Genomic DNA, 141673 nt, shown 5'->3' on the forward strand with positions numbered 1-141673 from the left:
CCCCTGCTGAGTGTCACCAAGGGGGGCTTTGACTGCCCCACGATGTCAAAAAGGGGGGATGTGCCCCCCTGCCACACTACAAAAGAGGGACGCGGTCCCCACTGGAGCCGTCAGCGGATGCTGGGCACCGCAGTCTGGCATTGTCTGGGCAGACTGCAGCCTCGGCCTCTGACACCCCAGCAGTCTTGCGGGTCCCGTCACTGGGGACCCAGGAGGACACTGGGGAGCCGCATTGCGGTTCTGTGCTGGTGACTGGGAGCACCGCAGCGACACCGGAGTCGGTGCCATGGGGCGCTCTGACGCCGTGTCTCCCCTAGGCCATCTCCTCCTGATTGTGATGGGGCTCAGCATATTCTCATCTGTGCTGCAGAGCAAGCGGCTTCAGGTAGGTGACTGTTGCACCACACTGTGCTGCACCACACTGTGCTGCGGCGTGGGGTGGTGAGGGATGGCGTGGGGTGGTGTGGGGTGCCGTGGGGGGCTGTGGTGTGGGACTGGGAGGTGCTCCCGTCTCACCCAGCTCCTCGGAACCTTGCAGAAGTGGTTTAAGAAGAAGAAGAAGAAGAAGAAGAAAAAGCGTCAGACAAGGAAGACAAGAGCCCGGCCAGAGAAGCAGAGCGGTGAGTGGCCCCAGCACCGAGAACCCTGCAAACGGCCTACACCCCACGGCAGCCCTGAGCCGGGGCTGTGCCGGCAGCTGCTGGCCGCTCACTCTGTCTCCTCCCTCCGCAGCTTCTCAGCCAGTGGATGGAGGAGTTAGGAAATCCCGGCCCAAGCAGGAGAAGCGGTGAGTGTGGGGGAGACCCCAGATGCTGCCCCAGACCCTCACCCCGTGCCCTGCCCCTGCCTGCGCTGGGCAGCCCTGCCCACCGGCCAAGGAGGGGTGCTGCCCGCGGGTCCCGCTGGGCTCCGGGGTGCAGCGGGGTCTCTTTCTCCTCCTCTGCAGGGCGAGTGCGGAGGCCTTGAACAGGAAGCCCCTCTCCCCACGGGCCCCGCTGGCCACCATGGACTCTCTGACAGACAGAGGCTCCTCTTCCTTCAGCTCCCTCTACTCCTTCCCAGAGCCCTGTCCTGGTGTGATGGTGGAGCTGGCAGCGCTCAACCACTCAGGACCCCGCCATCCCCCCAGGGCTGTCAAGGGGAGGGTGGAGGAGCCAGGGCCAGCCCTCTGCCAGGAGTCCCCACTGGAACTGCCAACAAGGACTAAGCAAGAGTGGTCCCCAGGAAAGCAGGGACAGGGCGCAGAGCCCTGTGCACACACAGCCTTCACCCTGCAGCCCCCCAGCCATGGCCACGGACCAAGGGCAGCTGATCATGGGGCTCCTCCACTCTTTTGAGTCCACCCAGGAGATGGCCAGGCAGTGCTGTGAGATGCTGAAGGTGCTGCAGGCCCGTTGGCAAGGGCGGGAGCCTGTGACCAGAACCTCCCCGGGGAGCCCTTCCATCCATGGTGGTGCAGGAGCAGCTGGGGGCCACAGTGAAGCCCCAGCACCTGGGAGCGGAGCAGCCGTGGGTGGCTGCAAACACGGATAAGACTGAGGATGGGGACATGGACAAGGAGAAGGACACGGGACCAGACACAAGTGTGAAGGAGAAGGAAATGAGCAGCCCTGTGGAGCTCGGCAGGGGGAGCCTGGCAGAAGTGAAGAGAAACAGCAAGATGGGGCCGGGCGAGAACAACTCCATGGGGCCAAGCACCAGCAGCCCCCCAGGCTCAGGCAGGAGCACCCCCATGGATGTGGAAGGGAGGACGGACAGGGCGCAGAGCCCCGTGAACGTGCAGCTGCCCCCCAGCAGCCCCCTAGCCAAGGCCACAGACGAGAGGGAGCTCTACTTGGAGCTCTTGGACGCTTTCAAGACCTTGGAGGAGGAGGGGCAGCACCACAGCGAGCCCGTGGACAGGGAGTGTGACCAGGCATCCCCAGGGCTGTGCCCGCTAGGACGGTGCCTGTGTCACTGCTGCACCCGGCTCTGCCACCGCCTGAAGGACTGGTGGAGACGCTGCTGCCGGCCGCGCCGCATCTGCTTCAGCAATTTCCCCTAATGGCTGGGAAATGTGGGTCCAGGAACACACATCCTCCGTGACACCAAAGGGCTCTGACATGGGCACCACTTAATTTACATCTGCTCTAGACGTTTGTGTTTTGCCAAAAGGGAGCAGAACCATGAGTGCAGGCTGACGCAGGCTACAGCTCTGCAAGCAAACAGGGTGCACGGACTCCTCTCCTCATGAGCAGATTGCCCTGCAAAAGGGTGGGGTTCAGAAAAATCGGAAAGGATAAGAAAGTTGTCAGTTACTAGAACAAGCCTAAAGCTTTTTCACAAAATTGAGGTTTTCCTGCCTGAAAAGCTCTTTTTGCTCACAGCTGACATCCCAGCACCAGTATTTTGGGTGTTTCAGCTTTTTATGAGGGCAACCTGACATCAGCCTGACAGTGAAGACTGGCATAACAGGCATCGCAACTGGACAAGGACAACAACCTCAACCAGGCTAGAGTGGAACACCGCAGTGGCTCGCTTATGAAAATGACCCTCTGGCCATAACACTGAAGTGGTCAGGAATTCCTCCTGCTGAGCGCTGCTATGCAGAAGGCCTGGAGGATCACTTTGCTTAGCTTTGTGATACCGCGGTGAGATGTCACTCTGGGTTCCCGTACCTGCAGAACACACCAGGAGGCTGGGAGGAGGTTGGTGAGGGTGCGTCTCATTCTCCAGCCTGGGTCTCTGAAACTGTAGCTCCGCAGACTCTTATGCTGCTGACTGGCATCTCCGCTAGCAGGATCCTGGCTAGGTGATCGTGCTTCGTGACTCTTTCAAAGAAGAGGTTCACGCGCAGTTTTGGGGCTCTCTTGGCCAAGTTGGCCCACGACGTTCCCCTGACCACTTGCCCATGAGGGTCGTGGATATGACATTTGATATTCAAGGTGCACAGGGAACGAGTGCTGTGCTCCCGCAGGGTGTGCAAGTCAGCCCACCACGTTTCCGTGACGGTGACTACGTCATAGCTGTCCTGCTGCACAATGGCTTCCAGCTCCTCCTCTTTCTTGCCCATGCTGCAGGCATGAGTGTGGAAGCACTTCAGCTGGCCTGCTGATCCTGACACCTTTTTGCTGGAAGAAGGCTTCACTCCTACCTGACCATTCCCAGGAGCAGCCGTAGCTTCTAACCCATCAACGACCCTTGTGTCTCTGCTGCCGGATTCATCCCTTTCCCCCTTCAAATCTACTTGAAAGCCCCTTTGATGAGCCCTGCCAACTCCTGTGCAAGGATCCTTTTCCCCTTTTGAGGCAGGTGTATCCCGTCTGTCTCCAACAGGCCTGCTGTCCTGTCAAACCATGCTGTGATCAAAAACCCCAAAGTCCTGCCACTGACACCAGGCTCGCAGCCAGGTATTGATCTGCTGGCTCTTCCTGTTGCTTGCCTCATCCTTCCCTGGGCCTGCAACGACAGAGGAGAACACGACTTGCGCTCCTGAGCCCTTTCCTAGTCATCCCAAGGCCCAGAAGTCTCTCTTGATCTCCCTTGGGATTCTCGGTAACAGATCATCTCTGCCTGTCTGAAAAATGAGGAGCGGTTAATAATCTGAGGGGCTTACCAGGGAGAGAAGTTTTCTTCTGGTATCTTTAACCCGGGCCCCTTCCCTGAGCACACTTCCCTGACAAGTGGGTCTGGTCTGCATATCGGGCCTTGCGCTCCCTTCAGGATGGAGTCGCCTACAACAGTGACCCGTCTTTTCTTCTTAACTGAAGACGTTTTGATGCGAGGTGTGGTTTGGCTTAACCTTGGCAACACCTCTGTGGACACTGCATTATCTTCCTCGTCAGCATTAGGTTCCCCTTGCAGAGCCTCGTACCTGGTTTTTCAGGGTACCTGGAAGGCCAGGGAGTTACTGGGGAGACACGCCTGCTTCGCCGGGCAGGAACATGTTCCCACAGCCCCCTGTCCTCTTAGTTACCTTCTTCAGCTAGGCAGAGGGAGGGCGGGGAATCTGCTGTGTCCCCCATCTTGTCAGCAGCCCCCCTGGGAGCTGCTGGCTCTGCTGGGCGGCCTGCGCTCTCCCGGCCTTTCCCCAGCTCCGGAAAAGCCCCTGTTTTGCCTTTTTTCGCCACCAACCCCCGCTCCCTTGCGGACGTACCTGCCCCGAAGCTGTCCCTCGGGAAGCGACCGGTGGGGGCCGTTACACCCCGTTTAAATTGAGCGCCGTTCCTGCTCGCCCCGGCCCGGCCCGTCAGCGCCCCCCCGCCAGCTGCCGGCCCTCGCGGCCGGCCTGCGCCCTCCCGGCCTTTCCCCGGCCCCGGGCAGCTCCGGAATAGCCCCTGTTTTGCCTTTTTTCGCCACCAACCCCCGCTCCCTTGCGGACGTACCTGCCCCGAAGCTGTCCCTTGGCGAGTGAGAATTCGCGAGAAGACACAGACGGCCCTTCAGCACTAGTTCCTGATCACGTTGCAGGGATATGCGGGGGGAACACCGCCGCCTCCTCGGAGGGAACCCCCGAGCGCCGCCATCGGCCGCCGCTGTGGGCCGGGGCCGGGGCCGGGGCCGGGGCCTGGGGCGGGGCTGCGGCCGGCTGTGGGGCGGCTGAGGGCCCGGCGCCGTGGCCTGTGCTCCAGAGCCCTCAGCAGCTCCCTTGCCCTTCTCTGGACACACAGAATGGGAAGTGGGAAAGGGAGGAAAGTCGTGGCGTGAGAGAAAGGCAGTTTAATACGCAAAGCAAAAGCCGCGCGCACAAGCAAAGCCAAACAAGGAACCCGTTGGCTGCTTCCCATTGCAGGCGGGGGTTCAGCCGTCTCCAGGAAAGCCGGGCTCCGGCAGCGTGACGGTGACTTGGGAAGACAAACGCCATCACTCTGAACATCAGCCCTTCCTTCTTCTTTCCCCGGCTTTATATACTGAGCGTGACGTCAAATGGCACGGAATGTCCCTTTGCTCAGTCGGGGTCAGCTGTCCTGGCTCTGTCCCCTCCCAACTCCCTGTGCCCCCCAGGCCACTGTCGGTCGGGCAGCGTGAGGAGCAGAAAAGGCCTTGAGAGCTCAGCAACAGCTAAAACCACCAGTGCGCTACCAACACTGTTTTCATCCCAAATCCAAAACACAGCGCTACACCACCTGCTCGCAAGGAAGTCATCCCCACCCCAGCCGAAAGCGTGACACCCCAGTGCGTTGGGAGGGAGCAACTGGGGCTGGGGGCAGACAGGGACATGGACGCAGATGCAGACGTGAACAAGGACAGGGACACGGACACAGGAGCAGGCAGGAGCAGCCTGGGGAAGAGCAGACACAAGAGGGAAGGCTTGCGGACAGAAAGGGAAGGGGGTGGAGGGTCAGCAAGGGATAGAAGGGGAGGTGCGGGCATCCCTGAGAAGACACACCTTTGAGTCGATCCCTTCCAGGCAAAATGCTTTCAGAGGCTCCACACATTTGCCTTCTGGGCCCACAGAAAAGTGTGGGAGCACAAGTCTGAGGCCTGTGCGCCCCAAAGGGAGAGAAGGAGATGTTCAGCAAAGGGACAGGAGGACTTGGCATTACCCCTTCACGGGTCTCACACCATCCCAAAACCTCCCATGAACTCAGCAGCGCCCCGAGCTGCTGCCACTGCTCACGGTGGTGATGACCAGCTCCAGCCTCCGTCCTCTTGGCACCCTCCCTGCAGGTATTGATGTGCGTGGAGGAGATCCCCCTGAGCCGCCTCTTCTCCAGGCTGAGCACTCCCAGCCCTGCCCAGACTTGGCACTTGAACTTCAGCAGCGGAGACCATTTCACTGTTTAGCTAGACCGAAGGCCAAAAAGTTAAAGGATGTGGCCTGTGCTTGTACCGTGATTCTTTTTCACTCATTGGGCTGGTTTGTTTGTTTTGTTGGGGTTTTTTTAGGCGTTTAGTAACTGGGAACTTTCTTATCCTTTCCGATTTTTCTGAACCCCACCCTTTTGCAGGGAAATGTGCTCATGAGGAGAGGAGTCCGTGCGCCCTGTTTGCTTGCAGAGCTGTAGCCTGCGTCAGCCTGCACTCGTGGTTCTGCTCCCTTTTGGCAATACACAAACGTCTAGAGCGGATGTAAATTAAGTGGTGCCCATGTCACAGCCCTGTGGTGTCACGCAGGATGTGCCACCAAAGGTGTGCGACAGCCTTGACCCGCGTCAATGAGCATCAGGTCTTTGCACGCCTGAGGGAAGCACACGGCCTGATGGTTGCTGACAGCGCTCTTTAGGTTCTGTTGCGCTGCAGAGCTTCCAAGGAACAGCCGGGATCTGCAAAGCTTTCTAGAAATTGTCTTTGGATCTACTCTCGTACCGGGGATAATTTCCAATATGTCAAGTAAGATCATGGCATGAGCTGAGGGTACGACATCTTCTAACGGTAATAGAAGTTGTCTATCTCTCTGGGTGGGGTGTAATGCTCAAGGGCCCCCCCATCTCCACGGGAGAGTGGGCATTACTGTAGCATCTACTGTTGTCGTTACCCAAAACTGATTCTCTGCTCCTGTCAAGGGACAAAACTGATCTGCTGACAGTCACAGGGATAGAGAAAATATTGACTTTTTTATTGGTTCAGAAGAGGGGCACCCCAGGGGGTACCTGGCCCCACACTTCCCACCCATTGGGGGAAATTGCTGAAGCAGACACGGCGCGACCGGCAGCAGCGTCTCCAGCAGTCCTTCAGGCGGTGCCAGAGCCGGGTGCAGCAGTGACACAGGCACCGTCCTAGTGGGCACAGCCCTGGGGACGCCTGGTCACACTCCCTATTCAAAGGCTTGCCATGCTGCTGCCTCTCCTCCTCCAAGGTCTTGACAGTGTCCAAGAGCTCCAAGAAGAGCTCCCTCTCGTCCGTGGCCTTGGCTGGGGGGCTGCTGGGCGGCGGAAGCACAATCATGGGGCTCTGCGCCCTGTCCCTCCTCCCTTCCGCATCCGTGGGGGTGCTCCTGCCTGAGCCTGGGGGGCTGCTGGTGCTTGGCCCCATGGAGTTGTTCTCGCCCGGCCCCACGTTGCTTTTTCTCTACACTTCTGCCAGGCTCCCCCTGCCGAGCTCCACAGGGCTGCTCCTTTCCTTCTCCTTCACACTTATGTCTGCTCCCGTGTCCTTCTCCTTGTCCATGTCCCCATCCTCAGCCTTATCCGTGTTTGCATCCACTCACGGCCACTCCACTCCCAGGTGCCGGGGCTTCACTGTGGCCCCCAGCTGCTCCTGCGCCGCCATCGTGCCCAGGGGATGGAGGGCCTCCCCGGGGAGGTTCTGGTCACAGGCTCCCGCTGCCCCTTGCCAACGGGCCTGCAGCACCTTCAGCATCTCACAGCACTGCCTGGCCATCTCCTGGGTGCACTCGAAACAGCGGAGGAGCTCCATGACCAGCTCCCCTTGGTCCGTGGCCATGGCTGGGGTGCTGTAGGGTGAAGGCTGCGTGTGCACAGGGCTCTGCGTCCTGTCCCTGCTTTCCCTGGGGACCGGCTCTTGCTTGGTCCTTGTAGGCAGTTCCTGTGGGGGCTCCTGGCAGAGGGCTGGCCCTGGCTCCTCCACCCTCCCGTTGACAGCCCTGGGGGGATGGCACGGTCCTGAGCGGTCGAGTGCTGCCAGCTCCGCCATCGCACCAGGCCAGGGCTCCGGGAAGGAGTAGAGGGAGCTGAAGGAAGAGCAGCCTCTGTCTGTCATTGGGTTCATGGTGGCCATTGGGGCCCATGGGGAGAGGGGCTTCCTGTTCAAGGCCTCCGCACTCGCCCTGCAGAGGAGGAGAAAGAGACCCCGCTGCACCCCAGACCCCAGCGGGACCCGCGGGCAGCACCCCTCCTTGGCCGGTGGGCAGGGCTGCCCAGCGCAGGCAGGGGCAGGGCACGGGGTGAGGGTCTGGGGCAGCATCTGGGGTCTCCCCCACACTCGCCGCTTCTCCTGCTTGGGCCGGGATTTCTCCACTCCTCCATCCACTGGCTGAGAAGCTGCGGAGGGAGGAGACAGAGTGAGCGGCCAGCAGCTGCCGGCACAGCCCCGGCTCAGGGCTGCCGTGGGGTGTCGGCTGTTTGCAGGGTGCTCCATACTGGGGCCACTCACCGCTCTGCTTCTCTGGCCGGGCTCCTGTCTTGCTTGTCTGACGCTTCTTCTTGTTCTTCTTCCACCACTTCTGCAAGGTCCCCAGGAGCTGGGTGAGACGGGAGCACTTCCCAGTCCCACACCACAGGCCCCCACAGCACCCCACACCACCCCACGCCATCCCTCGCCACCCCACGCCGCAGCACAGTGTGGTGCAACAGTCACCTACCTGAAGCCGCTTGCTCTGCAGCACGGATGAGAATATGCTGAGCCCTGTCACGATCAGGATTAGAGGGCCCAGGGGAGACACGGCGTCAGAGCGCCCCATGGCACCGACTCCGGTGTGGCTGCGGTGCTCCCAGTCACCAGCACAGAACCGCGATGCGGCTCCCCAGTGTCCTCCTGGGTCCCCAGTGACGGGACCCGCAAGACTGCTGGGGTGTCAGAGGCCGAGGCTGCAGTCTGCCCAGACAATGCCAGACTGCGGTGCCCAGCATCCGCTGACGGCTCCAGTGGGGACCGCGTCCCCCATTTATAGTGTGGCCGGGGTTTACGTGCCCGCTTTGTGACATCGTGGGGCAGTCAGAGCCCCGCTTTGTGACATGACAGGGCAGTCAGGGCCCCCCTTGGTGACACGCAGCAAGGGATGAGGAAGAGCAAGAGAAGGAGGGCACTTGCCCCAAGCTGCCAACAGGACTATTTCATAGCACGAACATCACATTTAATATAAAGTCTGCTGTGTAGTTCGACTCTCCCTTGATGGCGGTGGTCCAGAGAACTCCTTGCCGCGGTCTCGGAGCCCTGAGCCCTTCCCTTCCTCCCGAAGCCACAGCGCTCGCAGTGTCCCCCATTGGCTGTCCCCTGCTGGGAGTGCACGGCTTCCTGCTGATGGAATGGGCTGGGTGTAGTCCTTGGGTATTTTATATTGATATCGGGATCGACACTGCTTCTTTAGCATTATTAAGGTTAATTCTTTAGTTTTATCCTAGTAAATCTATTTCTATTGCAACCCTCCTGTTTCCTTGTTTTTCCCCAATTCCCCTTCCCGGGTGGGGAGGGGTCATCGGGTGAGAGAGTAGTTGTCTAAAGGACAAGAAATTGTGGTGGGTTTCTCAAACCATAACAAGAAGGGAGGGAGAAGGAGAAGGGGAAAAGGAGAAGGAGAAGGGCCCCACCCTTTCAGGGCATGGTTTGGGTGGGAAGGGACCTCTAAAGCCCACCCAGTGCCACCCCCTGCCCTGGGCAGGGACACCTCCCACCAGCCCAGCTTGCTCCAAGCCCCGGCCAACCTGGCCTTGAACCCCTCCAGGGATGGGGCAGCCACAGCTTCTCTGGGCAACCTGGGCCAGGGGCTCACCGCCCTCACAGCCAAGAATTTCTGCCTCAGATCTCAGCTCAGTCTCCCCTCTTGCAGTGGATACCCCTTCCCCCTCGTCCCATGGCTCCCCTCCCTCATCCAGAGTCCCTCCCCAGCTTTCCTGGAGCCCCCTGAGGGGCTGGAACGGGCTCCAAGGTCTCCCCGCAATCTTCTCTTCTCCAGGCTGAACTTTTATAGATATTATTTAGTATTCCTGCTGAAAAATGAGAACCCCTGTCTGATCCTCTGGTTTCATTTTAGTCAGTATCTGGGAATGATTTCCCACAAAAGTGCTTTGACCATTCCTGGGGGATCAGCTTTCCTGGTCGGAAAAGCTTCTACTCCTCCTGAGGGTTGATCCATGATTACCAGCGGGTGCTTAACGCCTTCCACAGGAGGCACGTCAGCATAACCCATCTGCAGCCTTTGGAATGGGAAGTATGACCATGGTTGCCCTCCAGCCTCCTGCTTGGGTTTTGCACCGGAAAACTTCCAACCTGTGGGCCAAGAACTCACAATCCCCTTTACTGCCATATGTCTTCCGGGGACTGTCCACCTTTTCTCAATCTGGTTAAAAATTGTCACCCGTGTTGAGGAATGGCTATATGAGAACGGACACGGCGCCATGCAGGATTGTCAGAAGTAAGCTATGCCTGCCTGCATGGAGAATTCCGAGTCACGCTGATAAGAAAGATGCTGAAGGCCGTGCTGACCTTCCTTAAGTCAGATAAACAACTTTGAGAAAGTAGACTGTGAGAGAACAGGAACAAACCTGGACCCAAGAAACTGCATGTAGGAGGAGTATGAATAATGTAATCTTTAGCGCACAGCCAATAGTTGTAAGACAAATAGGCATATCTAAGTATAAGAGTATAAAAGTCTGATGAAGCTGCAATAAAGCTGAAGCTTGCTTTATCACTCATATTGAGTCGACTGCTTGTTTCCCTCACTCGTCGCACACGCGTCCATGTGTTTTATCACAAAACCGCCTAGCCAAAGCCATTGAGTATTTTCTTGTTAAGACGGGGCTTCCCCCAGTAGTCCAAATTCCAGTTTCATCTTTCGTGGAGGAGGGAGGGATCCCGAGTGCAGGGCCCAATTCCATTTTTACAGAGCAAGGCAGCGTTACATCTGTCCCTGTCGTCTGACCAATGGAAGACACGTCTCAGACAGCCATCAGGTAGGTGAGCCCAGGGGCTCTGCTCAGTTTCGCTGTCATCTTCCATTGAGAAGACAGTTTTTCACTTCTCCTCTGGGTGTTGAGCCAAACCTAGAGGAAGACTCTCTCCAGCAGGCTCCTGAAAAGACCAAAGTCCCCCCTCCAGAAGCCCATGGTGGCAGTTCTGCTGGCACCCTTCCTTGCTTCCCTAAGAATCAAAAACTCTGTCATTTCATGGTCACTGTGCCCAAGACGGCCTCCAACATCACATCCCCCACAAGTCCTTCTCTGTTCACAAACAGCAGGTCCAGCAGGGCTCCTTCCCTAGTGCGTTCCCTCACCAGCTGTGTCAGGAATTTATCCCCACACACCCCAGAAACCTCCAAGACTCTTCCCTCTCAGCTGTATGGTGTTCCCAGCTGATATCTGGTAGGTTGAAGTCTCCCACCAGGGCAAGGGCCAGCAATCGTGAGATTTCTCCCACCTGCTTACAGAATATTTCACCTGCCTCTCTGTCCTGGTTGGGCAGTCTATAACAGACCATCATATCAGCCTTGTTGGCCCTCCCCCTCATTCTTACCCAGAAACACTCAACCCCAGTGTTTACCATCATTAAGGTCTCGATGTTCACAACACTCCCCAACATACAGGGCCACCCCACCTCCTCTCCTTCCTTGCCTGTCCCTTCTGAAGGGTTTGTAGCCATCTAATGCAGCACTCCAGTCGTGCGAGTCAGCCCACCACGTTTCCGTGACAGCGACTACGTCATAGCTGTCCTGCTGCACAATGGCTTCCAGCTCCTCCTCTTTCTTGCCCATGCTGCAGGCATTGGTGTGGAAGCACTTCAGCTGGCCTACTGGTCCTGACACCTTTTTGCTGGAAGAAGGCTTCACTCCTACCTGACCATTCCCAGGAGCAGCTGTAGCTTCTAACCCATCAACGACCCTTGTGTCTCTGCTGCCGGATTCATCCCTTTCCCCCTTCAAATCTACTTGAAAGCCCCTTTGATGAGCCCTGCCAGCTCCTGTGCAAGGATCCTTTTCCCCTTTTGAGGCAGGTGTATCCCATCTGTCTCCAACAGGCCTGCTGTCCTGTCAAACCATGCTGTGATCAAAAACCCCAAAGTCCTGCCGCTGACACCAGGCTCGCAGCCAGGTATTGATCTGCTGGCTCTTCCTGTTGCTTTCCTCATCCTTCCCTGGGCCTGCAACGACAGAGGAGAACACGACTTGCGCTCCTGAGCCCTTTCCTAGTCATCCCAAGGCCCAGAAGTCTCTCTTGATCTCCCTTGGGATGCTCGGTAACAGATCATCTCTGCCTGTCTGAAAAATTAGGAGCAGTTAATAATCGGAGGCGGGGGAACACCGCCGCGTCCTGTGAGGGAACCCCCGAGCGCCGCCATCAGCCGCCGCTGTGGGCCGGGCCGGTGCCGGGGCCGGGGCCTGCGGCGGGGCTGCGCCCGGCTGTGGGGCGGCTGAGGGCCCGGCGCCGTGGCCTGTGCTCCAGAGCCCTCAGCAGCTCCCTTGCCCTTCTCTGGACACACAGAATGGTGGGAGAAATAAGTTCCGGTCCGAATGAAATAGGCTCAGGCAGAATCCTCTGGGAGGCACATTTTTATTCACGCTCTTGCAAGAGCGGGTGACCTAGCAAGTAGGCACACTTTCCGTTCTTGAAACACCACACCTTTTTATTTCCTAATCCCGGCCCAATTTTTCCCTCCCCTCTTTCCTGTTGGTTGGGTACTCCAGGGTTTACAGTCTGTGCGAGGCGCCTAAAATTCTTGCCGCATGTCCTGCCGCTGTTTGCTTCTCTTTATGCTACACCTAAAGGGATTATCTGACTGGTTGATTTCTTTCCTTTTTGGTAAAAAAATTGCTCAATGTCATTAGCCCTGGTTAAATGTATGACTACCCTTCCAGACGCTAATCCAGTAGGAATCACTTTGTCCTTTTGTCTGTGTGATAAGAGATGTTCTACAAGCCTTTGCTGGAGCCTCTTTGTCTCAGTCATTCCCTTATCGTGTCACCTCTGATGGAAACGGCTTTTCTCCTTCGGGTCAGGCATGACAGCTTTTGAGAATTTTGAATATCCTTGGGATGCTCAAACCAGCATGTTCCTAGTGTTATGTCTCTTGAATACGTTGCAGGTCTTGTTTAGGGCTAAACGACTATTTAAGACTACCGCCCAGAGATCTGCTCCGAGGCTGGCTAGGTGAGGAGAAATAACTGGCCTCCAGACGATCCAATGTGAACCAACAGAAGCCGTTTATTAAGCACAGATCATCACCTTTTATACCCTGTGTTGTCGCCGTACACGCGACTCGCTTATTTCTGATTAGCTAGTTACGCTGTCCACGCGCTGTCCATGCAGTTCGTTCACACAGCAGATTGGTTACAAGAATTCGCATAGTAAATTGCTTAGTCATTAGCACAACATGTTTTCTGCCTTCTCAGTTCCCGTTTTTGCCATGTACTGATTCCATCTTCTACCACCTGTTTTGCTCTTGCTCTAATCTCTCATAGTAGGGAGGCTGGCTCACGTGACCATTTTCTCTCAGACACATTCCTACAATCCCCCCTTTTTCTTCTTGAGCCAGCCAGACCTTATGCATGGCATTTTCTATCATGTCAGTCACTTTGTGGAGAACACACGAGGCTACCATAACCAATAGTAATATAACCAACAATAGCATGAGCCCTTGCTTTAGTAAATCTGATAACCATCCCGTTATACCCCATGAGCTTAACCAATCATCGAAAGCTTTTTGACCACTTTTAATTTGGACATGTTATCCTTCAGATCCCGCAACTGCTTATGAATGGATGATGAGTGGTTGGAAAGGTTCATGCAACACATACCTTCAAAATCTTCACATCCATGACCCTGAGCTAACAGCAAAAAATCAATAGCCGCTCGATTTTGCAACATAGCATGCCGAATGCTATCAACATCAGTGAGCAAGCTAGATATGATTTCAGTTGTAAGGTTTATCTGTTTACTTGCCCAACACCCTATCTTATTCAACATATTCAATGCCATGGCTGTTCCCAGCGAAGGAAGAATACTTAGCCCTATTCTTTGTCCGAGATTCGGGAACGTTATATGGTCGTCACAGGATGGAGTGAAAGTACGAACTGTTCTCTTGGCTCTGTGTTTACTGTGTGCTCTGCTCACTGTGTCTTTGGCCGTACGCAGGCCTCTGCTCGTAGATCTGCCCCATCTCCCCCTTTTTTGTTTAACACCAGACCATTTATTAACAAGGTGGCCATGACTCGTGCTTCTACTCGTTGTGACGCTCTTAGCAGGTTATATATCATACTAAACACAATTAAAAACAGAATCAAGAAGAACCCTGCTAAGGCAATAAATACCCAGATTCCTAAACTTAGCCCAGAAAGCCAATTTCTTTGGATTTACCCACGAGAAATCCTTTTGTAATATTTCAAATACATTGCGGTTCATTAAGTCTTGAATGTTTAGTATTTGAGCTTTTAGCTGGTCATGTAAAGGACGAATATTTTCTTGCAACGACATGTCAAAAGCACCTTGGAGATGGTGTTTAACCATTTCTCAGCCATGTAGCAACGTATTCCAGGGGAGAGATGTAACACAAAGTCTTCGAGAGTTGTACTCCCAATCACAATACAGAGAAAGACGTGTTTTTAATGCGTTTTGCCGATTCCCTATCCATATTACTGCTGTTTTATACCTTACTCGCGTTAACTTTACACAATAAGATTGATTACATTCTTGTATACTTGCATTTTGAGCCGAAGCAAAGAGACGGATGAGAAGTACAAATCATTACAGAATTGTCTTGCTCGCAACTTCTATTTGTTGCAGTATTATCTGTGGTTAGCATGCACCCCGATTTAGGGTGCTTATAATACACCTTTGGTTGTTCAGGCCATTCAACACTTCTTACAAAATGTCGCTCTACTGCTGTGGATGACAAAGAAGACATGTTTAGAAAACTTAAAACATGAGTTGCTTTATACACTCACTCTTGAGGTGTCATACCTACGGGATTCCCCCTTTTTTGTTTAGCAAGCATGGTTTTTAAAGTATGATGCATACGCTCCACAATTGCTTGCCCAGTCGGGGAATGAGGAATACTGGTGACATGTTTAATACCTCATATCTGTAAAAAAAAAAAGACCTGTACTTTAGCGGACACATAAGCTGGTTCATTATCAGTTTTTATAGTTTTCGGTACTCCCACGACTGCGATGCATTGCAACCAACGTCGAATAACATCACAAGCCTTCTCTCCTGTATGAGCAGTAGCTACAACAAAGTGAGAAAACAAATCAACTGAAACATGTCCAAATTCCATAATGCGCGTAACATCGGATTGCCAAAGTTCATCAGGTGTAAGCCCTCGCGGGTTAACCCCCGCAAAGGATGGCAGAGGAGCCAGCTGCTGACAACCGGCACACGTTCACACAGTATCACGTGCTTGTTGTTGTGTCAAAAGAAAATTGCTTCCTCAATGCCTTCGCATTTTGATGAAAAAAAATCATGCGACATTTTAGCTTGCTGCATAATGTTGGGAGTTGTTACCAACAGTGTGATAATCCGCAACTGTGTTTCCCTCAGTTAACGGGCCAAGTAAACAGCTATGAGAGCGTATCTGGACAATAAAATAAGGAAACAGTCTTTTTCATAAAAGCAACAGTAATTGCAGTAAGAGACTAAATAACCATTGGTTCTCTACTTGTTTTAGAAATGCTCCTTCAAGTCTTTGAACAATACCAGTAACACATTGAGATTCTGCCTACATTTAGCAGTTCCTGTTGAAATAAGTCCAAAGCCTTTACTGTGTCCCTGAACCATCTGCAAACACCGAACAGGTGCCATCAAGAGGCTTTGGTGCTAGCAGGATGCGCGGCTGTAAAGGAATTTGTGAAAGTGACTGTAATAGTCTGTGCCAGGGGAAAGAATAATTTATTTGCCCAATATAATGTACTAAGGAGGTTAAGACTTTGTGCTAACCAAGGGTCAAGGTCATCCTTTTTGGTGGGGACATGTATGTGGCTTGGATCCATTCCAGAAAGCTGCTGACAGCACAAACGACCCTGGAAAAACAATCGCGGTAACATTTCAATCATCGTAGTTACTGGTTTTGAAAAGGTATGTGGCAAAAATACCCACTCTAGTGCAGTCAGGCTCTTTGCGAGTGCATCATCCCACTGTCCTATCAGGGCATAAAGTTGAAATTCTTGTAGGAAGGTGTTCAATGCGTCTTGCAGCAGTAGTAGACTATATCTTATCTTGCAACATGCTGTAATGCCTTCGGAGCTGTTGGGGTTAATGAACATAGAACTTATGGGGGGGGGGGGGCGGGGGCAGACACAGTGCTTCAGGGCATCCCCTGTATCTTCAAAGTGCGCTCATGTCTCTCTCCCCCTCGCTCATGTCTCTCTCCCCGTCTCTGACCCGAGACAGCCCCCTTATATCCTGCACTGGATTGAGTGGAGAAGTACAGGCTAGAGTCACTGCACGCGTGGCCAGTGCACGCAGCAAGTCCCACCAGACTCTCCTGCACTGGACTGAGTAGAAAAGTACAGGCCAGAGTCGCTGCACGCGTGGCCAGCGTATGCAGCGAGTCTCACCAAACTCATGATCCAGCTTTGCTAACAGCGGCTGTCTGATACGTGACTACATTGTTGTAATCCCGTCTTAGCTTCTTCTGTGAAGGTCGGGTTCTCATGGATACACACATAGTTTTTAGAGCAACATATTCTACAACTCGTACGAGGGTACGATGCAAAGCGGCATTTACAACTGATCGTATAATGCTTATTACACACGGCAAACAGCATACTAAACATAACAGACAAATTCCTTCCACACAGGCAATGAGTATAATTTGCTTCAACCAACCCCACCCCCAAGTCCAGCCAGCAAAGAGATTTCACCCAGTGGTCTCCACAAGTTGCTGGTTCGGTCGGTGCAGTTCCTGCAACTGGGCATGGATGGATTTGGAGTGGTCACTTAGATTCATACAATGCAGTCCTTTAAAATCTTGACAACCATGTCTGTGAGCTGAAAGCAAAAAATCAGTAGCAGTTCTGTTTTGCAACATCGCATATCGAATACTATCTACATCCAGCAACAACTCAGAAATAGCGGTACTAGTAGCATTGTTAAACTTATCCTTGGCAGCAAGAGAGTCCTTGTTATCACGAATCCTTGGCAGCAAAAGAGTCCTCGTTAGCAGGAGCGCATGCGGACTCCCTGTTCTTGCTGGTACTGTGCTTTGATCTTCTTCCACAACAGGCCAAGATTCTCAAGCAGCTAGATGAGGTGTCTGTGAGTCCATCACAGGCTTATGTCATCCAAACGTTTTTCTTGCCAGCACCCGAGACTGAATAACGATTGGTGTGATATATGTGTTTTCCAGCACCCAGGTGCGAGTCCCTTGAGTGTATTTACAATCCTCCTCGCCGATCTGCCGTTGCTTTCCCATATTCCACCCCCTTGCTCAGGAGACCGCTTCTGCTGGGTTCATTTTAGTCTCGCAGGGCATAACACAGAGCAATCTACTAAGGCATGCAATAACATACATGTTGGGGGATGCGGCGGGCCCGTAGACCCTTTGACAGAAGAGATAGAGATTGCAGTGTAGCCGTAAGAAGGCCGCGAGTTGCGTCATATAAGGGCAAGGTAACAAAAAGGAGAAAGAAGAAGATCGCTTCAGAGAAGAAGGAGAGTTAGGCTGTGAGGAAGCCAGATTTTGAGCAATGCGAACAGGATTTCAATAACCAATCGTATTGTAGCTACGAGCGCGTGTGCTATGTAACCTAACCAATTGAAAGCGTAGAAAGAACACGTGAACGGAGTGTCAACAAAAGATTAGATATATAAGAAAGCCAAGTTTGTAATAAAGAGAGAGCTTAACTTAACTTTTCAAGGAGAGTCTTGTCGTTTGTCCGTCCCGACTGAAACGACAATTGGTGACCCCGACGTGATACTGAGGAAGAAGACGACTGGAAATAGTCGTGGGGACGGAGCCCAGTGAAGCTGAAGACAGCGGGCAGAGCTGTTGACGGATCCGGATCATATTTCAGAAGACACCTGTAGTAGGTGAGCCACTGGGGACATGGGAGAGAAGTTAACTAAGGAAGAGCAGACTGTACTCTCCACATGGACGCTGCTGTTAAAGCGGCAGGGCGTAATCCTCCCTGAAGTGACCTTGCGAAAAATGCTATTGTGGGGAAAGGAAGAGGGAGTAGAAGTAACGTCGGTTACGGCATTTAGTGTAACGCAATGGACAAACCTAGGGCAGACATTATTTGAGGAAGCTACGCTAATGCGTAGAAAGAACACATGAACAAAAGATTAGATATATAAGAAAGCCAAGTTTGTAATAAAGAGAGAGCTTAACTTAACTCTTCAAGGAGAGTCTTGTCGTTTGTCCGTCCCGACTGATTCACCCAAGAGTACTCAGGGAGCTGGCGAGAGAGCTCACCACGCCTCTCTCCATCATTTATCAACAATCCTGGTCAACAGGGCAGGTACCAGATGACTGGAGAGTGACTAATGTGACGCCCATCTACAAGAAGGGTCGGAAGGAGGATCCGGGGAACTACGGGCCTGTGAGCCTGACGTCGGTACCAGGGAAGATCATGGAGAGGATCATCTTGAGTGAGCTCTCACGGCAAGTGCAGGGCAGCCACGGAATCAGGGCCAGCCAGCATGGGTTTAGGAAAGGGAGGTCCTGCTTAACAACCTGATCTCTCTCTATGACCATGTGAGCCGCCTGCTGGATGCGGGGAAGGCTGTGGACGTTGTCTCTCTGGACTTTGGTAAGGCCTTTGACACCGTCCCCCACAGCATTCTCCTGGAGAAGCTGGCGAATCGTGGCATAGACAAGTGTACTTTTTGCTGGGTTAAAAACTGGCTGGATGGCCGTGCCCAGAGAGTTGTGATTGGTGGGGTGAAATCCTCTTGGCAGCCGGTCACCAGTGGTGTCCCTCAGGGCTCAGTTTTGGGGCCAGTTTTGTTTAATATCTTTATCAATGATCTGGATGAGCGGATTGTGTGCACCTTCAGTAAGTTCGCAGACGACACCAAACTAGGTGGGAGTGTTGATTGGCTTGAGGGAAGGAAGGCTCTACAGAGGGCCCTGGACAGGCTGGCTGGCTGGCTGGATGGATACACTACTACTGGACTGCACCTTCAGTCCAGTCGTGCTCATGAACTAGCACGGCCACTCTCGAGTCTTTGGTCGCGTTCAGTGAGAAACCAAAAGGACAAGCTACTTCAAAAAGTGCAGTTTATTTAAGCAACAGATAGATAGGTTCTTAGGGCAGCCGGTGATAAATACACTGTCTGCAAAGCACGTGCAAATGAAAGTATTGTTACATCTACAAAACGCGGGACAAAGTTCTAACGATACAGCCTGGCTATACATGTAGAAAAGAGAGTCTCTAGAGAAATTTCTAAGTTTCCCGAGGAAGCCCTCGGTATAATCTAAGTCTTACCCAAAGGCGTCCCTATGGGGGGGAAGAGAGGCTCAGCCCGTCGCCTGCTCCCAGAAGTCAGTGATGGAATTCTTTGCGATGGTGTCTTCCCTGGGTATCCCCCCTCTCTCGGGCTATTTTTCTACTATTTGTTATCTTCGAGGTGGAGTTTGAGTGACTTTAGTCATACATACTTTTATCATGAGTGGTGTAAATTTTTCTCGCTTCACAATTAAAGGTCTAGTTTAGGAGAAGCTCAGGGCGCAGGCTCAAGAAGGAGCGGTTGCACCTTGCAGGCGGGTAGCCTTCGGGGTGGAGATGTGTTTTGGTATTATAATGACATTCTAATGAGCAAAGTTCGCACAAAGGACAGCATTTCATCAAAATTTGACAAAATGTTGGCTCCGAGTATGGAGCAGGCAGCTAATTGGCAGCTTATCTGTTTCCTGGTATCATCCCATTCCCGTATCCGCTATACATCCTAAGGTAAAGCCGCAGAATAATTGCATCCCGTCCCGTACCTCATGTAGCTTATCAGGGAACCACAGGTGTTGTATTCTTCATGCCAGCTGCAGCTGTTTTCTCCCTCAGAAGCCTCTTGATTTTCTACTTTTCCTTCCTGTGTGAACAATGCTGTACTTTTGTGTTTTTAGCCAATGTAGTATTTATTCCACAGGGGGGCAGCGAGGTCTGTCCCTGTCCCCCTCCCCCACCCTCTGCCCTCGGCAGGACAAGGTGAACCAGGTCCTCACCTCCTACCTGTGGGTCCGTCAGGCCTGGCTGGACGCCCACCTCGCCTGGGACAAGGACGCTTACGGTGGCATTGACAGCATCCGCATCCCCAGCAGCTACGTCTGGCGGCCGCACATCATCATCCTCTACAACGAGTGGGTGCTGCTCACCCTCCCCCACCCCCCGGCTGCTCCCGGAGCTGGGGGGGCTGAGGCTGGGGCTGGGGGTGTTGCCAACGGGGAGCAGGGGGGGTCCTGGTGTGGGGGATGTGGGGAGACGGTCACCTCGACTGGGTGAGAAGGCGGCGGCAGGAGGTGCTGGCATCAGCCTGGTGTGCCACCCACCTGGCAGCTGGGATGTGCCACCACGGGGGTGACCAGGGGCAGCGAGCCCCCTCTTCCTGGGGGTGACGTGGGGAGGGGACACGGGGTTGGGGACCAGTGCTCGGCCCCGGCCCCGCAGACCCTTGCCCCACGTGGGGCTCGGGGCCATCCTGGCCCCACAGCGATCCCTCCCCCAGCACCGACGACGGCTTTGGCGGCTCGGTGGAGACCAACGTGGTGCTGCGCTCCGACGGGCACATCACATGGGACTCGCCCGCCATCACCAAGAGCTCCTGCAAGGTGGATGTCTCCTACTTGCCCTTTGACGGGCAGCGGTGCCGCCTCACCTTCGGCTCCTGGACCTACAACGGGAACCAGATCGACCTCCGCAACCAGCTGGACACCGGGGACCTGACGGACTTCGTGGAGAACGTGGAGTGGGAGGCGCTGGGCATGCCGGCTGTAATAAATAGAATCATGTTTGTTAATCAAATCAGGCTTTCTTAAAGGCTGGTGAAAACTTACACTGTTTCGACTCTTCACATACTTAAATCCCAGGCATCCGGTGTGCTGTCTGGTGCACTTTGATACCTCAAGGCCTAAATCACAGGCATCTGGTGTGTTTTAACACTTCAAAGGGAAGAGCTAAGTTGTGAGATAAGCTGAAAAGAGTCTCCCCAAGGACACTGATAAAGATGAGGAGCCTTCAGCCCCACCACCATCAGGAGGCGGGACAAGACCGACCCCCTAGCAACACGTCGCTCAGACACAGAATATACCAGGATTGACACATATACGGGAACCAGAAGAGTATATAATCAACTACTTTCGGGAAGTGGCTGTGCGCCGTTGGCGGAGCAAAGACTCCCCGGCCGCCCAGCGCTGTTTTGCTTGCTGCCGCTTGCTTCATAAACTAATTTGATTAATCGGACTGGTTCCTGTCAATTATTGGGCCACAATCTATAACAAATTTGGTGCCGTAACTCGGATAGAGGCAATTTGGCTGTAAACCTCACAGGGGGGCGCCCCGCTGAGTAAGCGGCCCCTGTTGGGGGTTTTTACACCCAAAACCTCTACCGACGAACTCGAAATTCGGCAGCAAGCAAATAAAAGCCGGCAACCCCGTAAACTTTTTGCACGAAGACCCGAACGAAGACTCAGGAGTGAGTAAGTATAGGCCGGTGATCCGTTCGGTTGGGGTTGGGTATCCTGGAGTGTGCCTGTGTGAGACGTCCACTTGAGGACGAAGCAAGTGCGGACCCCTTAGTAGTGTGGTTCCCATCTCCCGCGAGGGACTGGGCCACGAACAGGGGGAAAAGATTGTGTGCGTGTGTGAAGGCACTCCGGAAGATGGGACAGAAGAAAAGCAAGCCTTCTGATCCCATGGGTGGGTCGGTGCCTAAGGTTAGGTTACCCCAGATACCGCCAGACAGTTTGTTAGGATTAATGATTAAATATTGGGATGATTACCCTTCTAGGCAGGGTAAGGATAAAGCAAAAATGATACGTTATTGTATGGAAGTTTGGGGTGGGAAACAAATTAGAAGTGACCACCTGTATTGGCCCGGTTTTGGGTCCTTTGAAGATTGGATATGCCAGGCTTTACATACTTATGTTAATTCTAAGGAACCCTTTAGCCTGGAGGAGAGTGAATATGCACACTTGTGGATAAGGTCAGAGACTAGAGTAAATCTATATCACTTGAGAGAGAAGAAACAGGGGGGTAGGAAAAAAACCAATTTGTAGCTAAATCATGGACGGACTTTAGAAAGAAGCTGGAGAAAGTGGAGGATTGGCAGGATAGGGGTTTGGATGAATTGTTAAGGGAAGCCCAGAAAGTGTATGTCCGCAGGGAGGAGGAAATACATAAGAAACAAGCCAGAATGTTGGTAGCTGCAGTCAGAGAAGGGCAAAGGACGTCAACCCCTGGAAAAGGGTTTGAAGCTCGCCAGATAAGACAGGAGACCCGAAAACCTTTAAGAGGGAGAGAATGGGGAACTGTGGTTTGTTTTTATTGTGGAGGAAAAGGGCATGTTAAAAAGGACTGCAGAAAGAGAATGATGGATGAGAAAATGTTCAAAGACTAGGGGTGTCAGGGGCTCTATTTGCTGGGAACCCGAGGAAAAAAAAACAAAAAAAACAAAAAAAAAAAACACGAGAGCCCTTGATAAAACTAAAAGTGGGTCCCCAGCAACAAGAAATTGAGTTCCTAGTGGACTCGGGAGCAGAAAGATCTACCGTTCAAAAATTGCCCCAAGGATGTAAAATATCCTCGGCGACTACACAGGTTATTGGAGCAAAAGGAGAACCTTTTGGAATACCCGTAATAAAGGATGTGTTTTTTGAAACCCATTCTAAGGTAGGGGTGGGGTCCCTGCTACTCATGCCTGAAGCGGACTATAATTTATTGGGCCGAGATTTGATGATTGAATTAGGAATTGGCTTAGAAGTAAAAAATGAAACACTAAAAAAAATTAAACTGTGTCCCTTACGAGTAATAGATGAAGAGAAAATAAATCCTGAAGTCTGGTACACCCCGGAAACAGTAGGTAAGTTAGATATTGAACCCTTTTCAGTAACAATAAGGAACCCAGAAATACCAGTCAGAATAAAACAATACCCCCTTCCTAGAGAAGGGAGGCTAGGTTTGAAACCTGAGATCCAAAGATTACTTGAAAAGGGGTTGCTAGAACCCTGTATGTCTCCTTTTAATACTCCCATCCTGCCTGTAAAAAAAAAAAAAAACAAAAAAAAAAAACAAAAAAAAAAAGCCGGATGGAAAATATAGGTTAGTACATGACTTATGAGAAATTAACCAGAGAACAATAGCTAGATTCCCGGTGGTGGCGAATCCACACACCCTCCTGAGTCAAATAGGGCCCGATAATCAATGGTATAGTGTAATAGATCTGAAGGATGCATTCTGGGCATGCCCTCTCAAAGAAGATTGCCGAGATTACTTTGCTTTTGAATGGGAAGACCCAGATAACCATCGGAAACAATTACGGCGGACGGTATTGCCCCAAGGGTTTACCGAATCTCCGAACTTGTTCGGACAAGCCTTAGAACAAATCCTGAAGGGGTATGAGTTAAGTGAAGGAGTCACACTGGTCCAATCTGTGGATGATTTGCTCCTAGCTGGTGATAGCGAAGAAAAAGTGAGGCAGGAAAGTATTAAGTTACTAAATTTTTTGAGTTTACAAGGATTGAAGGTATCAAAATCAAAACTACAATTTGTTGAGAAAGAAGTAAAATATCTGGGACACAGACTAAGCAAGGGAACTAAGAAATTAGACCCCGAAAGGGTGAATGGCATATTGTCATTACCGGCTCCTAGAACTAAAAGACAGGTTAGGCAATTATTAGGTCTCTTTGGCTATTGCAGGCAATGGATTGAGAACTATAGCAAAAAGGTGAAGTTCCTCTATACCAAATTAACTAAGGATGGATTATTGAAATGGTCGGAGGATGATGATAAACAATTAGAAACACTAAAAACTGATTTAGTAAATGCCCCAGTTTTGAGCCTGCCAGATGTAAAGAAACCATTTTATCTATTTATCAATGTTGATGAAGGGACCGCATTTGGGGTATTAGCACAAGAATGGGCAGGAAGAAAGAAACCTGTGGGATACTTATCTAAACTCCTGGACCCTGTAAGTAGGGGTTGGCCTACCTGCCTTCAAGTGGTAGTAGCCGCAGCCCTTTTGGTAGAGGAAGCCCATAAAATTACCTTTGGAGGAGAATTGAGGGTATTATCACCTCACAACATCAGGGGAATTTTGCAACAAAAAGCTGACAAATGGATAACAGATGCCCCGGCTCCTAAAATATAAAGGCATCCTAATTTCCTCTCCCAAACTGGAACTCGAGGTAACAAGCGTGCAGAATCCAGCACAGTTTTTGTATGGGGAGCCGAGTGACAAAATAAATCATGATTGTCTTTACAACATTGAGGAGCAAACAAAAATCAGACCAGATTTAGATGAGGAAGAACTTGGAGAAGGAGAAAAGCTATTTGTAGATGGATCATCCCGGGTAGTTGAAGGAAAGAGAAAATCAGCATTTGCAATCATTGATGGGAAAACATTTAGTGTAATAGAATCAGGACCTCTGAGTCCTAGTTGGTCTGCACAGGCTTGTGAACTACATGCTGTATTAAGAGCCTTGCAACTTTTAAAAGGTAAAATTGGAACCATATATACGGATTCAAAATATGCCTTTGGCGTAGTGCATACTTTTGGAAAAATTTGGGAAGAAAGGGGTTTAATAAATTCTCAAGGAAAAGGATTAATACACCAGGAATTAATAATCCAGGTCTTACAAGCATTACGAGGACCAGCGGGAATAGCCGTAGTACATTTAAAAGGACACCAAAAAGGATTAAGCCCATTAGTCAGAGGAAACAATCTTGCTGATCAAGAAGCAAAAAGAGCGGCATTAATGGTGATCCAGACTAAAAGAACTCGGGAGGACTGTATAACTTGTGGAAAGGAATCAGACGAATTCCCATGTTATGAGTGTTGGAAGGATTTTGGAATCGATGCAGTCCCTGAAGACTACCCCTGCTGCCGAGAAGATGATACCCCTCGTGGCTCAAAGCAACCGAGTTGACGAGCGAGGCAGAGGAGTACAAAGCTGTGGAGAACAGAACCCAAAGAGTGGGACTGTACAAAGACACTGGGAGGACTGCCTCAGCGTTAACCAAGGGAATCGCACGAAATGCCCCGGGAGGAGTGATAGCACTGAAAAGGACTGGGTAATTGGAGTGAGTGTTCAAACTAAACTTATTAGCCGGCCGGGTTTCCACCCTTCTCGCCACACTCTAATTTTAATTTTACTAAATCTTGTAGGTGTCTTATTGTTTGCACAGCAAGGGGGGTTGTGTGTTGCTCTGGATGAGGAATGCTGCGTATATGCAGATCACACTGGAGTAGTTAGAGACACCATGACAAAACTACGAGAAGGATTAGAAAAAAGAAAGAAAGAAAGAGAAGCACAGCAAAGTTGGTATGAATCCTGGTTCAATTATTCCCCATGGATGACTACGCTATTGTCTACCATTGCGGGACCTATGCTACTATTAATTTTGGGATTAACATTTGGCCCTTGTATATTGAACAGAGTAATTGAAATTGTAAAGGGCAGACTGGAAGCTGCCCATTTAATGCTTCTCAGGGCTAAATACGAGTCATTAGATCAGGAACCAGCAATAGAAGAAACATTAGCTTTAAGTCACGCTGAACTCCAAAGATTTGATGAACAAAATGGTAAATAAAAAAAAAAAAAAAAAAGGGGGGGGGGGATTGTAATAAACAGAATCATGTTTGTTAATCAAATCAGGCTTTCTTAAAGGCTGGTGAAAACTTACACTGTTTCGACTCTTCACATACTTAAATCGCAGGCATCCAGCGTGCTATCTGGTGCACTTTGACACCTCAAGGCCTAAATCACAGGCATCCGGTGTGCTGTCTGGGGCACTTTGATACCTCAAGGCCTAAATCACAGGCATCTGGTGTGTTTTAACACTTCAAAGGGAAGAGCTAAGTTGTGAGATAAGCTGAAAAGAGTCTCCCCAAGGACACTGATAAAGATGAGGAGCCTTCAGCCCCACCACCATCAGGAGGCGGGACAAGACCGACCCCCTAGCAACACGTCGCTCAGACACAGAATATACCAGGATTGACACATATACGGGAACCAGAAGAGTATATAATCAACTACTTTCGGGAAGTGGCTGTGCGCCGTTGGCGGAGCAAAGACTCCCCGGCCGCCCAGCGCTGTTTTGCTTGCTGCCGCTTGCTTAATAAACTAATTTGATTAATCGGACTGGTTCCTGTCAATTATTGGGCCACAATCTATAACACCGGCCACGAGGAACGTCATCACCTACGGCTGCTGCTCCGAGCCCTACCCTGATGTCACCTACACGCTGCTCCTCTGCCGCCGCGCCTCCTTCTACATAGAATCATAGAATCGCTGAGGTTGGAAGGGACCTTTAAGATCATCAAGTCCAACCTTTAACCTACCCTGACAAAAGCCACTTCTAAACATGTCCCTAAGTGCCCCATCTACCCTTTTTTTTAAACACCTCCTGGGATGGTGAATCCACCACCTCCCTGGGCAGCCTATTCCAATGTTTAATAACCCTTTCAGTGAAAAAATGTTTCCTAATATCCAATCTAAACCTCCCCTGACATAACTTGAACCCGTTTCCTCTCATCCTATCACTTGTCACCAGGGAGAAGAGGTCAGCCCCCATCTCTCTCCAACCTCCTTTCAGGGAGTTGCAGAGAGCGAGAAGGTCTCCCCTCAGCCTCCTCTTCTCCAGGCTAAACAACCCCAGCTCCCTCAGTCGTTCTTCATAAGGTTTGTCCTCCAGACCCCTCACCAGCTTTGTAGCCCTTCTCTGGACACGCTCCAACACCTCAATGTCCCTCTTGTAGCGAGGGGCCCAAAACTGAACGCAGTACTCGAGGTGGGGCCTCACCAGTGCCGAGTACAGGGGGATGATCACTTCCCTAGTCCGGCTCACCACGCTATTCCTGATACAGGCTAGGATGCTGTTGGCCTTCTTGGCCACCTGGGCACACTGCTGGCTCCTATTCAACCGGCTGTCAACCAACACCCCCAGGTCCTTTTTTGACGGGCTGCTTTCGAGCCACTCCGCCCCAATCCTGTAGCGCTGCATGGGGTTGTTGTGACCCAAGTGCAGGACCCGGCACTTGGCCTTGTTGAACCTCATACCATTGGTCTCAGCCCATCGGTCCAGCCTGTCCACATCCCTCTGCAGAGCCAACCTCCCCTCAAGCAGATCAACACGCCCGCCCAGCTTAGTGTCATCTGCAAACTTACGGAGGGTGCATTCGATCCCCTCATCCAGATCATTGATAAAGATATTAAAGAGAACCGGCCCCAGCACCGAGCCCTGGGGGACACCACTTGTGACCGGACACCAACTGGATTTAACTCCATTTACCACCACTCTCTGGGCACGGCCATCCAGCCAGTTTTTTACCCAGCGAAGAGTACACCTGTCCAGGCCATGAGCAGCCAGTTTCTCCAGGAGAATGCTGTGGGAAACGGTGTCAAAAGCTTTGCAAAAATCCAAGTAGATAACATCCACAGCTTTTCCCTCATCCACTAAGTGGGTCACCTTATCGTAGAAGGATATTAGGTTTGATAGGCATGACCTGCCCTTCACAAACCCATGCTGACTGGGCCTGATCACCCTGTTCTCCTGCATGTGCCGTGTAATGGCACTGAGGAGGATCTGTTCCATGACCTTCCCAGGCACCGAGGTCAGACTGACTGGCCTGTAGTTCCCCGGATCCTCCTTCCGACCCTTCTTGTGGATGGGTGTCACATTTGCTAACCTCCAGTCAGCTGGGACCTCCCCGGTTGTCCAGGACTGCTCATAAATGATGCAAAGTGGCCTGGCGAGCACTTCCGCCAGCTCTTTCAATACCCTTGGGTGGATCCCATCCGGCCCCATAGATTTGTGCAGCTCCAGGTGCTGAAGCAGGTCCCTCACCGTTTCCCTTTGGATTACAGGGGCTTCATTCTGCTCCCCATCCCTGTCTTCTAGCTCAGGGGTCTGGGTACTCAGGGAACAACTGGTCCTACTGCTGAAGACTGAGGCAAAGACTGCATTAAGTACCTCAGCCTTTTCCTCATCCTTGGTCACTATGTTCACATCTTCAGCCTGCTCCTGCCCTGCATCATGGTCTCCTTCCTGGCACCCCTTGGCTTCTACCTGCCGGCCGACTCCGGGGAGAAGGTCTCACTGGGGGTGACAGTGCTGCTGGCCCTCACCGTCTTCCAGCTGCTGGTGGCGGAGAGCATGCAGCCCTCGGAGAGCGTCCCGCTCATCGGTGAGCCTTGATGGCACCCAGGACCCTCCCATGGGACCAGGGCGTCTGCACCGGGGTGGTGGGCACCCCCCCATGCCAGGGGGGGTTTCGATGGGGGGAGGTGGGCACAGGTCTCTCCCCACCCCGCTGCGGCATCACCACCCATTACCCACGCAGGGAAGTACTACATCGCCACCATGACCATGATCACGGCCTCCACCGCGCTGACCATCTTCATCATGAACGTCCACCACTGCGGCCCGGGGCCCCGGCCCGTGCCCCCCTGGGCCAGGTGGCTCATCCTCCACCACATGGCCCAGCTCTGCTGTGTCTACGAGGTGGGCGAGAGCTGCAAGAGCCCCCAGCGGGTGCTGGGCAGGCGGGCGGGCAGGGAGAACACTGGGGGGCCGGGGGAGAGCCCCATGGAGGGGGAGGTGGGTGCCGAGGCAGGGGGCTGTCCCCGGGACCGCTGCCTGTGCCACCATGATGGCCTGCTGAGGAACGTGGGCTACGTCGCCAGCTGCTTCTGGCATCACCAAGCCTCCCAGCGCCGGACCGGCGAGTGGAAGAAGGTGGCCAAGGTGATGGACCGCTTCTTCATGTGGGTCTTCTTCCTCATGGTCGTCCTCATGAGTGTGCTGGTCCTGGGCAATGCTGCCTGATGGCCCCGTGGACTCACTGCCCCCAGGGGCAGTGGTGGCCACGGGTGCCCCATGGGGGTGGCTCGTCCTGAGCCCCCCTTGGCCCTTCATGGACCTGCAGGGTGGAAGATCCACCAGCGCCAGGGAAGAGGAGCCTGAGAGCGGGAACCTGACTCGGCCGGGGCTGCCCCAGCTGCAGGGTTGAGGGGTCACGGCCCCCCGAGCAGTTGTCTGGGTGGTGACGTAGAGAAATATAGATGTAGAATCATAGAATCACAGAATGGTTTGGGTGGGAAGGGACCTTAAAGATCATCTCATTCCACCCCCCTGCCCTGGGCAGGGACACCTCCCACCAACCCAGCTTGCTCCAAGCCCCGCCCAACCTGGCCTTGAACCCCTCCAGGGATGGGGCAGCCACAGCTTCTCTGGGCAACCTGGGCCAGGGGCTCACCGCCCTCACAGCCAAGAATTTCTGCCTCAGATCTCAGCTCAATCTCCCCTCTTGCATTGGAAACCCCTTCCCCCTCGTCCCATGGCTCCCCTCCCTCATCCAGAGTCCCTCCCCAGCTTTCCTGGAGCCCCTTGAGGGACTGGAAGGGGCTCCAAGGTCTCCACGGACCTTTCTTTCTCCAGCCTGAACGCCCCCAACTCTCTCAGCCTGTCCTCACAGCAGAGGGCCTCCAGCCCTCCCAGCATCTCCGGGGCCTCCTCTGGACCACATATATATATTTATATATATATATAAAGAGACACCTTCCGCTCCTCCTGTGTCCCCACCGGTGCCTGCCACCCTGCCTGGCCAGGGGCCGGGTCTGCTGCAGCCCCCCGAGATGCCACTCCAGTGTCCGGCAGCCCTGCTGAGGGTCCCAGGGGAGTAGGGCAGCCCCCACCCCGTCCCCTCCGGGTGCTGGCTGGGGCCAGGATGGTGCCCAGGAGGGACGGAGGGGTCTGGTCCTCGATGCCTTTGGTGACAGAGTGCGGGGCTCGTGGAGCTCTGGGGCTGCTGCCCACCCAGGGCAGGGCAGGTCAGTGCTGGGGTCCATCATAGCACCCATGGCGGGTGTGGGGCAGCACTTGGGTGCCGCGGGTGGCTGGCAGGGTCCCGCAGCAGCTGCAGGGCTCTCGCCGGGTTGGAGTGGGGGAATTTGAAGGGGAAGCTGCCGTTGGAGCCGCACAAGGGGAAGCCGCCACGTTCAGGGGCGGGTGCAGGTTGTTGCGCGGGTAGGGGACGGTGGGTGAGGGGTGCGCCCCTGCTGTGTGAGCGAACCGCACTTGGGTGCAGGCAGATGCTCAGCCAAACCCAAGTTAATGCTCTTGCGTGAGGCCGTCAGCGAGAGCTCAGCACCAAAACCAAAAACCAGCCCTGTTTCGGCTGGAGATCGGGCTGGTAAGTGGCTGAAACAGCCTGAACGCAGCAGAAAACCCGACTACGACTCAACCCCTCGATGCTCTAAACACCCGCAGCCATCGGGTCTGTGGAGCTCCCCCTGCCCAGGTGGGGACTGTCCCCTGGAGCAGGGACCCCTCTCAAGGTTACCCCTCGAGGCTGAGAGACACCGTACCTGGCACCAACGGGTTGGTATGTGACATTTTTTGCATACCTGTGACATTAAAGGTACATACGGGAAGCCGACGTCATGACCTTTGTATCCCACCCAAACCCTGCGTGCCGTAAATAGCGGAGCATTTCCTGCTGATCCATCCGGGCTTACGGAATATCTCACCCCCCTGCATTTACTGATCCGTCCTCAATAAAATAACGACTCCATCAGCTCTGGCTGACTGACCTCTGGCTCTTCTCCTGCGACAGCGACGGCAGCTGGTCTGCGCTCACCCTGCCCGACAGCCTGTGCCGGGGGGGGGCTGGGCCCCTCGTCCCCATCCCTGCCCCACACCCCACGGACTGGCTGTCGGAGGCCTCGGGGCTCATGCCATCTTGTCACCGGTGGAGGGGACTGATCAGCTGGTGGGGAGGGGGACGGTGGCCAAACCCGGGGGGACACCCGTGGGTGATGGGGGAACCTGGGGATGAGAGCCGGAGGCGCTGGGGCAGCCGGAACAGGGTGCGGGGGACACGGAGTGCCCTCGGGCTGGCTGGGATGGCGCACAGACGCTGGCAGCAGGGATGGCCGTAGCGAGGGGAGTGCGGGGGGGCAGCAGCACCGCCCCCGGCTGAGTGCAGGGACCCGGCTGGGGGGACATGGCGAGGGGAAGGAGCCGCTGTCCCCGCGGGGAGCCCCGGGGTGAGGAGGGAGCCCGGCCAGGGCAGCCCCAGCGGCCGAGGAGGAAGGCAAAGGGGCCAGGCAGCATGGAAAGCGCAGGGCAGCGGGGACGGGTGTCCCACCGAGACCCCAGCCCTGCGCCAACTCCGCTCAGGGGTGTAAGAAAGGCAGGTGTTGCTTTTGCAGAGGAGAAAAGCCGTTTCCATCAGAGGTGACACGATAAGGGAATGACTGAGACAAAGAGGCTCCAGCAAAGGCTTGTAGAACATCTCTTATCACACAGACAAAAGGACAAAGTGATTCCTACTGGATTAGCGTCTGGAAGGGTAGTCATACATTTAACCAGGGCTAATGACATGGAGCAATTTTTTTGTTACCAAAAAGGAAGGAAATAAACTAGTCAGATAATCTCTTTAGGTGTAGCATGAAGAGAAGCAAACAGCGGCAGGACATGCGGGAAGAATTTTAGGCGCCTCGCACAGACCGTGAACCCTGGAGTACCCAACCAACGGGAAAGAGGGGAGGGAAAAATTGGGCCGGGATTAGGAAATAAAAAGGTGTGGTGTTTCAAGAACGGAAAGTGTGCCTACTTGCTAGGTCACCCGCTCTTGCAAGAGCGTGAACGAAAATGTGCCTCCCAGAGGATTCTGCCTGAGCCTATTTCATTCGGACCGGAACTTATTTCTCACAATTTGGGGGCTCGTCCGGGAGCAGAAGTCATCTTCTTGGGAGTCCGTGTTGCCGAAGGACGGGAAGACGCGTCCCGTTGTTTTCAACGGTCTCGTGGATCGTCGCAGGGATTCCGGGAGGAATCGACTAAGATCTCGAGACCCAGTTGTACAGCAGACTCTGTGAACCACAGGGGGAAAAGGGATAGGTGCAGTCGGCACAGAGAGTACGACCAGGCAACTCCGTGCACGGACCAAGGTAAGAAAAATCGGACCGTTAAAGTATTGCCTTGGTGGTCGGGACATTCTAAGAGACTTGTGTGTGAGTGACTGAGACGTACTGCGGTACGAAGCGAGTGTGGAGTCGGGGTCCGCGGTTCTGTAGTCCCGCGAGGGGCGCAGCCGGAGAAGGACGAAGCGAAAGGAAGGGGTGTAAGAAAAGTCTCTGTTCAGAATGGGAAATAAGGATTCTAGGCCTAGGGATGAAGAAGGGGATACTAAGAAAGACCCCGGGAACATTGCCCCAGACAGTCCTTTAGGGGAGAATGCTGAGGTTTCGGAATGATTCTTCTTGTACAAGGGATAAAGATAAAAAGAAAATGATTTGTTTTGTTCGGACCGCATCCCGGAGGAGCCGGGGGCGGACGGGGGGGCCGTGGACATCCTGGGAAGGGTCTCAGGGGTGTCCTAGGGGTCCTGTGTCTGTCTTAGAGGATCCCAGAGGTGTCCCAGGTGGGACACGTTTGCATTTGCATTTGAATTTGTTTGGACCAAAGAACCCATAAGACCTCCTAGTGTATTTTGGTCCAAATTTGGATCTGATGAAGACTGGGTCTGTCAGACTTTAAACATGTATGTGAATAATAAGGACTAATAAGGAAGTTGAAGAAGGTGAATATGCTTTTTGCTGGGTCAAGGTGAATAGATTCAGGAACGCCCAAATCCATTTTATATGTTCGCAGCCCAGACCGTCGGTGATGTTTCAATCGACAAAGAAATTGAATCCCCAAAGTGGGACCCCTTAGGCTGTTACTTGGGGGCGAGGGAGAGGGGTGAATAACAGGGGACGAGGACTGCCCCGACCGCTCCTACCAGCAGCTCGAGGTTCACCGGTAGGGCGTTATCATTGTGGGATTTACAGAATCCCCTAATTTGCTTGGCAAGTGTTAGAACAAGTGCTTGAACAATCCAGCCCTCCATCGGGAGTAGCCCTGCTTCAGTATGTGGATGATTATTGGTATCTGGGGAGGAAGAAGGCAGGGTAAAAGAAGCCACGAATGAGTTACTGAGCTTTTTGGGACAGTAAGGTTTGAGGGTCTCAAAAAAAAAAAATAAAAAAAATTGCAATAGGTGGAAACAGAAGTGAAGTACTTGGGACATGTAGTCAGTGAAGGGAGTCGAAAAAATAAATCCTATAAATCCTGAGAGGATCAAAGGAATAGTAGACTTACCTCTGCCAAAGACCAAGAGGGAACTGAGAAAATTTTGGGGGCTGACTGGGTACTGTAGACTGTGGATAGAGGAGTATGCTCAAAAGACTAAAGGACTATATTCCAAACTGTTAGCTGAAGATCCGAATGTATTGGTTTGGACAGAAGAAGAGGAGGATTTAGTGTAAGATTGAAAACAGAGCCTAATCAGAGCTCCAGTTTTAGCCTTATCTTCTTTGAAGAAATCTTTTCAACTATTTGTAACTGTAGACAAAGGGGCTGCGTTAGGAACTCAAGAGTGGGGGGGGATAAGCGGCAGCCAGTGGCCTGTTCATCTAAACTCTCAGATCTGGTCTCCTGAGGGTGGCCAGGGGAATGATAGAAGTTAGCACCCCTCACCAAGTAAAAATCATTTTAGCCCAAACCACGGGAAAACGGCTAACCAATTCAAGAATACTGAAGTATGAAGGAATTTTAATTGAAAAGGATGATTTGATTTTAACTACCCGCCCTTGCCTTAACCCAGTGAGCTTTTTGTGAAAAAAATAGAGGCAAAGGATGAAGAACTTACACACGAATGCATAGATGTAATTGAGTACCAGACTAGGACACGATCTGACTTAAGGGAAGAACCCCTATCTGGGGGTCTTCATTTGTTCGTAGACGGTCCTTCAAGAGGGATAGAAGGAGAGAGGTGTAATGGCTATGCGGTGGTGCATGGAGTGAGTCGACTGTGGAATGTGGATAATGAGGTGAAGTCTCTGTGCTCAAAGAGCAATTAAGACTGGCTTTGCTATCTCTTGTGCAACCCAGGGGAGTGAAGGCTTGTCTGGCTATCACAGGCTACATAAATGACGGGGTAGTCTTGGGGAGCCAGGACAGCCCTGCTTTTCATCAGCAGAGACAGTAAAATCAAGAGACCTCGTGTAGCTCTTTGTTTCCTTGAGAGGCTGCCATGTCTGGTAATTGACCTTTGCCTCCTTACCTGTGAAATGCATATTAAAGTTGACGCCCCTGTATATGCTAATGAAGCTTTTAGAGATCATGCTAAACATATATGACTACAGCACTCGTCTCTCCACCCCAATCATACTACACGTCACCTAGGGGAGGGAAACCTTGTAAGTCTGGGGATAAAAGGATGGAGAAAATGACTGTTAAATTGGGAGAGAAGAAACTTGATACGTGACGGACCAGTCGACGGGCTGTGTTCTCTCCCTCCGCCCCAGGCAGGGACGCCTTTCTGGGTAAGCGCTGCGCCTTTCACCCTCTGGTGAATGTTACCCCGGGTTGCTGTACTATCATTATTTTTGCTAGCAATGTTAACCTGAAGTAATTAGCGCTATTGTAGTTAGTGAATTTATCAATGGCAATCTCAAGTCTGTTCTGTCGCTCTCAATAAAACAACTAATTTCGATTATTTGTGAATCTGATTCAGTGAAAGTCCTGTGGTGGGACTCTGATAGTAAATCAGTGAAAGTCCGGGACTCTGACAGACAAATATGGAAACTACAGCCCTTTTTACGCGACACCAACAAGTAAAAGCATCTGAAAAATTACCTAGTGCACGGTCCGCTCAAATATGTGAGATGTATACCTTAAACCAGGCACTTAAATTAACTGGAGAAAGGAGAAGGAACAATATACACAGAGTCTCGCTATGCCTTTGGGGTAGTGCATACCTTTGGTAAAATTTGGGAAGAACGAGGACTAATAAACAGCAAAGGGAAAGAACTTTTACACAAAGAACTTACACAGCAGGTGTTAGCTAATATATTAATACCAAGTGAAATAGCAGCTTTACATGTTAAAGGTCACCAGAGAGACAATTCATTACCGCAAGGGGAAACAGATTAGCGGACAAGGTGGCAAAAGAGGCAGCCTTGGGGCAGGAGAAGCAATGACAGAAGCAGGGGCAGTGGAGAAAGGTGGTAAATGGATTCTGCCTGACGGAAGGGAAATGGTCAACAAACAATGAGAGAAACAGTGACAGTGTTACAACAGGGAAGCCATTGGGGAACGCATGCAACGTGCGAATAGTTTTGTGGAAGTACAGGTGCTTTGGCATATACACAGTAGCCAAACAAATTTGTGAGGGATGTGCTATTTGTAAGAAAGTAAACAAGAAAGCCTTGAGAAAGCAATCTTCGGGAGGAGGAGAGCCCGGCTTGAGACCATTCCAAAGTATACAGGTAGACTTCAGTGAACTACCACCAACAGGCAGGCGAAAAGATCTTTTAGTCCTAGTGGACCGTCTTACTGGATGGGTGGAAGCCTACCCCTTGGTGTCAGCTACTGCAGCAGGGGTAATTAAGATAATACTCGAACAGATTATTCCCAGATACGGGTTAGTGGAGAATAGAAACTCAGATCGCGGCAGTCATTTTATCTAAAATCCTTCAAGGAATTCTGGAAAGTTTAGGGATGGTGTGGGAATTTCATATCCCCTAGCATCCCCCGTCATCAGGAAAAGTTGAGGATGAACCAGACCATTAAGAGACAATTCAGTAAGAGACAATTGTCGAAATTACCACGGACTAAATGTTTACCCATAGCATTGTTGAGGATCCAGGCTTCTAGAAAAGATACAGGTCTCTCGCCCTATGAGACGCTTTTTGGACTACCTTATATGGGTAACAGAGAAGACTTGCCCACTTTTGAAACTAAAGATATGTTTCTTAAGAACCGTATACTGGGGTTGTCGTCTTCTTTCTCTCTCCTCAGAAATAAAGGATTTCTTGCTCAAACTCCGCCGTTGGAATTTGTCGTCCATCCGTATAAACCAGGGGACTGGGTACTAGTCAAATCCTGGACGGAGAGTAAGCTACAACCGGAGTGGGAAGGACCATTCCAAGTCCTCCTCACTACTGAAACCGCAGTAAGGACAGCAGAAAAAGGATGGGCTCACTACACTCAGCAAAAAGGAGCAGTTGAACCCCCGCCAACAGATCCGGTAGAACGGTGGACTGTACATTCTACTGACAGCCCACTGCGAGTAACCCTAAAGAGACAATAAGCCGTGGGTTGGGGCGGGATGATCCAGTTGGGAGACATAAATCTGTGCATGCCATGAATTTTAAGAAGCGTTTTGCAATGATACTGGTCATAGGGGCGGTGTTGAGCTTCCCACTAGGAAGCTGGAGTGTACACCTAGATCACCTACGAAGTGCACACCCAGATTACCCGGTTAGGCTTATCATAAATATCACTAAAGGAGATACCCCACAGACTGTACGCTTTGATGCCTGTCAAGTACTGAAGTGTGGGAAGCTAGAGGCCCAAAGACGGTTGAGTGGTGAAAACAGTTACCTGTTCCCAGAAATTTGGAGGGTCGCAGAGGGATATCAGGAGGCTGCACCTTGTGATCGATGGAGTGAAGCGTGGTGGACCACCCAAATTGGAGGGTGGGCCATTGACGACAAGTGGTTCAAGTCTTCTTATTATTACCCTCTCAAAAAGAAAATACATTTTTACAAAGGATCACCTTCCCCAGAGCGTGGCCTTTTTGAATGGACTCCTCGGTTGATAACTATAACCCAGAGGGACGATACAGCTAACCTGAGGTATGGAATAGGAGCAGATGTGTCTGGAAGAGAGCCAAGGGGAAGATTTAGAATAGACCTACTGGAAAATAGCAGTTAAGCAGAAGGGACAGCTATGACTACTAAAACTCCCAGTAATACAACAGTGGGAACCACTGAATGATCCAGCTTTGGTAACGGTTGCTGAGATTACAGATCTTAGACAAACATTTGAGATTGAGACAGGGTACGGTGAGACGAATGCTTGGGTAGAATGGGTAAAATATACTGTTAATAGTTTGAACCAAAGCAATTGCTCTGCTTGTGCCTCAGGAAGGCCCACAGCACAGATTGTCCCTTTTCCCTTAGGGTGGACGAAAGATTCCCTAGGGATGTGGTGTATGATAGCATTATACCAAGAAAGGACGGCCTGGGGAAACGAGGCTTGTCATTCACTTTCCTTACTGTTTCCTGCCTTGGAATCTAGAGATGTTAAAGTGCCACCAGCATTTTCCACAGCAATTGGTAACCATCCAGCGTGCCTCTCACGGCAGGGTGTGAATGCTACCAAACCTGGGGGGGGATTTACCCTGTGCACTGAAACTCTGAATGGGACCAAGGATGTAAAAGGAAACTACTCAGCGATACGAGTGCCTTGGGTGGATCTCTGGCGGTATTGTGGAGGGAAGACCTTGCGATCTGTGTTGCCGGCTAACTGGAAAGGTACATGTGGAATGGTACAATTGGCAATACCATTCACCCTAGCATTTGAAAAAGGAACAGGAACCCTGAGCTCAGGCAGTAGAGTAGAAAGAAGTGTGGGTGTATCCTTTGATGAACGGATATATATAGATCCCATTGGAGTCCCTAGAGGAGTCCCAGATGAACACAAAGCAAGGAATCAGACAGGAGCAGGATTCGAGTCTGTCTTTTTCTGGTGGATAACTATAAGCAAAAATGTAGATTGGATAAATTATATGTACTATAACCGACAGAGGTTTATTAATTATACCAGAGATGCTTTGAAAGGAATAGCTGAACGATTGGATGCAACCAGCGGATGGCATGGGAAAATAGGATTGCCCCGGACGTGATCTTAGCAGAGAAGGGAGGTGTGTGTGTAATGTTAGGGAACCGGTGCTGCACCTTCATCCCCAACAATACAGCTCCAGATGGTGCTATAACTAAAGCCCTTCAAGGGCTCACCAGTCTAGCTGATGAGTTAGCTGAGAACTCTGGAATAGACACCTCACTGACAAGTTGGCTGGATTCCCGGTTTGGGAAACGGAAAGGTATGGTGGTATCAATATTGACTTCTCTTATAACGGTAGCGGGAATGTTAGCGGCTGTCGGACGCTGTATCATTCCCTGTGTGCGAGGATTAGTTCAACGATTAATTGAAACTGCCCTCACGAAACGAATGGAAGTAGACCCTCCCCCATACCCTGGGAAAATGCTTCATCTAGAAGACAATAAAAACTGTCGAGAAGAAGAAGAATGTAACATCACGCTGTCGGCTCCAGAGGCCTCATATGGAACCATGCCCTGGAAATGCAAAAGACAATAAGATTATGAGAAAGGAAAGGGGGAAATTGTAAGAAAGGCAGGTGTTGCTTTTGCAGAGGAGAAAAGCCGTTTCCATCAGAGGTGACACGATAAGGGAATGACTGAGACAAAGAGGCTCCAGCAAAGGCTTGTAGAACATCTCTTATCACACAGACAAAAGGACAAAGTGATTCCTACTGGATTAGCGTCTGGAAGGGTAGTCATACATTTAACCAGGGCTAATGACATGGAGCAATTTTTTTGTTACCAAAAAGGAAGGAAATAAACTAGTCAGATAATCTCTTTAGGTGTAGCATGAAGAGAAGCAAACAGCGGCAGGACATGCGGGAAGAATTTTAGGCGCCTCGCACAGACCGTGAACCCTGGAGTACCCAACCAACGGGAAAGAGGGGAGGGAAAAATTGGGCCGGGATTAGGAAATAAAAAGGTGTGGTGTTTCAAGAACGGAAAGTGTGCCTACTTGCTAGGTCACCCGCTCTTGCAAGAGCGTGAATGAAAATGTGCCTCCCAGAGGATTCTGCCTGAGCCTATTTCATTCGGACCGGAACTTATTTCTCACAGGGGGGTCCCAGCAGGGCCCCCAGGCACAGCCAGGTCCCGGCAGCGGCAGGGGGGTCCCCAGCCCCATCTCAGCCCCCGTCCGGCGGGGACGGGCTCAGCCACAGCTGGGGAGAGAGGGCGGGGGCTGCGGGGGCCACCAGGCAGTGCCGGGGGGGGGCGGCTCCCAGGTCTCTCCCGGCTCCCTTCGAGGCAGCATCACCCAGGCGGGTTGTGCTGAGGCCGGCACAAGCCCGGGCAGCGGCGGGGAAGCGCAGCTCGCCCGCGGGCACCCGCAGCTCGGCCGCAGCTGGCGCGAGGGCGGGGGGCGAGGCGGGGGCGGGGCCTGCAGCCGCCGCGGCCAGACCCCACCCCCGTCAAAGGCGGCCCCGGGGAGGGCGGCGAGCGGGAGCGGGAGCGGGAGCGGGAGCGGGGCGAGCAGCCAGGGCGCGGGAGGTCACGCGAGAGTTGAGCTCGCGCGGGATTTCGCGCGGGAGTTGAGCTCGCGCGGGACGCCGAGGCAGGGCGAGGCGGGGGAGCTCAGCCATGGCCTGTGCCCGAAAGGCGCAGCCTCCCGCGTGTTGCGCACTTTCCAGAGGAGACGCGGCCACGCAGACAGAGCCCCTCTGGACGCCTGCAGCCCCCCCGGGCTGTGTCTGCAGGGAGCGCCTTCACCTCTGCCGGGTAGCGGAGGGTAGAAGGGATGCCGGGTGCGTGAGGTGCGAGCAGGCGGCTGATCCGCTCGGCCTGGCGGCAGAGGTCAAAGAGGGAGCAGAAAGGCTGCGGAGCGTCAGGGAGAGGGCAGAGCAGCAGAGAGTTGGGGTTGTTCAGCCTGGAGAAGAGAAGGCTGCGGGGAGACCTTATTAATGTTTACAAGTATCTGAAGGGTGGGCTGAAGGAGGATGGAGGCAGACTCTTTTCAGTGGCTGCCAGTAAGAGGACGAGGGGTAACGGGCACAAGCTGGAACAGAGGAAGTTCCGATCAAACATGAGGAAAAACTTCTTCACGGTGAGGGTGAGAGCGCACTGGAAGAGGCTGCCCAGGGAGGTTGTGGAGTCTCCTTCTCTGGAGACTTTCAAGACGTGCCTGGCTGCAGTCTTGAGTAGTGTGCTGTGGGCAATGCTGCTTTAGCAGGGGAGTTGGATAGATGATCTCTAGAGGTCCCTTCCAACTCTGAAATTCTGTGATTCGATGAAACGTTCAGCCTGGAGAAGAGAAGGCTCCGCGGAGACCTTGGAGCCCCTTCCAGTCCCTCAAGGGGCTCCAGGAAAGCTGGGGAGGGACTCTGGATGAGGGAGGGGAGCCACGGGACGAGGGGGAAGGGTTTTCCACTGCAAGAGGGGAGATTGAGCTGAGATCTGAGGCAGAAATTCTTGGCTGTGAGGGCGGTGAGCCCCTGGCCCAGGTTGCCGAGAGAAGCTGTGGCTGCCCCATCCCTGGAGGGGTTCAAGGCCAGGTTGGCCGGGGCTTGGAGCAAGCTGGGCTGGTGGGAGGTGTCCCTGCCCAGGGCAGGGGGTGGCACTGGGTGGCCTTTAGAGGTCCCTTCCCACCCAAACCATGCCCTGAAGGGGTGGGGCCCTTCTCCCTCTCCTTTTCTCCCTCTCCTTTTCTCCCTCTCCCTTTCTCCCTCTCCCTTTCTCCCTCTCCCTTTCTCCCTCTCCCTTTCTCCCTCTCCCTTTCTCCCTCTCCCTTTCTCCCTCTCCCTTTCTCCCTCTCCCTTTCTCCCTCTCCCTTTCTCCCTCTCCCTTTCTCCCTCTCCCTTTCTCCCTCTCCCGCTCGTTATGGTTTGAGAAACCCACCACAATTTCTTGTCCTTTAGACAACTACTCTCTCACCCGATGACCCCTCCCCAACCGGGAAGGGGAATTGGGGAAAAACAAGGACCCAGGAGGACACTGGGGAGCTACATCGCGGTTCTGTGGTGGTGACTCAGAGCTCTGCAGCCACACTGGAGTCCGTGCCATGGGCGCTGTGATGCCTTGTCTCCCCTGGGCCCTCTCATCCTGATCATGACAGGGCTCAGCATACTCTCATCTCTGCTGCAGAGCAAGCGGCTTCAGGTAGGTGACTGTTGGACCACACTGTGCTGCACCACACTGTGCTGCGGCGAGGGATGGCGTGGAGTGGTGTGGGTGGCTGTGGTGTGGGACTGGTTGGGGCTCCCGTCTCACCCAGCTCTGGGGACCTTGCAGAAGTGAAGAAGAAGCGTCAGACAAGGAAGACAAGAGCCCAGCCGGAGAAGCAGAGCGGTGAGTGGCCCCAGCACCGAGCACCCTGCAAATGTCCTACACCCCACGGCAGCCCTGAGCCGGGGCTGTGCCGGCAGCTGCTGGCCGCTCACTCTGTCTCCTCCCTCCGCAGCTTCTCAGCCAGTGGATGGAGGAGTGGAGAAATCCCGGCCCAAGCAGGAGAAGCGGTGAGTGTGGGGGAGACCCCAGATGCTGCCCCAGACCCTCACCCCGTGCCCTGCCCCTGCCTGCGCTGGGCAGCCCTGCCCACTGGCCAAGGAGGGGTGCTGCCCGCAGGTCCCGCTGGGCTCCGGGGTGCAGCGGGGTCTCTTTCTCCTCCTCTGCAGGGCGAGTGCGGAGGACTCAAGAAGGAAGCCCCTCTCCCCATGGGCCCCGCTGGCCACCGTGGACTGCAAGACAGATGGAGGCTCCTCTTCCTTCAGCTCCCTCTACTCCTTCCCGGAGGCCTGTCCTGGTGGGATGGCGGAGCTGGCAGCAGTCAACTGCTCAGGACCCCGCCATCCCCCCAGGGCTGTCAAGGGGAGGGTGCAGGAGCCAGGGCCAGCCCTGTGCCAGGAGCCCCCACTGGAACTGCCAACAAGGACCACGCAAGAGCTCTACTTGAGCTCTTGCGCATTTTCAGGTCGTGGGGGGAGAGGCAGCAGCGCGGCGAGCCCATGGCCAGACTGCCATGGCCAGACAGTCCATGGCCAGAGCTGGCTGCCGGCCGCGCTGCATCTGCATCAGAAATTTCCCCTAATGGCTGGGAGGTGTGGGGCTGGGAACCCCCTGGGGTGCCCCACTTCTGATCCAATAAAAAAGTCAATATTTTCTCTATCCCTGTGACTGTCAGCAGATCAGTTTTGTCCCTTGACAGGAGCAGAGAATCAGTTTTGTGTAATGACAACAGGATGTGCTACAGTAATGCCGACTCTCCTGTGGAGATGGGGGGGCCCTTGCCCCTTGTGCATTACACCCCACCCGAAGAGAGAGACAATGTCTGTTATTGCGTTTACTATCTTTATCAGATCATGTATTGTTATGTGTAACAATAATGCACCCTCAGTGAGTTTGCAGATGACACCAAGCTAGGAGGGAGTGTCGATCTGCTTGAGGGAAGGAAGGCTCTCCAGAGGGCCCTGGACAGGCTGGAGGGATGGGCCAAGGCCAATTGGATGAGGTTTAATAAGGCCAAGGGCCGGGTCCTGCATTTCGGTCACAACAACCCCAAGCAACGCCAGGGGCTTGGGGAAGAGTGGCTGGAAAGCTGCCCCGCAGAAAAGGACCTGGGGGTGCTGGTGGCCGGCCAGCTTAACATGAGCCAGTCCTCCCCCAGATGAGCTGGGATCACTGGAAACCTGCTCAGCTCTCTCCAACCCCCCCAAAGCAGCACAGCCCTCCCCAAAATGAGCTGGGACCGCTGGCATCCAGCTCGACCCTGCCCAGCCCCCCCAGACCAGCGCAACCCCCCAAAGGCAGCCCAGCCCTCGGGACCCTTGCAGAGGCCGCCAGGCTGGGGCCCAGGGGGCGGGTCGGGGGTGTCGCATGGAAAGGGGCAAAGCGGTTTTGGCAGAAAAGAAACCCCCTTGTGTTCTAACACTCCTCACCGAGGTGGGAGGCCAGGTGCGGCTGGGTTTAAATCCTGAGGGATGCCCAATTCAGCACTATCAGCCCAATGGCGTTTAATGTGTATTAAAGTGTTACGATTTGGATACACTACTAGTGGACTGCACCTTCCGTCTAGTCGTGCTCATGAACTAGCACGGCCACTCTCGAGTCTTTGGTCGCGTTCGGTGAGAAACCAAAAGGACGAGCTACTTCAAAAAGTGCAGTTTATTTAAGCAACAGATAGATAGGTTCTTAGGGCAGCCGGTGATAAATACACTGTCTGCAAAGCACGTGCAAATGAAAGTATTGTTACATCTACAAAACGCGGGACAAAGTTCTAACGATACAGCCTGGCTATACATGTAGAAAAGAGAGTCTCTAGAGAAATTTCTGAGTTTCCCGAGGAAGCCCTCGGTATAATCTAAGTCTTACCCAAAGGCGTCCCTGTGGGGGGGAAGAGAGGCTCAGCCCGTCGCCTGCTCCCAGAAGCCAGTGATGGAATTCTTTGCGATGGTGTCTTCCCTGGGTATCCCCCCTCTCTCGGGCTGTTTTTCTACTATTTGTTATCTTCGAGGTGGAGTTTGAGTGACTTTAGTCGTACATACTTTTATCATGAGTGGTGTAAATTTTTCTCGCTTCACAATTAAAGGTCTAGTTTAGGAGAAGCTCAGGGCGCAGGCTCAAGAAGGAGCAGTTGCACCTTGGAGGCGGGTAGCCTTCGGGGTGGAGGTGTGTTTTGGTATTATAATGACATTCTAATGAGCAAAGTTCGCACAAAGGACAGCATTTCATCAAAATTTGGCAAAATGTTGGCTCCGAGTATGGAGCGGGCAGCTAATTGGCAGCTTATCTGTTTCCTGGTATCATCCCATTCCCGTATCCGCTATACATCCTAAGGTAAAGCCGCGGAATAATTGCATCCCGTCCCGTACCTCATGTAGCTTATCAGGGAACCACAGGTGTTGTATTCTTCATGCCAGCTGCGGCTGTTTTCTCCCTCAGAAGCCTCTTGATTTTCTACTTTTCCTTCCTGTGTGAACAATGCTGTACTTTTGTGTTTTTAGCCAATGTAGTATTTATTCCACAGGGGGGCAGCGAGGTCTGTCCCTGTCCCCGTCCCCGTCCCCCACCCTCTGCCCTCGGCAGGAGGAGAGGGACCAGGTCCTCACCTCCTACCTGTGGGTCCGTCAGGCCTGGCTGGACGCCCACCTCGCCTGGGACAAGGACGCTTACGGCGGCATCGACAGCATCCGCATCCCCAGCAGATGGGGATTCTGCAAGAAGTGAGTGAGTAACGGATACTATGACTGGTATTAGAGGGGCCCTGCCTCCGGCCAGGTGGAAGAAAGGGACAACCGGGTTTATTGGACGGTGTGGGCTCGATGGCCTGGCACATCAGACCCTCAGGAGTATAAGGCTCTAGCGGACACAGGTGCACAGTGCACTCTAATACCATCAAGCTATAGAGGATCAGAACCCATTTGTATTTCTGGGGTCACAGGGGGATCCCAAGAGTTGACTGTACTGGAGGCGGAAGTAAGCCTAACTGGGAATCATAGAATCAGAGACTCTTCATGGCTGGAAAGGACCTTTGAGATCATCGAGTCCAACCATACACACACACAAAAACCCCCTACAATCTCTGTCACTAGAGCATGCCCTGAAGTGCCAAATCTAGGCGTTTCTTAAACACCTCTAGGGATGGTGACTCAACCACCTCCCTGGGCAGGTCATTCCAGTGCCTGACCACTCTTTCAGTGAAGTAATTCTTCCTACTATCTAATCTAAACCTCCCCTGCCGCAGCTTCAGACCATTTCCTCTGGTCCTGTCATTGTTCACCTGGGAGAAGAGGCCAACACCCACCTCTCTCCAACCTCCTTTCAGGGACTTGTGGAGGGCAATGAGGTCTCCCCTCAGCCTCCTCTTCTCCAAACTAAACATGCCCAGCTCTCTCAGCCTCTCCTCATAGGACTTGGTCTCCAGATCCCTCACCAGCCTGGTAGCTCTCCTCTGGACACGCTCCAGCACTTCAAGGTCCCTCTTGTACAGAGGGGCCCAGAACTGAACACAGCACTCGAGGTGAGGCCTCACCAGTGCCGAGTACAGAGGCACGGTCACTTCCCTGCTCCTGCTGGCCACGCTATTCCTCATACAAGCCAGAATGCTGTTGGCCTTCTTGGCCACCTGGGCACACTGCTGGCTCACGGTAAGCTGGCCGGCCACCAGCACCCCCAGGTCCTTTTCTGCGGGGCAGCTTTCCAGCCACTCTTCCCCAAGCCCCTGGCGTTGCTTGGGGTTGTTGTGACCGAAATGCAGGACCCGGCCCTTGGCCTTATTAAACCTCATCCAATTGGCCTTGGCCCATCCATCCAGCCTGTCCAGGGCCCTCTGGAGAGCCTTCCTTCCCTCAAGCAGATCAACACTCCCACCTAGCTTGCTGGCATCTGCAAACCTACCGAGGGTGCACTCAATCCCCTCATCCAGATCATTGATAAAGATTTTAAACAAAACTGGCCCCAAAACTGAGCCCTGAGGGACACCACTGGTGACCGGCCGCCAAGAGGATTTCACCCCACTAATCACAACTCTCTGGGCACGGCCATCCAGCCAGTTTTTAACCCAGCAAAGAGTACACTTGTCTATGCCAGGATTCGCCAGCTTCTCCAGGACAATGCTGTGGGGGACAGTGTCAAAGGCCTTACCAAAGTCCAGAGAGACAACGTCCACAGCCTTCCCCGCATCCAACAGGCGGCTCACATGGTCATAGAAAGAGATCAGGTTGGTTAAGCAGGACCTCCCTTTCCTAAACCCATGCTGGCTGGCCCTGATTCCGTGGCTGCCCTGCACTTGCCGTGAGAGCTCACTCAAGGTGATCCTCTCCACGATCTTCCCTGGTACCGACGTCAGGCTCACAGGCCTGTGGTTCCCCGGATCCTCCTTCCGACCCTTCTTGTAGATGGGAAAGAAACACATTCCAAAGGCTGCAGATCGTTTATGCTGACATGCCTCCTGTGGAAGGTGTTAAGCACCTGCTGGTAATCATGGATCAACCCTCAGGAGGAGTAGAAGCTTTTCCTACCAGGAAAGCTGATCCCCCAGGAGTGGTCAAAGCACTTTTGTGGGAAATCATTCCCAGATACTGACTGAAATGAAACCAGACGGTCAGACAGGGGTTCTCATTTTTCAGCAGGAATACTGAATAATATCTATAAAAGTTCAGTCTGGAGAAGAGAAGGCTCTGCGGAGACCTTGGAGCCCCTTCCAGTCCGTCAGGGGGCTCAAGGAAAGCTGGGGAGGGACTCTGGATGAGGGAGGGGAGCCATGGGACGAGGGGGAAGGGGTTTCCACTGCAAGAGGGGAGATTGAACTGAGATCTCGGGCAGAAATTCTTGGCTGTGAGGGCGGTGAGCCCCTGGCCCAGGTTGCCCAGAGAAGCTGTGGCTGCCCCATCCCTGGAGGGGATCAAGGCCAGGTTGGACGGGGCTTGGAGCAAGCTGGGCTGGTGGGAGGTGTCCCTGCCCAGGGCAGGGGGTGGCACTGGGTGGCCTTTAAGGTCCATTCCTACACAAACCATGCCCGGAAGGGGTGGGGCCCTTCTCCTTCTCCTTTTCCCCTTCTCCTTCTCCCTCCCTTCTTGTTATGGTTTGAGAAACCCACCACAATTTCTTATCCTTTAGACAATTACTCTCTCACCTGATGACCCCTCCCCACCCGGGAAGGGGAATTGGGGAAAAACAAGGAAACAGGAGGGTTGCAATAGAAATCGATTTAATAGGATAAAACTAAAGAATTAACATTAATAATGCTAAAGAAGCAGTGTCGATCCCGATATCAATATAAAATACCCAAGGACTACACCCAGCCCATTCCATCAGCAGGAAGCCGTGCACTCCCAGCAGGGGACAGCCAATGGGGGACACTGCGAGCGCTGCAGCTTCACGAGGAAGGGAAGGGCTCAGGGCTCCGAGACTACAGCAAGGAGTTCTCTGGACCACCGCCATCACGGGAGAGTCGAACTACACAGCAGACTTTATAATTTATATCGAACGTGATGTTCATGCTATGAAATAGTCCTGTTGGCAGCTTGGGGCAAGTACCCTCCTTCTCTTGCTCTTCCTCATCCCCTGCTGAGTGTCGCCAAGGGGGGCTTTGACTGCCCCACGATGTCACAAAGGGGGATGTGCCCCCCTGCCACACTACAAAAGAGGGACGCGGTCCCCACTGGAGCCGTCAGCGGATGCTGGGCACCGCAGTCTGGCATTGTCTGGGCAGACTGCAGCCTCGGCCTCTGACACCCCAGCAGTCTTGCGGGTCCCGTCACTGGGGACCCAGGAGGACACTGGGGAGCCGCATTGCGGTTCTGTGCTGGTGACTCGGAGCACCGCAGCGACACCGGAGTCGGTGCCATGGGACGCTCTGACACCGTGTCTCCCCTAGGCCATCTCCTCCTGATTGTGATGGGGCTCAGCATATTCTCATCTGTGCTGCAGAGCAAGCGGCTTCAGGTAGGTGACTGTTGCACCACACTGTGCTGCACCACACTGTGCTGCAGCGTGGGGTGGCGAGGAATGGCGTGGGGTGGTGTGGGGTGCCGTGGGGGGCTGTGGTGTGGGACTGGGAGGTGCTCCCGTCTCACCCAGCTCCTCGGAACCTTGCAGAAGTGGTTTAAGAAGAAGAAGAAGAAGAAGAAGAAAAAGCGTCAGACAAGGAAGACAAGAGCCCAGCCGGAGAAGCAGAGCGGTGAGTGGCCCCAGCACCGAGCACCCTGCAAACGGCCGACACCCCACGGCAGCCCTGAGCCGGGGCTGTGCCGGCAGCTGCTGGCCGCTCACTCTGTCTCCTCCCTCCACAGCTTCTCAGACAGTGGATAGAGGAGTTAGGAAATCCCGGCCCAAGCAGGAGAAGCGGTGAGTGTGGGGGAGACCCCAGATGCTGCCCCAGACCCTCACCCCGTGCCCTGCCCCTGCCTGCGCTGGGCAGCCCTGCCCACCGGCCAAGGAGGGGTGCTGCCCGCGGGTCCCGCTGGGCTCCGGGGTGCAGCGGGGTCTCTTTCTCCTCCTCTGCAGGGCGAGTGCGGAGGCCTTGAACAGGAAGCCCCTCTCCCCACGGGCCCCGCTGGCCACCATGGACTCTCTGACAGACAGAGGCTCCTCTTCCTTCAGCTCCCTCTACTCCTTCCCAGAGCCCTGTCCTGGTGTGATGGTGGAGCTGGCAGCACTCGACCGCTCAGGACCCCGCCATCCCCCCAGGGCTGTCAAGGGGAGGGTGGAGGAGCCAGGGCCAGCCCTCTGCCAGGAGTCCCCAGTGGAACTGCCTACAAGGACCAAGCAAGAGCCGGTCCCCAGGAAAGCAGGGACAGGGCGCAGAGCCCTGTGCACACGCAGCCTTCACCCTGCAGCCCCCCAGCCATGGCCACGGACCAAGGGCAGCTGATCATGGGGCTCCTCCACTCTTTTGAGTCCACCCAGGAGATGGCCAGGCAGTGCTGTGAGATGCTGAAGGTGCTGCAGGCCCGTTGGCAAGGGCGGGAGCCTGTGACCAGAACCTCCCCGGGGAGCCCTTCCATCCATGGTGGTGCAGGAGCAGCTGGGGGCCACAGTGAAGCCCCGGCACCTGGGAGCGGAGCAGCCGTGGGTGGCTGCAAACACGGATAAGGCTGAGGATGGGGACATGGACAAGGAGAAGGACACGGGACCAGACACAAGTGTGAAGGAGAAGGAAATGAGCAGCCCTGTGGAGCTCGGCAGGGGGAGCCTGGCAGAAGTGAAGAGAAACAGCAAGATGGGGCCGGGCGAGAACAACTCCATGGGGCCAAGCACCAGCAGCCCCCCAGGCTCAGGCAGGAGCACCCCCATGGATGTGGAAGGGAGGAGGGACAGGGCGCAGAGCCCCGTGAACGTGCAGCTGCCCCCCAGCCGCCCCCCAGCCAAGGCCACAGACGAGAGGGAGCTCGACTTGGAGCTCTTGGACACTTTCAAGACCTTGGAGGAGGAGGGGCAGCACCACAGCGAGCCCGTGGACAGGGAGTGTGACCAGGCGTCCCCAGGGCTGTGCCCGCTAGGACGGTGCCTGTGTCACTGCTGCACCCGGCTCTGACACCGCCTGAAGGACTGGTGGAGACGCTGCTGCCGGCCGCGCCGTGTCCGCTTCAGCAATTTCCCCTAACGGCTGGGAAGTGTGGGTCCAGGAACACACATCCTCCGTGACACCAAAGGGCTCTGACATGGGCACCACTTAATTTACATCCGCTCTAGACGTTTGTGTTTTGCCAAAAGGGAGCAGAACCATGAGTGCAGGCTGACGCAGGCTACAGCTCTGCAAGCAAACAGGGTGCACGGACTCCTCTCCTCATGAGCAGATTGCCCTGCAAAAGGGTGGGGTTCAGAAAAATCGGAAAGGATAAGAAAGTTGTCAGTTACTAGAACAAGCCTAAAGCTTTTTCACAAAATTGAGGTTTTCCTGCCTGAAAAGCTCTTTTTGCTCACAGCTGACATCCCAGCACCAGTATTTTGGGCGTTTTAGCTTTTTATGAGGGCAACCTGACATCAGCCTGACAGTGAAGACTGGCATAACGGGGATCACAACTGGACAAGGACAACGACCTCAACCAGGCTAGAGTGGAACACCGCAGTGGCTCGCTTATGAAAATGACCCTCTGGCCATAACACTGAAGTGGTCAGGAATTCCTCCTGCTGAGCGCTGCTATGCAGAAGGCCTGGAGGATCACTTTGCTTAGCTTTGTGATACCGCGGTGAGATGTCACTCTGGGTTCCCGTACCTGCAGAACACACCAGGAGGCTGGGAGGAGGTTGGTGAGGGTGCGTCTCATTCTCCAGCCTGGGTCTCTGAAACTGTAGCTCCGCAGACTCTTATGCTGCTGACTGGCATCTCCGCTAGCAGGATCCTGGCTAGGTGATCGTGCTTCGTGACTCTTTCAAAGAAGAGGTTCACGCGCAGTTTTGGGGCTCTCTTGGCCAAGTTGGCCCACGACGTTCCCCTGACCACTTGCCCATGAGGGTCGTGGATATGACATTTGATATTCAAGGTGCACAGGGAACGAGTGCTGTGCTCCCGCAGGGTGTGCAAGTCAGCCCACCACGTTTCCGTGACGGTGACTACGTCATAGCTGTCCTGCTGCACAATGGCTTCCAGCTCCTCCTCTTTCTTGCCCATGCTGCAGGCATGAGTGTGGAAGCACTTCAGCTGGCCTGCTGATCCTGACACCTTTTTGCTGGAAGAAGGCTTCACTCCTACCTGACCATTCCCAGGAGCAGCCGTAGCTTCTAACCCATCAACGACCCTTGTGTCTCTGCTGCCTGATTCATCCCTTTCCCCCTTCAAATCTACTTGAAAGCCCCTTTGATGAGCCCTGCCAACTCCTGTGCAAGGATCCTTTTCCCCTTTTGAGGCAGGTGTATCCCGTCTGTCTCCAACAGGCCTGCTGTCCTGTCAAACCATGCTGTGATCAAAAACCCCAAAGTCCTGCCACTGACACCAGGCTCGCAGCCAGGTATTGATCTGCTGGCTCTTCCTGTTGCTTTCCTCATCCTTCCCTGGGCCTGCAACGACAGAGGAGAACACGACTTGCGCTCCTGAGCCCTTTCCTAGTCATCCCAAGGCCCAGAAGTCTCTCTTGATCTCCCTTGGGATTCTCGGTAACAGATCATCTCTGCCTGTCTGAAAAATGAGGAGCGGTTAATAATCTGAGGGGCTTACCAGGGAGAGAAGTTTTCTTCTGGTATCTTTAACCCGGGCCCCTTCCCTGAGCACACTTCCCTGAGAAGTGGGTCTGGTCTGCATATCGGGCCTTGCGCTCCCTTCAGGATGGAGTCGCCTACAACAGTGACCCGTCTTTTCTTCTTAACTGAAGACGTTTTGATGCGAGGTGTGGTTTGGCTTAACCTTGGCAACACCTCTGTGGACACTGCATTATCTTCCTCGTCAGCATTAGGTTCCCCTTGCAGAGCCTCGTACCTGGTTTTTCAGGGTACCTGGAAGGCCAGGGAGTTACTGGGGAGACACGCCTGCTTCGCCGGGCAGGAACACGTTCCCACAGCCCCCTGTCCTCTTAGTTACCTTCTTCAGCTAGGCAGAGGGAGGGCGGGGAATCTGCTGTGTCCCCCATCTTGTCAGCAGCCCCCCTGGGAGCTGCTGGCTCTGCTGGGCGGCCTGCGCTCTCCCGGCCTTTCCCCAGCTCCGGAAAAGCCCCTGTTTTGCCTTTTTTCGCCACCAACCCCCGCTCCCTTGCGGACGTACCTGCCCCGAAGCTGTCCCTCGGGAAGCGACCGGTGGGGGCCGTTACACCCCGTTTAAATTGAGCGCCGTTCCTGCTCGCCCCGGCCCGGCCCGTCAGCGCCCCCCCGCCAGCTGCCGGCCCTCGCGGCCGGCCTGCGCCCTCCCGGCCTTTCCCCGGCCCCGGGCAGCTCCGGAATAGCCCCTTTTTTGCCTTTTTTCGCCACCAACCCCCGCTCCCTTGCGGACGTACCTGCCCCGAAGCTGTCCCTTGGCGAGTGAGAATTCGCGAGAAGACACAGACGGCCCTTCAGCACTAGTTCCTGATCACGTTGCAGGGATATGCGGGGGGAACACCGCCGCCTCCTCGGAGGGAACCCCCGAGCGCCGCCATCGGCCGCCGCTGTGGGCCGGGCCGGGCCGGGCCGGGGCCGGGGCCGGGGCCGGGGCCTGGGGCGGGGCTGCGGCCGGCTGTGGGGCGGCTGAGGGCCCGGCGCCGTGGCCTGTGCTCCAGAGCCCTCAGCAGCTCCCTTGCCCTTCTCTGGACACACAGAATGGGAAGTGGGAAAGGGAGGAAAGTCGTGGCGTGAGAGAAAGGCAGTTTAATACGCAAAGCAAAAGCCGCGCGCACAAGCAAAGCCAAACAAGGAACCCGTTGGCTGCTTCCCATTGCAGGCGGGGGTTCAGCCGTCTCCAGGAAAGCCGGGCTCCGGCAGCGTGACGGTGACTTGGGAAGACAAACGCCATCACTCTGAACATCAGCCCTTCCTTCTTCTTTCCCCGGCTTTATATACTGAGCGTGACGTCAAATGGCACGGAATGTCCCTTTGCTCAGTCGGGGTCAGCTGTCCTGGCTCTGTCCCCTCCCAACTCCCTGTGCCCCCCAGGCCACTGTCGGTCGGGCAGCGTGAGGAGCAGAAAAGGCCTTGAGAGCTCAGCAACAGCTAAAACCACCAGTGCGCTACCAACACTGTTTTCATCCCAAATCCAAAACACAGCGCTACACCACCTGCTCGCAAGGAAGTCATCCCCACCCCAGCCGAAAGCGTGACACCCCAGTGCGTTGGGAGGGAGCAACTGGGGCTGGGGGCAGACAGGGACATGGACGCAGATGCAGACGTGAACAAGGACAGGGACACGGACACAGGAGCAGGCAGGAGCAGCCTGGGGAAGAGCAGACACAAGAGGGAAGGCTTGCGGACAGAAAGGGAAGGGGGTGGAGGGTCAGCAAGGGATAGAAGGGGAGGTGCGGGCATCCCTGAGAAGACACACCTTTGAGTCGATCCCTTCCAGGCAAAATGCTTTCAGAGGCTCCACACATTTGCCTTCTGGGCCCACAGAAAAGCGTGGGAGCACAAGTCTGAGGCCTGTGCGCCCCAAAGGGAGAGAAGGAGATGTTCAGCAAAGGGACAGGAGGACTTGGCATTACCCCTTCACGGGTCTCACACCATCCCAAAACCTCCCATGAACTCAGCAGCGCCCCGAGCTGCTGCCACTGCTCACGGCGGTGATGACCAGCTCCAGCCTCCGTCCTCTTGGCACCCTCCCTGCAGGTATTGATGTGCGTGGAGGAGATCCCCCTGAGCCGCCTCTTCTCCAGGCTGAGCACTCCCAGCCCTGCCCAGACTTGGCACTTGAACTTCAGCAGCAGAGACCATTTCACTGTTTAGCTAGACCGAAGGCCAAAAAGTTAAAGGATGTGGCCTGTGCTTGTACCGTGATTCTTTTTCACTCATTGGGCTGGTTTTGGTTGTTTTGTTGGGGTTTTTTTAGGCGTTTAGTAACTGGGAACTTTCTTATCCTTTCCGATTTTTCTGAACCCCACCCTTTTGCAGGGAAATGTGCTCATGAGGAGAGGAGTCCGTGCGCCCTGTTTGCTTGCAGAGCTGTAGCCTGCGTCAGCCTGCACTCGTGGTTCTGCTCCCTTTTGGCAATACACAAACGTCTAGAGCGGATGTAAATTAAGTGGTGCCCATGTCACAGCCCTGTGGTGTCACGCAGGATGTGCCACCAAAGGTGTGCGACAGCCTTGACCCGCGTCAATGAGCATCAGGTCTTTGCACGCCTGAGGGAAGCACACGGCCTGATGGTTGCTGACAGCGCTCTTTAGGTTCTGTTGCGCTGCAGAGCTTCCAAGGAACAGCCGGGATCTGCAAAGCTTTCTAGAAATTGTCTTTGGATCTACTCTCGTACCGGGGATAATTTCCAATATGTCAAGTAAGATCATGGCATGAGCTGAGGGTACGACATCTTCTAACGGTAATAGAAGTTGTCTATCTCTCTGGGTGGGGTGTAATGCTCAAGGGCCCCCCCATCTCCACGGGAGAGTGGGCATTACTGTAGCATCTACTGTTGTCGTTACCCAAAACTGATTCTCTGCTCCTGTCAAGGGACAAAACTGATCTGCTGACAGTCACAGGGATAGAGAAAATATTGACTTTTTTATTGGTTCAGAAGAGGGGCACCCCAGGGGGTTCCCAGCCCCACACTTCCCACCCACTGGGGGAAATTTCTGAAGCAGACACGGCGCGGCCGGCAGCAGCGTCTCCAGCAGTCCTTCAGGCGGTGCCAGAGCCGGGTGCAGCACTGACACAGGCACCGTCCTAGTGGGCACAGCCCTGGGGAAGCCTGGTCACACTCCCTATTCAAAGGCTTGCCATGCTGCTGCCTCTCCTCCTCCAAGGTCTTGACAGTGTCCAAGAGCTCCAAGAAGAGCTCCCTCTCGTCCGTGGCCTTGGCTAGGGGGCGGCTGGGCGGCGGAAGCACAGTCATGGGGCTCTGCGCCCTGTCCCTCCTCCCTTCCGCATCCATGGGGGTGTTCCTGCCTGAGCCTGGGGGGCTGCTGGTGCTTGGCCCCATGGAGTTGTTCTCGCCCGGCCCCACGTTGCTTTTTCTCTACACTTCTGCCAGGCTCCCCCTGCCGAGCTCCACAGGGCTGCTCCTTTCCTTCTCCTTCACACTTATGTCTGCTCCCGTGTCCTTCTCCTTGTCCATGTCCCCATCCTCAGCCTTATCCGTGTTTGCATCCACTCACGGCCACTCCACTCCCAGGTGCCGGGGCTTCACTGTGGCCCCCAGCTGCTCCTGCGCCGCCATCGTGCCCAGGGGATGGAGGGGCTCCCCGGGGAGGTTCTGGTCACAGGCTCCCGCTGCCCCTTGCCAACGGGCCTGCAGCACCTTCAGCATCTCACAGCACTGCCTGGCCATCTCCTGGGTGCACTCGAAACAGCGGAGGAGCTCCATGACCAGCTCCCCTTGGTCCGTGGCCATGGCTGGGGGGCTGCAGGGTGAAGGCTGCGTGTGCACAGGGCTCTGCGTCCTGTCCCTGCTTTCCCTGGGGACCGGCTCTTGCTTGGTCCTTGTAGGCATTTCCAGTGGGGGCTCCTGGCACAGGGCTGGCCCTGGCTCCTCCACCCTCCCGTTGACAGCCCTGGGGGGATGGCACGGTCCTGAGCGGTCGAGTGCTGCCAGCTCCGCCATCGCACCAGGCCAGGGCTCCGGGAAGGAGTAGAGGGAGCTGAAGGAAGAGCAGCCTCTGTCTGTCATTGGGTTCATGGTGGCCAGCGGGGCCCATGGGGAGAGGGGCTTCCTGTTCAAGACCTCCGCACTCGCCCTGCAGAGGAGGAGAAAGAGACCCCGCTGCACCCCAGACCCCAGCGGGACCCGTGGGCAGCACCCCTCCTTGGCCGGTGGGCAGGGCTGCCCAGCGCAGGCAGGGGCAGGGCACGGGGTGAGGGTCTGGGGCAGCATCTGGGGTCTCCCCCACACTCGCCGCTTCTCCTGCTTGGGCCGGGATTTCTCCACTCCTCCATCCACTGGCTGAGAAGCTGCGGAGGGAGGAGACAGAGTGAGCGGCCAGCAGCTGCCGGCACAGCCCCGGCTCAGGGCTGCCGTGGGGTGTAGGCCGTTTGCAGGGTGCTCGGTGCTGGGGCCACTCACTGCTCTGCTTCTCTGGCCGGGCTCTTGTCTTCCTTGTCCGACGCTTCTTCTTCTTCTTCTTAAACCACTTCTGCAAGGTTCCGAGGAGCTGGGTGAGACGGGAGCACCTCCCAGTCCCACACCACAGCCCCCCACGGCACCCCACACCACCCCATGCCATCCCTCGCCACCCCACGCCGCAGCACAGTGTGGTGCAACAGTCACCTACCTGAAGCCGCTTGCTCTGCAGCACGGATGAGAATATGCTGAGCCCTGTCACGATCAGGATTAGAGGGCCCAGGGAAGACACGGCGTCAGAGCGCCCCATGGCACCGACTCCGGTGTGGCTGCGGTGCTCCGAGTCACCAGCACAGAACCGCGATGCGGCTCCCCAGTGTCCTCCTGGGTCCCCAGTGACGGGACCCGCAAGACTGCTGGGGTGTCAGAGGCCGAGGCTGCAGTCTGCCCAGACAATGCCAGACTGCGGTGCCCAGCATCCGCTGACAGCTCCAGTGGGGACCGCGTCCCCCATTTATAGTGTGGCCGGGGTTTACGTGCCCGCTTTGTGACATCGTGGGGTAGTCAAAGCCCCCCTTGGCGACACTCAGCAAGGGATGAGGAAGAGCAAGAGAAGGAGGGTACTTGCCCCAAGCTGCCAACAGGACTATTTCATAGCATGAACATCACGTTCGATATAAATTATAAAGTCTGCTGTGTAGTTCGACTCTCCCTTAATGGCGGTGGTCCAGAGAACTCCATGCCGTAGTCTCGGAGCCCTGAGCCCTTCCCTTCCTCCCGAAGCCGCAGCGCTCGCAGTGTCCCCCATTGGCTGTCCCCTGCTGGGAGTGCACGGCTTCCTGCTGATGGAATGGGCTGGGTGTAGTCCTTGGGTATTTTATATTGATATCGGGATTGACACTGCTTCTTTAGCATTATTAATGTTAATTCTTTAGTTTTATCCTATTAAATCGATTTCTATTGCAACCCTCCTGTTTCCTTGTTTTTCCCCAATTCCCCTTCCCGGGGGGGAGGGGTCATCGGGTGAGAGAGTAGTTGTCTAAAGGACAAGAAATTGTGGTGGGTTTCTCAAACCATAACAAGAAGGGAGGGAGAAGGAGAAGGGCCCCACCCCTTCAGGGCATGGTTTGGGTGGGAAGGGACCTCTAAAGGCTACCCAGTGCCACCCCCTGCCCTGGGCAGGGACACCTCCCACCAGCCCAGCTTGCTCCAAGCCCCGGCCAACCTGGCCTTGAACCCCTCCAGGGATGGGGCAGCCACAGCTTCTCTGGGCAACCTGGGCCAGGGGCTCACCACCCTCACAGCCAAGAATTTCTGCCCGAGATCTCAGCAAAATCTCCCCTCTTGCAGTGGAAACCCCTTCCCCCGCATCCCATGGCTCCTCTCCCTCATCCAGAGTCCCTCCCCAGCTTTCCTGGAGCCCCTTGAGGGACTGGAAGGGGCTCCAAGGTCTCCGTGGAGCCTTCTCTTCTCCAGGCTGAACGCCCCAACTCTCTCAGCCTGTCCTCACAGCAGAGGGCCTCCAGCCCTCCCAGCATCTCCGGGGCCTCCTCTGGACCATATATATATATACACATGGACACCTTCCGCTCCTCCTGTGTCCCCACCGGTGCCTGCCACCCTGCCTGGCCAGGGGCCGGGTCTGCTGCAGCCCCCCGAGACACCACTCCAGTGTCCGGCAGCCCTGCTGAGGGTCCCAGGGGAGTAGGGCAGCCCCCACCCCGTCCCCTCCGGGTGCTGGCTGGGGCCAGGATGGTGCCCAGGAGGGACGGAGGGGTCTGGCCCTCGATGCCTTTGGTGACAGAGTGCGGGGCTCGTGGAGCCCACCCAGGGCAGGGCAGGTCAGTGCTGGGGTCCATCATAGCACCCATGGCGGGTGTGGGGCAGCACTTGGGTGCCGCGGGTGGCTGGCAGGGTCCCGCAGCAGCTGCAGGGCTCTCGCCGGGTTGGAGTGGGGGAATTTGAAGGGGAAGCTGCCGTTGGAGCCGCACAAGGGGAAGCCGCCACGTTCAGGGGCGGGTGCAGGTTGTTGCGCGGGTAGGGGACGGTGGGTGAGGGGTGCAGCCCTGCTGTGTGAGCGAACCGCACTTGGGTGCAGGCAGATGCTCAGCCAAACCCAAGTTAATGCTCTTGCATGAGGCCGTCAGCGAAAGCTCAGCACCAAAACCAAAACCCAGCCCTGTTTCGGCTGGAGATCGGGCTGGTAAGTGGCTGAAACAGCCTGAACGCAGCAGAAAACCCGACTACGACTCAACCCCTCGATGCTCTAAACACCCGCAGCCATCGGGGTCTGTAGAGCTCCACCCACGGCCGCTCCGCTCCCAGGTGCTGGGGCTTCACTGTGGCCCCCAGCTGCTGCTGCGCCTCCATCCTGCCCAGGGGATGGAAGGGCTCCCCGGGGAGGTTCCAATCACAGGCCCCCGCTGCCCCTTGCCAACGGGCCTGCAGCACCTTCAGCATCTCATAGCACCGCCTGGCCATCTCCTGGGTGGACTCGAAAGAGCAGAGGAGCCCCACGACCAGCTCCCCTTGGTCCGAGGCCATGGCTGGGGGGCGGTGGGGTGGGGTGGGGCGCTCTGGGGTGAAGGCTTCATGTACACAGGGTTCTGCACCCTGTCCCTGCTCAATGCCTCCGCACTCGCCCTGCAGAGGAGGAGAGAGAAGAGACCCCTCTGCGCCCTGGACCCCAGCAGGGCCCACGGGCAGCACCTGACGGGGGGATCACTTCTCCTCCGCATCCTTAAGCCAGGAGCAGGGCCCGATCCTCAGCATCCCCAGCTGCGCCGGGGTCCCTGTCCCGGCCGTCTCCCTCTGGGTCCTTCTCCTGGCCATCTCCCTCTGTCCAGGGGGACCTGCAGCCACTTCAACTGGGACAGGGGTCAGGCGCCAACACACCCATCGGGGTGTATCAGCCACCACCTCCCCCCGAGTTTCGTGGGTGCCAGCCTGTCGCACTGGCGTTGGGCACTGAGGGGGTAACACCCCCAGCTGCGGGAAGGGTGGATGAACCACAGCACCAGGGATAGAGAAAATACTGACTTTTTTATTGGTTGACAAGAGGGGCACCCCAGGGGATTCCCGGCCCCACACTTCCCACCCATTAGGGGAAATTGCTGAAGCAGACACGGCGCGGCCGGCAGCAGCGTCTCCAGCAGTCCTTCAGGCGGTGCCAGAGCTGGGTGCAGCACTGACACAGGCACCGTCCTAGCGGGCACAGCCCTGGGGACGCCTGGTCACACTCCCTGTCCACGACCTCGTCGCGCTGCTGCCTCTCCTCCTCCAAGGTCTTGACAGTGTCCAAGAGCTCCAAGTAGAGCAACTTGTCGTCCGTGGCCTTGGCTGGGGGGCTGCTGGGCGGTAGAACCACATTCACGGGGCTCTGCGCCCTGTCTCTCCTCCCTTCCGCATCCATGGGGGTGCTCCTGCCTGAGCCTGGGGGGCTGCTGGTGCTTGGCCCCATGGAGTTGTTCTCGCCCGGCCCCATCTTGCTGTTTCTCTTCACTTCTGCCAGGCTCCCCCTGCCGAGCTCCACAGGGCTGCTCCTTTCCTTCTCCTTCACACTTCTCTCTGGTCCTGTGTCCTCCTTGTCCATGTCCCCATCCTCAGCCTTATCCGTGTTTGCATCCACCCACGGCCGCTCCGCTCCCAGGTGCTGGGGCTTCACTGTGGCCCCCAGCTGCTGCTGCGCCTCCATCCTGCCCAGGGGATGGAAGGGCTCCCCGGGGAGGTTCTGGTCACAGGCTCCCGCTGCCCCTTGCCAACGGGCCTGCAGCACCTTCAGCATCTCACAGCACTGCCTGGCCATCTCCTGGGTGCACTCGAAACAGCGGAGGAGCTCCATGACCAGCTCCCCTTGGTCCGTGGCCATGGCTGGGGGGCTGCAGGGTGAAGGCTGCGTGTGCACAGGGCTCTGCGCCCTGTCCCTGCTTTCCCTGGGGACCGGCTCTTGCTTGGTCCTTGTCGGCAGTTCCTGTGGGGGCTCCTGCCACAGGGCTGGCCCTGGCTCCTCCACCCTCCCGTTGACAGCCCTGGGGGTACAGCGGGGTCTTGAGCGGTTGAGCGCTGCGAGCTCCGCCATCGCACCAGGCCAGGGCTCTGGGAAGGAGTAGAGGGACCTGAAGGAAGAGGAGCCTCCGTCTGTCATGGAGTCCGTGGTGGCCAGCGGGGCCCGTGGGGAGAGGGGCTTCCTGTTCAAGGCCTCCGAACTCACCCTGCAGAGGAGGAGAAAGAGACCCTGCTGCACCCCAGACCCCAGCGGGACCCGCGGGCAGCACCCCCCTTGGCTGGCGGTCAGGGCTGCCCAGCGCAGGCAGGGGCAGGGCACGGGGTGAGGGTCTGGGGCAGCATCGGGGGTCTCCCCCACACTCACCGCTTCTCCTGCTTGGGCCGGGATTTCTCCACTCTTCCATCCACTGCCCGAGAAGCTGCAGCGGGAGGAGACAGATTGAGCGGCCGGCAGCCCCCGGCACAGCCCCGGCTCAGGGCTGCCATGGGGTGTCGGCCGTTTGCAGGGTGCTCGGTGCTGGGGCCACTCACCGCTCTGCTTCTCTGGCCGGGCTCCTGTCTTGCCTGTCTGACGCTTCTTCTTGTTCTTCTTCCACCACTTCTGCAAGGTCCCCAGGAGCTGGGTGAGACAGGAGCACTTCCCAGTCCCACACCACAGGCCCCCACAGCACCCCACACCACCCCATGCCATCCCTCGCCACCCCACGCCGCAGCACAGTGTGGTGCAGCACAGTGTGGTGCAACAGTCACCTACCTGAAGCCGCTTGCTCTGCAGCACAGATGAGAATATGCTGAGCCCTGTCACGATCAGGATGAGAGGGCCCAGGGGAGACACGGCGTCAGAGCGCCCCATGGCACCGACTCCGGTGTGGCTGCGGTGCTCCGAGTCACCAGCACAGAACCGCGATGCGGCTCCCCAGTGTCCTCCTGGGTCCCCAGTGACGGGACCCGCAAGACTGCTGGGGTGTCAGAGGCCGAGGCTGCAGTCTGCCCAGACAATGCCAGACTGCGGTGCCCAGCATCCGCTGACGGCTCCAGTGGGGACCGCGTCCCCCTTTTATAGTGTGGCAGGGGGGCACGTCCCCCTTTGTGACATCGTGGGGCAGTCAGAGCCCCGCTTTGTGACATCACAGGGCAGTCAGGGCCCCCCTTGGTGACACGCAGCAAGGGATGAGGAAGAGCAAGAGAAGGAGGGCACTTGCCCCAAGCTGCCAACAGGACTATTTCATAGCATGAACATCACATTTAATATAAATTATAAAGTCTGCTGTGTAGTTCGACTCTCCCTTGATGGCGGTGGTCCAGAGAACTCCTTGCCGCGGTCTCGGAGCCCTGAGCCCTTCCCTTCCTCCCGAAGCCACAGCGCTCGCAGTGTCCCCCATTGGCTGTCCCCTGCTGGGAGTGCACGGCTTCCTGCTGATGGAATGGGCTGGGTGTAGTCCTTGGGTATTTTATATTGATATCGGGATCGACACTGCTTCTTTAGCATTATTAAGGTTAATTCTTTAGTTTTATCCTAGTAAATCTATTTCTATTGCAACCCTCCTGTTTCCTTGTTTTTCCCCAATTCCCCTTCCCGGGTGGGGAGGGGTCATCGGGTGAGAGAGTAGTTGTCTAAAGGACAAGAAATTGTGGTGGGTTTCTCAAACCATAACAAGAAGGGAGGGAGAAGGAGAAGGGGAAAAGGAGAAGGAGAAGGGCCCCACCCTTTCAGGGCATGGTTTGGGTGGGAAGGGACCTCTAAAGCCCACCCAGTGCCACCCCCTGCCCTGGGCAGAGGCACCTCCCACCAGCCCAGCTTGCTCCAAGCCCCGGCCAACCTGGCCTTGAACCCCTCCAGGGATGGGGCAGCCACAGCTTCTCTGGGCAACCTGGGCCAGGGGCTCACCGCCCTCACAGCCAAGAATTTCTGCCTCAGATCTCAACTCAGTCTCCCCTCTTGCAGTGGATACCCCTTCCCCCGCGTCCCATGGCTCCCCTCCCTCATCCAGAGTCCCTCCCCAGCTTTCCTGGAGCCCCTTGAGGGGCTGGGACGGGCTCCAAGGTCTCCCCGCAATCTTCTCCAGGCTGAACTTTTATAGATATTATTTAGTATTCCTGCTGAAAAATGAGAACCCCTGTCTGATCCTCTGGTTTCATTTCAGTCAGTATCTGGGAATGATTTCCCACAAAAGTGCTTTGACCATTCCTGGGGGATCAGCTTTCCTGGTAGGAAAAGCTTCTACTCCTCCTGAGGGTTGATCCATGATTACCAGCGGGTGCTTAACGCCTTCCACAGGAGGCACGTCAGCATAACCCATCTGCAGCCTTTGGAATGGGAAGTATGACCACAGTTGCCCTCCAGCCTCCTGCTTGGGTTTTGCACCGGAAAACTTCCAACCTGTGGGCCAAGAACTCACAATCCCCTTTACTGCCATATGTCTTCCGGGGACTGTCCACCTTTTCTCAATCTGGTTAAAAATTGTCACCCGTGTTGAGGAATGGCTATATGAGAACGGACACGGCGCCATGCAGGATTGTCAGAAGTAAGCTATGCCTGCCTGCATGGAGAATTCCGAGTCACGCTGATAAGAAAGATGCTGAAGGCCGTGCTGACCTTCCTTAAGTCAGATAAACAACTTTGAGAAAGTAGACTGTGAGAGAACAGGAACAAACCTGGACCCAAGAAACTGCATGTAGGAGGAGTATGAATAATGTAATCTTTAGCGCACAGCCAATAGTTGTAAGACAAATAGGTATATCTAAGTATAAGAGTATAAAAGTCTGATGAAGCTGCAATAAAGCTGAAGCTTGCTTTATCACTCATATTGAGTCGACTGCTTGTTTCCCTCGCTCATCGCACACGCGTCCATGTGTTTTATCACAAAACCGCCTAGCCAAAGCCATTGAGTATTTTCTTGTTAAGACGGGGCTTCCCCCAGTAGTCCAAATTCCAGTTTCATCTTTCGTGGAGGAGGGAGGGATCCCGAGTGCAGGGCCCAATTCCATTTTTACAGAGCAAGGCAGCGTTACATCTGTCCCTGTCGTCTGACCAATGGAAGACACGTCTCAGACAGCCATCAGGTAGGTGAGCCCAGCGATTCTGCTCAGCTTCGCTGTCGTCTTCCATTGAGAAGACAGTTTTTCACTTCTCCTCTGGGTGTTGAGCCAAACCTAGAGGAAGACTCTCTCCAGCAGGCTCCTGAAAAGACCAAAGTCCCCCCTCCAGAAGCCCATGGTGGCAGTTCTGCTGGCACCCTTCCTTGCTTCCCTAAGAATCAAAAACTCTGTCATTTCATGGTCACTGTGCCCAAGACGGCCTCCAACATCACATCCCCCACAAGTCCTTCTCTGTTCACAAACAGCAGGTCCAGCAGGGCTCCTTCCCTGGTGCGTTCCCCCACCAGCTGTGTCAGGAATTTATCCCCACACACCCCAGAAACCTCCAAGACTCTTCCCTCTCAGGTGTATGGTGTTCCCAGCTGATATCTGGTAGGTTGAAGTCTCCCACCAGGGCAAGGGCCAGCAATCGTGAGATTTCTCCCACCTGCTTACAGAATATTTCACCTGCCTCTCTGTCCTGGTTGGGCAGTCTATAACAGACCATCATATCAGCCTTGTTGGCCCTCCCCCTCATTCTTACCCAGAAACACTCAACCCCAGTGTTTACCATCATTAAGGTCTCGATGTTCACAACACTCCCCAACATACAGGGCCACCCCACCTCCTCTCCTTCCTTGCCTGTCCCTTCTGAAGGGTTTGTAGCCATCTAATGCAGCACTCCAGTCGTGCGAGTCAGCCCACCACGTTTCCGTGACAGCGACTACGTCATAGCTGTCCTGCTGCACAATGGCTTCCAGCTCCTCCTCTTTCTTGCCCATGCTGCAGGCATTGGTGTGGAAGCACTTCAGCTGGCCTACTGGTCCTGACACCTTTTTGCTGGAAGAAGGCTTCACTCCTACCTGACCATTCCCAGGCGCAGCCGTAGCTTCTAACCCATCAACGACCCTTGTGTCTCTGCTGCCGGATTCATCCCTTTCCCCCTTCAAATCTACTTGAAAGCCCCTTTGATGAGCCCTGCCAACTCCTGTGCAAGGATCCTTTTCCCCTTTTGAGGCAGGTGTATCCCATCTGTCTCCAACAGGCCTGCTGTCCTGTCAAACCATGCTGTGATCAAAAACCCCAAAGTCCTGCCGCTGACACCAGGCTCGCAGCCAGGTATTGATCTGCGGGCTCTTCCTGTTGCTTTCCTCATCCTTCCCTGTGCCTGCAACGACAGAGGAGAACACGACTTGCGCTCCTGAGCCCTTTCCTAGTCATCCCAAGGCCCAGAAGTCTCTCTTGATCTCCCTTGGGATTCTCGGTAACAGATCATCTCTGCCTGTCTGAAAAATTAGGAGCAGTTAATAATCGGAGGCGGGGGAACACCGCCGCGTCCTGTGAGGGAACCCCCGAGCGCCGCCATCAGCCGCCGCTGTGGGCCGGGCCGGTGCCGGGGCCGGGGCCTGCGGCGGGGCTGCGCCCGGCTGTGGGGCGGCTGAGGGCCCGGCGCCGTGGCCTGTGCTCCAGAGCCCTCAGCAGCTCCCTTGCCCTTCTCTGGACACACAGAATGGTGGGAGAAATAAGTTCCGGTCCGAATGAAATAGGCTCAGGCAGAATCCTCTGGGAGGCACATTTTTATTCACGCTCTTGCAAGAGCGGGTGACCTAGCAAGTAGGCACACTTTCCGTTCTTGAAACACCACACCTTTTTATTTCCTAATCCCGGCCCAATTTTTCCCTCCCCTCTTTCCTGTTGGTTGGGTACTCCAGGGTTTACAGTCTGTGCGAGGCGCCTAAAATTCTTGCCGCATGTCCTGCCGCTGTTTGCTTCTCTTTATGCTACACCTAAAGGGATTATCTGACTGGTTGATTTCTTTCCTTTTTGGTAAAAAAATTGCTCAATGTCATTAGCCCTGGTTAAATGTATGACTACCCTTCCAGACGCTAATCCAGTAGGAATCACTTTGTCCTTTTGTCTGTGTGATAAGAGATGTTCTACAAGCCTTTGCTGGAGCCTCTTTGTCTCAGTCATTCCCTTATCGTGTCACCTCTGATGGAAACGGCTTTTCTCCTTCGGGTCAGGCATGACAGCTTTTGAGAATTTTGAATATCCTTGGGATGCTCAAACCAGCATGTTCCTAGTGTTATGTCTCTTGAATACGTTGCAGGTCTTGTTTAGGGCTAAACGACTATTTAAGACTACCGCCCAGAGATCTGCTCCGAGGCTGGCTAGGTGAGGAGAAATAACTGGCCTCCAGACGATCCAATGTGAACCAACAGAAGCCGTTTATTAAGCACAGATCATCACCTTTTATACCCTGTGTTGTCGCCGTACACGCGACTCGCTTATTTCTGATTAGCTAGTTACGCTGTCCACGCGCTGTCCATGCAGTTCGTTCACACAGCAGATTGGTTACAAGAATTCGCATAGTAAATTGCTTAGTCATTAGCACAACATGTTTTCTGCCTTCTCAGTTCCCGTTTTTGCCATGTACTGATTCCATCTTCTACCACCTGTTTTGCTCTTGCTCTAATCTCTCATAGTAGGGAGGCTGGCTCACGTGACCATTTTCTCTCAGACACATTCCTACAATCCCCCCTTTTTCTTCTTGAGCCAGCCAGACCTTATGCATGGCATTTTCTATCATGTCAGTCACTTTGCGGAGAACACACGAGGCTACCATAACCAATAGTAATATAACCAACAATAGCATGAGCCCTTGCTTTAGTAAATCTGATAACCATCCCGTTATACCCCATGAGCTTAACCAATCATCGAAACCTTTTTGACCACTTTTAATTTGGACATGTTATCCTTCAGATCCCGCAACTGCTTATGAATGGATGATGAGTGGTTGGAAAGGTTCATGCAACACATACCTTCAAAATCTTCACATCCATGACCCTGAGCTAACAGCAAAAAATCAATAGCCGCTCGATTTTGCAACGTAGCATGCTGAATGCTATCAACATCAGTGAGCAAGCTAGATATGATTTCAGTTGTAAGGTTTATCTGTTTACTTGCCCAACACCCTATCTTATTCAACATATTCAATGCCATGGCTGTTCCCAGCGAAGGAAGAATACTTAGCCCTATTCTTTGTCCGAGATTCGGGAACGTTATATGGTCGTCACAGGATGGAGTGAAGGTACGAACTGTTCTCTTGGCTCTGTGTTTACTGTGTGCTCTGCTCACTGTGTCTTTGGCCGTACGCAGGCCTCTGCTCGTAGATCTGCCCCATCTCCCCCTTTTTTGTTTAACACCAGACCATTTATTAACAAGGTGGCCATGACTCGTGCTTCTACTCGTTGTGACGCTCTTAGCAGGTTATATATCATACTGAACACAATTAAAAACAGAATCAAGAAGAACCCTGCTAAGGCAATAAATACCCAGATTCCTAAACTTAGCCCAGAAAGCCAATTTCTTTGGATTTACCCACGAGAAATCCTTTTGTAATATTTCAAATACATTGCGGTTCATTAAGTCTTGAATGTTTAGTATTTGAGCTTTTAGCTGGTCATGTAAAGGACGAATATTTTCTTGCAACGACATGTCAAAAGCACCTTGGAGATGGTGTTTAACCATTTCTCAGCCATGTAGCAACGTATTCCAGGGGAGAGATGTAACACAAAGTCTTCGAGAGTTGTACTCCCAATCACAATACAGAGAAAGACGTGTTTTTAATGCGTTTTGCCGATTCCCTATCCATATTACTGCTGTTTTATACCTTACTAGCATTAACTTTACACAATAAGATTGATTACATTCTTGTATACTTGCATTTTGAGCCGAAGCAAAGAGACGGATGAGAAGTACAAATCATTACAGAATTGTCTTGCTCGCAACTTCTATTTGTTGCAGTATTATCTGTGGTTAGCATGCGCCCCGATTTAGGGTGCTTATAATACACCTTTGGTTGTTCAGGCCATTCAACACTTCTTACAAAATGTCGCTCTACTGCTGTGGATGACAAAGAAGACATGTTTAGAAAACTTAAAACATGAGTTGCTTTATACACTCACTCTTGAGGTGTCATACCTACGGGATTCCCCCTTTTTTGTTTAGCAAGCATGGTTTTTAAAGTATGATGCATACGCTCCACAATTGCTTGCCCAGTCGGGGAATGAGGAATACTGGTGACATGTTTAATACCTCATATCTGTAAAAAAAAAAAGACCTGTACTTTAGCAGACACATAAGCTGGTTCATTATCAGTTTTTATAGTTTTCGGTACTCCCACGACTGCGATGCATTGCAACCAACGTCGAATAACATCACAAGCCTTCTCTCCTGTATGAGCAGTAGCTACAACAAAGTGAGAAAACAAATCAACTGAAACATGTCCAAATTCCATAATGCGCGTAACATCGGATTGCCAAAGTTCATCAGGCGTAAGCCCTCGTGGGTTAACCCCCGCAAAGGATGGCAGAGGAGCCAGCTGCTGACAACCGGCACACGTTCACACAGTATCACGTGCTTGTTGTTGTGTCAAAGAAAATTGCTTCCTCAATGCCTTTGCATTTTGATGAAAAAAAATCATGCGACATTTTAGCTTGCTGCATAATGTTGGGAGTTGTTACCAACAGTGTGATAATCCGCAACTGTGTTTCCCTCAGTTAACGGGCCAAGTAAACAGCTATGAGAGCGTATCTGGACAATAAAATAAGGAAACAGTCTTTTTCATAAAAGCAACAGTAATTGCAGTAAGAGACTAAATAACCATTGGTTCTCTACTTGTTTTAGAAATGCTCCTTCAAGTCTTTGAACAATACCAGTAACACATTGAGATTCTGCCTACATTTAGCAGTTCCTGTTGAAATAAGTCCAAAGCCTTTACTGTGTCCCTGAACCATCTGCAAACACCGAACAGGTGCCATCAAGAGGCTTTGGTGCTAGCAGGATGCGCGGCTGTAAAGGAATTTGTGAAAGTGACTGTAATAGTCTGTGCCAGGGGAAAGAATAATTTATTTGCCCAATATAATGTACTAAGGAGGTTAAGACTTTGTGCTAACCAAGGGTCAAGGTCATCCTTTTTGGTGGGGACATGTATGTGGCTTGGATCCATTCCAGAAAGCTGCTGACAGCACAAACGACCCTGGAAAAACAATCGCGGTAACATTTCAATCATCGTAGTTACTGGTTTTGAAAAGGTATGTGGCAAAAATACCCACTCTAGTGCAGTCAGGCTCTTTGCGAGTGCATCATCCCACTGTCCTATCAGGGCATAAAGTTGAAATTCTTGTAGGAAGGTGTTCAATGCGTCTTGCAGCAGTAGTAGACTATATCTTATCTTGCAACATGCTGTAATGCCTTCGGAGCTGTTGGGGTTAATGAACATAGAACTTATGGGGGGGGGGCGGGGGCAGACACAGTGCTTCAGGGCATCCCCTGTATCTTCAAAGTGCGCTCATGTCTCTCTCCCCCTCGCTCATGTCTCTCTCCCCGTCTCTGACCCGAGACAGCCCCCTTATATCCTGCACTGGACTGAGTGGAGAAGTACAGGCTAGAGTCACTGCACGCGTGGCCAGTGCACGCAGCAAGTCCCACCAGACTCTCCTGCACTGGACTGAGTAGAAAAGTACAGGCCAGAGTCGCTGCACGCGTGGCCAGCGTATGCAGCGAGTCTCACCAAACTCATGATCCAGCTTTGCTAACAGCGGCTGTCTGATACGTGACTACATTGTTGTAATCCCGTCTTAGCTTCTTCTGTGAAGGTCGGGTTCTCATGGATACACACATAGTTTTTAGAGCAACATATTCTACAACTCGTACGAGGGTACGATGCAAAGCGGCATTTACAACTGATCGTATAATGCTTATTACACACGGCAAACAGCATACTAAACATAACAGACAAATTCCTTCCACACAGGCAATGAGTATAATTTGCTTCAACCAACCCCACCCCCAAGTCCAGCCAGCAAAGAGATTTCACCCAGTGGTCTCCACAAGTTGCTGGTTCGGTCGGTGCAGTTCCTGCAACTGGGCATGGATGGATTTGGAGTGGTCACTTAGATTCATACAATGCAGTCCTTTAAAATCTTGACAACCATGTCTGTGAGCTGAAAGCAAAAAATCAGTAGCAGTTCTGTTTTGCAACATCGCATATCGAATACTATCTACATCCAGCAACAACTCAGAAATAGCGGTACTAGTAGCATTGTTAAACTTATCCTTGGCAGCAAGAGAGTCCTTGTTATCACGAATCCTTGGCAGCAAAAGAGTCCTCGTTAGCAAGAGCGCATGCGGACTCCCTGTTCTTGCTGGTACTGTGCTTTGATCTTCTTCCACAACAGGCCAAGATTCTCAAGCAGCTAGATGAGGTGTCTGTGAGTCCATCACAGGCTTATGTCATCCAAACGTTTTTCTTGCCAGCACCCGAGACTGAATAACGATTGGTGTGATATATGTGTTTTCCAGCACCCAGGTGCGAGTCCCTTGAGTGTATTTACAATCCTCCTCGCCGATCTGCCGTTGCTTTCCCATATTCCACCCCCTTGCTCAGGAGACCGCTTCTGCTGGGTTCATTTTAGTCTCGCAGGGCATAACACAGAGCAATCTACTAAGGCATGCAATAACATACATGTTGGGGGATGCGGCGGGCCCGTAGACCCTTTGACAGAAGAGATAGAGATTGCAGTGTAGCCGTAAGAAGGCCGCGAGTTGCGTCATATAAGGGCAAAGTAACAAAAAGGAGAAAGAAGAAGATCGCTTCAGAGAAGAAGGAGAGTTAGGCTGTGAGGAAGCCAGATTTTGAGCAATGCGAACAGGATTTCAATAACCAATCGTATTGTAGCTACGAGCGCGTGTGCTATGTAACCTAACCAATTGAAAGCGTAGAAAGAACACGTGAACGGAGTGTCAACAAAAGATTAGATATATAAGAAAGCCAAGTTTGTAATAAAGAGAGAGCTTAACTTAACTTTTCAAGGAGAGTCTTGTCGTTTGTCCGTCCCGACTGAAACGACAATTGGTGACCCCGACGTGATACTGAGGAAGAAGACGACTGGAAATAGTCGTGGGGACGGAGCCCAGTGAAGCTGAAGACAGCGGGCAGAGCTGTTGACGGATCCGGATCATATTTCAGAAGACACCTGTAGTAGGTGAGCCACTGGGGACATGGGAGAGAAGTTAACTAAGGAAGAGCAGACTGTACTCTCCACATGGACGCTGCTGTTAAAGCGGCAGGGCGTAATCCTCCCTGAAGTGACCTTGCGAAAAATGCTATTGTGGGGAAAGGAAGAGGGAGTAGAAGTAACGTCGGTTACGGCATTTAGTGTAACGCAATGGACAAACCTAGGGCAGACATTATTTGAGGAAGCTACGCTAATGCGTAGAAAGAACACATGAACAAAAGATTAGATATATAAGAAAGCCAAGTTTGTAATAAAGAGAGAGCTTAACTTAACTCTTCAAGGAGAGTCTTGTCGTTTGTCCGTCCCGACTGATTCACCCAAGAGTACTCAGGGAGCTGGCGAGAGAGCTCACCACGCCTCTCTCCATCATTTATCAACAATCCTGGTCAACAGGGCAGGTACCAGATGACTGGAGGGTGGCTAATGTGACGCCCATCTACAAGAAGGGTCGGAAGGAGGATCCGGGGAACTACGGGCCTGTGAGCCTGACGTCGGTACCAGGGAAGATCATGGAGAGGATCATCTTGAGTGAGCTCTCACGGCAAGTGCGGGGCAGCCACGGAATCAGGGCCAGCCAGCATGGGTTTAGGAAAGGGAGGTCCTGCTTAACAACCTGATCTCTCTCTATGACCATGTGAGCCGCCTGCTGGATGCGGGGAAGGCTGTGGACGTTGTCTCTCTGGACTTTGGTAAGGCCTTTGACACCGTCCCCCACAGCATTCTCCTGGAGAAGCTGGCGAATCGTGGCATAGACAAGTGTACTCTTTGCTGGGTTAAAAACTGGCTGGATGGCCGTGCCCAGAGAGTTGTGATTAGTGGGGTGAAATCCTCTTGGCAGCCGGTCACCAGTGGTGTCCCTCAGGGCTCAGTTTTGGGGGCAGTTTTGTTTAATATCTTTATCAATGATCTGGATGAGCGGATTGTGTGCACCTTCAGTAAGTTTGCAGACGACACCAAACTAGGTGGGAGTGTTGATTGGCTTGAGGGAAGGAAGGCTCTACAGAGGGCCCTGGACAGGCTGGCTGGCTGGCTGGATGGATACACTACTACTGGACTGCACCTTCAGTCCAGTCGTGCTCATGAACTAGCACGGCCACTCTCGAGTCTTTGGTCGCGTTCAGTGAGAAACCAAAAGGACAAGCTACTTCAAAAAGTGCAGTTTATTTAAGCAACAGATAGATAGGTTCTTAGGGCAGCCGGTGATAAATACACTGTCTGCAAAGCACGTGCAAATGAAAGTATTGTTACATCTACAAAACGCGGGACAAAGTTCTAACGATACAGCCTGGCTATACATGTAGAAAAGAGAGTCTCTAGAGAAATTTCTAAGTTTCCCGAGGAAGCCCTCGGTATAATCTAAGTCTTACCCAAAGGCGTCCCTATGGGGGGAAGAGAGGCTCAGCCCGTCACCTGCTCCCAGAAGCCAGTGATGGAATTCTTTGCGATGGTGTCTTCCCTGGGTATCCCCCCTCTCTCGGGCTATTTTTCTACTATTTGTTATCTTCGAGGTGGAGTTTGAGTGACTTTAGTCATACATACTTTTATCATGAGTGGTGTAAATTTTTCTCGCTTCACAATTAAAGGTCTAGTTTACGAGAAGCTCAGGGCGCAGGCTCAAGAAGGAGCGGTTGGACCTTGCAGGCGGGTAGCCTTCGGGGTGGAGATGTGTTTTGGTATTATAATGACATTCTAACGAGCAAAGTTCGCACAAAGGACAGCATTTCATCAAAATTTGGCAAAATGTTGGCTCCGAGTATGGAGCGGGCAGCTAATTGGCAGCTTATCTGTTTCCTGGTATCATCCCATTCCCGTATCCGCTATACATCCTAAGGTAAAGCCGCGGAATAATTGCATCCCGTCCCGTACCTCATGTAGGTTATCAGGGAACCACAGGTGTTGTATTCTTCATGCCAGCTGCGGCTGTTTTCTCCCTCAGAAGCCTCTTGATTTTCTACTTTTCCTTCCTGTGTGAACAATGCTGTACTTTTGTGTTTTTAGCCAATGTAGTATTTATTCCACAGGGGGGCAGCGAGGTCTGTCCCTGTCCCCGTCCCCCACCCTCTGCCCTCGGCAGGACAAGGTGAACCAGGTCCTCACCTCCTACCTGTGGGTCCGTCAGGCCTGGCTGGACGCCCACCTCGCCTGGGACAAGGATGCTTACGGCGGCATCGACAGCATCCGCATCCCCAGCAGCTACGTCTGGCGGCCGCACATCATCATCCTCTACAATGAGTGGGTGCTGCTCACCCTCCCCCACCCCCCGGCTGCTCCCGGAGCTGGGGGGGCTGAGGCTGGGGCTGGGGGTGTTGCCAACGGGGAGCAGGGGGGGTACTGGTGTGGGGGATGTGGGGAGACGGTCACCTCGACTGGGTGAGAAGGCGGCGGCAGGAGGTGCTGGCATCAGCCTGGTGTGCCACCCACCTGGCAGCTGGGATGTGCCACCACGGGGGTGACCAGGGGCAGCGAGCCCCCTCTTCCTGGGGGTGACGTGGGGAGGGGACACGGGGTTGGGGACCAGTGCTCGGCCCCGGCCCCGCAGACCCTTGCCCCACGTGGGGCTCGGGGCCATCCTGGCCCCACAGCGATCCCTCCCCCAGCACCGACGACGGCTTTGGCGGCTCGGTGGAGACCAACGTGGTGCTGCGCTCCGACGGGCACATCACGTGGGACTCACCCGCCATCACCAAGAGCTCCTGCAAGGTGGATGTCTCCTACTTCCCCTTTGACGGGCAGCGGTGCCGCCTCACCTTCGGCTCCTGGACCTACAACGGGAACCAGATCGACCTCCGCAACCGGCTGGGCACCGGGGACCTGACGGACTTCGTGGAGAACGTGGAGTGGGAGGCGCTGGGCATGCCGGCTGTAATAAATAGAATCATGTTTGTTAATCAAATCAGGCTTTCTTAAAGTCTGGTGAAAACTTACACTGTTTCGACTCTTCACATACTTAAATCGCAGGCATCCAGCGTGCTATCTGGTGCACTTTGATACCTCAAGGCCTAAATCACAGGCATCTGGTGTGTTTTAACACTTCAAAGGGAAGAGCTAAGTTGTGAGATAAGCTGAAAAGAGTCTCCCCAAGGACACTGATAAAGATGAGGAGCCTTCAGCCCCACCACCATCAGGAGGCGGGACAAGACCGACCCCCTAGCAACACGTCGCTCAGACACAGAATATACCAGGATTGACACATATACGGGAACCAGAAGAGTATATAATCAACTACTTTCGGGAAGTGGCTGTGCGCCGTTGGCGGAGCAAAGACTCCCCGGCCGCCCAGCGCTGTTTTGCTTGCTGCCGCTTGCTTAATAAACTAATTTGATTAATTGGACTGGTTCCTGTCAATTATTGGGCCACAATCTATAACAAATTTGGTGCCGTAACTCGGATAGAGGCAATTTGGCTGTAAACCTCACAGGGGGGCGCCCCGCTGAGTAAGCGGCCCCTGTTGGGGGTTTTTACACCCAAAACCTCTACCGACGAACTCGAAATTCGGCAGCAAGCAAATAAAAGCCGGCAACCCTGTAAACTTTGTGCACGAAGACCCGAACGAAGACTCAGGAGTGAGTAAGTATAGGCCGGTGATCCGTTCGGTTGGGGTTGGGTATCCTGGAGTGTGCCTGTGTGAGACGTCCACTTGAGGACGAAGCAAGTGCGGACCCCTTAGTAGTGCGGTTCCCATCTCCCGCGAGGGACTGGGCCACGAACAGGGGGAAAAGATTGTGTGCGTGTGTGAAGGCACTCCGGAAGATGGGACAGAAGAAAAGCAAGCCTTCTGATCCCATGGGTGGGTCGGTGCCTAAGGTTAGGTTACCCCAGATACCGCCAGACAGTTCGTTAGGATTAATGATTAAATATTGGGATGATTACCCTTCTAGGCAGGGTAAGGATAAAGCAAAAATGATACGTTATTGTATGGAAGTTTGGGGTGGGAAACAAATTAGAAGTGACCACCTGTATTGGCCCGTTTTTGGGTCCTTTGAAGATTGGATATGCCAGGCTTTACATATTTATGTTAATTCTAAGGAACCCTTTAGCCTGGAGGAGAGTGAATATGCACACTTGTGGATAAGGTCAGAGACTAGAGTAAATCTATATCACTTGAGAGAGAAGAAACAGGGGGGTAGGAAAAAAACCAATTTGTAGCTAAATCATGGACGGACATTAGAAAGAAGCTGGAGAAAGTGGAGGATTGGCAGGATAGGGGTTTGGATGAATTGTTAAGGGAAGCCAGAAAGTGTATGTCCGCAGGGAGGAGGAAATACATAAGAAACAAGCCAGAATGTTGGTAGCTGCAGTCAGAGAAGGGCAAAGGACGTCAACGCCTGGAAAAGGGTTTGAAGCTCGCCAGATAAGACAGGAGACCCGAAAACCTTTAAGAGGGAGAGAATGGGGAACTGTGGTTTGTTTTTATTGTGGAGGAAAAGGGCATGTTAAAAAGGACTGCAGAAAGAGAATGATGGATGAGAAAATGTTCAAAGACTAGGGGTGTCAGGGGCTCTATTTGCTGGGAACCCGAGGAAAAAAAAACAAAAAAAACAAAAAAAAAAAACACGAGAGCCCTTGATAAAACTAAAAGTGGGTCCCCAGCAACAAGAAATTGAGTTCCTAGTGGACTCGGGAGCAGAAAGATCTACCGTTCAAAAATTGCCCCAAGGATGTAAAATATCCTCGGCGACTACACAGGTTATTGGAGCAAAAGGAGAACCTTTTGGAATACCCGTAATAAAGGATGTGTTTTTTGAAACCCATTCTAAGGTAGGGGTGGGGTCCCTGCTACTCATGCCTGAAGCAGACTATAATTTATTGGGCCGAGATTTGATGATTGAATTAGGAATTGGCTTAGAAGTAAAAAATGAAACACTAAAAAAAATTAAACTGTGTCCCTTACGAGTAATAGATGAAGAGAAAATAAATCCTGAAGTCTGGTACACCCCGGAAACAGTAGGTAAGTTAGATATTGAACCCTTTTCAGTAACAATAAGGAACCCAGAAATACCAGTCAGAATAAAACAATACCCCCTTCCTAGAGAAGGGAGGCTAGGTTTGAAACCTGAGATCCAAAGATTACTTGAAAAGGGGTTGCTAGAACCCTGTATGTCTCCTTTTAATACTCCCATCCTGCCTGTAAAAAAAAAAAAAAAACAAAAAAAAAAAAAAAACAAAAAAAAAAAGCCGGATGGAAAATATAGGTTAGTACATGACTTATGAGAAATTAACCAGAGAACAATAGCTAGATTCCCGGTGGTGGCGAATCCACACACCCTCCTGAGTCAAATAGGGCCCGATAATCAATGGTATAGTGTAATAGATCTGAAGGATGCATTCTGGGCATGCCCTCTCAAAGAAGATTGCCGAGATTACTTTGCTTTTGAATGGGAAGACCCAGATAACCATCGGAAACAATTACGGCGGACGGTATTGCCCCAAGGGTTTACCGAATCTCCGAACTTGTTCGGACAAGCCTTAGAACAAATCCTGAAGGGGTATGAGTTAAGTGAAGGAGTCACACTGGTCCAATCTGTGGATGATTTGCTCCTAGCTGGTGATAGCGAAGAAAAAGTGAGGCAGGAAAGTATTAAGTTACTAAATTTTTTGAGTTTACAAGGATTGAAGGTATCAAAATCAAAACTACAATTTGTTGAGAAAGAAGTAAAATATCTGGGACACAGACTAAGCAAGGGAACTAAGAAATTAGACCCCGAAAGGGTGAATGGCATATTGTCATTACCGGCTCCTAGAACTAAAAGACAGGTTAGGCAATTATTAGGTCTCTTTGGCTATTGCAGGCAATGGATTGAGAACTATAGCAAAAAGGTGAAGTTCCTCTATACCAAATTAACTAAGGATGGATTATTGAAATGGTCGGAGGATGATGATAAACAATTAGAAACACTAAAAACTGATTTAGTAAATGCCCCAGTTTTGAGCCTGCCAGATGTAAAGAAACCATTTTATCTATTTATCAATGTTGATGAAGGGACCGCATTTGGGGTATTAGCACAAGAATGGGCAGGAAGAAAGAAACCTGTGGGATACTTATCTAAACTCCTGGACCCTGTAAGTAGGGGTTGGCCTACCTGCCTTCAAGTGGTAGTAGCCGCAGCCCTTTTGGTAGAGGAAGCCCATAAAATTACCTTTGGAGGAGAATTGAGGGTATTATCACCTCACAACATCAGGGGAATTTTGCAACAAAAAGCTGACAAATGGATAACAGATGCCCCGGCTCCTAAAATATAAAGGCATCCTAATTTCCTCTCCCAAACTGGAACTCGAGGTAACAAGCGTGCAGAATCCAGCACAGTTTTTGTATGGGGAGCCGAGTGACAAAATAAATCATGATTGTCTTTACAACATTGAGGAGCAAACAAAAATCAGACCAGATTTAGATGAGGAAGAACTTGGAGAAGGAGAAAAGCTATTTGTAGATGGATCATCCCGGGTAGTTGAAGGAAAGAGAAAATCAGCATTTGCAATCATTGATGGGAAAACATTTAGTGTAATAGAATCAGGACCTCTGAGTCCTAGTTGGTCTGCACAGGCTTGTGAACTATATGCTGTATTAAGAGCCTTGCAACTTTTAAAAGGTAAAATTGGAACCATATATACGGATTCAAAATATGCCTTTGGCGTAGTGCATACTTTTGGAAAAATTTGGGAAGAAAGGGGTTTAATAAATTCTCAAGGAAAAGGATTAATACACCAGGAATTAATAATCCAGGTCTTACAAGCATTACGAGGACCAGCGGGAATAGCCGTAGTACATTTAAAAGGACACCAAAAAGGATTAAGCCCATTAGTCAGAGGAAACAATCTTGCTGATCAAGAAGCAAAAAGAGCGGCATTAATGGTGATCCAGACTAAAAGAACTCGGGAGGACTGTATAACTTGTGGAAAGGAATCAGACGAATTCCCATGTTATGAGTGTTGGAAGGATTTTGGAATCGATGCAGTCCCTGAAGACTACCCCTGCTGCCGAGAAGATGATACCCCTCGTGGCTCAAAGCAACCGAGTTGACGAGCGAGGCAGAGGAGTACAAAGCTGTGGAGAACAGAACCCAAAGAGTGGGACTGTACAAAGACACTGGGAGGACTGCCTCAGTGTTAACCAAGGGAATCGCACGAAATGCCCCGGGAGGAGTGATAGCACTGAAAAGGACTGGGTAATTGGAGTGAGTGTTCAAACTAAACTTATTAGCCGGCCGGGTTTCCACCCTTCTCGCCACACTCTAATTTTAATTTTACTAAATCTTGTAGGTGTCTTATTGTTTGCACAGCAAGGGGGGTTGTGTGTTGCTCTGGATGAGGAATGCTGCGTATATGCAGATCACACTGGAGTAGTTAGAGACACCATGACAAAACTACGAGAAGGATTAGAAAAAAGAAAGAAAGAAAGAGAAGCACAGCAAAGTTGGTATGAATCCTGGTTCAATTATTCCCCATGGATGACTACGCTATTGTCTACCATTGCGGGACCTATGCTACTATTAATTTTGGGATTAACATTTGGCCCTTGTATATTGAACAGAGTAATTGAAATTGTAAAGGGCAGACTGGAAGCTGCCCATTTAATGCTTCTCAGGGCTAAATACGAGTCATTAGATCAGGAACCAGCAATAGAAGAAACATTAGCTTTAAGTCACGCTGAACTCCAAAGATTTGATGAACAAAATGGTAAATAAAAAAAAAAAAAAAGGGGGGGGGGGGGGATTGTAATAAACAGAATCATGTTTGTTAATCAAATCAGGCTTTCTTAAAGGCTGGTGAAAACTTACACTGTTTCGACTCTTCACATACTTAAATCCCAGGCATCCAGCGTGCTATCTGGTGCACTTTGACACCTCAAGGCCTAAATCACAGGCATCCGGTGTGCTGTCTGGGGCACTTTGACACCTCAAGGCCTAAATCACAGGCATCTGGTGTGTTTTAACACTTCAAAGGGAAGAGCTAAGTTGTGAGATAAGCTGAAAAGAGTCTCCCCAAGGACACTGATAAAGATGAGGAGCCTTCAGCCCCACCACCATCAGGAGGCGGGACAAGACCGACCCCCTAGCAACACGTCGCTCAGACACAGAATATACCAGGATTGACACATATACGGGAACCAGAAGAGTATATAATCAACTACTTTCGGGAAGTGGCTGTGCGCCGTTGGCGGAGCAAAGACTCCCCGGCCGCCCAGCGCTGTTTTGCTTGCTGCCGCTTGCTTAATAAACTAATTTGATTAATTGGACTGGTTCCTGTCAATTATTGGGCCACAATCTATAACACCGGCCACGAGGAACGTCATCACCTATGGCTGCTGCTCTGAGCCCTACCCTGATGTCACCTACACGCTGCTCCTCCGCCGCCGCGCCTCCTTCTACATAGAATCATAGAATCGCTGAGGTTGGAAGGGACCTTTAAGATCATCAAGTCCAACCTTTAACCTACCCTGACAAAAGCCACTTCTAAACATGTCCCTAAGTGCCCCATCTACCCTTTTTTTTAAACACCTCCTGGGATGGTGAATCCACCACCTCCCTGGGCAGCCTATTCCAATGTTTAATAACCCTTTCAGTGAAAAAATGTTTCCTAATATCCAATCTAAACCTCCCCTGACATAACTTGAACCCGTTTCCTCTCACCCTATCACTTGTCACCAGGGAGAAGAGGTCAGCCCCCATCTCTCTCCAACCTCCTTTCAGGGAGTTGCAGAGAGCGAGAAGGTCTCCCCTCAGCCTCCTCTTCTCCAGGCTAAACAACCCCAGCTCCCTCAGTCGTTCTTCATAAGGTTTGTCCTCCAGACCCCTCACCAGCTTTGTAGCCCTTCTCTGGACACGCTCCAACACCTCAATGTCCCTCTTGTAGCGAGGGGCCCAAAACTGAACGCAGTACTCGAGGTGGGGCCTCACCAGTGCCGAGTACAGGGGGGTGATCAATTCCCTAGTCCGGCTCACCACGCTATTCCTGATACAGGCTAGGATGCTGTTGGCCTTCTTGGCCACCTGGGCACACTGCTGGCTCCTATTCAACCGGCTGTCAACCAACACCCCCAGGTCCTTTTTTGACGGGCTGCTTTCGAGCCACTCCGCCCCAATCCTGTAGCGCTGCATGGGGTTGTTGTGACCCAAGTGCAGGACCCGGCACTTGGCCTTGTTGAACCTCATACCATTGGTCTCAGCCCATCGGTCCAGCCTGTCCACATCCCTCTGCAGAGCCAACCTCCCCTCAAGCAGATCAACACGCCCGCCCAGCTTAGTGTCATCTGCAAACTTACGGAGGGTGCATTCGATCCCCTCATCCAGATCATTGATAAAGATATTAAAGAGAACCGGCCCCAGCACCGAGCCCTGGGGGACACCACTTGTGACCGGACACCAACTGGATTTAGCTCCATTTACCACCACTCTCTGGGCACGGCCATCCAGCCAGTTTTTTACCCAGCGAAGAGTACACCTGTCCAGGCCATGAGCAGCCAGTTTCTCCAGGAGAATGCTGTGGGAAACGGTGTCAAAAGCTTTGCAAAAATCCAAGTAGATAACATCCACAGCTTTTCCCTCATCCACTAAGTGGGTCACCTTATCGTAGAAGGATATTAGGTTTGATAGGCATGACCTGCCCTTCACAAACCCATGCTGACTGGGCCTGATCACCCTGTTCTCCTGCATGTGCCGTGTAATGGCACTGAGGAGGATCTGTTCCATGACCTTCCCAGGCACCGAGGTCAGACTGACTGGCCTGTAGTTCCCCGGATCCTCCTTCCGACCCTTCTTGTGGATGGGTGTCACATTTGCTAACCTCCAGTCAGCTGGGACCTCCCCGGTTGTCCAGGACTGCTCATAAATGATGCAAAGTGGCCTGGCAAGCACTTCCGCCAGCTCTTTCAATACCCTTGGGTGGATCCCATCCGGCCCCATAGATTTGTGCAGCTCCAGGTGCTGAAGCAGGTCCCTCACCGTTTCCCTTTGGATTACAGGGGCTTCATTCTGCTCCCCATCCCTGTCTTCTAGCTCAGGGGTCTGGGTACTCAGGGAACAACTGGTCCTACTGCTGAAGACTGAGGCAAAGACTGCATTAAGTACCTCAGCCTTTTCCTCATCCTTGGTCACTATGTTCACATCTTCAGCCTGCTCCTGCCCTGCATCATGGTCTCCTTCCTGGCACCCCTTGGCTTCTACCTGCCGGCCGACTCCGGGGAGAAGGTCTCACTGGGGGTGACAGTGCTGCTGGCCCTCACCGTCTTCCAGCTGCTGGTGGCGGAGAGCATGCAGCCCTCGGAGAGCGTCCCGCTCATTGGTGAGCCTTGATGGCACCCAGGACCCTCCCATGGGACCAGGGCGTCTGCACCGGGGTGGTGGGCACCCCCCCATGCCAGGGGGGGTTTCGATGGGGGGAGGTGGGCACAGGTCTCTCCCCACCCCGCTGCGGCATCACCACCCATTACCCACGCAGGGAAGTACTACATCGCCACCATGACCATGATCACGGCCTCCACCGCGCTGACCATCTTCATCATGAACGTCCACCACTGCGGCCCGGGGGCCCGGCCCGTGCCCCCCTGGGCCAGGTGGCTCATCCTCCACCACATGGCCTGGCTCTGCTGTGTCTACGAGGTGGGCGAGAGCTGCAAGAGCCCCCAGCGGGTGCTGGGCAGGCGGGCGGGCAGGGAGGACACTGGGGGGCCGGGGGAGAGCCCCATGGAGGGGGAGGTGGGTGCCGAGGCAGGGGGCTGTCCCCGGGACCGCTGCCTGTGCCACCATGATGGCCTGCTGAGGAACGTGGGCTACGTCGCCAGCTGCTTCCGGCATCACCAAGCCTCCCAGCGCCGGACCGGCGAGTGGAAGAAGGTGGCCAAGGTGATGGACCGCTTCTTCATGTGGGTCTTCTTCCTCATGGTCTTCCTCATGAGTGTGCTGGTCCTGGGCAATGCTGCCTGATGGCCCCGTGGACTCACTGCCCCCAGGGACAGTGGTGGCCACGGGTGCCCCATGAGGGTGGCTCGTCCTGAGCCCCCCTTGGCCCTTCATGGACCTGCAGGGTGGAAGATCCACCAGCGCCAGGGAAGAGGAGCCTGAGAGCGGGAACCTGACTCGGCCGGGGCTGCCCCAGCTGCAGGGTTGAGGGGTCACGGCCCCCCGAGCAGTTGTCTGGGTGGTGACGTAGAGAAATATAGATGTAGAATCATAGAATCACAGAATGGTTTGGGTGGGAAGGGACCTTAAAGATCATCTCATTCCACCCCCCTGCCCTGGGCAGGGACACCTCCCACCAGCCCAGCTTGCTCCAAGCCCCGTCCAACCTGGCCTTGATCCCCTCCAGGGATGGGGCAGCCACAGCTTCTCTGGGCAACCTGGGCCAGGGGCTCACCGCCCTCACAGCCAAGAATTTCTGCCTCAGATCTCAGCCCAATCTTCCCTCTTGCATTGGAAACCCCTTCCCCCTCGTCCCATGGCTCCCCTCCCTCATCCAGAGTCCCTCCCCAGCTTTCCTGGAGCCCCTTGAGGGACTGGAAGGGGCTCCAAGGTCTCCACGGACCTTTCTTTCTCCAGCCTGAACGCCCCCAACTCTCTCAGCCTGTCCTCACAGCAGAGGGCCTCCAGCCCTCCCAGCATCTCCGGGGCCTCCTCTGGACCATATATATATATTTTTATATATATATAAAGAGACACCTTCCGCTCCTCCTGTGTCCCCACCGGTGCCTGCCACCCTGCCTGGCCAGGGGCCGGGTCTGCTGCAGCCCCCCGAGATGCCACTCCAGTGTCCGGCAGCCCTGCTGAGGGTCCCAGGAGAGTAGGGCAGCCCCCACCCCGTCCCCTCCGGGTGCTGGCTGGGGCCAGGATGGTGCCCAGGAGGGACGGAGGGGTCTGGCCCTCGACGCCTTTGGTGACAGAGTGCGGGGCTCGTGGAGCTCTGGGGCTGCTGCCCACCCAGGGCAGGGCAGGTCAGTGCTGGGGTCCATCATAGCACCCATGGCGGGTGTGGGGCAGCACTTGGGTGCCGCGGGTGGCTGGCAGGGTCCCGCAGCAGCTGCAGGGCTCTCGCCGGGTTGGAGTGGGGGAATTTGAAGGGGAAGCTGCCGTTGGAGCCGCACAAGGGGAAGCCGCCACGTTCAGGGGCGGGTGCAGGTTGTTGCGCGGGTAGGGGACGGTGAGGGGTGCAGCCCTGCTGTGTGAGCGAACCGCACTTGGGTGCAGGCAGATGCTCAGCCAAACCCAAGTTAATGCTCTTGCGTGAGGCCGTCAGCGAGAGCTCAGCACCAAAACCAAAAACCAGCCCTGTTTCGGCTGGAGATCGGGCTGGTAAGTGGCTGAAACAGCCTGAACGCAGCAGAAAACCCGACTACGACTCAACCCCTCGATGCTCTAAACACCCGCAGCCATCGGGGTCTGTGGAGCTCCCCCTGCCCAGGTGGGGACTGTCCCCTGGAGCAGGGACCCCTCTCAAGGGGACCCCTCGAGGCTGAGAGACACCGTACCTTTGCATACCTGTGACATTTAAGATACATATGGGAAACCAACGTCATGACCTTTGTATCCCACCCAAACCCCGCGTGCGGTAAATAGCGGAGCATTTCCTGCCGATCCATCCGGGCTTACGGAATATCTCACCCCCCTGCATTTACTGATCCGTCCTCAATAAAATAACGACTCCATCAGCTCTGGCTGAGTGACCTCTGGCTCTTCTCCTGCGACAGCGATGGCGGCTGGTCCGCGCTCACCCTGCCCGACAGCCTGTGCCGGGGGGGGCTGGGCCCCTCGTCCCCATCCCTGCCCCACACCCCACAGACTGGCTGTCGGAGGCCTCGGGGCTCATGCCATCTTGTCACCGGTGGAGGGGACTGATCAGCTGGTGGGGAGGGGGACGGTGGCCAAACCCGGGGGGACACCCGTGGGTGATGGGGGAACCTGGGGATGAGAGCCGGAGGCGCTGGGGCAGCCGGAACAGGGTGCGGGGGACACGGAGTGCCCTCGGGCTGGCTGGGATGGCGCACAGACGCTGGCAGCAGGGATGGCCGTAGCGAGGGGAGTGCGGGGGGGCAGCAACACCGCCCCCGGCTGAGTGCAGGGACCCGGCTGGGGGGACATGGCGAGGGGAAGGAGCCGCTGTCCCCGCGGGGAGCCCCGAGGCGAGGAGGGAGCCCGGCCAGGGCAGCCCCAGCGGCCGAGGAGGAAGGCAAAGGGGCCAGGCAGCATGGAAAGTGCAGGGCAGCGGGGACGGGGGTCCCACCGAGACCCCAGCCCTGCGCCAACTCCGCTCAGGGGTGTAAGAAAGGCAGGTGTTGCTTTTGCAGAGGAGAAAAGCCGTTTCCATCAGAGGTGACACGATAAGGGAATGACTGAGACAAAGAGGCTCCAGCAAAGGCTTGTAGAACATCTCTTATCACACAGACAAAAGGACAAAGTGATTCCTACTGGATTAGCGTCTGGAAGGGTAGTCATACATTTAACCAGGGCTAATGACATGGAGCAATTTTTTTGTTACCAAAAAGGAAGGAAATAAACTAGTCAGATAATCTCTTTAGGTGTAGCATGAAGAGAAGCAAACAGCGGCAGGACATGCGGGAAGAATTTTAGGCGCCTCGCACAGACCGTGAACCCTGGAGTACCCAACCAACGGGAAAGAGGGGAGGGAAAAATTGGGCCGGGATTAGGAAATAAAAAGGTGTGGTGTTTCAAGAACGGAAAGTGTGCCTACTTGCTAGGTCACCCGCTCTTGCAAGAGCGTGAATAAAAATGTGCCTCCCAGAGGATTCTGCCTGAGCCTATTTCATTCGGACCGGAACTTATTTCTCACAATTTGGGGGCTCGTCCGGGAGCAGAAGTCATCTTCTTGGGAGTCCGTGTTGCCGAAGGACGGGAAGACGCGTCCCGTTGTTTTCAACGGTCTCGTGGATCGTTGCAGGGATTCCGGGAGGAATCGACTAAGATCTCGAGACCCAGTTGTACAGCAGACTCTGTGAACCACAGGGGGAAAAGGGATAGGTGCAGTCGGCACAGAGAGTACGACCAGGCAACTCCGTGCACGGACCAAGGTAAGAAAAATCGGACCGTTAAAGTATTGCCTTGGTGGTCGGGACATTCTAAGAGACTTGTGTGTGAGTGACTGAGACGTACTGCAGTACGAAGCGAGTGTGGAGTCGGGGTCCGCGGTTCTGTAGTCCCGCGAGGGGCGCAGCCGGAGAAGGACGAAGCGAAAGGAAGGGGTGTAAGAAAAGTCTCTGTTCAGAATGGGAAATAAGGATTCTAGGCCTAGGGATGAAGAAGGGGATACTAAGAAAGACCCCGGGAACATTGCCCCAGACAGTCCTTTAGGGGAGAATGCTGAGGTTTCGGAATGATTCTTCTTGTACAAGGGATAAAGATAAAAAGAAAATGATTTGTTTTGTTCGGACCGCATCCCGGAGGAGCCGGGGGCGGACGGGGGGGCCGTGGACATCCTGGGAAGGGTCTCAGGGGTGTCCTAGGGGTCCTGTGTCTGTCTTAGAGGATCCCAGAGGTGTCCCAGGTGGGACACGTTTGCATTTGCATTTGAATTTGTTTGGACCAAAGAACCCATAAGACCTCCTAGTGTATTTTGGTCCAAATTTGGATCTGATGAAGACTGGGTCTGTCAGACTTTAAACATGTATGTGAATAATAAGGACTAATAAGGAAGTTGAAGAAGGTGAATATGCTTTTTGCTGGGTCAAGATGAATAGATTCAGGAACGCCCAAATCCATTTTATATGTTCGCAGCCCAGACCGTCGGTGATGTTTCAATCGACAAAGAAATTGAATCCCCAAAGTGGGACCCCTTAGGCTGTTACTTGGGGGCGAGGGAGAGGGGTGAATAACAGGGGACGAGGACTGCCCCGACCGCTCCTACCAGCAGCTCGAGGTTCACCGGTAGGGTGTTATCATTGTGGGATTTACAGAATCCCCTAATTTGCTTGGCAAGTGTTAGAACAAGTGCTTGAACAATCCAGCCCTCCATCGGGAGTAGCCCTGCTTCAGTATGTGGATGATTATTGGTATCTGGGGAGGAAGAAGGCAGGGTAAAAGAAGCCACGAATGAGTTACTGAGCTTTTTGGGACAGTAAGGTTTGAGGGTCTCAAAAAAAAAAAATAAAAAAAATTGCAATAGGTGGAAACAGAAGTGAAGTACTTGGGACATGTAGTCAGTGAAGGGAGTCGAAAAAATAAATCCTATAAATCCTGAGAGGATCAAAGGAATAGTAGACTTACCTCTGCCAAAGACCAAGAGGGAACTGAGAAAATTTTGGGGGCTGACTGGGTACTGTAGACTGTGGATAGAGGAGTATGCTCAAAAGACTAAAGGACTATATTCCAAACTGTTAGCTGAAGATCCGAATGTATTGGTTTGGACAGAAGAAGAGGAGGATTTAGTGTAAGATTGAAAACAGAGCCTAATCAGAGCTCCAGTTTTAGCCTTATCTTCTTTGAAGAAATCTTTTCAACTATTTGTAACTGTAGACAAAGGGGCTGCGTTAGGAACTCAAGAGTGGGGGGGGATAAGCGGCAGCCAGTGGCCTGTTCATCTAAACTCTCAGATCTGGTCTCCTGAGGGTGGCCAGGGGAATGATAGAAGTTAGCACCCCTCACCAAGTAAAAATCATTTTAGCCCAAACCACGGGAAAACGGCTAACCAATTCAAGAATACTGAAGTATGAAGGAATTTTAATTGAAAAGGATGATTTGATTTTAACTACCCGCCCTTGCCTTAACCCAGTGAGCTTTTTGTGAAAAAAATAGAGGCAAAGGATGAAGAACTTACACACGAATGCATAGATGTAATTGAGTACCAGACTAGGACACGATCTGACTTAAGGGAAGAACCCCTATCTGGGGGTCTTCATTTGTTCGTAGACGGTCCTTCAAGAGGGATAGAAGGAGAGAGGTGTAATGGCTATGCGGTGGTGCATGGAGTGAGTCGACTGTGGAATGTGGATAATGAGGTGAAGTCTCTGTGCTCAAAGAGCAATTAAGACTGGCTTTGCTATCTCTTGTGCAACCCAGGGGAGTGAAGGCTTGTCTGGCTATCACAGGCTACGTAAATGACGGGGTAGTCTTGGGGAGCCAGGACAGCCCTGCTTTTCATCAGCAGAGACAGTAAAATCAAGAGACCTCGTGTAGCTCTTTGTTTCCTTGAGAGGCTGCCATGTCTGGTAATTGACCTTTGCCTCCTTACCTGTGAAATGCATATTAAAGTTGACGCCCCTGTATATGCTAATGAAGCTTTTAGAGATCATGCTAAACATATATGACTACAGCACTCGTCTCTCCACCCCAATCATACTACACGTCACCTAGGGGAGGGAAACCTTGTAAGTTTGGGGATAAAAGGATGGAGAAAATGACTGTTAAATTGGGAGAGAAGAAACTTGATACGTGACGGACCAGTCGACGGGCTGTGTTCTCTCCCTCCGCCCCAGGCAGGGACGCCTTTCTGGGTAAGCGCTGCGCCTTTCACCCTCTGGTGAATGTTACCCCGGGTTGCTGTACTATCATTATTTTTGCTAGCAATGTTAACCTGAAGTAATTAGCGCTATTGTAGTTAGTGAATTTATCAACGGCAATCTCAAGTCTGTTCTGTCGCTCTCAATAAAACAACTAATTTCGATTATTTGTGAATCTGATTCAGTGAAAGTCCTGTGGTGGGACTCTGATAGTAAATCAGTGAAAGTCCGGGACTCTGACAGACAAATATGGAAACTACAGCCCTTTTTACGCGACACCAACAAGTAAAAGCATCTGAAAAATTACCTAGTGCACGGTCCGCTCAAATATGTGAGATGTATACCTTAAACCAGGCACTTAAATTAACTGGAGAAAGGAGAAGGAACAATATACACAGAGTCTCGCTATGCCTTTGGGGTAGTGCATACCTTTGGTAAAATTTGGGAAGAACGAGGACTAATAAACAGCAAAGGGAAAGAACTTTTACACAAAGAACTTACACAGCAGGTGTTAGCTAATATATTAATACCAAGTGAAATAGCAGCTTTACATGTTAAAGGTCACCAGAGAGACAATTCATTACCGCAAGGGGAAACAGATTAGCGGACAAGGTGGCAAAAGAGGCAGCCTTGGGGCAGGAGAAGCAATGACAGAAGCAGGGGCAGTGGAGAAAGGTGGTAAATGGATTCTGCCTGACGGAAGGGAAATGGTCAACAAACAATGAGAGAAACAGTGACAGTGTTACAACAGGGAAGCCATTGGGGAACGCATGCAACGTGCGAATAGTTTTGTGGAAGTACAGGTGCTTTGGCATATACACAATAGCCAAACAAATTTGTGAGGGATGTGCTATTTGTAAGAAAGTAAACAAGAAAGCCTTGAGAAAGCAATCTTTGGGAGGAGGAGAGCCCGGCTTGAGACCATTCCAAAGTATACAGGTAGACTTCAGTGAACTACCACCAACAGGCAGGCGAAAAGATCTTTTAGTCCTAGTGGACCGTCTTACTGGATGGGTGGAAGCCTACCCCTTGGCGTCAGCTACTGCAGCAGGGGTAATTAAGATAATACTCGAACAGATTATTCCCAGATACGGGTTAGTGGAGAATAGAAACTCAGATCGCGGCAGTCATTTTATCTAAAATCCTTCAAGGAATTCTGGAAAGTTTAGGGATGGTGTGGGAATTTCATATCCCCTAGCATCCCCCGTCATCAGGAAAAGTTGAGGATGAACCAGACCATTAAGAGACAATTCAGTAAGAGACAATTGTCGAAATTACCACGGACTAAATGTTTACCCATAGCATTGTTGAGGATCCAGGCTTCTAGAAAAGATACAGGTCTCTCGCCCTATGAGACGCTTTTTGGACTACCTTATATGGGTAACAGAGAAGACTTGCCCACTTTTGAAACTAAAGATATGTTTCTTAAGAACCGTATACTGGGGTTGTCGTCTTCTTTCTCTCTCCTCAGAAATAAAGGATTTCTTGCTCAAACTCCGCCGTTGGAATTTGTCGTCCATCCGTATAAACCAGGGGACTGGGTACTAGTCAAATCCTGGACGGAGAGTAAGCTACAACCGGAGTGGGAAGGACCATTCCAAGTCCTCCTCACTACTGAAACCGCAGTAAGGACAGCAGAAAAAGGATGGGCTCACTACACTCAGCAAAAAGGAGCAGTTGAACCCCCGCCAACAGATCCGGTAGAACGGTGGACTGTACATTCTACTGACAGCCCACTGCGAGTAACCCTAAAGAGACAATAAGCCGTGGGTTGGGGCGGGATGATCCAGTTGGGAGACATAAATCTGTGCATGCCATGAATTTTAAGAAGCGTTTTGCGATGATACTGGTCATAGGGGCGGTGTTGAGCTTCCCACTAGGAAGCTGGAGTGTACACCTAGATCACCTACGAAGTGCACACCCAGATTACCCGGTTAGGCTTATCATAAATATCACTAAAGGAGATACCCCACAGACTGTACGCTTTGATGCCTGTCAAGTACTGAAGTGTGGGAAGCTAGAGGCCCAAAGACGGTTGAGTGGTGAAAACAGTTACCTGTTCCCAGAAATTTGGAGGGTCGCAGAGGGATATCAGGAGGCTGCACCTTGTGATCGATGGAGTGAAGCGTGGTGGACCACCCAAATTGGAGGGTGGGCCATTGATGACAAGTGGTTCAAGTCTTCTTATTATTACCCTCTCAAAAAGAAAATACATTTTTACAAAGGATCACCTTCCCCAGAGCGTGGCCTTTTTGAATGGACTCCTCGGTTGATAACTATAACCCAGAGGGACGATACAGCTAACCTGAGGTATGGAATAGGAGCAGATGTGTCTGGAAGAGAGCCAAGGGGAAGATTTAGAATAGACCTACTGGAAAATAGCAGTTAAGCAGAAGGGACAGCTATGACTACTAAAACTCCCAGTAATACAACAGTGGGAACCACTGAATGATCCAGCTTTGGTAACGGTTGCTGAGATTACAGATCTTAGACAAACATTTGAGATTGAGACAGGGTACGGTGAGACGAATGCTTGGGTAGAATGGGTAAAATATACTGTTAATAGTTTGAACCAAAGCAATTGCTCTGCTTGTGCCTCAGGAAGGCCCACAGCACAGATTGTCCCTTTTCCCTTAGGGTGGACGAAAGATTCCCTAGGGATGTGGTGTATGATAGCATTATACCAAGAAAGGACGGCCTGGGGAAACGAGGCTTGTCATTCACTTTCCTTACTGTTTCCTGCCTTGGAATCTAGAGATGTTAAAGTGCCACCAGCATTTTCCACAGCAATTGGTAACCATCCAGCGTGCCTCTCACGGCAGGGTGTGAATGCTACCAAACCTGGGGGGGGATTTACCCTGTGCACTGAAACTCTGAATGGGACCAAGGATGTAAAAGGAAAAACTCAGCGATACGAGTGCCTTGGGTGGATCTCTGGCGGTATTGTGGAGGGAAGACCTTGCGATCTGTGTTGCCGGCTAACTGGAAAGGTACATGTGGAATGGTACAATTGGCAATACCATTCACCCTAGCATTTGAAAAAGGAACAGGAACCCTGAGCTCAGGCAGTAGAGTAGAAAGAAGTGTGGGTGTATCCTTTGATGAACGGATATATATAGATCCCATTGGAGTCCCTAGAGGAGTCCCAGATGAACACAAAGCAAGGAATCAGACAGGAGCAGGATTCGAGTCTGTCTTTTTCTGGTGGATAACTATAAGCAAAAATGTAGATTGGATAAATTATATGTACTATAACCAGCAAAGGTTTATTAATTATACCAGAGATGCTTTGAAAGGAATAGCTGAACGATTGGATGCAACCAGCGGATGGCATGGGAAAATAGGATTGCCCCGGACGTGATCTTAGCAGAGAAGGGAGGTGTGTGTGTAATGTTAGGGAACCGGTGCTGCACCTTCATCCCCAACAATACAGCTCCAGATGGTGCTATAACTAAAGCCCTTCAAGGGCTCACCAGTCTAGCTGATGAGTTAGCTGAGAACTCTGGAATAGACACCTCACTGACAAGTTGGCTGGATTCCCGGTTTGGGAAACGGAAAGGTATGGTGGTATCAATATTGACTTCTCTTATAACGGTAGCGGGAATGTTAGCGGCTGTCGGACGCTGTATCATTCCCTGTGTGCGAGGATTAGTTCAACGATTAATTGAAACTGCCCTCACGAAACGAATGGAAGTAGACCCTCCCCCATACCCTGGGAAAATGCTTCATCTAGAAGACAATAAAAACTGTCGAGAAGAAGAAGAATGTAACATCACGCTGTCGGCTCCAGAGGCCTCATATGGAACCATGCCCTGGAAATGCAAAAGACAATAAGATTATGAGAAAGGAAAGGGGGAAATTGTAAGAAAGGCAGGTGTTGCTTTTGCAGAGGAGAAAAGCCGTTTCCATCAGAGGTGACACGGTAAGGGAATGACTGAGACAAAGAGGCTCCAGCAAAGGCTTGTAGAACATCTCTTATCACACAGACAAAAGGACAAAGTGATTCCTACTGGATTAGCGTCTGGAAGGGTAGTCATACATTTAACCAGGGCTAATGACATGGAGCAATTTTTTTGTTACCAAAAAGGAAGGAAATAAACTAGTCAGATAATCTCTTTAGGTGTAGCATAAAGAGAAGCAAACAGCGGCAGGACATGCGGGAAGAATTTTAGGCGCCTCGCACAGACCGTGAACCCTGGAGTACCCAACCAACGGGAAAGAGGGGAGGGAAAAATTGGGCCGGGATTAGGAAATAAAAAGGTGTGGTGTTTCAAGAACGGAAAGTGTGCCTACTTGCTAGGTCACCCGCTCTTGCAAGAGCGTGAATAAAAATGTGCCTCCCAGAGGATTCTGCCTGAGCCTATTTCATTCGGACCGGAACTTATTTCTCACAGGGGGGTCCCAGCAGGGCCCCCAGGCACAGCCAGGTCCCGGCAGCGGCAGGGGGGTCCCCAGCCCCATCTCAGCCCCCGTCCGGCGGGGACGGGCTCAGCCACAGCTGGGGAGAGAGGGCGGGGGCTGCGGGGGCCACCAGGCAGTGCCGGGGGGGGGGCGGCTCCCAGGTCTCTCCCGGCTCCCTTCGAGGCAGCATCACCCAGGCGGGTTGTGCTGAGGCCGGCACAAGCCCGGGCAGCGGCGGGGAAGCGCAGCTCGCCCGCGGGCACCCGCAGCTCGGCCGCAGCTGGCGCGAGGGCGGGGGGCGAGGCGGGGGCGGGGCCTGCAGCCGCCGCGGCCAGACCCCACCCCCGTCAAAGGCGGCCCCGGGGAGGGCGGCGAGCGGGAGCGGGAGCGGGAGCGGGAGCGGGGCGAGCAGCCAGGGCGCGGGAGGTCACGCGAGAGTTGAGCTCGCGCGGGATTTCGCGCGGGAGTTGAGCTCGCGCGGGACGCCGAGGCAGGGCGAGGCGGGGGAGCTCAGCCATGGCCTGTGCCCGAAAGGCGCAGCCTCCCGCGTGTTGCGCACTTTCCAGAGGAGACGCGGCCACGCAGACAGAGCCCCCCTGGACGCCTGCAGCCCCCCCGGGCTGTGTCTGCAGGGAGCGCCTTCACCTCTGCCGGGTAGCGGAGGGTAGAAGGGATGCCGGGTGCGTGAGGTGCGAGCAGGCGGCTGATCCGCTCGGCCTGGCGGCAGAGGTCAAAGAGGGAGCAGAAAGGCTGCGGAGCGTCAGGGAGAGGGCAGAGCAGCAGAGAGTTGGGGTTGTTCAGCCTGGAGAAGAGAAGGCTGCGGGGAGACCTTATTAATGTTTACAAGTATCTGAAGGGTGGGCTGAAGGAGGATGGAGGCAGACTCTTTTCAGTGGCTGCCAGTAAGAGGACGAGGGGTAACGGGCACAAGCTGGAACAGAGGAAGTTCCGATCAAACATGAGGAAAAACTTCTTCACGGTGAGGGTGAGAGCGCACTGGAAGAGGCTGCCCAGGGAGGTTGTGGAGTCTCCTTCTCTGGAGACTTTCAAGACGTGCCTGGCTGCAGTCTTGAGTAGTGTGCTGTGGGCAATGCTGCTTTAGCAGGGGAGTTGGATAGATGATCTCTAGAGGTCCCTTCCAACTCTGAAATTCTGTGATTCGATGAAACGTTCAGCCTGGAGAAGAGAAGAGAAGGCTCCGCGGAGACCTTGGAGCCCGTTCCAGTCCCTCAAGGGGTCTCCAGGAAAGCTGGGGAGGGACTCTGGATGAGGGAGGGGAGCCACGGGACGAGGGGGAAGGGTTTTCCACTGCAAGAGGGGAGATTGAGCTGAGATCTCGGGCAGAAATTCTTGGCTGTGAGGGCGGTGAGCCCCTGGCCCAGGTTGCCGAGAGAAGCTGTGGCTGCCCCCTCCCTGGAGGGGTTCAAGGCCAGGTTGGCCGGGGCTTGGAGCAAGCTGGGCTGGTGGGAGGTGCCTCTGCCCAGGGCAAGGGGTGGCACTGGGTGGGCTTTAAGGTCCATTCCTACCCAAACCATTCCCTGAAGGGGTGGGACCCTTCTCCCTCTCCTTTTCTCCCTCTCCTTTTCTCCCTCTCCTTTTCTCCCTCTCCTTTTCTCCCTCTCCTTTTCTCCCTCTCCTGCTCGTTATGGTTTGAGAAACCCACCACAATTTATTGTCCTTTAGACAACTACTCTCTCACCCGATGACCCCTCCCCAACCGGGAAGGGGAATTGGGGAAAAACAAGGACCCAGGAGGACACTGGGGAGCTACATCGCGGTTCTGTGGTGGTGACTCAGAGCTCTGCAGCCACACTGGAGTCCGTGCCATGGGCGCTGTGATGCCTTGTCTCCCCTGGGCCCTCTCATCCTGATCATGACAGGGCTCAGCATATTCTCATCTCTGCTGCAGAGCAAGCGGCTTCAGGTAGGTGACTGTTGGACCACACTGTGCTGCACCACACTGTGCTGCGGCGTGGGGTGGCGAGGGATGGCGTGGAGTGGTGTGGGTGGCTGTGGTGTGGGACTGGTTGGGGCTCCCGTCTCACCCAGCTCTGGGGACCTTGCAGAAGTGAAGAAGAAGCGTCAGACAAGGAAGACAAGAGCCCAGCCGGAGAAGCAGAGCGGTGAGTGGCCCCAGCACCGAGCACCCTGCAAACGGCCTACACACCACGGCAGCCCTGAGCCGGGGCTGTGCTGGCAGCTGCTGGCCGCTCACTCTGTCTCCTCCCTCCGCAGCTTCTCAGACAGTGGATGGAGGAGTGGAGAAATCCCGGCCCAAGCAGGAGAAGCGGTGAGTGTGGGGGAGACCCCAGATGCTGCCCCAGACCCTCACCCCGTGCCCTGCCCCTGCCTGCGCTGGGCAGCCCTGCCCACCGGCCAAGGAGGGGTGCAGCCCGCGGGTCCCGCTGGGCTCCGGGGTGCAGCGGGGTCTCTTTCTCCTCCTCTGCAGGGCAAGTGTGGAGGACTCAAGAAGGAAGCCCCTCTCCCCATGGGCCCCGCTGGCCACCATGGACTGCAAGACAGATGGAGGCTCCTCTTCCTTCAGCTCCCTCTACTCCTTCCCGGAGGCCTGTCCTGGTGGGATGGCGGAGCTGGCAGCACTCAACTGCTCAGGACCCCGCCATCCCCCCAGGGCTGTCAAGGGGAGGGTGCAGGAGCCAGGGCCAGCCCTGTGCCAGGAGCCCCCACTGGAACTGCCAACAAGGACCACGCAAGAGGTCTACTTGACCTCTTGCGCATTTTCAGGTCGTGGGGGGAGAGGCAGCAGCGCGGCGAGCCCATGGCCAGACTGCCATGGCCAGACAGTCCATGGCCAGAGCCGGCTGCCGGCCGCGCTGCATCTGCTTCAGAAATTTCCCCTAATGGCTGGGAGGTGTGGGGCCGGGAACCCCCTGGGGTGCCCCACTTCTGATCCAATAAAAAAGTCAGTATTTTCTCTATCCCTGTGACTGTCAGCAGATCAGTTTTGTCCCTTGACAGGAGCAGAGAATCAGTTTTGTGTAATGACAACAGGATGTGCTACAGTAATGCCGACTCTCCTGTGGAGATGGGGGGGCCCTTGCCCCTTGTGCATTACACCCCACCCGAAGAGAGAGACAATGTCTGTTATTGCGTTTACTATCTTTATCAGATCATCTGTTACTATGTGTAACAATAATGCACCCTCAGTGAGTTTGCAGATGACACCAGGCTAGGAGGGAGTGTCGATCTGCTTGAGGGAAGGAAGGCTCTCCAGAGGGCCCTGGACAGGCTGGAGGGATGGGCCAAGGCCAATTGGATGAGGTTTAATAAGGCCAAGGGCCGGGTCCTGCATTTCGGTCACAACAACCCCAAGCAACGCCAGGGGCTTGGGGAAGAGTGGCTGGAAAGCTGCCCCGCAGAAAAGGACCTGGGGGTGCTGGTGGCCGGCCAGCTTAACATGAGCCAGTCCTCCCCCAGATGAGCTGGGATCACTGGAAACCTGCTCAGCTCTCTCCAACCCCCCCAAAGCAGCACAGCCTTCCCCAAAATGAGCTGGGACCGCTGGCGTCCAGCTCGACCCTGCCCAGCCCCCCCAGACCAGCGCAACCCCCCAAAGGCAGCCCAGCCCTCGGGACCCTTGCAGAGGCCGCCAGGCTGGGGCCCAGGGGGCGGGTCGGGGGTGTCGCATGGAAAGGGGCAAAGCGGTTTTGGCAGAAAAGAAACCCCCTTGTGTTCTAACACTCCTCACCGAGGTGGGAGGCCAGGTGCGGCTGGGTTTAAATCCTGAGGGATGCCCAATTCAGCACTATCAGCCCAATGGCATTTAATGTGTATTAAAGTGTTACGATTTGGATACACTACTAGTGGACTGCACCTTCCGTCTAGTCGTGCTCATGAACTAGCACGGCCACTCTCGAGTCTTTGGTCGCGTTCGGTGAGAAACCAAAAGAACGAGCTACTTAAAAAAAAAAGTGCAGTTTATTTAAGCAACAGATAGATAGGTTCTTAGGGCAGCCGGTGATAAATACACTGTCTGCAAAGCACGTGCAAATGAAAGTATTGTTACATCTACAAAACGCGGGACAAAGTTCTAACGATACAGCCTGGCTATACATGCAGAAAAGAGAGTCTCTAGAGAAATTTCTGAGTTTCCCGAGGAAGCCCTCGGTATAATCTAGGTCTTACCCAAAGGCGTCCCTGTGGGGGGGAAGAGAGGCTCAGCCCGTCGCCTGCTCCCAGAAGCCAGTGATGGAATTCTTTGCGATGGTGTCTTCCCTGGGTATCCCCCCTCTCTCGGGCTATTTTTCTACTATTTGTTATCTTCGAGGTGGAGTTTGAGTGACTTTAGTCGTACATACTTTTACCATGAGTGGTGTAAATTTTTCTCGCTTCACAATTAAAGGTCTAGTTTAGGAGAAGCTCAGGGCGCAGGCTCAAGAAGGAGCGGTTGCACCTTGCAGGCGGGTAGCCTTCGGGGTGGAGATGTGTTTTGGTATTATAATGACATTCTAATGAGCAAAGTTCGCACAAAGGACAGCATTTCATCAAAATTTGGCAAAATGTTGGCTCCGAGTATGGAGCGGGCAGCTAATTGGCAGCTTATCTGTTTCCTGGTATCATCCCATTCCCGTATCCGCTATACATCCTAAGGTAAAGCCGCGGAATAATTGCATCCCGTCCCGTACCTCATGTAGCTTATCAGGGAACCACAGGTGTTGTATTCTTCATGCCAGCTGTGGCTGTTTTCTCCCTCAGAAGCCTCTTGATTTTCTACTTTTCCTTCCTGTGTGAACAATGCTGTACTTTTGTGTTTTTAGCCAATGTAGCATTTATTCCACAGGGGGGCAGCGAGGTCTGTCCCTGTCCCCGTCCCCGTCCCCCCCCCCACCCTCTGCCCTCGGCAGGACAAGGTGAACCAGGTCCTCACCTCCTACCTGTGGGTCCGTCAGGCCTGGCTGGACGCCCACCTCGCCTGGGACAAGGACGCTTACGGCGGCATCGACAGCATCCGCATCCCCAGCAGCTACGTCTGGCGGCTGCACATCATCATCCTCTACAACGAGTGGGTGCTGCTCGCCCTCCCCCACCCCCCGGCTGCTCCCGGAGCTGGGGGGGCTGAGGCTGGGGCTGGGGGTGTTGCCAACGGGGAGCAGGGGGGGTCCTGGTGTGGGGGATATGGGGAGACGGTCACCTCGACTGGGTGAGAAGGCGGCGGCAGGAGGTGCTGGCATCAGCCTGGTGTGCCACCCACCTGGCAGCTGGGATGTGCCACCACGGGGGTGACCAGGGGCAGCGAGCCCCCTCTTCCTGGGGGTGACGTGGGGAGGGGACACGGGGTTGGGGACCAGTGCTCGGCCCCGGCCCCGCAGACCCTTGCCCCACGTGGGGCTCGGGGCCATCCTGGCCCCACAGCGATCCCTCCCCCAGCACCGACGACGGCTTTGGCGGCTCGGTGGAGACCAACGTGGTGCTGCGCTCCGACGGGCACATCATGTGGGACTCGCCCGCCATCACCAAGAGCTCCTGCAAGGTGGATGTCTCCCACTTGCCCTTCGACGGGCAGCGGTGCCGCCTCACCTTCGGCTCCTGGACCTACAACGGGAACCAGATCGACCTCCACAACCGGCTGCACACCGGGGACCCGATGGATTCCATGCCAGGGGGGGTTTCGATGGTGGGAGGTGGGCAGGGGTCTCTCCCCACCCTGCCGCGGCGTCACCACCCATTACCCACACAGGGAAGTACTACATCGCCACCATGATCACGGCCTCCACCGCTCTGACCATCTTCATCATGAACGTCCACCACTGCGGCCCGGGGGCCCGGCCCATGCCCCCCTGGGCCAGGTGGCTCATCCTCCACCACATGGCCTGGCTCTGCTGTGTCTACGAGGCAGGTGAGAGCTGCAAGAGCCCCCAGCGGGTGCTGGGCAGGAGGGCGGGCAGGGAGGACACTGGGGGGCCGGGGGAGAGCCCCATGGAGGGGCAGGTGGGTGCCGAGGCAGGGGGCTGTCCCCGGGACCGCTGCCTGTGCCACCACAATGGCATGCTGAGGAACGTGGGCTACGTCGCCGGCTGCTTCCGGCATCACCAAGCCTCCCAGCGCCGGACCGGCGAGTGGAAGAAGGTGGCCAAGGTGATGGACCGCTTCTTCATGTGGGTCTTCTTCCTCATGGTCTTCCTCATGAGTGTGCTGGTCCTGGGCAATGCTGCATGATGGCCCCGTGGACTCACTGCCCCTAGGGACAGTGGTGGCCACGGGTGCCCCATGAGGGTGGCTCGTCCTGAGCCCCCCTTGGCCCTTCATGGACCTGCAGGGTGGAAGATCCACCAGCGCCAGGGAAGAGGAGCCTGAGAGCGGGAACCTGACTCGGCCGGGGCTGCCAAAGCTGCAGGGTTGAGGGGTCACGGCCCCCCAAGCAGTTGTCTCGGTTGTGACGTAGAGAAATATAGATATAGAATCACAGAACCACAGAATGGTTTGGGTGGGAAGGGACCTTAAAGATCATCTCATTCCACCCCCCTGCCCTGGGCAGGGACACCCACCAGCCCAGCTTGCTCCAAGCCCCGGCCAACCTGGCCTTGAACCCCTCCAGGGATGGGGCAGCCACAGCTTCTCTGGGCAACCTGGGCCAGGGGCTCACCGCCCTCACAGCCAAGAATTTCTGCCTCAGACCTCAGCTCAATCTCCCCTCTTGCAGTGGAAACCCCTTCCCCCTCGTCCCATGGCTCCCCTCCCTCATCCAGAGTCCCTCCCCAGCTCTGAGGCTCTGAGGCTGGACAGGCAGGGGTGGCATGGCATGTGGGAGAACAGGGGCAGGTACCTAGAGAACTTCTCGCCTCCAATGCTCTGGGACTTCACCCCTGAACAATTACAGGACCCTGAGAGAGGAGTAGAATATCTGCAGGGGAAATACTGGGGCTCTTCCAGAGAGGCACAACTCACCGCACTGTGCTGGGCCCTGGCCACTATCTACCAGGCACTGCTCAGTGTTATGCAGCACCCTCAGGGGAAAGAGATGGAGACCAGACCGACAGCACCAGTATAGGTTAGGGGCGGACATGCTGGGAAGCAGCTCTGAGGAGAAGGACCTGGGGGTCCTAGTAGACAGCAAACTATCCATGAGCCAGCAGTGTGCCCTTGTCGCCAAGAAGGCCAATGGCATCCTGGGCTGCATATTGAAGACTGTGGCCAGTAGGTCGAGGGAGGTCATTCTCCCCCTCTACTCTGCACTGAGGAGGCCACAACTGGAGTATTGTGTCCAGTTTTGGGCTCTCCAGTTCAAGAGGGACAGGGAACTACCGGAGCGAGTCCAGCGAAGGGCAACCAAGATGATTATGGGACTGGAGCATCTCCCTTACGAGGAAAGGCTGAAAGAGCTGGGACTCTTTAGCCTGGAGAAGAGAAGGTTGAGGGGGGACCTGATTAATGTTTACAAGTACCTAAAGGGTGGGTTTAAGGAGGACGGAGCCAGGCTCTTTTCAGTGGTTCCCAGTGACAGGACAAGGGGCAATGGGCACAAGCTAGAACATAGGAAGTTCCGTTCAAATACACGGAAAAACTTCTTCACGGTGAGGGTGACAGAGCACTGGAACAGGCTGCCCAGGGAGGTTGTGGAGTCCCCTTCTCTGGAGATTTTCAAGACCCGCCTGGATGCAGCCCTGAGGGATGTGCTTTAGGCAATCCTGCTCTAGCAGGGGAGTTGGACTAGATGATCTCTAGAGGTCCCTTCCAACTCTGAAGATTCCGTGATTCCGTGACAGACACTGCGGCTACTGCAAGCCCTGTGGCAGACACTGACGCTGAACCAGGGAACCAACCCGTGCCAGTATCAGTTGCCCCCATACAGAAGAAGTACACGAAGAAATCAGTTCGCTTAGTAAGAGATGATGATGAACCAGGGCCATCATGAGAAGAGGAGGAAGGGGCAGAACCAGAGATAATTACCCGATCCCTATCCTTGAGTGAGCCGTGGGATATGCGAGAAGATTTTAGCCCACTTTCAGGCGAGCACATTGTCACCTGGCTGCTTCGGTGGTGGGATAACGGGGCCAGTAGCCTGGAATTAGAGGGTAGGGAAGCCAGGCAGCTGGGATCCCTGTCTAGGGAAGGCGGCATTGACAAGGCAATTGGAAAGAAGACCCAAGCCCTCAGCCTCTGCCAACGACTCCTGTCAGGCGTGAGGGAGAGGTACCCCTTCAGCGAGGATGTTGTATGTCAGCCAAGCAAGTGGACTACCATGGAAAGAGGTATCCAGTACCTGAGAGAATTAGCCGTGCGGGAGATGATTTATTATGACTCGGACAATGCAGACTTACCCACAGACCCTGATGAGGTGCAATGCACAAGACCCATGTGGCGGAAGTTTGTACGAAGCGCACCATCGTCATATGCCAACTCACTGGCAGTAACGGAATGGAAAGGCGAAGAGGGACCAACGGTGGATGAGGTGGCTGGCCGGCTCCGGCGATATGAAGAAAGTCTCTCTTCCCGCCTTGTCCCAGCTGTGGAGAAACTGTCCCGAAAGGTCCAGCAACTTGAAGAGAATATGTCCTACTCCCCACCTATACGGGCCAGCATCTCAGGTACACACCGCGAGGCACCCTGTGGTTCTTCTACCTGCGTGACCACGGGGAGGACATGAGGAAGTGGGATGGGCAACCTACTTGGATCCTGCGGACACGGGTACAGGAGTTGCAAGGAAGGACAACCACAAAAGGGGATCCCTCCAGGAAAAGTGCCGCCCCACTTTCCAGCGGGCAGTTCCCCAGACAGAGCAGAAGGCCTGATCTTGCTTCTGATCCTCTTGAAGGAACTTCCAAGTCATTTCTGCAAGAAGTGAGTGAGTAATGGATACTATGACTGGTATTAGAGGGGCCCTGCCTCCGGCCAGGTGGAAGAAAGGGACAACCGGGTTTATTGGACGGTGTGGGCTCGATGGCCTGGCACATCAGACCCTCAGGAGTATAAGGCTCTAGCGGACACAGGTGCACAGTGCACTCTAATACCATCAAGCTATAGAGGATCAGAACCCATTTGTATTTCTGGGGTCACAGGGGGATCCCAAGAGTTGACTGTACTGGAGGCGGAAGTAAGCCTAACTGGGAATCATAGAATCAGAGACTCTTCATGGCTAGAAAGGACCTTTGAGATCATCGAGTCCAACCATACACGCACCAAAAAAACCCAAAACCAAAACCAAACAACCAAAAAACCCACAAACAAACAACCTGCAATCTCTGCCACTAGAGCATGCCCTGAAGTGCCACATCTAGACGTTTCTTAAACACCTCTAGGGATGGTGACTCAACCACCTCCCTGGGCAGGTCATTCCAGTGCCTGACCACTCTTTCAGTGAAGTAATTCTTCCTACTATCTAATCTAAACCTCCCCTGCCGCAGCTTCAGACCATTTCCTCTGGTCCTGTCATTGTTCACCTGGGGGAAGAGGCCAACACCCACCTCTCTCCAACCTCCTTTCAGGGACTTGTGGAGGGCAATGAGGTCTCCCCTCAGCCTCCTCTTCTCCAAGCTAAACATGCCCAGCTCCCTCAGCCTCTCCTCATAGGACTTGGTCTCCAGACCCCTCACCAGCCTGGTAGCTCTCCTCTGGACACGCTCCAGCACTTCAAGGTCCCTCTTGTACAGAGGGGCCCAGAACTGAACACAGCACTCGAGGTGAGGCCTCACCAGTGCCGAGTACAGAGGCACGGTCACTTCCCTACTCCTGCTGGCCACACTATTCCTCATACAAGCCAGAATGCTGTTGGCCTTCTTGGCCACCTGGGCACACTGCTGGCTCATGTTAAGCTGGCCGGCCACCAGCACCCCCAGGTCCTTTTCTGCGGGGCAGCTTTCCAGCCACTCTTCCCCAAGCCCCTGGCGTTGCTTGGGGTTGTTGTGACCGAAATGCAGGACCCGGCCCTTGGCCTTATTAAACCTCATCCAATTGGCCTTGGCCCATCCCTCCAGCCTGTCCAGGGCCCTCTGTAGAGCCTTCCTTCCCTCAAGCAGATCGACACTCCCACCTAGCTTGGTGTCATCTGCAAACCTACTGAGGGTGCACTCAATCCCCTCATCCAGATCATTGATAAAGGTTTTAAACAAAACTGGCCCCAAAACTGAGCCCTGAGGGACACCACTGGTGACCGGCCGCCAAGAGGATTTCACCCCACTAATCACAACTCTCTGGGCACGGCCATCCAGCCAGTTTTTAACCCAGCAAAGAGTACACTTGTCTATGCCACGATTCGCCAGCTTCTCCAGGACAATGCTGTGGGGGACGGTGTCAAAGGCCTTACCAAAGTCCAGAGAGACAACGTCCACAGCCTTCCCCGCATCCAACAGGCGGCTCACATGGTCATAGAAAGAGATCAGGTTGGTTAAGCAGGACCTCCCTTTCCTAAAGCCATGCTGGCTGGCCCTGATTCCGTGGCTGCCCTGCACTTGCCGTGAGAGCTCACTCAAGGTGATCCTCTCCACGGTCTTCCCTGGTACCGACCTCAGGCTCACAGGCCTGCAGTTCCCCGGATCCTCCTTCGGACCCTTCTTGTAGATGGGAAAGAAACACATTCCAAAGGCTGCAGATCGTTTATGCTGACATGCCTCCTGTGGAAGGTGTTAAGCACCTGCTGGTAATCATGGATCCACCCTCAGGAGGAGTAGAAGCTTTTCCTACCAGGAAAGCTGATCCCCCAGGAGTGGTCAAAGCACTTTTGTGGGAAATCATTCCCAGATACTGACTGAAATGAAACCAGAGGGTCAGACAGGGGTCTCATTTTTCAGCAGGAATACTGAATAATATCTATAAAAGTTCAGCCTGGAGAAGAGAAGGCTCCGCGGAGACCTTCCAGCCCCTTCCAGTCCGTCAGGGGGCTCAAGGAAAGCTGGGGAGGGACTCTGGATGAGGGAGGGGAGCCATGGGACGAGGGGGAAGGGGTTTCCACTGCAAGAGGGGAGATTGAGCTGAGATCTTGGGCAGAAATTCTTGGCTGTGAGGGCGGTGAGCCCTTGGCCCAGGTTGCCCAGAGAAGCTGTGGCTGCCCCATCCCTGGAGGGGTTCAAGGCCAGGTTGGCCGGGGCTTGGAGCAAGCTGGGCTGGTGGGAGGTGTCCCTGCCCAGGGCAGGGGGTGGCACTGGGTGGCCTTTAAGGTCCATTCCTACCCAAACCATTCCCTGAAGGGGTGGGGCCCTTCTCCTTCTCCTTTTCTCCTCCTTCTCCCTCCCTTCTTGTTATGGTTTGAGAAACCCACCACAATTTCTTGTCCTTTAGACAACTACTCTCTCACCCGATGACCCCTCCCCACCCGGGAAGGGGAATTGGGGAAAAACAAGGGAACAGGAGGGTTGCAATAGAAATAGATTTACTAGGATAAAACTAAAGAATTAACCTTAATAATGCTAAAGAAGCAGTGTCAATCCCAATATCAATATAAAATACCCAAGGACTACACCCAGCCCCTTCCATCAGCAGGAAGCCGTGCACTCCCAGCAGGGGACAGCCAATGGGGGACACTGCGAGCGCTGCGGCTTCGGGAGGAAGGGAAGGGCTCAGGGCTCCGAGACTGCGGCAAGGAGTTCTCTGGACCACCGCCATCAAGGGAGAGTCGAACTACACAGCAGACTTTATAATTTATATTGAACGTGATGTTCATGCTACGAAATAGTCCTGTTGGCAGCTTGGGGCAAGTGCCCTCCTTCTCTTGCTCTTCCTCATCCCCTGCTGCGTGTCACCAAGGGGGGCCCTGACTGCCCCGTAATGACACAAGTTGGGGACGTGCCCCCCTTGCCACACTACAAAAGAGGGACGCGGTCCCCACTGGAGCCGTCAGCGGATGCTGGGCACCGCAGTCTGGCATTGTCTGGGCAGACTGCAGCCTCGGCCTCTGACACCCCAGCAGTCTTGCGGGTCCCGTCACTGGGGACCCAGGAGGACACTGGGGAGCCGCATCGTGGTTCTGTGCTGGTGACTCGGAGCACCGCAGCCACACCGGAGTCGGTGCCATGGGGCGCTCTGACGCCGTGTCTCCCCTGGGCCCTCTCCTCCTGATTGTGATGGGGCTCAGCATATTCTCATCTGTGCTGCAGAGCAAGCGGCTTCAGGTAGGTGACTGTTGCACCACACTGTGCTGCGGCATGGGGTGGCGAGGGATGGCATGGGGTGGTGTGGGGTGCCGTGGGGGGCTGTGGTGTGAGACTGGGAGGTGCTCCCGTCTCACCCAGCTCCTGGGGACCTTGCAGAAGTGGTGGAAGAAAAAGAAGAAGCGTCGGAAAAGGAAGACAAGAGCCCGGCCAGAGAAGCAGAGCGGTGAGTGGCCCCAGCACCGAGCACCCTGCAAACGGCCAACACCCCACGGCAGCCCTGAGCCGGGGCTGTGCCGGCAGCTGCTGGCCGCTCACTCTGTCTCCTCCCTCCGCAGCTTCTCAGACAGTGGATGGAGGAGTGGAGAAATCCCGGCCCAAGCAGGAGAAGCGGTGAGTGTGGGGGAGACCCCAGATGCTGCCCCAGACCCTCACCCCGTGCCCTGCCCCTGCCTGCGCTGGGCAGCCCTGCCCACCGGCCAAGGAGGGGTGCTGCCCGCGGGTCCCGCTGGGCTCCGGGGTGCAGCGGGGTCTCTTTCTCCTCCTCTGCAGGGCGAGTGTGGAGGACTCAAGTAGGAAGCCCCTCTCCCCACGGGCCCCGCTGGCCACCATGGACTCTCTGACAGACAGAGGCTGCTCTTCCTTCAGCTCCCTCTACTCCTTCCCAGAGCCCTGGCCTGGTGTGATGGTGGAGCTGGCAGCGCTCAACCGCTGAAGACCCCACTGTACCCACAGGGCTGTCAAGGGGAGGGTGGAGGAGCCAGGGCCAGCCCTCTGCCAGGAGCCCCCACAGGAACTGCCAACAAGGACTAAGCAAGAGTGGTCCCCAGGGAAAGCAGGGACAGGGCGCAGAGCCCTGTGCACACGCAGCCTTCACCCTGCAGCCCCCCAGCCATGGCCACGGACCAAGGGGAGCTGATCATTAGACTCCTCCACTCTTTTGAGTCCACCCAGGAGATGGCCAGGCAGTGCTGTGAGATGCTGAAGGTGCTGCAGGCCCGTTGGCAAGGGCGGGAGCCTGTGACCAGAACCTCCCCGGGGAGCCCTTCCATCCCCTGGGCAGGATGGAGGCGCAGCAGCAGCTGGGGTCCACAGTGAAGCCCCAGCACCTGGGAGCGGAGCAGCGTGGGTGGATGCAAACACGGATAAGGCTGAGGATGGGGACATGGACAAGGAGAGGACACGGGAGCAGACACAAGTGTGAAGGAGAAGGAAAGGAGCAGCCCTGTGGAGCTTGGCAGGGGGAGCCTGGCAGAAGTGAAGAGAAACAGCAAGATGGGGCCGGGCGAGAACAACTCCATGGGGCCAAGCACCAGCAGCCCCCCAGGCTTGGGCAGGAGCACCCCCATGGACGTGGAAGGGAGGAGGGACAGGGCGCAGAGCCCTGTGAACGTGCAGCTGCCCCCCAGCAGCCCCCCAGCCAAGGCCACAGACGAGAGGGAGCTCTACTTGGAGCTCTTGGACACTTTCAAGACCTTGGAGGAGGAGGGGCAGCACCACAGCGAGCCCGTGGACAGGGAGTGTGACCAGGCGTCCCCAGGGCTGTGCCCGCTAGGACGGTGCCTGTGTCACTGCTGCACCCGGCTCTGACACCGCCTGAAGGACTGGTGGAGACGCTGCTGCCGGCAACGACGCGTCCGCTTCAGCAGTTTCCCCTAATGGCTGGGAAGTGTGGGTCCAGGAACACACATCCTCCGTGACACCAAAGGGCTCTGACATGGGCACCACTTAATTTACATCTGCTCTAGACGTTTGTGTTTTGCCAAAAGGGAGCAGAACCATGAGTGCAGGCTGACGCAGGCTACAGCTCTGCAAGCAAACAGGGTGCACGGACTCCTCTCCTCATGAGCAGATTGCCCTGCAAAAGGGTGGGGTTCAGAAAAATCGGAAAGGATAAGAAAGTTGTCAGTTACTAGAACAAGCCTAAAGCTTTTTCAAAAAATTGAGGTTTTCCTGCCTGAAAAGCTCTTTTTGCTCACAGCTGACATCCCAGCACCAGTATTTTGGGTGTTTCAGCTTTTTATGAGGGCAACCTGACATCAGCCTGACAGTGAAGACTGGCATAACGGGCATCGCAACTGGACAAGGACAACAACCTCAACCAGGCTAGAGTGGAACACCGCAGTGGCTCGCTTATGAAAATGACCCTCTGGCCATAACACTGAAGTGGTCAGGAATTCCTCCTGCTGAGCGCTGCTATGCAGAAGGCCCGGAGGATCACTTTGCTTAGCTTTGTGATACCGCGGTGAGATGTCACTCTGGGTTCCCGTACCTGCAGAACACACCAGGAGGCTGGGAGGAGGTTGGTGAGGGTGCGTCTCATTCTCCAGCCTGGGTCTCTGAAACTGTAGCTCCGCAGACTCTTATGCTGCTGACTGGCATCTCCGCTAGCAGGATCCTGGCTAGGTGATCGTGCTTCGTGACTCTTTCAAAGAAGAGGTTCACGCGCAGTTTTGGGGCTCTCTTGGCCAAGTTGGCCCACGACGTTCCCCTGACCACTTGCCCATGAGGGTCGTGGATATGACATTTGATATTCAAGGTGCACAGGGAACGAGTGCTGTGCTCCCGCAGGGTGTGCAAGTCAGCCCACCACGTTTCCGTGACGGTGACTACGTCATAGCTGTCCTGCTGCACAATGGCTTCCAGCTCCTCCTCTTTCTTGCCCATGCTGCAGGCATGAGTGTGGAAGCACTTCAGCTGGCCTGCTGATCCTGACACCTTTTTGCTGGAAGAAGGCTTCACTCCTACCTGACCATTCCCAGGAGCAGCCGTAGCTTCTAACCCATCAACGACCCTTGTGTCTCTGCTGCCGGATTCATCCCTTTCCCCCTTCAAATCTACTTGAAAGCCCCTTTGATGAGCCCTGCCAACTCCTGTGCAAGGATCCTTTTCCCCTTTTGAGGCAGGTGTATCCCGTCTGTCTCCAACAGGCCTGCTGTCCTGTCAAACCATGCTGTGATCAAAAACCCCAAAGTCCTGCCACTGACACCAGGCTCGCAGCCAGGTATTGATCTGCTGGCTCTTCCTGTTGCTTGCCTCATCCTTCCCTGGGCCTGCAACGACAGAGGAGAACACGACTTGCGCTCCTGAGCCCTTTCCTAGTCATCCCAAGGCCCAGAAGTCTCTCTTGATCTCCCTTGGGATTCTCGGTAACAGATCATCTCTGCCTGTCTGAAAAATGAGGAGCGGTTAATAATCTGAGGGGCTTACCAGGGAGAGAAGTTTTCTTCTGGTATCTTTAACCCGGGCCCCTTCCCTGAGCACACTTCCCTGAGAAGTGGGTCTGGTCTGCATATCGGGCCTTGCGCTCCCTTCAGGATGGAGTCGCCTACAACAGTGACCCGTCTTTTCTTCTTAACTGAAGACGTTTTGATGCGAGGTGTGGTTTGGCTTAACCTTGGCAACACCTCTGTGGACACTGCATTATCTTCCTCGTCAGCATTAGGTTCCCCTTGCAGAGCCTCGTACCTGGTTTTTCAGGGTACCTGGAAGGCCAGGGAGTTACTGGGGAGACACGCCTGCTTCGCCGGGCAGGAACATGTTCCCACAGCCCCCTGTCCTCTTAGTTACCTTCTTCAGCTAGGCAGAGGGAGGGCGGGGAATCTGCTGTGTCCCCCATCTTGTCAGCAGCCCCCCTGGGAGCTGCTGGCTCTGCTGGGCGGCCTGCGCTCTCCCGGCCTTTCCCCAGCTCCGGAAAAGCCCCTGTTTTGCCTTTTTTCGCCACCAACCCCCGCTCCCTTGCGGACGTACCTGCCCCGAAGCTGTCCCTCGGGAAGCGACCGGTGGGGGCCGTTACACCCCGTTTAAATTGAGCGCCGTTCCTGCTCGCCCCGGCCCGGCCCGTCAGCGCCCCCCCGCCAGCTGCCGGCCCTCGCGGCCGGCCTGCGCCCTCCCGGCCTTTCCCCGGCCCCGGGCAGCTCCGGAATAGCCCCTTTTTTGCCTTTTTTCGCCACCAACCCCCGCTCCCTTGCGGACGTACCTGCCCCGAAGCTGTCCCTTGGCGAGTGAGAATTCGCGAGAAGACACAGACGGCCCTTCAGCACTAGTTCCTGATCACGTTGCAGGGATATGCGGGGGGAACACCGCCGCCTCCTCGGAGGGAACCCCCGAGCGCCGCCATCGGCCGCCGCTGTGGGCCGGGGCCGGGGCCGGGGCCGGGGCCTGGGGCGGGGCTGCGGCCGGCTGTGGGGCGGCTGAGGGCCCGGCGCCGTGGCCTGTGCTCCAGAGCCCTCAGCAGCTCCCTTGCCCTTCTCTGGACACACAGAATGGGAAGTGGGAAAGGGAGGAAAGTCGTGGCGTGAGAGAAAGGCAGTTTAATACGCAAAGCAAAAGCCGCGCGCACAAGCAAAGCCAAACAAGGAACCCGTTGGCTGCTTCCCATTGCAGGCGGGGGTTCAGCCGTCTCCAGGAAAGCCGGGCTCCGGCAGCGTGACGGTGACTTGGGAAGACAAACGCCATCACTCTGAACATCAGCCCTTCCTTCTTCTTTCCCCGGCTTTATATACTGAGCGTGACGTCAAATGGCACGGAATGTCCCTTTGCTCAGTCGGGGTCAGCTGTCCTGGCTCTGTCCCCTCCCAACTCCCTGTGCCCCCCAGGCCACTGTCGGTCGGGCAGCGTGAGGAGCAGAAAAGGCCTTGAGAGCTCAGCAACAGCTAAAACCACCAGTGCGCTACCAACACTGTTTTCATCCCAAATCCAAAACACAGCGCTACACCACCTGCTCGCAAGGAAGTCATCCCCACCCCAGCCGAAAGCGTGACACCCCAGTGCGTTGGGAGGGAGCAACTGGGGCTGGGGGCAGACAGGGACATGGACGCAGATGCAGACGTGAACAAGGACAGGGACACGGACACAGGAGCAGGCAGGAGCAGCCTGGGGAAGAGCAGACACAAGAGGGAAGGCTTGCGGACAGAAAGGGAAGGGGGTGGAGGGTCAGCAAGGGATAGAAGGGGAGGTGCGGGCATCCCTGAGAAGACACACCTTTGAGTCGATCCCTTCCAGGCAAAATGCTTTCAGAGGCTCCACACATTTGCCTTCTGGGCCCACAGAAAAGTGTGGGAGCACAAGTCTGAGGCCTGTGCGCCCCAAAGGGAGAGAAGGAGATGTTCAGCAAAGGGACAGGAGGACTTGGCATTACCCCTTCACGGGTCTCACACCATCCCAAAACCTCCCATGAACTCAGCAGCGCCCCGAGCTGCTGCCACTGCTCACGGCGGTGATGACCAGCTCCAGCCTCCGTCCTCTTGGCACCCTCCCTGCAGGTATTGATGTGCGTGGAGGAGATCCCCCTGAGCCGCCTCTTCTCCAGGCTGAGCACTCCCAGCCCTGCCCAGACTTGGCACTTGAACTTCAGCAGCGGAGACCATTTCACTGTTTAGCTAGACCGAAGGCCAAAAAGTTAAAGGATGTGGCCTGTGCTTGTACCGTGATTCTTTTTCACTCATTGGGCTGGTTTTGGTTGTTTTGTTGGGGTTTTTTTAGGTGTTTAGTAACTGGGAACTTTCTTATCCTTTCCGATTTTTCTGAACCCCACCCTTTTGCAGGGAAATGTGCTCATGAGGAGAGGAGTCCGTGCACCCTGTTTGCTTGCAGAGCTGTAGCCTGCGTCAGCCTGCACTCGTGGTTCTGCTCCCTTTTTGCAAAACACAAACGTCTAGAGCGGATGTAAATTAAGTGGTGCCCATGTCAGAGCCCTTTGGTGTCACGGAGGATGTGTGTTCCTGGACCCACACTTCCCAGCCATTAGGGGAAATTGCTGAAGCAGACGCGGCGCGGCCGGCAGCAGCGTCTCCAGCAGTCCTTCAGGCGGTGGCAGAGCCGGGTGCAGCAGTGACAGAGAGCGGATGTAAATTAACTGGTGCCCATGTCACAGTCCTTTGGTGTCACGCAGGATGTGCCACCAAAGGTGTGCGACAGCCTTGACCCGCGTCAATGAGCATCAGGTCTTTGCACGCCTGAGGGAAGCACACGGCCTGATGGTTGCTGACAGCGCTCTTTAGGTTCTGTTGCGCTGCAGAGCTTCCAAGGAACAGCCGGGATCTGCAAAGCTTTCTAGAAATTGTCTTTGGATCTACTCTCGTACCGGGGATAATTTCCAATATGTCAAGTAAGATCATGGCATGAGCTGAGGGTGCAGCATCTTCTAACGGTAACAGGAGTTGTCTATCTCTCTGGGTGGGGTGTAATGCACGAGGGCCCCCCCCATCTCCACGGGAGAGTTGGGATTACCGTAGCATCTACTGTTGTCGTTACCCAAAACTGATTCTCTGCTCCTGTCAAGGGACAAAATTGATCTGCTGACAGTCCCTTCTGTTGGTAGTATTGGGAAATTTGTTTATTGAATTCTAGTTACTGCGCTCACCAGTTCTGTTGAGTAGCACTAGCAACATTTGTTCTTTTTGGAAGGAATTAACACTTCAGTGGAACAATGACCATGAGCTGCTGGACGATGAGCTGCTACAGGTCACCTTGTCATGCCAACGGCTGTTCTTTCTGGAAGTGTGGGCCTTTCTAAGTGTCACCCCTGTGGAGAGGCTGCTCCAAAACCGGGCAGAAAGGAAATGAAGTTTGGCTACTCTAAAGGTAAGACTTTGTGCTTCAAAACTCCCATTCCCTTCCTCTCTCCAATAGCCAGAGAAAGGTGAGGTCCCCAGGCCCAGAGAAAGGGCGCTTACGGAAATGCTAACATAACTACCTTCCCTAGATTACGTTTTAGCATTGTAACGAGCCTGAGAACCACTCGCAGAAACGGGGCTTTCCGACCTCCTCAGCCAGGTACAGAATGCTGCAGAGGCTGAACAACAAGCCCCAGCAGTTCCACGAGTCCTTCCTAGGCTGGGGGTCCCTCTGTCTCCTCTAGTTCAAGCTGGGGATTCTGAGTCACCTGCCAGCCCCGGCGCTTACGTCTACGCTTTAGTCGAGGCCGGGGGGTTGAATCCCACTAAACTGCAAAAAGATGGAAGCACATCTCACTCTTTAGGGATGCTGTGTTGAACTGGGCCAGACCACGACTGTGGCTGGTGTACACCATGCTGTCATGCTGCTTTGCATGCCAGATGCGGAATTCAGTGGATCCTCCCCGATGTGTGCAGCTCCCAGGGGTGCCTCGCTTCTGGGGGTAAAAGGAACCTGGCTCTCCCCAGAGATTCTTCAGCAGGAGATGGTGTTTTCCGTCAGTTTGGAGTGAAAACAGTCACACCTCAAGATTTTACTCCAAGCCAAGGCATTTGGCTTCTCTGGGTTCCTCATTAGTCACAGAGGCTTCTTGTTGTCATGAAATGTAATGGGCTGAGCACGCTCCGTGTATGTGAGAGACACGACCGACATTCATTCGTACAGGTCGGGATTTACACAGCCTGATAAGAGCCTAGTGAAGAGGCCCACAGAATCACAGAATGGCAGGGGTTGGAAGGGACCTCTGGAGACCCTCCAGTCCAACCCCCTGCCAGAGCAGGGTCACCCGGAGCAGGTTGCACAGGAACGCGTCCAGGTGGGTTTGGAATGTCTCCAGAGACGGAGACTCCACCACCTCTCTGGGCAGCCTGTGCCAGGGCTCTGCCACCCTCACAGGAAAGAAGTTCCTCCTCATGTTTAGGTGGAACTTCCTATGGTCAAGTTTGTGCCTGTTACCTCTTGTCCTGTCACTGGGCACCACTGAAAAGAGCCCGGCCCCATCCTCCTGACACCCCCCCTTTCAGTATTTCTAAGCGTTGATAAGATCCCCCCTCAGTCGTCTTTTTTCCAGACCAAAGAGACCCAAGTCCCTCAGCCTTTCTTCATCAGAGAGGTGTTCCAGTCCCCTCATCACCCTGGTAGCCCTTTGCTGTCCCCTCTCCAGCAGTTCCCTGTCCTTCTAGAACTGGGGAGCCCAGAACTGGACCCAGTACTCCAGACGCAGCCTCCCCAGGGCCGAGCAGAGGGGGAGGATGACCTCCCTCCACCTGCTGGCCACACTCTTCTTGATGCCCCCCAAGATGCCATTGGCCTTCTTGGCCACAAGGGCACATTGCTGGCTCATGGTCATCCTGTTGCCCACCAGGACTCCCAGGTCTCTTTCCACAGAGTTGCTCTCCAGCAGGTCAGCCCCCAACCTGGACTGGTGCCGGGGGTTATTCCTCCCCAGGTGCCGCACCCTACGCTTGCCCTTATTGAATTTCATAAGGTTCCTCTCTGCCCAACTCTCCAACCTCTCCGGGTCTCTCTGTATGGCGGCACAGCCTTCTGGTGTGTCAGCCACCCGCCCCCCCAGCTTTGTGTCATCAGCAAACTTGCCGAGGGTGCACTCTATCCCTTCGTCCAGGTCATTGATGAATATATTGAAGAGGACTGGACCCAGTACTGACCCCTGGGGAACACCACTCGTCACTGACCTCCAGCTAGACTCTTTGCCCCTAGTCATGACCCTCTGAGCTCTGTCTTTTAACCAGTTATCTGTCCACCATATCTATGTCCATTCATTTAACCCACGCCTCCTAAGTTTCCCTATGAGGATGCTGTGGGAGACCGTGTCGAACGCCTTGCTCAGCTCTTGCACACTATTTACAGGAGGTTCAAATACCTGATTGACTCAGAGATTAATTATTTTGCTGTCGTCTACCCAATGGTATAAACCAGAGGAAGCGAGAAGAACACCCGGTGCCCTCTGCAAGCAATGAATGCATCCTTTGGAGGGCTCTAGGAAGGGATTTGAATCTCAACAGCAGTGCCTCTGAACGAGAGAGACCTTTACAGCAAGACAGAGGCAAGGGACAAGGTTGCGCTCCACGCGTTAAAATGTTGGACTTGGGAACGGGCCCGCTACATCTCCAGCATCATTTCTTCTTGCCCTTGCTTTGTTTTTCCTCGCCAGAACCAAAGGAAGCAGCAAGCCCTTTTCCACCCTTACGGGCATCTCTAGGAAAAATAAGGCCCCCTCTTTCTTCAGCACCTCTCATTGTAGAGCTTCAAACACCTTACCAATGAAGCCCAGCGCGCTGTTTCCATTTTACAAAGAGGGAAACTGAGACGTGGGGTGATGTCCTGGTTTAACTTCAGCCACCAACAAAGAACCAGGTGGCCACTCGCTCGCTTCCCCCCCGCCACGGGAGAGGGGTAGAATGGGAAGAAAAAGGCAAAACTCGTGGGTTGAGATCAAGGCAGTTTAACAGAACAGAGAAGGAAAGCGGAAAACCACAACAATAACGCTGTTAGAGGAATGTACAGAACACCATTAATGTACCACTGCTCACCGACCGGAGCCGGGAAGCCCCCAGCCTACCCCCCAGCGGGGATCTCCTGCTCCCTTTTCCAGCCAGCTCCCGGCTATAGACTGGGCATGGCTCGCATGGTGATGGTATGGAATACCTGTGTCCCGTGCCAGCTCCTTGGGAAAATTGACCCTATTCCTGCCAGAACCGGGCGTTATCCACCCTTTGTTCTATACCTTCAACGTCATGCCCAGATCTTACACTTTCCAATGAATTACCACCGCTTTTCCCTGTCTTTGATATATACACACATCTATAGACATACAGCTATCATAGAATGGTCGAGGTTGGAAGGGACCTTTCAGATCATCAAGTCCAACCATCAACCCAACACTGACAAAAACCACCGCTATCCCATGTCCCTCAGCACCACGTCTGCCCGGCTTGTAAATCCCTCCCGGGATGGTGACTCCACCACTGCCCTGGGCAGCCTCTTCCAATGACAACCCTTTTGGTGAAAACGTTTTTCCTAATATCCATCCTAAACCTCCCCTGGTGCAACTTGAGGCCGTTTCCTCTTGTCCTGTCGCCTGTTCCTTGAGAGAAGAGACCGACCCTTAGTCTCTGGGCCATCCCTCGACAATGTCCGTTGAGGTTGAGTTCATTTAACCCATGGCTTTGGGCTCCCTCTGTCAGAGCAGTCTCTCAGGGCAGGGGAGATGGTGTGTGGTGCTGGACTCCTGCATGCTGTATCCAGAGCTCGCCGCTGGTGTAGCTGGTGCGGACCCTGCCCAGGTTCCGCAGGTTGAAGATGTCAATCTTGAGGAAGTTGCTGGGCACCAGTTGCTGAGATCAGGTGTGATCCCATCACCGCTGCGCTTTACTCACGTTCATCAAAGTCCATCTGCCATTGTTTTGAGTGATTCTTACTGGAGTCCCATTGGTATGGCATCTAGCAATTCTAATAATGATGACATAGAGTGGCAGGGCTATTTAGCAATTAACATCACACAAATTGATTCATTGGCTTGTCTCACCCACAGTCAGATCCCCATGACCATGTGAGCCGCCTTCTGGATGCGGGGAAGGCTGTGGACGTTGTCTCTCTGGACTTTGGTAAGGCCTTTGACACCGTCCCCCACAGCATTCTCCTGGAGAAGCTGGCGAATCGTGGCATAGACAAGTGTACTCTTTGCTGGGTTAAAAACTGGCTGGATGGCCGTGCCCAGAGAGTTGTGATTAGTGGGGTGAAATCCTCTTGGCGGCCGGTCACCAGTGGTGTCCCTCAGGGCTCAGTTTTGGGGCCAGTTTTGTTTAAAATCTTTATCAATGATCTGGATGAGGGGACTGAGTGCACCCTCGGTAGGTTTGCAGATGACACCAAACTAGGTGGGAGTGTTGATCTGCTTGAGGGAAGGAAGGCTCTCCAGAGGGCCCTGGACAGGCTGGATGGATGGGCCAAGGCCAATTGGATGAGGTTTAATAAGGCCAAGGGCCGGGTCCTGCATTTCGGTCACAACAACCCCAAGCAACGCCAGGGGCTTGGGGAAGAGTGGCTGGAAAGCTGCCCCGCAGAAAAGGACCTGGGGGTGCTGGTGGCCGGCCAGCTTACCATGAGCCAGCAGTGTGCCCAGGTGGCCAAGAAGGCCAACAGCATTCTGGCTTGTATGAGGAATAGCGTGGCCAGCAGGAGTAGGGAAGTGATCGTGCCTCTGTACTCGGCACTGGTGAGGCCTCACCTGGAGTGCTGTGTTCAGTTCTGGGCCCCTCTGTACAAGAGGGACCTTGAAGTGCTGGAGCGTGTCCAGAGGAGAGCTACCAGGCTGGTGAGGGGTCTGGAGACCAAGTCCTATGAGGAGAGGCTGAGGGAGCTGGGCATGTTTAGCTTGGAGAAGAGGAGGCTGAGGGGAGACCTCATTGCCCTCCACAAGTCCCTGAAAGGAGGTTGGAGAGAGGTGGGTGTTGGCCTCTTCTCCCAGGTGAATAATGACAGGACCAGAGGAAATGGTCTGAAGCTGCGGCAGGGAAGGTTTAGATTAGATAGTAGGAAGAATTACTTCACTGAAAGAGTGGTCAGGCACTGGAATGACCTGCCCAGGGAGGTGGTTGAGTCACCATCCCTAGAGGTGTTTAAGAAACGCCTAGATTTGGCACTTCAGGGCATGCTCTAGTGGCAGAGATTGTAGGGGGTTTTTTTGTGTGTGTATGGTTGGACTCGATGATCTCAAAGGTCCCTTCCAACCATGAAGATTCTATGATTCTATGAGGTGCATATCAGAGCTCCCCATCCTTCTGCATCACCGTCCAAGTGCCCCCAGGGCCTTAGAGAATCATAGAAGGTGTTGGGTTGGAAGGGACCTTTAAATGCCATCTAGTCCCACCCCCCTGCAGTAAGCAGGGACATCTTCAACTAGATCAGGTTGCTCAGAGCCTCATGAAGTCCCTCCTTGAATGTCTCCAGGGATGGGGCCTCCACCACCTCTCCAGGCAAACTGTGCCATTGTCTCACCACCCTCGTTGTAAAGAACTTCTTCCTAATGCCTAATCTAAACCTGCCCTGCTCTAGTTCTCTCTTCCTTAAGTGAAAGCAATCCCAGAGATGGGTTTGCTTTTGCCCGAGGCCGGACTAACCCAGACTGTCTTCCCTGACATACTCTTCATGTGCACTACGGGGACTTTATCCCCTTCTACGGTACGTGGAAGTTCTGATTGGGCAGGACCAGTCAATTATTAGAACCCCTGGTGTGAACTAGCCAGGTGCCCTTTCCAATTTTCCAATATTTCCAATATGTCAAGTAAGATCATGGCATGAGCTGAGGGTACGACATCTTCTAACGGTAATAGAAGTTGTCTATCTCTCTGGGTGGGGTGTAATGCTCAAGGGCCCCCCCATCTCCACGGGAGAGTGGGCATTACTGTAGCATCTACTGTTGTCGTTACCCAAAACTGATTCTCTGCTCCTGTCAAGGGACAAAACTGATCTGCTGACAGTCACAGGGATAGAGAAAATACTGACTTTTTTATTGGTTCAGAAGAGGGGCACCCCAGGGGGTTCCTGGCCCCACACTTCCCACCCATTGGGGGAAATTGCTGAAGCAGACACGGCGCGGCCGGCAGCAGCGTCTCCAGCAGTCCTTCAGGCGGTGCCAGAGCCGGGTGCAGCAGTGACACAGGCACCGTCCTAGTGGGCACAGCCCTGGGGACGCCTGGTCACACTCCCTATTCACAGGCTTGCCATGCTGCTGGCCCTCCTCCTCCAAGGTCTTGACAGTGTCCAAGAGCTCCAAGTAGAGCAACTTGTCGTCCGTGGCCTTGGCTGGGGGGCTGCTGGGCGGCGGAAGAACATTCATGGGGCTCTGCGCCCTGTCCCTCCTCCCTTCCGCATCCATGGGGGTGTTCCTGCCTGAGCCTGGGGGGCTGCTGGTGCTTGGCCCCATGGAGTTGTTCTCGCCCGGCCCCACGTTGCTTTTTCTCTACACTTCTGCCAGGCTCCCCCTGCCGAGCTCCACAGGGCTGCTCCTTTCCTTCTCCTTCACACTTCTCTCTGGTCCTGTGTCCTCCTCCTTGTCCATGTCCCCATCCTCAGCCTTATCCGTGTTTGCATCCACTCACGGCCACTCCACTCCCAGGTGCCGGGGCTTCACTGTGGCCCCCAGCTGCTCCTGCGCCGCCATCCTGCCCAGGGGATGGAAGGGCTCCCCGGGGAGGTTCTGGTCACAGGCTCCCGCTGCCCCTTGCCAACGGGCCTGCAGCACCTTCAGCATCTCACAGCACTGCCTGGCCATCTCCTGGGTGCACTCGAAACAGTGGAGGAGCTCCATGATCAGCTCCCCTTGGTCCGTGGCCATGGCTGGGGGGCTGCAGGGTGAAGGCTGCGTGTGCATAGGGCTCTGCGCCCTGTCCCTGCTTTCCCTGGGGACCGGCTCTTGCTTGGTCCTTGTAGGCATTTCCAGTGGGGGCTCCTGGCAGAGGGCTGGCCCTGGCTCCTCCACCCTCCCGTTGACAGCCCTGGGGAGATGGCGGGGTCCTGAGCGGTCGAGTGCTGCCAGCTCCGCCATTGCACCAGGCCAGGGCTCCGGGAAGGAGTAGAGGGAGCTGAAGGAAGAGCAGCCTCTGTCTGTCATTGGGTTCATGGTGGCCATTGGGGCCCATGGGGAGAGGGGCTTCCTGTTCAAGGCCTCCGCACTCGCCCTGCAGAGGAGGAGAAAGAGACCCCACTGCACCTCGGACCCCAGCGGGACCCGCGGGCAGCACCCCTCCTTGGCCGGTGGGCAGGGCTGCCCAGCGCAGGCAGGGGCAGGGCATGGGGTGAGGGTCTGGGGCAGCATCTGGGGTCTCCCCCACACTCACCGCTTCTCCTGCTTGGGCCGGGATTTCTCCACTCCTCCATCCACTGGCTGAGAAGCTGCGGAGGGAGGAGACAGAGTGAGCGGCCAGCAGCTGCCGGCACAGCCCCGGCTCAGGGCTGCCGTGGGGTGTAGGCCATTTGCAGGGTGCTCGGTGCTGGGGCCACTCACCGCTCTGCTTCTCTGGCCGGGCTCTTGTCCTCCTTGTCCGACGCTTCTTCTTCTTCTTCTTAAACCACTTCTGCAATGTTCCGAGGAGCTGGGTGAGACGGGAGCACCTCCCAGTCCCACACCACAGCCCCCCACGGCACCCCACGCCACCCCATGCCATCCCTCGCCACCCCACGCCGCAGCACAGTGTGGTGCAACAGTCACCTACCTGAAGCCGCTTGCTCTGCAGCACAGCTGAGAACACGCTGAGCCCCATCACGATCAGGAAGAGAGGGCCCAAGGGAGACACAGCGTCAGAGCGCCCCATGGCACCGACTCCGGTGTGGCTGCGGTGCTCCGAGTCACCAGCACAGAACCGCGATGCGGCTCCCCAGTGTCCTCCTGGGTCCCCAGTGACGGGACCCGCAAGACTGCTGGGGTGTCAGAGGCCGAGGCTGCAGTCTGCCCAGACAATGCCAGACTGCGGTGCCCAGCATCCACTGACGGCTCCAGTGGGGACCGCGTCCCCCATTTATAGTGTGGCCGGGGTTTACGTGCCCGCTTTGTGACATCGTGGGGCAGTCAGAGCCCCCCTTGGCGACACTCAGCAAGGGATGAGGAAGAGCAAGAGAAGGAGGGTACTTGCCCCAAGCTGCCAACAGGACTATTTCATAGCATGAACATCACGTTCGATATAAATTATAAAGTCTGCTGTGTAGTTCGACTCTCCCTTGATGGCGGTGGTCCAGAGAACTCCTTGCCGTAGTCTCGGAGCCCTGAGCCCTTCCCTTCCTCCCGAAGCCGCAGCGCTCGCAGTGTCCCCCATTGGCTGTCCCCTGCTGGGAGTGCACGGCTTCCTGCTGATGGAATGGGCTGGGTGTAGTCCTTGGGTATTTTATATTGATATCGGGATTGACACTGCTTCTTTAGCATTATTAATGTTAATTCTTTATTTTTATCCTATTAAATCGATTTCTATTGCAACCCTCCTGTTTCCTTGTTTTTCCCCAATTCCCCTTCCCGGGTGGGGAGGGGTCATCAGGTGAGAGAGTAGTTGTCTAAAGGACAAGAAATTGTGGTGGGTTTCTCAAACCATAACAAGAAGGGAGGGAGAAGGAGAAGGGCCCCACCCCTTCAGGGAATGCTTTGGGTGGGAAGGGACCTCTAAAGCCTACCCAGTGCCACCCCCTGCCCTGGGCAGGGACACCTCCCACCAGCCCAGCTTGCTCCAAGCCCTGGCCAACCTGGCCTTGAACCCCTCCAGGGATGGGGCAGCCACAGCTTCTCTGGGCAACCTGGGCCAGGGGCTCACTGCCCTCACAGCCAAGAATTTCTGCCCGAGATCTCAGCAAAATCTCCCCTCTTGCAGTGGAAACCCCTTCCCCCTCGTCCCATGGCTCCCCTCCCTCATCCAGAGTCCCTCCACAGCTTTCCTGGAGCCCCTTGAGGGACTGGAAGGGGCTCCAATGTCTCCGCGGAGCTTTCTCTTCTCCAGGCTGAACCCCCCAACTCTCTCAGCCTGTCCTCACAGCAGAGGGCCTCCAGCCCTCCCAGCATCTCCGGGGCCTCCTCTGGACCGTATATATATATACACATGGACACCTTCCGCTCCTCCTGTGTCCCCACCGGTGCCTGCCACCCTGCCTGGCCAGGGGCCGGGTCTGCTGCAGCCCCCCGAGACGCCACTCCAGTGTCCGGCAGCCCTGCTGAGGGTCCCAGGGGAGCGGGGCAGCCCCCACCCCGTCCCCTCCGGGTGCTGGCTGGGGCCAGGATGGTGCCCAGGAGGGACAGAGGGGTCTGGTCCTCGATGCCTTTGGTGACAGAGTGCGGGGCTCGTGGAGCTCTGGGGCTGCTGCCCACCCAGGGCAGGGCAGGTCAGTGCTGGGGTCCATCATAGCACCCATGGCGGGTGTGGGGCAGCACTTGGGTGCCGCGGGTGGCTGGCAGGGTCCCGCAGCAGCTGCAGGGCTCTCGCCGGGTTGGAGTGGGGGAATTTGAAGGGGAAGCTGCCGTTGGAGCCGCACAAGGGGAAGCCGCCACGTTCAGGGGCGGGTGCAGGTTGTTGCGCGGGTAGGGGACGGTGAGGGGTGCAGCCCTGCTGTGTGAGCGAACCGCACTTGGGTGCAGGCAGATGCTCAGCCAAACCCAAGTTAATGCTCTTGCGTGAGGCCGTCAGCGAGAGCTCAGCACCAAAACCAAAACTCAGCCCTGTTTCGGCTGGAGATCGGGCTGGTAAGTGGCTGAAACAGCCTGAACGCAGCAGAAAACCCGACTACGACTCAACCCCTCGATGCTCTAAACACCCGCAGCCATCGGGGTCTGTAGAGCTCCACCCACGGCCGCTCCGCTCCCAGGTGCTGGGGCTTCACTGTGGCCCCCAGCTGCTGCTGCGCCTCCATCCTGCCCAGGGGATGGAAGGGCTCCCCGGGGAGGTTCCGATCACAGGCCCCCGCTGCCCCTTGCCAACGGGCCTGCAGCACCTTCAGCATCTCATAGCACCGCCTGGCCATCTCCTGGGTGGACTCGAAAGAGCAGAGGAGCCCCACGACCAGCTCCCCTTGGTCCGAGGCCATGGCTGGGGGGCGGTGGGGTGGGGTGGGGCGCTCTGGGGTGAAGGCTTCATGTACACAGGGTTCTGCACCCTGTCCCTGCTCAATGCCTCCGCACTCGCCCTGCAGAGGAGGAGAGAGAAGAGACCCCTCTGCGCCCTGGACCCCAGCAGGGCCCACGGGCAGCACCTGACGGGGGGATCACTTCTCCTCCGCATCCTTAAGCCAGGAGCAGGGCCCGATCCTCAGCATCCCCAGCTGCGCCAGGGTCCCTGTCCCGGCCGTCTCCCTCTGGGTCCTTCTCCTGGCCATCTCCCTCTGTCCAGGGGGACCTGCAGCCACTTCAACTGGGACAGGGGTCAGGCGCCAACACACCCATCGGGGTGTATCAGCCACCACCTCCCCCCGAGTTTCGTGGGTGCCAGCCTGTCGCACTGGCGTTGGGCACTGAGGGGGTAACACCCCCAGCTGCGGGAAGGGTGGATGAACCACAGCACCAGGGATAGAGAAAATACTGACTTTTTTATTGGTTGACAAGAGGGGCACCCCAGGGGATTCCCGGCCCCACACTTCCCACCCATTATGGGAAATTGCTGAAGCGGACGCGGCGCAGCCGGCAGCAGCGTCTCCAGCAGTCCTTCAGGCGGTGGCAGAGCCGGGTGCAGCAGTGACACAGGCACCGTCCTAGCGGGCACAGCCCTGGGGACGCCTGGTCACACTCCCTGTCCACGGGCTCGCTGTGGTGCTGCCTCTCCTCCTCCAAGGTCTTGACAGTGTCCAAGAGCTCCAAGTAGAGCTCCCTCTCGTCTGTGGCCTTGGCTGGGGGGCTGCTGGTGAGCGGCTGCACGTTCACGGGGCTCTGCGCCCTGTCCGTCCTCCCTTCCACATCCATGGGGGTGCTCCTGCCTGAGCCTGGGGGGCTGCTGGTGCTTGGCCCCATGGAGTTGTTCTCGCCCGGCCCCATCTTGCTGTTTCTCTTCACTTCCGCCAGGCTCCCCCTGCCGAGCTCCACAGGGCTGCTCCTTTCCTTCTCCTTCACACTTCTCTCTGGTCCTGTGTCCTCCTCCTTGTCCATGTCCCCATCCTCAGCCTTATCCGTGTTTGCATCCACCCACGGCCGCTCCGCTCCCAGGTGCTGGGGCTTCACTGTGGACCCCAGCTGCTGCTGCGCCTCCATCCTGCCCAGGGGATGGAAGGGCTCCCCGGGGAGGTTCTGGTCACAGGCTCCCGCTGCCCCTTGCCAACGGGCCTGCAGCACCTTCAGCATCTCACAGCACTGCCTGACCATCTCCTGGGTGCACTCGAAACAGTGGAGGAGCTCCATGACCAGCTCCCCTTGGTCCGAGGCCATGGCTGGGGGGCTGCAGGGTGAAGGCTGCGTGTGCACAGGGCTCTGCGCCCTGTCCCTGCTTTCCCTGGGGACCGGCTCTTGATTGGTCCTTCTAGGCAGTTCCTGTGGGGGCTCCTGGCAGAGGGCTGGCCCTGGCTCCTCCACCCTCCCCTTGACAGCCCTGGGGGGATGGCGGGGTCTTGAGCGGTTGAGCGCTGCCAGCTCCGCCATCGCACCAGGCCAGGGCTCTGGGAAGGAGTAGAGGGAGCTGAAGGAAGAGGAGCCTCCGTCTGTCATGGAGTCCATGGTGGCCAGCGGGGCCCGTGGGGAGAGGGGCTTCCTGTTCAAGGCCTCCGCACTCGCCCTGCAGAGGAGGAGAAAGAGACCCCGCTGCACCCCAGAGCCCAGCGGGACCCGCGGGCAGCACCCCTCCTTGGCCGGTGGGCAGGGCTGCCCAGCGCAGGCAGGGGCAGGGCACGGGGTGAGGGTCTGGGGCAGCATCTGGGGTCTCCCCCACACTCACCGCTTCTCCTGCTTGGGCCGGGATTTCTCCACTCTTCCATCCACTGCCCGAGAAGCTGCAGCGGGAGGAGACAGATTGAGCGGCCGGCAGCCCCCTGCACAGCCCCGGCTCAGGGCTGCCGTGGGGTGTCGGCCGTTTGCAGGGTGCTCCATACTGGGGCCACTCACCGCTCTGCTTCTCTGGCCGGGCTCCTGTCTTGCTTGTCTGACGCTTCTTCTTGTTCTTCTTCCACCACTTCTGCAAGGTCCCCAGGAGCTGGGTGAGACGGGAGCGCTTCCCAGTCCCACACCACAGCCCCCCACGGCACCCCACACCACCCCATGCCATCCCTCGCCACCCCATGCCGCAGCACAGTGTGGTGCAACAGTCACCTACCTGAAGCCGCTTGCTCTGCAGCACGGATGAGAATATGCTGAGCCCTGTCACGATCAGGATGAGAGGGCCCAGGGGAGACACGGCGTCAGAGCGCCCCATGGCACCGACTCCGGTGTGGCTGCGGTGCTCCGAGTCACCAGCACAGAACCGCGATGCGGCTCCCCAGTGTCCTCCTGGGTCCCCAGTGACGGGACCCGCAAGACTGCTGGGGTGTCAGAGGCCGAGGCTGCAGTCTGCCCAGACAATGCCAGACTGCGGTGCCCAGCATCCGCTGACAGCTCCAGTGGGGACTGCGTCCCCCTTTTATAGTGTGGCAGGGGGGCACGTCCCCCTTTGTGACATCGTGGGGCAGTCAGAGCCCCGCTTTGTGACATCACAGGGCAGTCAGGGCCCCCCTTGGTGACACGCAGCAAGGGATGAGGAAGAGCAAGAGAAGGAGGGCACTTGCCCCAAGCTGCCAACAGGACTATTTCATAGCACGAACATCACATTTAATATAAATTATAAAGTCTGCTGTGTAGTTCGACTCTCCCTTGATGGCGGTGGTCCAGAGAACTCCTTGCCGCGGTCTCGGAGCCCTGAGCCCTTCCCTTCCTCCCGAAGCCACAGCGCTCGCAGTGTCCCCCATTGGCTGTCCCCTGCTGGGAGTGCACGGCTTCCTGCTGATGGAATGGGCTGGGTGTAGTCCTTGGGTATTTTATATTGATATCGGGATTGACACTGCTTCTTTAGCATTATTAAGGTTAATTCTTTAGTTTTATCCTATTAAATCGATTTCTATTGCAACCCTCCTGTTTCCTTGCTTTTCCCCAATTCCCCTTCCCGGGTGGGGAGGGGTCATCGGGTGAGAGAGTAGTTGTCTAAAGGACAAGAAATTGTGGTGGGTTTCTCAAACCATAACAAGAAGGGAGGGAGAAGGAGAAGGAGAAGGGGAAAAGGAGAAGGAGAAGGGCCCCACCCCTTCAGGGCATGGTTTGGGTGGGAAGGGCCCTCTAAAGCCCACCCAGTGCCACCCCCTGCCCTGGGCAGGGACACCTCCCACCAGCCCAGCTTGCTCCAAGCCCCGGCCAACCTGGCCTTGAACCCCTCCAGGGATGGGGCAGCCACAGCTTCTCTCGGCAACCTGGGCCAGGGGCTCACCGCCCTCACAGCCAAGAATTTCTGCCTCAGATCTCAGCTCAATCTCCCCTCTTGCAGTGGATACCCCTTCCCCCTCGTCCCATGGCTCCCCTCCCTCATCCAGAGTCCCTCCCCAGCTTTCCTGGAGCCCCCTGAGGGGCTGGAACGGGCTCCAAGGTCTCCCCGCAATCTTCTCCAGGCTGAACTTTTATAGATATTATTTAGTATTCCTGCTGAAAAATGAGAACCCCTGTCTGATCCTCTGGTTTCATTTCAGTCAGTATCTGGGAATGATTTCCCACAAAAGTGCTTTGACCATTCCTGGGGGATCAGCTTTCCTGGTAGGAAAAGCTTCTACTCCTCCTGAGGGTTGATCCATGATTACCAGCAGGTGCTTAACGCCTTCCACAGGAGGCACGTCAGCATAACCCATCTGCAGCCTTTGGAATGGGAAGTATGACCACGGTTGCCCTCCAGCCTCCTGCTTGGGTTTTGCACCGGAAAACTTCCAACCTGTGGGCCAAGAACTCACAATCCCCTTTACTGCCATATGTCTTCCGGGGACTGTCCACCTTTTCTCAATCTGGTTAAAAATTGTCACCCGTGTTGAGGAATGGCTATATGAGAACGGACACGGCGCCATGCAGGATTGTCAGAAGTAAGCTATGCCTGCCTGCATGGAGAATTCCGAGTCACGCTGATAAGAAAGATGCTGAAGGCCGTGCTGACCTTCCTTAAGTCAGATAAACAACTTTGAGAAAGTAGACTGTGAGAGAACAGGAACAAACCTGGACCCAAGAAACTGCATGTAGGAGGAGTATGAATAATGTAATCTTTAGCGCACAGCCAATAGTTGTAAGACAAATAGGCATATCTAAGTATAAGAGTATAAAAGTCTGATGAAGCTGCAATAAAGCTGAAGCTTGCTTTATCACTCATATTGAGTCGACTGCTTGTTTCCCTCGCTCGTCGCACACGCGTCCATGTGTTTTATCACAAAACCGCCTAGCCAAAGCCATTGAGTATTTTCTTGGTAAGACGGGGCTTCCCCCAGTAGTCCAAATTCCAGTTTCATCTTTCGTGGAGGAGGGAGGGATCCCGAGTGCAGGGCCCAATTCCATTTTTACAGAGCAAGGCAGCGTTACATCTGTCCCTGTCGTCTGACCAATGGAAGACACGTCTCAGACAGCCATCAGGTAGGTGAGCCCAGCGATTCTGCTCAGCTTCGCTGTCGTCTTCCATTGAGAAGACAGTTTTTCACTTCTCCTCTGGGTGTTGAGCCAAACCTAGAGGAAGGCTCTCTCCAGCAGGCTCCCGAAAAGACCAAAGTCCCCCCTCCAGAAGCCCATGGTGGCAGTTCTGCTGGCACCCTTCCTTGCTTCCCTAAGAATCAAAAACTCTGTCATTTCATGGTCACTGTGCCCAAGACGGCCTCCAACATCACATCCCCCACAAGTCCTTCTCTGTTCACAAACAGCAGGTCCAGCAGGGCTCCTTCCCTAGTGCGTTCCCCCACCAGCTGTGTCAGGAATTTATCCCCACACACCCCAGAAACCTCCAAGACTCTTCCCTCTCAGCTGTATGGTGTTCCCAGCTGATATCTGGTAGGTTGAAGTCTCCCACCAGGGCAAGGGCCAGCAATCGTGAGATTTCTCCCACCTGCTTACAGAATATTTCACCTGCCTCTCTGTCCTGGTTGGGCAGTCTATAACAGACCGTCATATCAGCCTTGTTGGCCCTCCCCCTCATTCTTACCCAGAAACACTCAACCCCAGTGTTTACCATCATTAAGGTCTCGATGTTCACAACACTCCCCAACATACAGGGCCACCCCACCTCCTCTCCTTCCTTGCCTGTCCCTTCTGAAGGGTTTGTAGCCATCTAATGCAGCACTCCAGTCGTGCGAGTCAGCCCACCACGTTTCCGTGACAGCGACTACGTCATAGCTGTCCTGCTGCACAATGGCTTCCAGCTCCTCCTCTTTCTTGCCCATGCTGCAGGCATGAGTGTGGAAGCACTTCAGCTGGCCTACTGGTCCTGACACCTTTTTGCTGGAAGAAGGCTTCACTCCTACCTGACCATTCCCAGGAGCAGCTGTAGTTTCTAACCATCAACGACCCTTGTGTCTCTGCTGCCGGATTCATCCCTTTCCCCCTTCAAATCTACTTGAAAGCCCCTTTGATGAGCCCTGCCAACTCCTGTGCAAGGATCCTTTTCCCCTTTTGAGGCAGGTGTATCCCATCTGTCTCCAACAGGCCTGCTGTCCTGTAAACCATGCTGTGATCAAAAACCCCAAAGTCCTGCCACTGACACCAGGCTCGCAGCCAGGTATTGATCTGCTGGCTCTTCCTGTTGCTTTCCTCATCCTTCCCTGGGCCTGCAACGACAGAGGAGAACACGACTTGCGCTCCTGAGCCCTTTCCTAGTCATCCCAAGGCCCAGAAGTCTCTCTTGATCTCCCTTGGGATGCTCGGTAACAGATCATCTCTGCCTGTCTGAAAAATTAGGAGCGGTTAATAATCGGAGGGGGGGAACACCGCGGCGTCCTGTGAGGGAACCCCCGAGCGCCGCCATCAGCCGCCGCTGTGGGCCGGGGCGGTGCCGGGGCCGGGGCCGGGGCCTGCGGCGGGGCTGCGCCCGGCTGTGGGGCGGCTGAGGGCCCGGCGCCGTGGCCTGTGCTCCAGAGCCCTCAGCAGCTCCCTTGCCCTTCTCTGGACACACAGAATGGTGGGAGAAATAAGTTCCGGTCCGAATGAAATAGGCTCAGGCAGAATCCTCTGGGAAGCACATTTTTATTCACGCTCTTGCAAGAGCGGGTGACCTAGCAAGTAGGCACACTTTCCGTTCTTGAAACACCACACCTTTTTATTTCCTAATCCCGGCCCAATTTTTCCCTCCCCTCTTTCCCGTTGGTTGGGTACTCCAGGGTTTACAGTCTGTGCGAGGCGCCTAAAATTCTTGCCGCATGTCCTGCCGCTGTTTGCTTCTCTTTATGCTACACCTAAAGGGATTATCTGACTGGTTGATTTCTTTCCTTTTTGGTAAAAAAATTGCTCAATGTCATTAGCCCTGGTTAAATGTATGACTACCCTTCCAGACGCTAATCCAGTAGGAATCACTTTGTCCTTTTGTCTGTGTGATAAGAGATGTTCTACAAGCCTTTGCTGGAGCCTCTTTGTCTCAGTCATTCCCTTATCGTGTCACCTCTGATGGAAACGGCTTTTCTCCTTCGGGTCAGGCATGACAGCTTTTGAGAATTTTGAATATCCTTGGGATGCTCAAACCAGCATGTTCCTAGTGTTATGTCTCCTGAATACGTTGCAGGTCTTGTTTAGGGCTAAACGACTATTTAAGACTACCGCCCAGAGATCTGCTCCGAGGCTGGCTAGGTGAGGAGAAATAACTGGCCTCCAGACGATCCAATGTGAACCAACAGAAGCCGTTTATTAGCACAGATCATCACCTTTTATACCCTGTGTTGTCGCCGTACACGCGACTCGCTTATTTCTGATTAGCTAGTTACGCTGTCCACGCGCTGTCCATGCAGTTCGTTCACACAGCAGATTGGTTACAAGAATTCGCATAGTAAATTGCTTAGTCATTAGCACAACATGTTTTCTGCCTTCTCAGTTCCCGTTTTTGCCATGTACTGATTCCATCTTCTACCACCTGTTTTGCTCTTGCTCTAATCTCTCATAGTAGGGAGGCTGGCTCACGTGACCATTTTCTCTCAGACACATTCCTACAATCCCCCCTTTTTCTTCTTGAGCCAGCCAGACCTTATGCATGGCATTTTCTATCATGTCAGTCACTTTGCGGAGAACACACGAGGCTACCATAACCAATAGTAATATAACCAACAATAGCATGAGCCCTTGCTTTAGTAAATCTGATAACCATCCCGTTATACCCCATGAGCTTAACCAGTCATCAAAACCTTTTTGACCACTTTTAATTTGGACATGTTATCCTTCAGATCCCGCAACTGCTTATGAATGGATGATGAGTGGTTGGAAAGGTTCATGCAACACATACCTTCAAAATCTTCACATCCATGACCCTGAGCTAACAGCAAAAAATCAATAGCCGCTCGATTTTGCAACGTAGCATGCTGAATGCTATCAACATCAGTGAGCAAGCTAGATATGATTTCAGTTGTAAGGTTTATCTGTTTACTTGCCCAACACCCTATCTTATTCAACATATTCAATGCCATGGCTGTTCCCAGCGAAGGAAGAATACTTAGCCCTATTCTTTGTCCGAGATTCGGGAACGTTATATGGTCGTCACAGGATGGAGTGAAGGTACGAACTGTTCTCTTGGCTCTGTGTTTACTGTGTGCTCTGCTCACTGTGTCTTTGGCCGTACGCAGGCCTCTGCTCGTAGATCTGCCCCATCTCCCCCTTTTTTGTTTAACACCAGACCATTTATTAACAAGGTGGCCATGACTCGTGCTTCTACTCGTTGTGACGCTCTTAGCAGGTTATATATCATACTGAACACAATTAAAAACAGAATCAAGAAGAACCCTGCTAAGGCAATAAATACCCAGATTCCTAAACTTAGCCCAGAAAGCCAATTTCTTTGGATTTACCCACGAGAAATCCTTTTGTAATATTTCAAATACATTGCGGTTCATTAAGTCTTGAATGTTTAGTATTTGAGCTTTTAGCTGGTCATGTAAAGGACGAATATTTTCTTGCAACGACATGTCAAAAGCACCTTGGAGATGGTGTTTAACCATTTCTCAGCCATGTAGCAACGTATTCCAGGGGAGAGATGTAACACAAAGTCTTCGAGAGTTGTACTCCCAATCACAATACAGAGAAAGACGTGTTTTTAATGCGTTTTGCCAATTCCCTATCCATATTACTGCTGTTTTATACCTTACTCGCGTTAACTTTACACAATAAGATTGATTACATTCTTGTATACTTGCATTTTGAGCCGAAGCAAAGAGACGGATGAGAAGTACAAATCATTACAGAATTGTCTTGCTCACAACTTCTATTTGTTGCAGTATTATCTGTGGTTAGCATGCACCCCGATTTAGGGTGCTTATAATACACCTTTGGTTGTTCAGGCCATTCAACACTTCTTACAAAATGTCGCTCTACTGCTGTGGATGACAAAGAAGACATGTTTAGAAAACTTAAAACATGAGTTGCTTTATACACTCACTCTTGAGGTGTCATACCTACGGGATTCCCCCTTTTTTGTTTAGCAAGCATGGTTTTTAAAGTATGATGCATACGCTCCACAATTGCTTGCCCAGTCGGGGAATGAGGAATACTGGTGACATGTTTAATACCTCATATCTGTAAAAAAAAAAAGACCTGTACTTTAGCGGACACATAAGCTGGTTCATTATCAGTTTTTATAGTTTTCGGTACTCCCACGACTGCGATGCATTGCAACCAACGTCGAATAACATCACAAGCCTTCTCTCCTGTATGAGCAGTAGCTACAACAAAGTGAGAAAACAAATCAACTGAAACATGTCCAAATTCCATAATGCGCGTAACATCGGATTGCCAAAGTTCATCAGGCGTAAGCCCTCGCGGGTTAACCCCCGCAAAGGATGGCAGAGGAGCCAGCTGCTGACAACCGGCACACGTTCACACAGTATCATGTGCTTGTTGTTGTGTCAAAGAAAATTGCTTCCTCAATGCCTTCGCATTTTGATGAAAAAAAATCATGCGACATTTTAGCTTGCTGCATAATGTTGGGAGTTGTTACCAACAGTGTGATAATCCGCAACTGTGTTTCCCTCAGTTAACGGGCCAAGTAAACAGCTATGAGAGCGTATCTGGACAATAAAATAAGGAAACTGTCTTTTTCATAAAAGCAACAGTAATTGCAGTAAGAGACTAAATAACCATTGGTTCTCTACTTGTTTTAGAAATGCTCCTTCAAGTCTTTGAACAATACCAGTAACACATTGAGATTCTGCCTACATTTAGCAGTTCCTGTTGAAATAAGTCCAAAGCCTTTACTGTGTCCCTGAACCATCTGCAAACACCGAACAGGTGCCATCAAGAGGCTTTGGTGCTAGCAGGATGCGCGGCTGTAAAGGAATTTGTGAAAGTGACTGTAATAGTCTGTGCCAGGGGAAAGAATAATTTATTTGCCCAATATAATGTACTAAGGAGGTTAAGACTTTGTGCTAACCAAGGGTCAAGGTCATCCTTTTTGGTGGGGACATGTATGTGGCTTGGATCCATTCCAGAAAGCTGCTGACAGCACAAACGACCCTGGAAAAACAATCGCGGTAACATTTCAATCATCGTAGTTACTGGTTTTGAAAAGGTATGTGGCAAAAATACCCACTCTAGTGCAGTCAGGCTCTTTGCGAGTGCATCATCCCACTGTCCTATCAGGGCATAAAGTTGAAATTCTTGTAGGAAGGTGTTCAATGCGTCTTGCAGCAGTAGTAGACTATATCTTATCTTGCAACATGCTGTAATGCCTTCGGAGCTGTTGGGGTTAATGAACATAGAACTTATGGGGGGGGGGGCGGGGGCAGACACAGTGCTTCAGGGCATCCCCTGTATCTTCAAAGTGCGCTCATGTCTCTCTCCCCCTCGCTCATGTCTCTCTCCCCGTCTCTGACCCGAGACAGCCCCCTTATATCCTGCACTGGATTGAGTGGAGAAGTACAGGCTAGAGTCACTGCACGCGTGGCCAGTGCACGCAGCAAGTCCCACCAGACTCTCCTGCACTGGACTGAGTAGAAAAGTACAGGCCAGAGTCGCTGCACGCGTGGCCAGCGTATGCAGCGAGTCTCACCAAACTCATGATCCAGCTTTGCTAACAGCGGCTGTCTGATACGTGACTACATTGTTGTAATCCCGTCTTAGCTTCTTCTGTGAAGGTCGGGTTCTCATGGATACACACATAGTTTTTAGAGCAACATATTCTACAACTCGTACGAGGGTACGATGCAAAGCGGCATTTACAACTGATCGTATAATGCTTATTACACACGGCAAACAGCATACTAAACATAACAGACAAATTCCTTCCACACAGGCAATGAGTATAATTTGCTTCAACCAACCCCACCCCCAAGTCCAGCCAGCAAAGAGATTTCACCCAGTGGTCTCCACAAGTTGCTGGTTCGGTCGGTGCAGTTCCTGCAACTGGGCATGGATGGATTTGGAGTGGTCACTTAGATTCATACAATGCAGTCCTTTAAAATCTTGACAACCATGTCTGTGAGCTGAAAGCAAAAAATCAGTAGCAGTTCTGTTTTGCAACATCGCATATCGAATACTATCTACATCCAGCAACAACTCAGAAATAGCGGTACTAGTAGCATTGTTAAACTTATCCTTGGCAGCAAGAGAGTCCTTGTTATCACGAATCCTTGGCAGCAAAAGAGTCCTCGTTAGCAAGAGCGCATGCGGACTCCCTGTTCTTGCTGGTACTGTGCTTTGATCTTCTTCCACAACAGGCCAAGATTCTCAAGCAGCTAGATGAGGTGTCTGTGAGTCCATCACAGGCTTATGTCATCCAAACGTTTTTCTTGCCAGCACCCGAGACTGAATAACGATTGGTGTGATATATGTGTTTTCCAGCACCCAGGTGCGAGTCCCTTGAGTGTATTTACAATCCTCCTCGCCGATCTGCCGTTGCTTTCCCATATTCCACCCCCTTGCTCAGGAGACCGCTTCTGCTGGGTTCATTTTAGTCTCGCAGGGCATAACACAGAGCAGTCTACTAAGGCATGCAATAACATACATGTTGGGGGATGCGGCGGGCCCGTAGACCCTTTGACAGAAGAGATAGAGATTGCAGTGTAGGCGTAAGAAGGCCGCGAGTTGCGTCATATAAGGGCAAAGTAACAAAAAGGAGAAAGAAGAAGATCGCTTCAGAGAAGAAGGAGAGTTAGGCTGTGAGGAAGCCAGATTTTGAGCAATGCGAACAGGATTTCAATAACCAATCGTATTGTAGCTACGAGCGCGTGTGCTATGTAACCTAACCAATTGAAAGCGTAGAAAGAACACGTGAACGGAGTGTCAACAAAAGATTAGATATATAAGAAAGCCAAGTTTGTAATAAAGAGAGAGCTTAACTTAACTTTTCAAGGAGAGTCTTGTCGTTTGTCCGTCCCGACTGAAACGACAATTGGTGACCCCAACGTGATACTGAGGAAGAAGACGACTGGAAATAGTCGTGGGGACGGAGCCCAGTGAAGCTGAAGACAGCGGGCAGAGCTGTTGACGGATCCGGATCATATTTCAGAAGACACCTGTAGTAGGTGAGCCACTGGGGACATGGGAGAGAAGTTAACTAAGGAAGAGCAGACTGTACTCTCCACATGGACGCTGCTGTTAAAGCGGCAGGGTGTAATCCTCCCTGAAGTGACCTTGCGAAAAATGCTATTGTGGGGAAAGGAAGAGGGAGTAGAAGTAACGTCGGTTACGGCATTTAGTGTAACGCAATGGACAAACCTAGGGCAGACATTATTTGAGGAAGCTACGCTAATGCGTAGAAAGAACACATGAACAAAAGATTAGATATATAAGAAAGCCAAGTTTGTAATAAAGAGAGAGCTTAACTTAACTCTTCAAGGAGAGTCTTGTCGTTTGTCCGTCCCGACTGATTCACCCAAGAGTACTCAGGGAGCTGGCGAGAGAGCTCACCACGCCTCTCTCCATCATTTATCAACAATCCTGGTCAACAGGGCAGGTACCAGATGACTGGAGGGTGGCTAATGTGACGCCCATCTACAAGAAGGGTCGGAAGGAGGATCCGGGGAACTACGGGCCTGTGAGCCTGACGTCGGTACCAGGGAAGATCATGGAGAGGATCATCTTGAGTGAGCTCTCACGGCAAGTGCAGGGCAGCCACGGAATCAGGGCCAGCCAGCATGGGTTTAGGAAAGGGAGGTCCTGCTTAACAACCTGATCTCTCTCTGTGACCATGTGAGCCGCCTGCTGGATGCGGGGAAGGCTGTGGACGTTGTCTCTCTGGACTTTGGTAAGGCCTTTGACACCGTCCCCCACAGCATTGTCCTGGAGAAGCTGGCGAATCGTGGCATAGACAAGTGTACTCTTTGCTGGGTTAAAAACTGGCTGGATGGCCGTGCCCAGAGAGTTGTGGTTAGTGGGGTGAAATCCTCTTGGCAGCCGGTCACCCGTGGTGTCCCTCAGGGCTCAGTTTTGGGGCCAGTTTTGTTTAATATCTTTATCAATGATCTGGATGAGCGGATTGTGTGCACCTTCAGTAAGTTTGCAGACGACACCAAACTAGGTGGGAGTGTTGATTGGCTTGAGGGAAGGAAGGCTCTACAGAGGGCCCTGGACAGGCTGGCTGGCTGGCTGGATGGATACACTACTACTGGACTGCACCTTCAGTCCAGTCGTGCTCATGAACTAGCACGGCCACTCTCGAGTCTTTGGTCGCGTTCAGTGAGAAACCAAAAGGACAAGCTACTTCAAAAAGTGCAGTTTATTTAAGCAACAGATAGATAGGTTCTTAGGGCAGCCGGTGATAAATACACTGTCTGCAAAGCACGTGCAAATGAAAGTATTGTTACATCTACAAAACGCGGGACAAAGTTCTAAAGATACAGCCTGGCTATACATGTAGAAAAGAGAGTCTCTAGAGAAATTTCTAAGTTTCCCGAGGAAGCCCTCGGTATAATCTAAGTCTTACCCAAAGGCGTCCCTGTGGGGGGGAAGAGAGGCTCAGCCCGTCGCCTGCTCCCAGAAGTCAGTGATGGAATTCTTTGCGATGGTGTCTTCCCTGGGTATCCCCCCTCTCTCGGGCTATTTTTCTACTATTTGTTATCTTCGAGGTGGAGTTTGAGTGACTTTAGTCGTACATACTTTTACCATGAGTGGTGTAAATTTTTCTCGCTTCACAATTAAAGGTCTAGTTTAGGAGAAGCTCAGGGCGCAGGCTCAAGAAGGAGCGGTCGCACCTTGGAGGCGGGTAGCCTTCGGGGTGGAGGTGTGTTTTGGTATTATAATGACATTCTAACGAGCAAAGTTCGCACAAAGGACAGCATTTCATCAAAATTTGGCAAAATGTTGGCTCCGAGTATGGAGTGGGCAGCTAATTGGCAGCTTATCTGTTTCCTGGTATCATCCCATTCCCGTATCCGCTATACATCCTAAGGTAAAGCCGCGGAATAATTGCATCCCGTCCCGTACCTCATGTAGCTTATCAGGGAACCACAGGTGTTGTATTCTTCATGCCAGCTGCGGCTGTTTTCTCCCTCAGAAGCCTCTTGATTTTCTACTTTTCCTTCCTGTGTGAACAATGCTGTACTTCTGTGTTTTTAGCCAATGTAGTATTTATTCCACAGTGGGGCAGCGAGGTCTGTCCCTGTCCCCGTCCCCGTCCCCCCCCCCCACCCTCTGCCCTCAGCAGGACAAGGTGAACCAGGTCCTCACCTCCTACCTGTGGGTCCGTCAGGCCTGGCTGGACGCCCACCTCGCCTGGGACAAGGACGCTTACGGCGGCATCGACAGCATCCGCATCCCCAGCAGCTACGTCTGGCGGCCGCACATCATCATCCTCTACAACGAGTGGGTGCTGCTCACCCTCCCCCACCCCCTGGCTGCTCCCGGAGCTGGGGGGGCTGAGGCTGGGGCTGGGGGTGTTGCCAACGGGGAGCAGGGGGGGTCCTGGTGTGGGGGATGTGGGGAGACGGTCACCTCGACTGGGTGAGAAGGCGGCGGCAGGAGGTGCTGGCATCAGCCTGGTGTGCCACCCACCTGGCAGCTGGGATGTGCCACCACGGGGGTGACCAGGGGCAGTGAGCCCCCTCTTCCTGGGGGTGACGTGGGGAGGGGACACGGGGTTGGGGACCAGTGCTCGGCCCCGGCCCCGCAGACCCTTGCCCCACGTGGGGCTCGGGGCCATCCTGGCCTCACAGCGATCCCTCCCCCAGCACCGACGACGGCTTTGGCGGCTCGGTGGAGACCAACGTGGTGCTGCGCTCCGACGGGCACATCACGTGGGACTCACCCGCCATCACCAAGAGCTCCTGCAAGGTGGATGTCTCCTACTTGCCCTTCGATGGGCAGCGGTGCCGCCTCACCTTCGGCTCCTGGACCTACAACGGGAACCAGATCGACCTCCGCAACCGGCTGGACACCGGGGACCTGACGGACTTCGTGGAGAACGTGGAGTGGGAGGCGCTGGGCATGCCGGCTGTAATAAATAGAATCATGTTTGTTAATCAAATCAGGCTTTCTTAAAGGCTGGTGAAAACTTACACTGTTTCGACTCTTCACATACTTAAATCGCAGGCATCCAGCGTGCTATCTGGTGCACTTTGACACCTCAAGGCCTAAATCACAGGCATCCGGTGTGCTGTCTGGTGCACTTTGACACCTCAAGGCCTAAATCGCAGGCATCCAGCGTGCTATCTGGTGCACTTTGATACCTCAAGGCCTAAATCACAGGCATCTGGTGTGTTTTAACACTTCAAAGGGAAGAGCTAAGTTGTGAGATAAGCTGAAAAGAGTCTCCCCAAGGACACTGATAAAGATGAGGAGCCTTCAGCCCCACCACCATCAGGAGGCGGGACAAGACCGACCCCCTAGCAACACGTCGCTCAGACACAGAATATACCAGGATTGACACATATACGGGAACCAGAAGAGTATATAATCAACTACTTTCGGGAAGTGGCTGTGCGCCGTTGGCGGAGCAAAGACTCCCCGGCCGCCCAGCGCTGTTTTGCTTGCTGCCGCTTGCTTAATAAACTAATTTGATTAATTGGACTGGTTCCTGTCAATTATTGGGCCACAATCTATAACAAATTTGGTGCCGTGACTCGGATAGAGGCAATTTGGCTGTAAACCTCACAGGGGGGCGCCCCGCTGAGTAAGCGGCCCCCGTTGGGGGTTTTTACACCCAAAACCTCTACCGACGAACTCGAAATTCGGCAGCAAGCAAATAAAAGCCGGCAACCCTGTAAACTTTGTGCACGAAGACCCGAACGAAGACTCAGGAGTGAGTAAGTATAGGCTGGTGATCCGTTCGGTTGGGGTTGGGTATCCTGGAGTGTGCCTGTGTGAGACGTCCACTTGAGGACGAAGCAAGTGCGGACCCCTTAGTAGTGCGGTTCCCATCTCCCGCGAGGGACTGGGCCACGAACAGGGGGAAAAGATTGTGTGCGTGTGTGAAGGCACTCCGGAAGATGGGACAGAAGAAAAGCAAGCCTTCTGATCCCATGGGTGGGTCGGTGCCTAAGGTTAGGTTACCCCAGATACCGCCAGACAGTTTGTTAGGATTAATGATTAAATATTGGGATGATTACCCTTCTAGGCAGGGTAAGGATAAAGCAAAAATGATACGTTATTGTATGGAAGTTTGGGGTGGGAAACAAATTAGAAGTGACCACCTGTATTGGCCCGTTTTTGGGTCCTTTGAAGATTGGATATGCCAGGCTTTACATATTTATGTTAATTCTAAGGAACCCTTTAGCCTGGAGGAGAGTGAATATGCACACTTGTGGATAAGGTCAGAGACTAGAGTAAATCTATATCACTTGAGAGAGAAGAAACAGGGGGGTAGGAAAAAAACCAATTTGTAGCTAAATCATGGACGGACATTAGAAAGAAGCTGGAGAAAGTGGAGGATTGGCAGGATAGGGGTTTGGATGAATTGTTAAGGGAAGCCCAGAAAGTGTATGTCCGCAGGGAGGAGGAAATACATAAGAAACAAGCCAGAATGTTGGTAGCTGCAGTCAGAGAAGGGCAAAGGACGTCAACCCCTGGAAAAGGGTTTGAAGCTCGCCAGATAAGACAGGAGACCCGAAAACCTTTAAGAGGGAGAGAATGGGGAACTGTGGTTTGTTTTTATTGTGGAGGAAAAGGGCATGTTAAAAAGGACTGCAGAAAGAGAATGATGGATGAGAAAATGTTCAAAGACTAGGGGTGTCAGGGGCTCTATTTGCTGGGAACCCGAGGAAAAAAAAACAAAAAAAACAAAAAAAAAAAACACGAGAGCCCTTGATAAAACTAAAAGTGGGTCCCCAGCAACAAGAAATTGAGTTCCTAGTGGACTCGGGAGCAGAAAGATCTACCGTTCAAAAATTGCCCCAAGGATGTAAAATATCCTCGGCGACTACACAGGTTATTGGAGCAAAAGGAGAACCTTTTGGAATACCCGTAATAAAGGATGTGTTTTTTGAAACCCATTCTAAGGTAGGGGTGGGGTCCCTGCTACTCATGCCTGAAGCAGACTATAATTTATTGGGCCGAGATTTGATGATTGAATTAGGAATTGGCTTAGAAGTAAAAAATGAAACACTAAAAAAAATTAAACTGTGTCCCTTACGAGTAATAGATGAAGAGAAAATAAATCCTGAAGTCTGGTACACCCCGGAAACAGTAGGTAAGTTAGATATTGAACCCTTTTCAGTAACAATAAGGAACCCAGAAATACCAGTCAGAATAAAACAATACCCCCTTCCTAGAGAAGGGAGGCTAGGTTTGAAACCTGAGATCCAAAGATTACTTGAAAAGGGGTTGCTAGAACCCTGTATGTCTCCTTTTAATACTCCCATCCTGCCTGTAAAAAAAAAAAACAAAAAAACAAACAAACGAAAAAAAAAAGCCGGATGGAAAATATAGGTTAGTACATGACTTATGAGAAATTAACCAGAGAACAATAGCTAGATTCCCGGTGGTGGCGAATCCACACACCCTCCTGAGTCAAATAGGGCCCGATAATCAATGGTATAGTGTAATAGATCTGAAGGATGCATTCTGGGCATGCCCTCTCAAAGAAGATTGCCGAGATTACTTTGCTTTTGAATGGGAAGACCCAGATAACCATCGGAAACAATTACGGCGGACGGTATTGCCCCAAGGGTTTACCGAATCTCCGAACTTGTTCGGACAAGCCTTAGAACAAATCCTGAAGGGGTATGAGTTAAGTGAAGGAGTCACACTGGTCCAATCTGTGGATGATTTGCTCCTAGCTGGTGATAGCGAAGAAAAAGTGAGGCAGGAAAGTATTAAGTTACTAAATTTTTTGAGTTTACAAGGATTGAAGGTATCAAAATCAAAACTACAATTTGTTGAGAAAGAAGTACAATATCTGGGACACAGACTAAGCAAGGGAACTAAGAAATTAGACCCCGATTGCCCGAATTGCCCAGGTTAGGCAATTATTAGGTCTCTTTGGCTATTGCAGGCAATGGATTGAGAACTATAGCAAAAAGGTGAAGTTCCTCTGTACCAAATTAACTAAGGATGGATTATTGAAATGGTCGGAGGATGATGATAAACAATTAGAAACACTAAAAACTGATTTAGTAAATGCCCCAGTTTTGAGCCTGCCAGATGTAAAGAAACCATTTTATCTATTTATCAATGTTGATGAAGGGACCGCATTTGGGGTATTAGCACAAGAATGGGCAGGAAGAAAGAAACCTGTGGGATACTTATCTAAACTCCTGGACCCTGTAAGTAGGGGTTGGCCTACCTGCCTTCAAGTGGTAGTAGCCGCAGCCCTTTTGGTAGAGGAAGCCCATAAAATTACCTTTGGAGGAGAATTGAGGGTATTATCACCTCACAACATCAGGGGAATTTTGCAACAAAAAGCTGACAAATGGATAACAGATGCCCCGGCTCCTAAAATATAAAGGCATCCTAATTTCCTCTCCCAAACTGGAACTCGAGGTAACAAGCGTGCAGAATCCAGCACAGTTTTTGTATGGGGAGCCGAGTGACAAAATAACTCGTGATTGTCTTTACAACATTGAGGAGCAAACAAAAATCAGACCAGATTTAGATGAGGAAGAACTTGGAGAAGGAGAAAAGCTATTTGTAGATGGATCATCCCGGGTAGTTGAAGGAAAGAGAAAATCAGCATTTGCAATCATTGATGGGAAAACATTTAGTGTAATAGAATCAGGACCTCTGAGTCCTAGTTGGTCTGCACAGGCTTGTGAACTATATGCTGTATTAAGAGCCTTGCAACTTTTAAAAGGTAAAATTGGAACCATATATACGGATTCAAAATATGCCTTTGGCGTAGTGCATACTTTTGGAAAAATTTGGGAAGAAAGGGGTTTAATAAATTCTCAAGGAAAAGGATTAATACACCAGGAATTAATAATCCAGGTCTTACAAGCATTACGAGGACCAGCGGGAATAGCTGTAGTACATTTAAAAGGACACCAAAAAGGATTAAGCCCATTAGTCAGAGGAAACAATCTTGCTGATCAAGAAGCAAAAAGAGCGGCATTAATGGTGATCCAGACTAAAAGAACTCGGGAGGACTGTATAACTTGTGGAAAGGAATCAGACGAATTCCCATGTTATGAGTGTTGGAAGGATTTTGGAATCGATGCAGTCCCTGAAGACTACCCCTGCTGCCGAGAAGATGATACCCCTCGTGGCTCAAAGCAACCGAGTTGACGAGCGAGGCAGAGGAGTACAAAGCTGTGGAGAACAGAACCCAAAGAGTGGGACTGTACAAAGACACTGGGAGGACTGCCTCAGCGTTAACCAAGGGAATCGCACGAAATGCCCCGGGAGGAGTGATAGCACTGAAAAGGACTGGGTAATTGGAGTGAGTGTTCAAACTAAACTTATTAGCCGGCCGGGTTTCCACCCTTCTCGCCACACTCTAATTTTAATTTTACTAAATCTTGTAGGTGTCTTATTGTTTGCACAGCAAGGGGGGTTGTGTGTTGCTCTGGATGAGGAATGCTGCGTATATGCAGATCACACTGGAGTAGTTAGAGACACCATGACAAAACTACGAGAAGGATTAGAAAAAAGAAAGAAAGAAAGAGAAGCACAGCAAAGTTGGTATGAATCCTGGTTCAATTATTCCCCATGGATGACTACGCTATTGTCTACCATTGCGGGACCTATGCTACTATTAATTTTGGGATTAACATTTGGCCCTTGTATATTGAACAGAGTAATTGAAATTGTAAAGGGCAGACTGGAAGCTGCCCATTTAATGCTTCTCAGGGCTAAATACGAGTCATTAGATCAGGAACCAGCAATAGAAGAAACATTAGCTTTAAGTCACGCTGAACTCCAAAGATTTGATGAACAAAATGGTAAATAAAAAAAAAAAAAAGGGGGGGGGGGATTGTAATAAATAGAATCATGTTTGTTAATCAAATCAGGCTTTCTTAAAGGCTGGTGAAAACTTACACTGTTTCGACTCTTCACATACTTAAATCGCAGGCATCCAGCGTGCTATCTGGTGCACTTTGACACCTCAAGGCCTAAATCACAGGCATCTGGTGTGTTTTAACACTTCAAAGGGAAGAGCTAAGTTGTGAGATAAGCTGAAAAGAGTCTCCCCAAGGACACTGATAAAGATGAGGAGCCTTCAGCCCCACCACCATCAGGAGGCGGGACAAGACCGACCCCCTAGCAACACGTCGCTCAGACACAGAATATACCAGGATTGACACATATACGGGAACCAGAAGAGTATATAATCAACTACTTTCGGGAAGTGGCTGTGCGCCGTTGGCGGAGCAAAGACTCCCGGCCGCCCAGCGCTGTTTTGCTTGCTGCCGCTTGCTTAATAAACTAATTTGATTAATTGGACTGGTTCCTGTCAATTATTGGGCCACAATCTACAACACCGGCCACGAGGAACGTCATCACCTATGGCTGCTGCTCCGAGCCCTACCCTGATGTCACCTACACGCTGCTCCTCCGCCGCCGCGCCTCCTTCTACATAGAATCATAGAATCGCTGAGGTTGGAAGGGACCTTTAAGATCATCAAGTCCAACCTTTAACCTACCCTGACAAAAGCCACTTCTAAACATGTCCCTAAGTGCCCCATCTACCCTTTTTTTTAAACACCTCCTGGGATGGTGAATCCACCACCTCCCTGGGCAGCCTATTCCAATGTTTAATAACCCTTTCAGTGAAAAAATGTTTCCTAATATCCAATCTAAACCTCCCCTGACATAACTTGAACCCGTTTCCTCTCATCCTATCACTTGTCACCAGGGAGAAGAGGTCAGCCCCCATCTCTCTCCAACCTCCTTTCAGGGAGTTGCAGAGAGCGAGAAGGTCTCCCCTCAGCCTCCTCTTCTCCAGGCTAAACAACCCCAGCTCCCTCAGTCGTTCTTCATAAGGTTTGTCCTCCAGACCCCTCACCAGCTTTGTAGCCCTTCTCTGGACACGCTCCAACACCTCAATGTCCCTCTTGTAGCGAGGGGCCCAAAACTGAACGCAGTACTCGAGGTGGGGCCTCACCAGTGCCGAGTACAGGGGGATGATCACTTCCCTAGTCCGGCTCACCGCACTATTCCTGATACAGGCTAGGATGCTGTTGGCCTTCTTGGCCACCTGGGCACACTGCTGGCTCCTATTCAACCGGCTGTCAACCAACACCCCCAGGTCCTTTTTTGACGCGCTGCTTTCGAGCCACTCTGCCCCAATCCTGTAGCGCTGCATGGGGTTGTTGTGACCCAAGTGCAGGACCCGGCACTTGGCCTTGTTGAACCTCATACCATTGGTCTCAGCCCATCGGTCCAGCCTGTCCACATCCCTCTGCAGAGCCAACCTCCCCTCAAGCAGATCAACACGCCCGCCCAGCTTAGTGTCATCTGCAAACTTACGGAGGGTGCATTCGATCCCCTCATCCAGATCATTGATAAAGATATTAAAGAGAACCGGCCCCAGCACCGAGCCCTGGGGGACACCACTTGTGACCGGACACCAACTGGATTTAACTCCATTTACCACCACTCTCTGGGCACGGCCATCCAGCCAGTTTTTTACCCAGCGAAGAGTACACCTGTCCAGGCCATGAGCAGCCAGTTTCTCCAGGAGAATGCTGTGGGAAACGGTGTCAAAAGCTTTGCAAAAATCCAAGTAGATAACATCCACAGCTTTTCCCTCATCCACTAAGTGGGTCACCTTATCGTAGAAGGATATTAGGTTTGATAGGCATGACCTGCCCTTCACAAACCCATGCTGACTGGGCCTGATCACCCTGTTCTCCTGCATGTGCCGTGTAATGGCACTGAGGAGGATCTGTTCCATGACCTTCCCAGGCACCGAGGTCAGACTGACTGGCCTGTAGTTCCCCGGATCCTCCTTCCGACCCTTCTTGTGGATGGGTGTCACATTTGCTAACCTCCAGTCAGCTGGGACCTCCCCGGTTGTCCAGGACTGCTCATAAATGATGCAAAGTGGCCTGGCGAGCACTTCCGCCAGCTCTTTCAATACCCTTGGGTGGATCCCATCCAGCCCCATAGATTTGTGCAGCTCCAGGTGCTGAAGCAGGTCCCTCACCGTTTCCCTTTGGATTACAGGGGCTTCATTCTGCTCCCCATCCCTGTCTTCTAGCTCAGGAGTCTGGGTACTCAGGGAACAACTGGTCCTACTGCTGAAGACTGAGGCAAAGACTGCATTAAGTACCTCAGCCTTTTCCTCATCCTTGGTCACTATGTTCACATCTTCAGCCTGCTCCTGCCCTGCATCATGGTCTCCTTCCTGGCACCCCTTGGCTTCTACCTGCCGGCCGAATCCGGGGAGAAGGTCTCACTGGGGGTGACAGTGCTGCTGGCCCTCACCGTCTTCCAGCTGCTGGTGGCGGAGAGCATGCAGCCCTCGGAGAGCGTCCCGCTTATCGGTGACCCTTGATGGCACCCAGGACCCTCCCATGGGACCAGGGCGTCTGCACCGGGGTGGTGGGCACCCCCCCATGCCAGGGGGGGTTTCGATGGGGGGAGGTGGGCACAGGTCTCTCCCCACCCCGCTGCGGCATCACCACCCATTACCCACGCAGGGAAGTACTACATCGCCACCATGACCATGATCACGGCCTCCACCGCGCTGACCATCTTCATCATGAACGTCCACCACTGCGGCCCGGGGCCCCGGCCCGTGCCCCCCTGGGCCAGGTGGCTCATCCTCCACCACATGGCCTGGCTCTGCTGTGTCTACGAGGTGGGCGAGCTGCAAGAGCCCCCGGCGGGTGCCAGGCAGGCGGGCGGGCAGGGAGGACACTGGGGGGCCGGGGGAGAGCCCCATGGAGGGGGAGGTGGGTGCCGAGGCAGAGGGCTGTCCCCGGGACTGCTGCCTGTGCCACCACGATGGCCTGCTGAGGAACGTGGGCTACGTCGCCAGCTGCTGCCGGCATCACCAAGCCTCCCAGCACCGGACCAGCGAATGGAAGAAGGTGGCCAAGGTGATGGACCGCTCCTTCATGTGGGTCTTCTTCCTCATGGTCTTCCTCATGAGTGTGCTGGTCCTGGGCAATGCTGCATGATGGCCCTGTGGACTCACTGCCCCCAGGGACAGTGGTGGCCACGGGTGCCCCATGAGGGTGGCTCGTCCTGAGCCCCCCTTGGCCCTTCATGGACCTGCAGGGTGGAAGATCCACCAGCGCCAGGGAAGAGGAGCCTGAGAGCGGGAACCTGACTCGGCCGGGGCTGCCAAAGCTGCAGGGTTGAGGGGTCACGGCCCCCCGAGCAGTTGTCTGGGTTGTGACGTAGAGAAATATAGATATAGAATCACAGAACCACAGAATGGTTTGGGTGGGAAGGGACCTTAAAGATCATCTCATTCCACCCCCCTGCCCTGGGCAGGGACACCTCCCACCAGCCCAGCTTGCTCCAAGCCCCGGCCAACCTGGCCTTGAACCCCTCCAGGGATGGGGCAGCCACAGCTTCTCTGGGCAACCTGGGCCAGGGGCTCACCGCCCTCACAGCCAAGAATTTCTGCCTCAGACCTCAGCTCAATCTCCCCTCTTGCAGTGGAAACCCCTTCCCCCTCGTCCCATGGCTCCCCTCCCTCATCCAGAGTCCCTCCCCAGCTCTGAGGCTCTGAGGCTGGACAGGCAGGGGTGGCATGGCATGTGGGAGAACAGGGGCAGGTACCTAGAGAACTTCTCGCCTCCAATGCTCTGGGACTTCACCCCTGAACAATTACAGGACCCTGAGAGAGGAGTAGAATATCTGCAGGGGAAATACTGGGGCTCTTCCAGAGAGGCACAACTCACCGCACTGTGCTGGGCCCTGGCCACTATCTACCAGGCACTGCTCAGTGTTATGCAGCACCCTCAGGGGAAAGAGATGGAGACCAGACCGACAGCACCAGTATAGGTTAGGGGCGGACATGCTGGGAAGCAGCTCTGAGGAGAAGGACCTGGGGGTCCTAGTAGACAGCAAACTATCCATGAGCCAGCAGTGTGCCCTTGTCGCCAAGAAGGCCAATGGCATCCTGGGCTGCATATTGAAGACTGTGGCCAGTAGGTCGAGGGAGGTCATTCTCCCCCTCTACTCTGCACTGGGGAGGCCACAACTGGAGTATTGTGTCCAGTTTTGGGCTCCCCAGTTCAAGAGGGACAGGGAACTACCGGAGCGAGTCCAGCGAAGGGCAACCAAGATGATTATGGGACTGGAGCATCTCCCTTACGAGGAAAGGCTGAAAGAGCTGGGACTCTTTAGCCTGGAGAAGAGAAGGTTGAGGGGGGACCTGATTAATGTTTACAAGTACCTAAAGGGTGGGTTTAAGGAGGACGGAGCCAGGCTCTTTTCAGTGGTTCCCAGTGACAGGACAAGGGGCAATGGGCACAAGCTAGA

The 141673-nt window shown here is 53.7% G+C and overlaps 3 protein-coding genes across 3 annotated transcripts; all 3 read left to right on the forward strand.

The window, feature by feature from the left end:
• Window positions 1–19732: 19732 nt before the first annotated feature.
• Window positions 19733–28567, forward strand: LOC128904038 (neuronal acetylcholine receptor subunit alpha-10-like; the record flags this gene model as incomplete). The annotated part of the gene is made up of 5 exons (XM_054187847.1): window positions 19733–19884; window positions 20250–20508; window positions 25919–26014; window positions 27749–27926; window positions 28083–28567. Coding segments are annotated over 5 exons (1170 nt in total), but the record flags the coding sequence as incomplete, so codon positions are not given.
• A 1616-nt stretch (window positions 28568–30183) lies between these two features.
• Window positions 30184–79580, forward strand: LOC128901599 (neuronal acetylcholine receptor subunit alpha-10-like). Its single transcript, XM_054183673.1, has 6 exons — window positions 30184–30192; window positions 70742–70893; window positions 71259–71517; window positions 76932–77027; window positions 78762–78939; window positions 79096–79580. Exons 1-6 carry the CDS (start codon window positions 30184–30186, stop codon window positions 79578–79580), a joined length of 1179 nt encoding a protein of 392 aa, XP_054039648.1.
• Window positions 79581–110857: 31277 nt separating this feature from the next.
• LOC128901708 (neuronal acetylcholine receptor subunit alpha-10-like) lies at window positions 110858–140358 on the forward strand. Its single transcript, XM_054183868.1, has 7 exons — window positions 110858–110875; window positions 131511–131662; window positions 132028–132286; window positions 137712–137807; window positions 139542–139719; window positions 139876–140044; window positions 140076–140358. The coding sequence occupies exons 1-7, from the start codon at window positions 110858–110860 to the stop codon at window positions 140356–140358; spliced, it is 1155 nt and encodes a 384-aa protein (XP_054039843.1).
• The last annotated feature ends 1315 nt before the right edge of the window (window positions 140359–141673 follow it).

This window comes from Rissa tridactyla, chromosome 1 (genome assembly GCF_028500815.1).
Source record: "Rissa tridactyla isolate bRisTri1 chromosome 1, bRisTri1.patW.cur.20221130, whole genome shotgun sequence".
Taxonomy (NCBI): Eukaryota; Metazoa; Chordata; class Aves; order Charadriiformes; family Laridae; genus Rissa; species Rissa tridactyla.

What these genes read in the sequence shown, in the direction of transcription:
- LOC128901599 (XM_054183673.1), top strand. An exon ending in AGTGGGAGGCGCTGGGCATG is followed by an intron (nt 71,518 to 76,931) that starts CCGGCTGTAATA and finishes CAATCTATAACA; the next exon opens with CCGGCCACGAGGAACGTCAT. An exon ending in GCCGCCGCGCCTCCTTCTAC is followed by an intron (nt 77,028 to 78,761) that starts ATAGAATCATAG and finishes CACTATGTTCAC; the next exon opens with ATCTTCAGCCTGCTCCTGCC.
- LOC128901708 (XM_054183868.1), top strand. An exon ending in ATCATCATCCTCTACAACGA is followed by an intron (nt 131,663 to 132,027) that starts GTGGGTGCTGCT and finishes TCCCTCCCCCAG; the next exon opens with CACCGACGACGGCTTTGGCG. An exon ending in TGTGTCTACGAGGTGGGCGA is followed by an intron (nt 140,045 to 140,075) that starts GCTGCAAGAGCC and finishes GGTGCCAGGCAG; the next exon opens with GCGGGCGGGCAGGGAGGACA.